General features: G+C 39.7%; 3 protein-coding genes across 6 annotated transcripts; all 3 read right to left on the bottom strand.

Annotated features, from left to right (window-relative positions):
• Positions 1 to 22,499: 22,499 nt before the first annotated feature.
• On the bottom strand, positions 22,500 to 39,330 carry znf296 (zinc finger protein 296). Its single transcript, XM_036585541.1, has 3 exons — positions 39,216 to 39,330; positions 34,199 to 34,528; positions 22,500 to 26,266 (listed from the first exon to the last, which is right to left on the bottom strand). The coding sequence occupies exons 1-3, from the start codon at positions 39,265 to 39,267 to the stop codon at positions 24,729 to 24,731; spliced, it is 1,920 nt and encodes a 639-aa protein (XP_036441434.1). The 5' UTR covers positions 39,268 to 39,330; the 3' UTR covers positions 22,500 to 24,728.
• A 1,868-nt stretch (positions 39,331 to 41,198) lies between these two features.
• Positions 41,199 to 61,792, bottom strand: LOC118817878 (CLK4-associating serine/arginine rich protein). 4 transcript variants are annotated; one of them, XM_036584857.1, is made up of 21 exons: positions 61,618 to 61,792; positions 58,857 to 58,993; positions 57,633 to 57,730; positions 57,399 to 57,500; positions 57,104 to 57,183; positions 56,828 to 56,912; positions 54,543 to 54,682; positions 54,318 to 54,414; positions 53,969 to 54,047; positions 53,767 to 53,840; positions 53,623 to 53,664; positions 51,804 to 51,986; positions 49,725 to 50,024; positions 48,137 to 48,319; positions 47,400 to 47,439; positions 46,315 to 46,375; positions 45,251 to 45,309; positions 45,074 to 45,120; positions 43,709 to 43,797; positions 42,121 to 42,145; positions 41,199 to 42,015 (listed from the first exon to the last, which is right to left on the bottom strand). In XM_036584857.1, exons 2-21 carry the CDS (start codon positions 58,953 to 58,955, stop codon positions 41,973 to 41,975), a joined length of 1,926 nt encoding a protein of 641 aa, XP_036440750.1. In that variant the 5' UTR covers positions 58,956 to 58,993; positions 61,618 to 61,792; the 3' UTR covers positions 41,199 to 41,972. The 4 variants fall into 4 exon arrangements, 3 of the variants coding, with proteins under 3 accessions (XP_036440750.1, XP_036440749.1, XP_036440751.1); XM_036584856.1 differs by having other exon boundaries at positions 58,857 to 58,996; positions 61,618 to 61,791; XM_036584858.1 differs by having other exon boundaries at positions 49,725 to 50,021; positions 58,857 to 58,996; positions 61,618 to 61,791.
• Positions 61,793 to 66,384: 4,592 nt separating this feature from the next.
• On the bottom strand, positions 66,385 to 78,329 carry siae (sialic acid acetylesterase). Its single transcript, XM_036585384.1, has 10 exons — positions 78,195 to 78,329; positions 75,712 to 75,873; positions 74,903 to 75,066; positions 74,354 to 74,492; positions 74,046 to 74,229; positions 72,291 to 72,388; positions 72,071 to 72,204; positions 68,696 to 68,847; positions 67,578 to 67,764; positions 66,385 to 66,984 (listed from the first exon to the last, which is right to left on the bottom strand). Exons 1-10 carry the CDS (start codon positions 78,322 to 78,324, stop codon positions 66,742 to 66,744), a joined length of 1,593 nt encoding a protein of 530 aa, XP_036441277.1. The 5' UTR covers positions 78,325 to 78,329; the 3' UTR covers positions 66,385 to 66,741.
• Between the last annotated feature and the right edge of the window lie 36,550 nt (positions 78,330 to 114,879).

The following is a 114,879-nucleotide window of genomic DNA, read 5'->3' as shown; positions in this document are numbered from 1 at the left end:
ATTTCTAGTTTTTCTCATTTCATTATTATTGTATTTATCATAATCCTATATTTTTATTATTACATTATTCTCTTTAGAATTGTTTAATTTTTTTTTTACTTTTTTCTCAATATATTTAATGGATTTATCTTCTCTATTTTCTGTTTTTCTTTCTCTTACGTGGGTTTTTATTTGCCCTAGCCCTTTTAACAGACTGCATTGTAATGTATAAAAGCTATATGGATTATTTATATGTTTGTTCTTATTATTATTTTTATTAGGTTACTAAGTGATAAATAACAGGATGTAATTGTATATTGTATGTAACTGATTACTACTGTCCGAATGTGAGGTATTCTGCCCATTATTTTTATTATAACTCACTTTAAGTGCTGTACAGTTTTCTCTGTCATTACTGAATTATCTACAGCTCTTTCAATCTGGACACAGATACACTTTCTGTTTTTACAATTTCCTGCGTGAAATTTGCAACCTATGCAGCTGTAGAGTACTAAAATCATACTGCAGTCATTTTATACATGCATCTGCAACTACTGGTTCTATTTTATTGAAAACACTGATTTCAAATGTTTAAACCGTACTGTAGTTGCACTCAGCTTAGCTAACCCTGTGTAAATACCATGTGTTACATGTACATCACAAAGACAGACGCAAACACCTCATGCTAAGAAATGCTAGATTAAAAATGTAAAGAAGCAACTGCACTTAAAAGAGAATTCCCTATTTTTTCAAAATGTCTGCATAATTAAATCGTTGACGTGTAAGCAAAATTATTCAGAGCGGTTTGATGTGAAACGGTTCAGAGAAACACATCAAGTCAGATTTCTTTACAGTGGTGCTGATAGGAACCAGGGGGTCACTATGTCTGCAACTCAAATATAGCATTTTGTATACAATCCAAAATCACCAGTGAACCCACACGTCTTCTGAGTTTTATATGTAATGTTTATAATGGTATAATAGTGGTAGATCTGAAAAAAAAAAGTTTTCTTTGAAGACTATTTTGCCTTAGACCACACTTCCATCATGAATAGATTAAAATAAACTGATTAAAATATGTTTTAGACCAAAAACTATAACAAACCTTCTGTAAAACAATGCCTATCTGTGAGAGGGCTGGCATTAAACTCTTCAGACATCTGGCTCCTATCACCACCACTGTGAACAATTCTGACCTGGTAGGTTTCTCTAGAACGGAGCATTTCACACCAAACCACTCTGAATGAGTTTGTTGACATGGATTTTAAAAATGCATTTCAGGCCAAAAACAAAAAGCAAAACTTTCATAAAACAGTAAAGAAATGGTTCCATGCTGGGAGAGGCAAAAAACCCCCAGAAAGTATCCATCCGCATCCACAAGGCATGTGCAAAATAAATTCCAGAGCGAAGAAATCCCGGGCACACCGTCCATAGAAAAAGTATAAAAAGCCTTTTTTGAAACATGGCAATAAGTACAAAAATGTGCTGGGTTTTTTTGCCTCTCCCAGCATGGAAGCATTTCTTTTTTGAGTTTTCTGCACCCATGCCCCAAGAGCACCTTATTGTTTCATTTTTGTGACCTCTGTAACGCTTCTTCACTTCTGATGTTTCATAAAACGGTGTCTCAGGCATCAGGCAGTGTATTCATAATCATTTATGTGATGGAGCTTTTAGAGGCATTAAGCTCTTCAGACGTCTGGTTCCTATCACCACCACTGTGAAAAATTCAGACTCTGTCAGTTTCTCCACAACAGAGCATTTCACACCAAACCACTCTGAATTACTTTGCTCTTATCTTACACACTTAATTATGCAGAAATTTTGAAAAAATTGGGGGAATTCCCCTTTGACCTACTGTTACTGTTTTCCATTACCATGTCAAGCTTGTGACAACAGAGGAACCCATTTTGGGGCTATGTAGAACCATTTTCAAAAAGGTTCCATATGTCAATCTCACCATGCAAAGAACCATTTAAGCATGAAGCTGTTTCAATATAGAACTAATGGTTCTAAATAGAACCGTTCCCTTTTCCTAAAGAACCACTGAACCATCTTTTTAAGTGTGTACTGTAACGTATTTACAGTTAGCTTAGCTAGCTGACCCTGTGTAAACAAGGCCTGTCATACATACATACTTTTTTTTTTTATTAAGCGAGGATGTTTACTGTTTTTGTCTCTAAAGCAGCGTTTCACAGTCCTGTTCCTGTAGTTTCGTTGCTCTACACATCTGTTTTAACCTCATAAAGGACTTATATTGGTTATAATTTATAATAGTAGTCTGGTGTTTCTCAGGAAGTTTTGCTCCTACATTTAAAAAATGATGGTTCTTCGAGTGTTCTTCAGTAAAAAGTTCTATATAGAACCATTTCATGCTTAAAGCGTTCTTTGCATGGTGAAATGGTTCTTCAAATTGATGGAAAATGTGTTTTACATTGTTCTATATTTGAAAATGGCTATATAGAACCATTTTCAAAAAGGTTCCATATCTCAATATCACCATGCAAAGAACCATTTAAGCATGCGAATGTTTCTATGTAGAACTAACGGTTCTAAATAGAACCATTCCCTTTCCTAAAGAACCACTGAACCATCTTTTTAAGTGTGTACTGTAACGTATGTACAGTTAACTAGTTAGTTAGCTAACCCCCTGTAAATATGACCAGTCACATGAATGATTCATGCTAAGAAATGCTAAATATATATATATCCAAGTGCAGGATTTAGAGACACAGGTCTAAAGTTAATCCACTCCACTTTTTAAAACGGTATAATTTAGCATATTGAACCCGAAGCTGAAATTAGCCAGCTAACGTTAGATTATTATTCCCCAACTTCTTGTTAGAATTTTTCGCTCCACCTTAAAAGGTGCAGCAGTCACACTTCTCTGTTGCTGTAACTGCGGCAACATTTAAGGTGGAGCGGAAAAAAACTGAAAAAGAAGCTGGTGAACTCCGGCCTTGTATTTATGAATCTAACTCCTTCCCTGCGTTGTGGCTGAACTTACAGGAAACGGTCACTAGAGGGCAGTACAGCGCTGCAGCCCTGACCATCCACCGCAGACTGTCGTTTATTTTGAAGGCGAAGCGAGTTTATGTACACATTTCTCACATTTTTATTTCAATAATAACCTCGATTTGAAGCGGCCTGCCGGCTTTTATTGAGGCCACCTCTGTAGGCAGTAACTGAGACCTTTTCGCATTAGGCCATGGACTACTACAGGTGAATTTAAAGGGGAACTCCACCCATTTTTCAAAAATTCTACATATTTAAGTGGTTAACATGTCATCAAACTCATTCAGAGCGAAATGCTCCGTTCTAGAGAAACTTACCGGGTCAGAATTGTTCACAGTGGTGGTGATAGGAACCAGACGTCTGAAGAGTTTAATGTCAGTCCTCTCACAGATAGGCACTGTTTTACAGAAGGTTTGTTATAGTTTTTGGTCTAAAACGTATTTTAATTAGTGTATTTTAATCTATTCATGATGGAAGTGTGGTCTAAGGCAAAATAGTCTTCAAAGAAAACTTTTTTTTTCAGATTGACCACTATTTTACCATCATCATTGCATACAGACACTCAGAAGACACGTGTAGGTTCACTGGTGGTTTTGGACAGTAAGTAAAATGGCTGTATTTGTGTTGTAGCCATGGTGACCCCTGGATCCTGTCAGCACCACTGTAAAGAAATCTGAGTCACTAAGTTTCTCTACAGTGAACCATTTCACACCAAACCACTCTGAACGACTTTGTTAACATCTCAGCCACTGAATTTAAAGGGGAGCACCACCAAATTTTCGAAGTTTCTGCATAATTAGAAAGTAATGTAGTTAAATAATTACAAAGTAATGTGGAATGTTTTGATGTGAAATTACCCATTCTAGGAGATCTTACCAAGTCTTTTTTTTTCTTCTTTTTAATTTCACAGTGGTGGTGATAGGAACCGGATGTCCAAAGCCTTTGAAACCTACCTCACAGGAAGCTGTTACAAGAAATGGTTATGACTGCGCTGGCTGATGCCGGAGATGTGGTTTTACAATAGTTTTGGGGTAAGATTTAGGCCTAAAACATATATTTTTAAAATAATGTGCATTCAGGAAGTTCAAAGGCAAAATAGTTCTTAAAAGATTATTTTATATAAAAATAAATCAGAGGACACATGGAAGTTCACTGGTCACTAAGGATAGTAAATAAAATGTAAAACTGTAAAGAAATCCAAGTCAGTAAGTTTTTTTCTCCAGTTAAGTTTTTCACATTAAACCACCCCAAATGTCTTTGTTTACACTGGTGGAATTCCCTTTTTTTCCCAGTGAGACTTTTTTTTCTTTAGCAGTTATAAGGAACATAAAATTTTTAAGTCTATTAAAGATGAAGCACGTCTATATTAAAGGGGAACTCCACAAATTTTTAAAAAGTTCTACATAATAATGTGCCCTTCTAGAAACACACCGAGCCAGAATTGTTGTGGTGGTGACAAGAACCAGACGTCTGAAGAGTTTAATGCTTCTAAAAGTTCCCCCATTGAAAGTTATTACATATAATGGTTATGAATATGCTGTCTGATGCCTGAAATATTATTTTACAATAGTTTTGAGATAAGATTTTGGCCTGAGCCATATTTTTTAACTACCTACAGGGTTTTGTAAGGCAAAATAGTCCCCAAACAAAATGTATTTTTCAGATTTACTGCTATTTTACCACTGTTTTACCTTCAGCATTACATATAAAACTCAGAAGACACATGTAGGTTCACTGCTGGTTTTGCACAGAAAATAAAATGGCTATTTTAGTGTTACAGACATGGTGACCCCTGGTTCCAATCACCACCACTATAAAGACAGTCAGTTAGTTTCTCTACAACGAGCTAAGTCTCTGAATGACTGTTCACATCTCTATGACTGAGTTATGAAAAATCAGTGGAATTCCCCTTCAAGGACACAGTTCAATGATGTAATTATGCCATAATGTTGAAAAATTAGTGGAATCCTTTTTTAAATAGTTACAAATAGGGTTCCCCATGTCTGTCCTATAGTCCACCTGCTCTGCGCAGTTTTGACTGCTCCCTGCGCCCGAATCTCATCATTAAGTGTTTCCGTGCACCTGAGTCTCATCATTATCTGCATCAGGTGTGTTAGAGCAGGATAAACACCAAACTGTGCAGAGCAGGTGGACTGCAGGAGAGCTGGAGCTGGGAGGCACTAGTTTAAATGATGGCCTGGCCTATGGGACAGATACTTAGGGCTTTAACTAGCATCTTTGACAGCCGTTTCCTTGGCAGCTTGCGGCTTCAAGGCATCTATGACAAGGACAAAAAGCAGCGTAATTGGGGGACTGATCTAAATAATCATTCCCCTTTAACTCCATTATTGCCATCCCTATTATCTCCGTATGGTCTGTGAATTGAGGGATTATGTAGGGACCTGTGATGACAAAGGTCACTACCCCGCCCAGACCATGCTACCACTCCCTCAGTGGCCACGACCCTATTGACCCAATGACCTTCAGGCCTCAATTAGCACCGGCAGCTTCCCAGGCCTTTGCTGGAGCAGGATGAAAAAAGGTCAAGGGAGTGAATGGAGACAGGCCAGTGTGTACGTCTGTCTGTTGGACTGTCATGTCTCAGTACGTGCTTGGTTCATTCCCTGGGCCTCCTAGAGCCTCTGTGTCCTCTATTCTGTCCCACACTGCATCCTCCTGTCTGAGGCAGACCTCAATATTGTGATCCACTCACTGTTGCAATGCAGTATTCTTCACTATTCAGTAGCAATGATTTAGTCTAGTATTCACAGAGCTGCCAGCGGTTCCAGGCTTGCATTCCTCCCTGTTATAGCTTAAAGGGGAATTCCACTAATCTTTCAAAATTTCTGGATAATTCAGTGCTTGAGATGTAAACAAAGCCATTCAGAGTGGTTTGGTGTGAAATGGTGCATTGTCAAGGAACATGCTGATTTGGTTTCTTTACTGTGGTTGGAATAGGATCCAGGGCTTGTGCTGTCTGAAACAGTTTTATAACATTCTTACAACAGTTTACAATCCAAAATGTGAACCTACACATGTCTTGAGTTTTTTTGGTTATGCTAAAACAGTGTAAAAAAATTTTGGGGTATTTTTTTACCCTGCATGTATCTCTCAATCATGAAATGATGTCAAAAAACACATTTTAGGCCTAAATCTTGTCTCACAACTATCATAAAACAATGTCTCAGGCATCAGAGAATATATTTGTAACCATTTTCTGCAAATAACTATGTGAGGGAGCTTTTAGGGGTGCTAAACACTTCGGATATCTGGTTTCCATCACCACCACTGTGACTCTGTAAGTTGCTGTAGAATTTCTTATCAAACCACTGAATGACTTTGGTTTCATCTTAATGATTTAATTATGTAGTAATTTTGAAAAATTGGTGGAATTCCCCTTTAAGAATGTCATTCATCTATGCAACTGAACATTTCAAAGAAAACAGAGAAGACACAATACACAGCAGGGGAGGAGCTATTGGGAGGAGCAGTGGCTCAAATTCTTATTCTCATCTGTGTTATATAGTTGTATGCAAAAGTTTGGGCACCCCTGGTTAAATGATATTTAGTTGGTTTTCTAAGTGAAAATACTCACATCCTCTACAGAGAACACACTTCTACACATTTAATGCACAATTATTGTTTATTTACTGAATCTAACATATAGGAGAAAAATAAAACTGAATAAAATGTGGTCTGTGCAAAAGTTATGGCACCTTATATATATATATACATATATATAAATTGTTAAATTGTGCACCAAAAATATACTTAAAAATATTCCCAGTAGAGGCTGCATCCCCTTTGCATCCCTGCTCAAATCGTGCCCTGTTCATATGTCTATATTATCTTGTACACTTAACGGGCCATTTTATTAAGTACACTTTATTAGGTGCTTTTAATTAGGGGTGCTTGCTGCATAGGAGCATTTCATACATCTTCAATTACAGATGGCTGCATACTCTGTTCACCCCCTTTCACCCTGTTCTTCAATGCTCAGAACCCCCACAGGACCACCTCAGAGCAGGTATTACTTGGGGGGTGGATGATTCTCAGCACTGCAGCGACTCTGACGTTTTAGTGGCGTCAGACGATACAGTCATGTGCACACAGTGTAAAGTCAAGGCTATCAATATTTATTTTCATGCACTTTGTGCACCATTCACCAGTTTATCACTTTTGGAAGGAAGTAACCATTAAACTCTCTTTCTACTTGTGCCTCTCTGCAACAGAACCCACCCTTAAAAACATCATCCCCCATAGTCACATTTTTATCTTCGGGGTTTTCTTTATTTTTTTATTGCCTGCTCAATGTTGGTTGTGTTGTTTGCTGTCTGATGCTCTATCCTCATTTGTGTTGTGTTGGTTTGTTTGGTGGATATTGGGTAGGTACATGGATAAAAATCATATGCATATATTCATATGTACAGTTGTTTCACCCCTGGTCAAATTACGTTTTGTTGGTTTTCTAAAAAATGAAAACATGTTAATGCATCCTCTGCAGAGAACACATTTTAATGCACAATTACAGCGTATTTGCTGAATTTGACAAATTAGGAATAAATAAACCGTTAAATGTGCAAAGGTTATAACACATTTTGTGTTTTATAGTTTTCCCCAATATGTTACACTCATATAAGTAAAATACATGCAAATAAATAGAAATTGTGCAGTAAAATCTGCAGAAAATTAAGTTAATCAATCAACAAAGCATGTAATTTGACCGGAGGTGTTCAAACTTTTGCAAATTTACATATTAAAATATGAAAGTATCCTCCCAGAGCTTGAGGGTGGAGGTGGGGGAAAGACCAGATTGCTCCAGAAATAGTAAATAAATATATTTTGAACATTCAGTTAACATTAAAGGGGATATTGCAGTTACTTTGTAGGGCTACTACATACTAAACTGTGCCTTGTCCTGGGAGCTTCTGATGTTGAGAAATTTAGAATGCCATCCCACCTGAAAGGCCTTTGATGCTAGTTAAACCAGTTCTGTTGTCTCCAGTCCAGCGTTGCTCAGCTCAGGGTCCTGCCTTCCAGGAAGGAGAGCAGAGCAGGTTGACACACAAGTGCTAATGCAAGCAGGCCACAGCTCTGTGTGCATAGCCGGGGCCAGTTTAACCAGTCTGTCCATCCGTGACTGGTAACCTGCAGTGACCTAGATCACACTCACACCATATCAGTGTACGTATCTGAGTGTCTGGTGATAAATGTGGAGGTCACCGGATGCTGTGCGTGAATATTATTTTTTTTTTCTTTTCTTTCACTTCCTCTTATCAGAGATGCACTTCTTCGAGGTTGTGAGGGAGCAGTATGGAATGCAGAGGGGTGTGTGTGGGTGTGGGCGTGTGTGGAAACGTGTTTCTGTGGAAAGGTGTTGGAGAAGGTCGGTCGCACGTTTAATCCGTTTTCTGTGTAAGTGTTCATGCTGGCTTGAGTTGCTTTTGCCCCATTTTTTAGCTGTGACACCCATGAGAGAGATGTGAAGGCTTGTTCTCACCTTTTGACTTACAGATCCGCAGTTGTGAATAGCAGGTTCTATCAAGATTTCAGCTGGTGTGAAAACAGCATCACTGTCAGTGAGAAAATAGACAGCAGGCCTTCGGGCCTTCAAATTTAAGTTTGCCACACAGGAACCACCACCCATCCTAAATTCATACTCACTATCAAAGTGTCAAAATGCTAAAGCAATCATTTGGTGAAAAATCAAATTTACTAATTTTCCCATAGCCACAAAATCAGTAGAGAACACTCAGGGCCTTCTAGGCCTTCAGAGAAAGCCTAATGATTTCTTACTGTGTTCTAAACTGCATCAACAATCTGTACAACCTTAATAAAGGATTTTTAGGCATGTATTTATGGAAAACATTTGGATGCCTTGCTGCTCTAATTCTAAACTAAGAAGCAATATTTGAACACTATACATGTCTTGGCTAATTTACTACATTTGGAGAAGTTGGAAAATACTGTAAATTTGATTTCTTTGCCAAACCACAAGCCTGGATTCATGGGGTCAATTAGTGGGGGCAATGCCCCACCACCCAATCATCATACTACACTAAAATCACTATTTTGTATCATGCTTCTATAATGGCAAGCAGGAAAAAACACAAAGTGAAACTAAACTTTGTGCATGCTGCTATACGTTTTGCCAGGCTTCCCTGGTACAAAAGGCTACACTGATCAACATCATATCACGTTGAAGTAGCTGCATTTTAAGGAATGCACAGTATATTTGTAATTTTCTACATTTTCCTATATAGCTAGGTCTTTGGTGATTTACTGTCGCTTCTTTTGAAAAATCTGCCTCAGACTTCTTGCCTCAAATTTTTTTTTTCGCCTGCTTTTTTCCTTATTTTCAAAGGAAAATAATTGAAAAAACAGGAGTTCAGAAAATAATTAAAAGCTACAGAGAAAATTAGACTCCTAACAGCTGTGCAACCTGGTAGACACCCAACACTGTCCCTATCAGATAAACAGCACTTAAAGCTTTCATCTTTGAGAGAGAGGAGAAAATCAAGCTGCTTCAGATCTGAAAACATCCACAGGTGTTTCTGTCCATCCTTCCACTGTGAGAAGACGACTCAGCGCTATGGGTCTGAAAGGATGTGTAGCTGTCAAGAAGCCTTACTGAGAAAAGGAGACGGACACATCAAACAAAGAAGCTGAACAATGGACTGACCACCCCAGAGTCCAGACCTCAACATCACTGAATGGGTTTGGGATTATTTGGATCATGAGAAGCAGAAAATGCGAGAAATTTTCTTGAAGAACTGAAAACAAGTCCTCTGAAAAGAATGCAAGACCAAATTTGGGGTGAAAGGGTGAAACCATTAAAAATCTCTCTGTTTGAGGCTTCTGCTCTTCTGTCATCTACATACAGCCCTATTATTGCTGACTTCACTGGCTAGTGATCTCTGGCTAGAAGTCCGATGAGAAGATTGCTTTGAAACGAAGCGTTTGACCACATCGTGTGCGGGCCCCTGGAATGCATGTGTCCCACAGCACTACAAGCCACAGCAGGCTGACCCACATCTTCCTGTCACCTGTGGTAAGCGTGCGTCATTATGTAAGCCCGTATCTGCGCCTGCTATCTCCACACATTGTGGCCTGGCTACCTGTATGTCATGGCAGGCCATTGTTAGGCAGCTGGACCGTTGTGTCCTGCTCCCATGTGTGTGTGTGTGGTGCGCTGTTGGTGTAATTTTAGGCTTCAGATTTCTCTTTGTGGTCTACGTGGAGGACTGGGGCGGGAATTCAGGTTATGGGAAGAAAGATAAAAAAAGCATTAGAGAGTCTTTCTGTGGTTTAGCCCTTTAACAAATCCTTCCCTCCTTCTCTCTCTCTTTCCCTCTCTCCCTCCCTCCCTCGCTCCAGCAGAGCTGCCACAAGAGCCCCCGTCCCTGGGGAGAAGGGATGACGAAACCGGCTCCGGATGGCCGTGCTTCTTTAAGAAATGTAATTAAGACTGGTTAATTGCCTTTTTATAAAACGAGAAAGCGCGAGCTTATTCGCGATATAGCCGCACACGGCAAACATAACATAAATCAGACTGTGTGTTTGGGCTCTTGCTGAAGGATGGCCCCCTCACTCCCTCACTCATCCACAGAAAGTGCTGTGCATGCGGGTCTCCTTGTAATGTAATAACACTGTGCTTTTAATTGCACACAAATAGTGATTTGATTGAGCCCAAGTTGCCGCTCTCATTAATTGTCATGGAGAGGGCTCGAGTGAATTAAACAGCTGTGTGGTTGGTGATACTTAATACAGGAAAATATATTTTCAGAAAGTCTACAGAACATGATAGAACAGTAGCTGCGTTCCGAAGCCTAGGCCACAGCTTAGGTAGGCTACATTTCTCAGCCACTGCAGCATAGAAGCCCTTTCCAAAGTGAAGGACCCTTCGTATACAGCCTAGAAATGCAGCCTACGTTCTGAGTGATTTCGAGGACGCATCAGATGTATCTTTCCAGGCCTTTGGTTACCCACAGTTCTTTGTGGACGAATGATGCAAAAGAGGAAAAAAAACAGCACCAAGAAAATGGCGAAAAAACGAAGTCGTTGGAAAAGAGCTGGTTTTAAAATGTAAGTTGTTCACGTCCTTGAATTCATCTACATTACCTTTAAAAGTGTAAAATGATTGATTAATTAAAGGATTTGTCTATATATTGTATATCGTCCATATATCATATTTTATTTAGAAGTATTTGTATATATGTAGTTCATACATAAGAATATCTCCTCCGTTTCTGTGAAGAAATGAAAAAGCAACAAACACAATGCAGTGAGCTCCATTTTCTCTCTCCAGCTCCCTCACAAGTTTCACGCTGCTATTGGAAGAGGTGGGACCTTTCTGGTGACATCACCATACAGCCTCTGTAGGACTGTTCTATTTGTGTGGTAGGGTACTAAGGAGGAGTTTTTATAGGACAGTACTACCGAGGACCTGCCCTCCCTTGGCTGCAGTGTAGGCTTTGGAACGCAGCTAGTAAGTAGGGGAGAGCAGGGCACAAACAAATGTTTTATGCAAGTAATCTCTTTCTGCAGGCCCCCTAGTGGTCATTCTTCTGGCGGAATGGAATTCAACAATTTTAAGTTAATATAATCAAATGAAATGTTTTTTTTTCCCCACAATTTCGTTATCAGATCAACTAGGACACTGTTTTCTCTGTGTGAGTGAAATGGACTCCGTTGAGCTGCTAGTGAGCAATGAGGGGGTGAAAGGGGAGGCATGAGAACCCCCTGCTGTGAAAACAGTTAAGGCCTCTCCACAAAGGTGGCCGTGCTGAGATACAGCTGCAGCTTTCTTGGCATCAAAAAACTGCCCCAATAACAAAATTAGAATCTAAACAAAATAAAAACATGTTTATAACTGTTGACTTGCGTGTTCACCTATGAAAACTAAACTCCAGTTCACTTTGGCAAATTTGGTAAATTATACACATTTTAATTAAAAAATATTCCATTAACATTAATAAAAAATGCTGTGTCTGACCACTCGTACCAGCAGAACAGACACTAACACTCCACCACGTCAGTGTCACTGCAGAACTGAGAATGACCCACCACCCAAAAAGTTTCTGCTCTGTGGTAGTCCTGTGGGCATCCTGACCATTGAAGAACAGGGTGAAAGGGGCCAACAAAGTATGCAGATGGACTACAGTCTCTAATTGTAAAACTACAAAGTGCGCCTATGTAGTAAGTGGAGCTGAGAAAATGGACAATGAGTGTAGAAACAAGGAGGTTTACTTATTGAATTGGCCGGTCAGTGTGTATATAGCAATGTCCTCAGCCGATTTTGACAGCAATTGGACAGGTATTTCTCATGACTCACCCTGAAAATGTTTCCATCATAATTGTTTTTTGATACTGATTTGTGTGTATAAGTCACAGACTTCACACTTATATTACACACCTCTTAGTGGCTGCAAGTACCGTTTAGAGCATATAAATAACTCACAGTGAGAACTAGCCAGGCTAAGGCACAGCCTCCACATGGTGGAGTTAGTTTAACACACTGTTACACTGAAGACTCCCAAAGTAAAATTACAGAAGCACATATCCTCCCTTATAAATTCGGCCTTCATTCACTAGTCACATTTATTTTAATGAATATATGTTTATGTATTTAGGTTTAAGCTGGTCTGGTTCAAACAACATGGATTTCTATTGAATTAATGGTGTTTTGCAAAGATTTATCAGACTTTTTAGTGACTGTTATAACTTGTCTGTTACTAGGGGTCACTTGTAACGTTTGCGTTCCTGCCTCTTTCAGCTGAATGGCTCACAGATGTTAGGTGTTGAAAACAAAGTTTACATTCTTATTTGTAGCAGAGGTGTGTAGGTTGCTTGCATAAACAATAATGTTTGATTATTATGATTATTTATTATGTAAAAAAAACCAAAATGTGTTAGGTAGTGTCCTTCTCTCAACTGCACCATATGTATCCCCACTGGCCACTTCATTAGAAATGCCTACCTTGCTATTCCAACTTGCTGGTGTACAGTTAGGTGGCCATCTGTTTCCATGTGCTATTTAACCTGCAGCCTTTCATCAGTGGTCAGTTCCTGACCACAGAGGCACTCCTGGCTGCATATTTCTGGTTGGGGGATCATTTTCAACCCAGCAGTGACACTGATGTGTGTGAAAACTCTGCCATCAGCACACTTTAAAACACGGTTAGCGTTTCTAGCCCTGCTCCTCTGTAACGGCACTTTTTTATCCTAATTTAACTTTTCATTTAAATTTTTATTATCCTAATTTCATTTCTAATTTGATTTTAATTAAAGGTAAAAGAAGGGGTGAGCAATGATGAATGGAGTAGAAAGGGAACTGAAAAATCATGTGTGACAACAGATGGGTTATAATCTGTAACTGTATACATGTATACTGGACTTATGAGGATCTATATGACCTCAAAAGTGGCCAGTGAGAGAAACTGCAAAGTAGATTTCTTATGCTGAAGTACATTTTAAGCCTTAGACTAGTTCTCTGTGCCGGTTCATGTAATGTGTGCCACCCTTTCCTCTGTAAGATTTTGGCAGGCGAGTATGCAACATAGAAATGTGCTGCATCATAGTATTGCAAAGTGATGAAATGATGTTGCTATGCCAACTTACATCATGTCAATCTGTGGCCTAGTAGGCTACTTTGAAACTGCTACTGACCAGCCATGACATTAAAACTACCTCCCTGTTTCTATACTCACTGCCCATTTTTTCAGCTCCACTTACCATATAAGAGCACTTTGTAGTTCTACAATTACAGACTGTAGTCCATCTGTTTGTTTTTTTTTGCATACTCTGCATGTTACTCTGTTTTTCAGTGGTCAGGACCCTCACAGGACCACCACAGAGCAGTTACTATTTGGGTGGTGGATCATTCTCAGAACTGCAGTGATACTGACATGGTGGTGGTGTGTTAGTGTGTGTTGCGCTGGTCTGAGTGGATCAGACACAGCAGTGCTGCTGGAGTTCTTAAACACCTCAGTGTCACTGCTGGACTGAGAATAGTCCACCAACCAAAAATATCCAGTCAACAGCTTCCTGTGGGCAGCGTCCTGTGACCACTGATGAGGGACTAGAGGATGGCCAAAATAAACTGTGCAGAAACAATGAGCTATTGTCTCTGACTTTACATCTACAAGGTGGACTGACAAGGTAGGAGTGTCTAATAGAGTGGACAGTGAGTGGACACAGTGTTGAAAAACTCCAGCAGCACTGCTGTGTCTGATCCACTCGCACCAGCGCAACACACACTAACACACCACCACCACATCAGTGTCACTGCAGTGCTGAGAATGTTCCACTACCCAAATAATACCTGCTCTGTGGTGGTCCTGTGGGGGTCCGTTGTGCCTAAATGCACAAATAATATATTCCATAGGTGTGTGTGTGTGTATATATATATATATATATATATATATAGATATATAGATAGATATATAGATAGATAGATAGATAGATTGATATCGCTGTTGTCGGAAGAAAACCTCGTATCCCCAAAATGGTAACTTTACAGGAAAACGAAAAACCTACTTTGTTTCTTAATGTAAGTCAATGGAATCAGACATTTTTCCAAGTAATTTTGTGCTGTTTCTTTTAGTCCATTCATCATGAAATTTACATCCAATGTACAGAGTAACCGGCATTTTCAAATTATGTCAAAAACTGAAAAACGAGACAAAAATGGAGATACGAGGTTTTCTTCCAGCAGCAGTGATACACATATAGGTATTGGATTACATTGGGACAGAAGCTCTGGGCAGAAGCAGTGTCCTGACCACAAACATTTTCTTGCTTTTCCCCCAGACGGCAGCAGCGTGTGTGTCCTGCGTGTGACGGCCTCACCCGTCGGATCAAACAAAAGGCCTGTGGTCCGTGCAGTGGCTCACAGGCATGTTGCTCAAAGTCCACCCACACAAACACACCTGCAGGTTTGTGCGGTCAGCTGCTGCTGGCGCCACGCCTTGTTTTGCGGGAAACTCAGGGGTGAGAGGTGCCGCCATGTGATTGGTCAGCAGGGGACGAGCGCTGGCCACTTGTGGCTTTCACTCTCCCTGTGTGTGTGTGTGTGTGTGTGTGTCTGAGAGAAGGTGTATTGATGCAGCCCTGCCCAGACAAAGGGCACATGGGAAGCTTTTCCACTCGCTAGGGGCTATCTCCACTCTCACAGGCTCACGTTACATTATGTAATTAGGTCCGTGCGGTCACCACATGGTGCTGTATGAACCGGGTGGCTTCCAGCAAGGTGTTGGGGAGAGTTTATGTGTCTGTATAGGGCAGCATGAAAATGTGGTAACACCTTATTTGAAGGCTACCTACATAGAGATGTCATAGCACATGCATAAACATTAGAAAATATATTAAAAAGCAGTACTTGACTATTTATGAACAGCGGAAGCTGTTAATTGTGAGATGACATCAGGTGTTCTATGATGTAAATGACATGGTAACATTTTACTTAAACCCTGTGACATAACATTGACGTAACCATGTCATAAATATTCAATGACAGCTATCATATACTGTCATGACAGATTATGTCCAGTATTGTAACAATGTCATATTACTGTTAACGTTACTTGTCAGAACGGATGTTATTTGATGTCATGATGGCTAACTAATGTACACAGCAACAATAAGCATCCTGACATCAGACGTTATGGCATCTGTCATTACATTTACCAGTAGTAACATGACACTGCCATGTTAGTAAACAAATCTGCCATGGCAACTCATAACAGTAAATGACATCTGCCATAACGTTTATGGCATGGTCATGTCAATGCTATGTAGCAGGATTCAAGTAAAGTGCTGCCAATGACATTGTATTGACATAAGGGGTCTTAAACTATAGTGGGAGACTTTTTCACTGTTATAAAGCACTTATAAAGCAGAGACCGAGTTAATAACTCTCCTGCATTTCTCTGTTCTCAGTAAAAAACAACTTACAATAGAGGGCAGGTGAAAACACTGCCCATTGCTTTCTATTATAAGCATATTTAAACCACTAGGTTTTCTGTTCTTTTCCAGAAAAAAACACATCAAAATTATTATCTGCTAATGCTAATTGACTCTATGCTTCCACCATATCAAATAAATTAAACTGAAAAATACTGGAGTACTCCTTTAAAACCAGTAACCGCCTCATGCACATATGCAGTGCGTGTGTGGTCGAGGGGTTGTCAGGGCGTGTGTGGGTGAGTAGGAGTGGAGCGGGTCCCATGGCGCTCACCTGTAATCCACCGTCCCCTGAAGAGAGCCAGTGAAAGGAATTTGGCCAAAGCGGAGGGGTATAAATGACACGTTTTAGCTTCTTGCCCACCGCCCCCTCCCTTCCCTGGCTCTCCCTATCTGTGTAGTTCTCTGACGCAGTGATAATTGGGCATTGGGGTGAGAGCTACATATGGTCCCTGCGACTCAACCTCCCCCAGTCCGGCTTGAAAGCTCATTAAAAAAGCCGGTTGTTAATGAGCTATAGGGATCATAGAGCAGCCCAGTCATTAGATGGAAGTAGGGGGGGATTCAAGATGCTGCCGTGGTGGTTTTGTCCCATTACAAAGAAGACAAGCCATTATCGTAACTCTCACCAGCACTCTCTCCACACACCCTTTCCCACCATTCTGCTATTCTGGTTTAGTCACGTCACAGCGACCCCACCCCCCCAACGCCTTAAACAGCAGACTTTATTTTATTATGTATTATTCATTATACATTTACTGCTATGAAACAGATGTGTAAGTTATTAGAGTGGGGAAATTCAGTGTGCGGGCCGTTCGTGTTCAAGGGGACAAACGATGTATGAATGATAATTCATATCTCAGCATCGCGCTATTATTCCATTTGTCAAACACTTTAAGGTCTTACAGCCACTTTTGCATACAAGGGTAAAGACTAGTCTTGTACTAAACTGTAATACTAATGGTGGTTTAGCATTAAAAATGCTTTTTTAACCTTGGTTTAGGCCTGGAAAATTGGTCCTTAGTTCATAAGAGGTTAATTAAACTGGACCAGGTCAAACAATTGTCATTCTCTCATTTAGATACATTATATATGCTCTTAAAAAGATGGTTCTTCAAGGGTTCTTTAGTAAAGAAAATGGTTCTATATAGAACCATGAGCACTCAAAGTACCCTTTGCATGATTTAAGGTTTCATGAAATTGTTCTTCAGATTGATGGAGAATGTGCTGTAGATGGTACTATATAGATCCCTTTTCAACAAGGTTCTATATAGCACCAAAAAGGGTTCTGCTATGGTTACGATGTCAAATTTGTAACAATACCCCCCTAAAAAGATGGTTCTTCAAGGGTTTCTTAGTAAAGAAAATGGTTCTTTATAGAACCATGAACACTCAAAGAACACTTTGCACGCTTAAATGGTTCTTTGCATGGTGAAATGGTTCTTCAGAATGTGCTAAATGTGCTTTTGAGTTCTTTAAAGCATCAAAAAGGGTTCTTCTATTGTTACAAGCTTGACATCGTAACAACAGAGGAACACTTTTTGGTCCTATAAAGAACGCTTTTCAAAAAGGTTCTATATAGAACCATATTTAACACATTTCTTTGCCAATCTGAAGAACCCGTTTATGATGTAAAGAACCCTTTAATCATGCAAAGAGCTCTTTGAGTGTACATGGTTCTAAATAAAATAATTTTCTTTACTAAAGAACCCTTAAAGAACTAATTTTTAAGTGTGTAGAAGAACACTTTTTAGTGCTATATAGAATCCTTTTCTATACAGAACCATCTCCAGCACATTCTCCATCAATCTGATGAAGACTTTCGCATTGCAAAAAACTATTTAACCATGAAAAGTATTCTTTGAATGTTAATAGTTTTATATAAACCATTTTCTTTACTAAAGAACCTTTGAAGAACCATCATATTTAAGTGTGTAGACATACAGTGCTGTACAAAGGTCACAGATCACACGTCATTTATTCTAGGTCAAAACAGGCATTTAGAAACCTGAAAATGCAACCAACTTCTAAGACTGAACTGTGGAGGTGTGGAATATCCCTGTAGATTTCTCTAAAAAACTGAAAGTGAGTCTCCTGAAAAGAATGGAAGCTGTAAAATAGAGATGAGCCCTCATTTGTTAGTCATGCTTGTCAGTGTCAAGAAAAAAGCATGACTAACAAATGAGGGCTCATCTCTATTTTCACCAGAGTACTGCAAATACTGTATATACACTCATAAATATACAAAAAATGAATATTTTCGAAGACGCAATCTATATGTGCTTACATCCACCGTCTAGATAGATATATAATGCTCATAGGGGAAACTTGTATGCCACCACCAGCTAGACATAAAGATACAAAACAGACAGATGATGCAAAGCAGACAGATTATTAGATCATTACATCTGCTTTATTAGAAAACCCTACTGCCTCATTCACTGTCCACTCTATAAGCCCCACCTGAATTAAAGGTCCATTATATAGATGTACAGTTACAGACTGTAGCCCATCTGTTGTCATATACCCTCTAACCCTTTCATCATCGGTCACCTTTATTCATTATTACCCCGTTCATTATTCTGACCACAGGACCACTGATGACCAGATATCATTTGGGTGGTGGGCCTTTCCCACAGCAGTGACAGGTTGAGAGTAGACCACCCAAAAATATCTAGCCAGGAGCAACACTGTGGTCAGAAACTGAGCGCTGATGAAAGGCCTACATTAGAGGAGGACTAATGTAAATTATGTTGTGCATCAACAGATAAACTGTACACCAGCATGGTGGAGCTACACAAGAGGGAGTTTCTACTAAAGTGGCCAGTACGTGTACAAGCTGCCTCTTTGCTTTCACTGGGGTGATCTTAAGACCTTCCCAAAGCATTTCTTACTTAGTTAAAATTTCACTAACCTAACTTCTGCCAAATTAACTCAAGCCGTTTCTATGACAGTTTATGAGAGGGGTGACTGGAGCTCGTCAAATCCCTATTCATGTGCAATTAAAAGCTCTATGTCATTATGTTACAAGCTCAAACATGCTCAGCACTTACAGGCCCAATATATAGGCATATAATTACAAACTGTAGTCCATCTGTTGAAAAGCTCTGGTGTTGATCTAGAGGCTGGCTACAAGTGGACCTACAAAGTGGATGATGTTTATATAAATGTTTATATAAATGACATTTATTTTCCTTTTGGTTTCACTATTAATGTCACAACTCATCATTTATTAATAATCATAGAGATATAAGGTGGTGTGGTACCAAAACCACCCAACCCCCCTCCACTCACAGTCACTCCTCCTAACACCACACCCCCCCTGCCCACCCATGCCTTCTCTTTAAGTGAAAGGAAAGACAGAGATAGCTGAGAGACAAGGCAGAAGAGGAAGGAAGAGAAACAAAAAATATTTTGACAGTGGACAAACTGACAATACAGGACAGACAAACAAGAACATGTAACAAAACAATAAAGAGGGTAGTAATGCCTCCTTCCCCCCTTTTTTCACGCTGTAGTTATGATGGGGGTAGGTGTCAGATTCTATGTATGGGTTTTAACCTTTTTCTTAAAGAGTCTGGAAAGATAAATTCGTTTTCAATATACTGTAAAAATTCTGACCAGGTTTTGTTGAATGGTTTTGTATCAATTTTAAAATTTGTAAAAATAAGTTTTTCCAAGTTGCAGTGATCTGTAAGATAAAGCCAGTGCTTTATTGAAATTTTGATATCTGTCCTTCCAGTTTAGCAGTATCACTTTTTTGGCGATGGTACATGATATTCATATAAAGGATCTGAGGTGATATAAATATGATGTTCTTCTTCAAATTTCAGTAAATGTGTTCATTTTTTGCTGAATTTTATATGTATGAAAAAAATTAAAATTATTAAAAATATTAAATGTGCCATAACTTCTGCACAGTCTATTTTTAATTAGTTGAATTTTCCCCCAATATATTAAATTCAGCAAATAAACAGTAGTTGTTTGTTAAATTGTGAAGTGTGCTCTCTGTAGAGGACGCATCAACTTATTTGCACATCAACAAAACATGTAATGATTGACCAGGAGCGCCCGACCATTTGCATGCAGCTGTAGATACATTTAGTGGTCACTTTATTGGACACACTTACCTTGTTTGTATGTCTTTTAGTTGTAGACTTACAGTCAGTGTTAGTCATCCACTAGCTCTTCATCAGTGGTCAGTTTCTGACCACAGGACCGGCCTTGGCTGGATATTTTTGGTTGGCAGACTATTCTCAACTCAGCAGTGACACTGACGTGTGTTGAACCCACAGCAACACTGCCAGCCACACACACACTATCCATGCCACTAACAGGCTGGTGTCACTTCTGGGCTGAAAATGGTCCACTAATCAAATGATATCTGGTCAGCGGAGGTCCTATGCTGGTCCCTTTCTGCTGGATGGCAAGGGATGTGCTACAGTCAGTGATTGTAAACATACAAAGTGACCTGATAAACTGGCCAGTGAGTGTAGATACAAGGTAAGTGTAGTCCCACCTGCCTGGCACTATAGCACATCTGTTGCTGTACACGTTGTGCTTACCTCTCTCCTTCATGAATGGTCAGTTTCTGACCACAGAACTGGTCTTGGCTGGATGTTTCTGGGTGGTGGACCACTCTCAACATAGCATTGACGTGTGTAAAAACCCCAGAAAGGAAACAGTGGCCCTGTGGTCAGAAACTGACCAATGATGAATGGGGTAGAGAGAGACCGATGAATTGTGCATGACCACAGATGTTACAGTCTGTAATTGTACACCTATATAGTTGACCTATAAGGTAGGCGGAGCTCATAAAGTGGACAGTGAGTGGAAATACAGGGAAGGTGTTTCTAATAAAGTGAATGGTGGGGTGCATATCTATGGTTACTGACCACTTTATCTACAGACATTGTTCATTTTATCAGCTCCACTTACCATCTAGGAACATTGTAGTTCTACAGTTACAAACTGCAGTTCATCTGTTTCTCTGCAAAATCTGTTTACTCTGTTCATCAATGGACAGGACTCCCAGAGGACCACCACGGAGCAGGTACACAGTGACAGTGATACTGGGATGTTAGAGTGTGTTTTGTTGGTACGAGTGGATCAGACACAACAGTGCTGCAGGACTTTTTAAACACCTCAGCATCCCTGCTGGACTGAGAATAGTCCACCAACCAAAAATATCCAGCCAATAGTGTCCTGTGGGCAGCGTCCTATGACCACTGATGAAGGACTAGAGGAAACTGTGCAGCAACAGATGAGCTATTTTCTGTAATTTTACATCTACAAGGTGGACCGACAAGGTAGGAGTGTCTAATAGAGTGGACAGTGAGTAGAAACAGTGTTTAAAAACTCCAGCAGCACTGCTGTGTCTGATCTACACATACCACATACCACCCCACCACTAAGTCAGTATCACTGCAGTGCTGAGAATGATCCATCACCCAAATAATACCTGCTCTGTGGTGGTCCTGACCACTGAAGAACAGGGTGAAAGGGGGCTAACAAAGTATTCAGAGAAACAGATGGACCACAGTCTGTAATTAAAGATCAACAAAGTGGGCCTATATGGTAAGTGGAGCTGATAAAATACTAATAAGCTATAAAGTAATCCAATTGCCAAAGTTTCCAAACCTAAAGTTCAAAAACCTGGTAAAAGTTGGGACCCCTAACAACCATGCAAGACTTAGTAGACCACCAAAACTATCCACATTGAATAAACAGCACTTAAAGCTAAGGGACAGGAGAAAATCAAGCTCCACTCTTGGCTCAGATCTGAAAAAGTCCACAGGTGTTTCTGTTCATCCATCCACTGTGAGAAGACAACGCAACACTATGGGTCTGAAAGGAGCTGTCAAGAAGCCCTCACTGAGAAAACGAGACAGACACATCAAACAAAGAAGCTGCTGGTGTTCTCAGAACAATGGACTGACCACCCCAGAGTCCAGAGCTCAACATCACTGAATGTACTTGGGATTGTTTGGATCGCGAGAAGCAGAAAATTCAACCAACTTCTGAGACTGAACTTTGAAGTTGTGGAAAAATATCAAAGATTTCCTTGAAAAACTGAAAGCGAGTCTCTTGAAAAGAATGGAAGCTGTAATAAAGATAGAGTGGACACACTTAATACTGACAGAGTTGGTATTATACTTAGTTGTTGAGGCTTCTGTGGAATTTTCTGTTAAATGTTTCTGCTTTTTTTCCCTGAATTAAATAAATGAAGGGTGGTGACTTTTACACAGAACTGACCGTAAAATTTTGTACGTGTTTGCATTACAGCAACTGCAGAAGTTGAATAGAAAGAAAGAAACAATACTCAGTCATCCTGATTGGGACACATGTACATACAGCAGAAATCATATTCAGAATTCCCACTGAATGACCTCTGAGTCAGAGCATGATTCAAAAGCAGTGGAGTGAGAGAGGAGCAGCTCGCCAGTGCAAACACAGATGAATTCTTGATGTGTTCTCAAACAAGTAGTGACAGGTTCCATTCCACTACAGAAACACACACACACACACACACACACACACACACACACACACACACACACACAGAGGCGCACACGGACGCTCCTGACTTTGTTTCAGTATTTTAATTAACATCTGCACAAGCATAGAAATAACAAAATTATGGCAAGTTTACAGAACAGTAGAGGCATAAGCTTCACAGGGAATGCTGGGAAAAAAAAAACATATACATAACAGTTATAAGTGAACTCCAAAGCGATTAGGACGACAACAAAATCCATTGTGGTTAGGGAGAAGTGGGGGCTATATACAGTGTGCTGGTCCCTGAAGAAATGGACACCATGTGCCCGACAGCTTTTCACATTTGTCTATTCATACAGACTCAGAACTATATTCTTATCCAAAAGAAACAGTAGTACAACAGTTCCCTGAAAGATTACAGACATTAATAGTCATAGAAAATAAAATTACAAAGCAAACTTTTTTTGTGTGAACATGTAACCAGACAAACCTCAGCTCGCACACACTCACACAGACGCACACAACTCTCAAGTGCTCACACGGTAGGTCTACCAATCAACAGGTCAGTGCTGTCACTCCCCACCCAGTTTTTCGTCTGAAGGAAGGCTTTTCATTTACACGACCACAAAACATGCAGTACCCTCGAGAACCGACTCAACGCAGGCCAAAAAGAACGGAACGTTTCATGACATGCATATGTGCTCAGGCAACCTGTAAAGAGAATAATCTGTAAACAGCACAGCGAGTCCTGTGGAGTATATACATAACAGAAAGCAAACACCCGTTTCTTTTTAATTACAGAGTTCAGTTTTATGCATAGGAGCTTAGCTGCTAGAAAAACAATCAAACATTACAGCATGTGACAAAATGAACTGGTTACAATGGACAAAAGATGTATAAGTGCAGGCTAAAAATACAAAATGTACAAAAATCTAAGACATGCAGCTCTGTGAGCACAGAAGATTGTGTTAAGATTATTAAAGTGGAATTCCACTTTATTTCATTTTTTCTGCCTAATTAAACTGTTAATATGTAAACAAAATCATTCAGAGTTATTTGACAAGAAATGCTCCATTTTAGAGAAACTTAGGAGTCAAAACTATTCACAGTGGTGGTAATAGGAACCAGATGTCTTTAATGCCTTTAAAAGCTCCCTCACACAAAGTCAGTATATTTATTGTTTATGAATAGGCAGAGCTTTGGCCTAAAACATCTTTTTGTTTTTTTTTTTTTAAATCCATTTGAGGTAGATTTTTTAGTCCCCAAGATTGTTTTTTCAGATATGCCACCATTTTACCCTCAACATTACACATAAAAACTCAGACAGTAGGTGTGCTGGTTATTTTGGATAGTAAATAAAACATTATATATTATACTATATTTGGGTTCTAGACATTGCGACCCCTGGTTCCTATCACCACCACTGTAAACTTTCTTTACAATGAACCATTTCCCATAAATCCACTCTGAATGAGTTTGTTTACATCTCAACAACTGAATTATGCAGAAATTTTGAAAAAAAAAAAAAATTGTGGATTTCCCCTTTAATGTTCACTGCCACATACCCACACTGTGTATTGTTTATAAACAGTATCAAAATGCGCACAAAATTCAGGTCCTCTGTTGAGGACACAAGTTAAGCCTATCTCTAGGTTAAAAAAAAAAGAAAGTCCCGTTCAGAGTATAATCTCAAAAATTCATAGTCGTACAACCCTGTGAGAGATTTTGAAGAAAGGAAGTATTACAGATATCCATGCACTCCTTTACTATCTGTATAATTTCTTCCAACAACTCAAGAATAACTAAAGAACTCTTTACAAATGATGGACCTCTGATGGGTCTCATGTAGAGCGACAGATTAAACAGAAGATCTCCCCCTTTTCAGGTAGAATCTCATCCTGAATACCGCCAAGAATCACATCTGTTGCAGGTGCTCCTGTTCATCCCTAGTAGATGATGTTCCAGGATGGTTGCCTGGCATCCACGCCCGTCTCTATGAACGGTCGTGTGACTCTGTCCCATGTCCTCAGGCTCATAAGCCTTCACAGTCCCACAGCAGAACTGTAACATGAGTCATAAAATCACTGACTTCAGTCTCAGTCCTCAAATCTATACAAGAATGATCACAGTAGTTGATGTGCAGGCACTTGGTTTTTCATTCAAATATAGAATATTTGATCATTTAGCATGGCCCCTATCTTTTTTCAGTCTGGTGGAGCTCAGATATTGATTGCCAGGTATCAGATCCAAGTGGCCTTATGGAGGTTTGTCTTAGCTCAGGCAGTGTTTGGAGCCAGGCTCAAATCTGCCTTTCCACTGGAGTCCTCAGGAGTGGGTGATGCAGCACTGTCAACCCTCATTTCGGAGTCTTCCTCTTTCAGATTCTCATACATGTCCACGTTTGTCTCTGTGACGCCTTGGACTGGAGCTTCTGAGTGATTGCTGGCAGGATCGTCTTCCAGTTTGACGGTGTAGCTAACTGGAGGACTGTGGCTGTAAACCCCAGCAGTGGCCTGGTTAACTCCGTGTGCTTTCTTCAAGTGCTTCTCCAGCGTGGCATACACAGTGAAGGGCACGGAGCATAGCTGGCACTGGAAAGGCGCTCTGGAGCCACGGGCACCATGTGTTTTCATGTGGCGAGTGAGCTTGCTGCTCTGGGCGCAGGCGTAGCTGCAAAGGCCGCACCGGTATGGCCTTTCTCCAGTGTGGCTCCTCCGGTGCACCGTCAGGTTGCTACTGTTGCGAAACCTCTTTCCACAAAACTCGCAAGCTTCTTCTCTTTTCTTTCGGCCTGCTCCACTGCTGACTTGCCTTCTCTCGTTGTCCTGCTGCCACTCCTGGACTATGTCTACAGCTTCTGCCTCTGCTTCTCTCTCATTCTCTCGTTCTGGCCGTTTTGGGGTGCAGTTGCCGCTGGCAATGCCGCTCTCTCCGCTGCCGCCGGTCTCTCCGCTCTCCAGGGAGCCCTCAGACGGACTAGAATAAGGCGAAGGCTGCTGGGGCTCACCCTGCACTTCCTCTTCCTGTCCGGCTTCCACCTGAGGCTGGTAGAACCTCGCCAAGCCACGGCCAGCGGCTCCAGACTGAGAGGACAGCAGCATTAAGCCTGTACCTGCTGCGGGGTGCTTGCTGAGATCGAGCTCAGCCCCGTGATTCCCCAAACTAGCAGTGGAACCATCTCCAGGCGCCTGCTGGGATAACGAGGTCTGCCCGTTTTCGATCTCATCCATGGTGGGGGCCCGCCGGTGGCTCCTCATATGGCGCGCCAGTTCGCCGCTCTGTGAGAAAGTGAGCTGGCACATGCCGCAGTGGTAGGGCCTCTCACAGGCATGCGTCCGGCGGTGAGCGGACAGGCTGCGGATAGACTGGAAGCTTTGGCCACAAACCTCGCAGGAGTAGGTCCCCAGGAGAGAGGGTGTGGAATGAGGGAAAGGTGAAGCTGCCGGGGGAGATGGTGACGGGGAGGGAACGACCCCTCCATTGCTGCAGCTGACCTCCGCCAGCCGCTGTAGACACAAGGAGAAGTTCAGGCCCTGCAGGTCCCGCCCCGCCGGAGAAGGGGCAGAGGGCTGATGGGGGCGGGGAGGCTGATTAGAACGAGGTAAACGTTTTGTGGTGGAGTTGAAGGCAGAGGCCAGAGTGGCACCCAAGTGACGAATATCCATTGTGGCCGCTGGTTTTGAGATCTCCAGGCCATGACTGCTCTCCACTTGATAGAGGTTCAGGGAGTGCGTGTGCTGGGCATGCTGGAGGAGAGCCCATGCGGTGGGCAACACACATTCACATACCAGGCAGGTGAAACTGGATGGCTCATCTGGATTAGAAAGAAACAGAGAGAGAGCGAGAGAGAGCGACAGGATTAGAGATTGAGAGAATTATTTTACCAGTACCTTGCCAACAGAGCACAGGTGATAACGTGACTAACACTTTATTTTGATAGCTCCACAAATGTATCAGCAATGTGTACGGGTTACGACTAGAACCAGAGTTAGTGATAAAGTTAATATATTTTATGTTTTACTATTTTCCAGCATGTTAATAAATAGAAATTGTGCATTAAACTTAAAAAAATACCATGTTAATTTTGTTCCTTGCAGAGGATGTGTTAACTTGCTTTTACTGAGAAAATCAAATTTACAAACATAACAGATATAGATAGATAGATAGATAGATAGATAGATAGATAAATAAATAGGTAGATAGATAGATAAATAGGTAGATAGATACTTTATTGATCCCAAAGGAAATTTGGCGAAAGAAATTTAATCTGACAAAGGGGTGTTTAAATGTTTGCATGCCACTGTATATCGGCCTATTCAGTCTACAGCAGTTAAGCCCCGCCCATTCATACTGATTTTATGAGGAGTGTTTCAGCTCGGACTGCTATTTGAATGCAGAGCAGCCAATCAGAACAGAGATCATTTATATAAACTGGTCTCAAGTCACAGTAACAAAAACAGGCTGTTTAATTGTAAATAATTGACAGTTTGGAAAATGGACATATGAAAAAAGAATAATGCAGGACTAAGGCCCTAAGTTTAATTAGACTGTACTAAACAGACACATAGTTGAATCTGAGTTAAAGACAAGGTGACCATCTACAGTGGACCATCAAAACAAAGTGTCAACACGGCTCACTTTCAACACGCCCCTCTCACATATACACCGTGACAAGAGCATACAGGTACTATGAAAGAGAATGACAAAGCAAAATGCAAAGCAGGGGCCACCCGAACAGGCATGGCTAGTCCAGTAAGGAAATAATATCCCTCAGTGCCTAAGGTCATGTGTGAAAACGCTCAGAGATAACCAGCAAGACAGTTTGCAGGATCGCGGCAGCATGAAAATGAAAGGACACCAGAATGAGGTGGCCCATAATTCATAGAACGTCATGCCAGTTCATTTGTGTAGGGCGAAAACAGGTTCAACGGCAAACGCAAAAGTAGGGCAAACTGCAGTTGGAGGGCTAATAAAGCCTTGTGGACCTGCACGCTGCGAGGTGGCGTATGTTTGACAGGAAATCAGCTCTACATGCAATCTTTATCAATCACATGCTGAAGGAAAGGTGAGAAAGCTGGCTCATAAGGGGCTGGAACTGTGAAGTGAAAGAAAAAGAGAGCGTCCCTAGAAAGAAAACACATCAGTAACCTGGTCTGGGTCGAGGCTGCTAGGTGTGTCCACAAGAGTAAAGAGAAGGACAAAGGCAGAAGCCACAAAACAAACAGCCGAAGAAGGACTGAAGACATTTTTCAAATATGGCGAGTTTTGTCTCTCTTTTTCTGAGAGCCACTCACCAATTAAGCGGCAAATTGCTAATTAGCGGAACGGGGGAAATGAAGGCTTTATGCAAATTAGGCCTGAGTCAGCCTCCTTGATAAATGGGGCCTCTCTGCATAAATCAAAATGAGGAAAGAGGATCCCGAAAAACTGAAGGGAGAACGCGTTTCATTTCATTTCTTTCTGCCAAAGGGCTCAGGGGCTGAATGGTATAAGCCTCTTTCATGTCTCCTCAAGTCAAAATCCTTCTGTATTTTATTGGGGGGAGTTGGGGGGTGGGGTGAAGGAATAGAAGATTAAAAAGTGTCTCTGCCTTTTCCCCCTCCGTCTAAGGCTCGAGGCCTGGAGAGGAACACTTCTTAAAGGAGAAGAAGTGCCTTTGAGCCTCCGGGAAGGAGGTTAAAAGGAGGAGCGAGGGGGGGAAAGAAATGGTGAAAATAAGTTCAACTTAGGAACAAAGAGCAAAGGAAAGGAGGCCTACATGTCGCGAAACAACACGGTAACATCATCACCCCTATGCGTGCACCTTCAGATTCTCTGTACGAACCCCCTTCTGCCTCCAAATCTCTCCCCCGGGTGGAGGAGGCTGGGGTGGGGGGTGCCAAGGTTGGGGGGGGGGCTTTTGTCTCGAGGTCCTGGAGTGAAACACAATACCCAACCCGTCTCTTTCTCTTTCGCTACCCCCTCTTTCTTTCTTCCTCTCCCGCACTCTTTTTTTTTTGTAAGGATTCCCATTTGGCCCAGGGTAGCACTTGCATATTAAGCAGAAGCAATAACTGCTAATTAAAAATGCAGATTGGCTGGGAGCTCTAACGAGCAGCAGGCAGAATCTTCTCTCCCTCGGGAGTGGAGAAAAAGAGAAGGAGGGAGAGAGGGAGGGAGTGGAAGAAAAGATGGAAGAATAATGAAGAGTGCGAGAATGGAGGAGATAAGGTATCATTGCATTGTCTGAGTGATAGAGCAATCCATCACATACTATTGGTGACTTTAACACAGGTGAATGTAAAAAGGAAGAAAAAAAAAAAAAATTTCACACACTTAACCAAGGAACACTTCACTGCTGCGGGGTAACTGAATTTTCTCAGAGTGACTCAGAGTGAAAGAGCAAATGAGACAACTACTGTCCCTCACCCATCCTCTAACTCACGCTACCCCATACTCACTCTCATGTGCGCCATCACTGACACTCTCCAACTTAAACTGACTCAAGTCCTAATCTCTGTGAAAACTGCTCTATATCTATTGCTAATTACTATTGTAATGCTGGCCTGTACAATATTTATATCACAAAAGGCTGCAGGATGCAAATCAGCCGTCTAACTGATCACTAAATGTTTGTGTGCAGTGAGCAGTGAACACCAATGACCAACCCTCAAATGCTCCCTCTGAGTTTCTTTTGCTGCTTTCATAAATCAAGGGCAGGACTGGGTGATATATCATCTATATTCATATCATCGCTGTATCTCCACTTCTTTTCACCTTTTTGTAAATTTTGAAAACTCTAGATGAACTTACAATGTGTTCAATTTTCATAATTTTACTTGGGGAAAAAATCTTGTTACATTAACTTTCATTACAGGTTAAGCAAGTTTTTTTCTTCTCCTATGAGGCTATCATTTTGGAGATATGAGTTTTTTTCCAACAGCAATGATACGCACGTAGTGCTTCACATAACGGCAGTATCAGTACTGATAGATAAAGATACATGCATATGATTATTCTATCTACTCATATTACCACACTGATACACTAATGCACTACAAGGGCTGGATATCTTTAAAATGTTTTCAATTTTGATATCAATTCCTGAATGATACCTTCTTTAGAAGTTCAAACCAAAAAGAGGGCATGGCTTAAAGCAGAAATGAGTGTTAGGTACTGGAAGTGGATGACAGTCTGAGATTGCAGACCAATCAAGGAGCACTGATGTTAATAATATGCTTACAGAATGCAACTGAGACAGCAAATGAGCAGTCAAGATTTTGGAACAAGCATGTTTATTGGCTTATGGATGCTAAAACTGACCACTTTGTTGTTGTTTGCAAAAGTTTGATGACGTTGCGTGTTTTGAAAGTTTTAAAAAAGTGAGAATAACACATCAGGTTAACACATCCTCTATGGAGAAAACAATTACATATGGCATATTTCTGAAAATTTTACTGTACAGTTTGTATTTAGTTGCTGAGTTTAACACATTGGAAATTTGCACGATACGAGGCATCATGGATATTAATAACAGCTTCATGGTTCCCTATTAATTATTTGTAGCCAGTCAAGTTGCACAGGACCAGCATATTACAATCTTTTTATACATTTATCTGCAGCAAAATCGATTTTATATCGTCAAAAACTTTGAACAGTGATTCCGACCCTCTGAATGGTAGTGTACTACGAAAAAGACTGGACTGGAGTCCAAATGAAACAAGATGCAGTCGTGTGCAAAGTTTGGGCGCCCCTGGTCGAATATTTTGTTGATCTTCTGAGTGAAAATAGGTCAACACATCCTCTACAGACAACACACTTCTGCACATTTTAGTGGAAAGTAACTGTTTATTTGCTGAACATAATATATTGGGAAGAAATAAAACATAAAATGTGACCTGTTTTAAAGTCCTGGAACATTTTATACTGTATTTTTTATTTTTTTCTAAAATGTTAGACTTAGCAAATAAATAGAAACTGTGCGCTAAAATTAGCATAAACATATTTAGGTACATTCTCTGTAGAGGATGTATTAACTTATTTTCACTTAAAAAAAATCAGTGCAACATGTAAGCAGGTGTTCACACTTTTGCATACAACTATATGACATTCCATCATATAGTGAAAGTACTCGGGGATCATGGCTTGATTTACTTTATTAATTCAGACTTAAATGTCATTATTTACTATGAAACTGTGATGAATTTGGAAAATTCCATATTTGTGAGAGTTTTATCAATACTGCCTCCCGATAATCAAGTGATCTACCAAATGTGGTCCATCCAACATATGAAAAAAAAATTGGGTCAAACAATGAAGGCCAATCTTTAACCACATCACCTCCAGTATTCACTAACCGTGTTTTTAATATTGCAGATTACACAGTCCATATTAGTGTTTTCAATAATTTGTGCAAAATACATGCATGAAATGATGCTATTATGATGCTTCACAGATTTCAACTTATTTGAAGAAAGCTGTAAAAAAATGAAGAACTGTTAGCTGTGTACAGAATGATGTACAGAGCAGTAGATGGTTCAAATATAATTGAGAAAGCTATGGAGCATCGAGAATGAAGTTATAAGAAAATTAACATCCAGAGTTCAGTGTTAAGATCATCTTAACTGGTAGAAAGTGTGTTCAGTGTGACGCTCGCTCTACCACTGAAGAATCATCTATGTACAAAGATGCTTTTTGGGAAATCCAGCCCTGAATGCTTCGCATTTCAAAAGTGGTGATCAAATCTTGATTCAGTTAAGTTAGAGACATTTATATAAACACTATATTGTATAAAAAACTATGGTATATTATTGATTATTTAATAACTTCTTGGTGTTCCCAAAAAACTGGACAGAACATGACAAGTGATTCCAAACTTTTGAATGGTGCTGTATAACTGCAATATGGAATACTGTCTATAATCGTTCAGCCCCACTACACCCATTTAAAAACATTCAATTTCTTGCGTTATATTCCTCTATCATGCAACTTGCAGACATATACTACTGCTACTATCGCTCTCTCATTCCTGCTTAAGATTTCCTTTCATAAACAATCTCTCTCACACATATGCATACATTTGTGCTTGTAGAACTAAAGAAGAGGGACTGAAGCCCTCAGAGCAGAGAGATGTGGACAGAAGGAAGCAGAGTGCGACTGTCCCTTGAGCTCCACACAAAGGAAGGAAGTGCAAACATGTGCGCGTCAAAATGTACATGTGCGTGTGCTGTAGATAATGATCAGCCATAACCACCCCGGTCCCTCGATGAATACTTTTCACCTTTAATAAACTGTCATATTTGTTTAGCTTAACCCTTAGCCGTGAGAAGGTAACAGCGGCTCTGGATTCTGGTTTAGAAGACGGGCTGCAGGCAGCCGTTTCTGGGGCACTAAGCGTCGAAAGGAAACGCTGAAGTCACACTTCAGTAGTTCAGACAAATAAAGACTAACAGCAGCACCTGCACAGATCTAGTGACCTCGCCAGATTACTGTAACAAAGCAGCGCAACACCCCGCAGTCATATCCATGCACAAGCTAAGGCTGCGCAATATATTGCTTGTTAATTATTATTGCAATACTGGCTTTTGCTGTACTGATACTGGAGAAGACTATAAAATGCAAATGAGACTCTAACCAACTGTTTTTTACTGCATGCTCTGAGCATTTTGACTAATCACAGTCCCAGACAACTTTCTGTGGGCGTTCTGATGAATCAAGGTATTTATGTGATCCAACACAGATACTTTTTTTTGGCCCAAAATAATACAGATCTTGAACCATGTTACATTATTAATTTACCAGTGCATTTTACTATATTGCAATGTATATATCTACTACAATTTTGTCCATGCATGTTCTTTATCTTAGAACCCGAACAGAGCACAGAACCTCAGTTAGTGATGCATGCCCATTGTTTCTATGCCACATTAGCTCGGAAATGACAGGAAATCATTAATGACTGTGGGTGATAAAGTCTTGGTAGTTTCAGCAGTGTAATGCCAGTAGCAATAAACAAAGACACTACTGTGCCAATAAATGTAAAAACTAGGCCTGGGCCAATGTAAATGGATGTTTGTGACAATTAGCTAACCTGATGATGATGATGCACAAAAAACGAACTGACAGAACTAATTTAATTTTAAACAACTTGCTAAATAAAATTTTGTGATATTTACAAATAATATTTTGTTTCCTTTAACTGTTGAAACAATGGATTATTATGGGGCATTGATAAGCAATGAGGCTGCAGTCGAGCAAACTACCTAATGTCTATCCTAAGGGTTTCTCAGAGTGTGACATACTGTCTGAAAAAACATTCTAACCAGTTTAAGCGCACCAACGGGTCAAATGAATTGTAAAATTCTGGAAATATAATATTCCCACAGGTGTCCAGACCTGAATTCCAGGGAAACTGTCACTTTAAATGACAGAAAGCATTTTTATTTATTTATTTATTTATTTACTTTTTTAATGTAACACTGCTGTGGATTCAGTCTGAAGTTTCTCTCCTGGGGAGAATAATCAATAATCAATAATCCCAATTTTTAAACAAGAAAATATTGTGCAAAGGCCTGTCAAAATTATTAGATAATCACCTGATCGCAATTATTTAAGCTGTCCACAGTTGCCATATGTTTACATCACAATAAACACAATGTGAATGGTTTATCAGTTCAATTGAGGCAAATTCATGTAAAAAGAAAGAAGAACTATTTATTGTGACATGTTTTGGGTTTTATAAAGCACAAGTTCTAACACCTGATTGGTGCTGTAACACTGTCAGAGTACTGTTTGTTTATTTGAGCTCAAGCTGTGTCTGTCTTCAGTCGAGAGCTACGAAGCAAGATCACCTAACAGCTCATTTGGTCACTTTAGGCTTTACATTAACAGTTGCATATAATGAACACAAAAAAGACAAACTGTTAATCACAATTATTTTGATGTCTTTATATATTGTATTTATATATTTCATGATTATGACAGGCCTAATTGTGCTAATTATTTTTAGGTACCCAGGCCTTTTTAAACCACTGCTAACATGCATATTTTCAGATTGGTCATGCACAACATTCAATTAGAAAAAGACAGCTCTTGGCAGGACTCATTTTGTGGATCAATAAAACCAGCAGAATTTTTGAATGAAATTATGTGATTGGACCACATGACTCAAGCAGGACAGAAAGTAAGAATCTCTTTCGCTGGAAGGCGCTAAACAAGTTGGCCAACATCTGGTGGTGCGAGTATGCAGAAGCTAAAAATTCAAACAATGTCTCATGCAAATTTATGCATTTATGTTACTGTGGATGATTGTGGTCAGCAAAAGAATAACTTTCATTTAAGGTCTAGGGAGAACGCAAGCAATGCTTAGATTGATGTAAGGTCCAACCGGTTCTCTGACTGCTGACTGGTGGTGGCGTGTTTGTATGTAAAGTGCTTTGGGAGTTGTTGCATGGCCTGACTGTACTGTGTTTACCTGGACATTTCACCTCAGAGACTAAGCCAAGGAGATGCTCAGGTGTGCCTTTCTCTCACCCCCCCAGGGTGTGTGCAAGTGTGTGTGCATTTACGTATGTGTATGTGTGTGTGTGTATGAGCCTGTAACTGAACTGCCTGTCCCTTCCAGACAATTAGCGCCAGCGTCTCTAACTCACAAAAGGCTTCAGCGCCGCAGCAACGGCGGCCTAATGAGACGGACTGGGGGCAAGTTCGTTAAACGAGTGGAGGACAATAAAAGAATGACACTAATTAGCGCCCAGCACTCACTCACCTGCGCGATTAGCCTCCGCCTTCACACCTGGCTCTTCCTCCCACCGCCTGTCCGTCACCCTCCTCAGCTCCACGTAGCCCGCCTCCACCTGCGCACCTGGGCTGCGTCGGAGTGTGTGATTGGCTGGAGACTGAGGGGTGTGGCTTACTGGACCCGCCCTGACACTGCTGCATCCTCCCTGTTTGTGCTGGATGAAGGTGAGAATGTGGGCCAAGGGGAAAGCCTGGCCACACTGGCCACAGGTCAACAGGTCACTACCTCCGGCTGTGGGCAGACCTGCATGGTCAGGAGAGGGGGAGGAGCTGGGGGTCACATTGGCCTCTGGGGCATCTGAGAGGGAAGGAGAGAGAGGGAAAATCATTAAGGTAAATACCTCATGGGGGGAAAAAAGTCACGTAAACACATTAGGACCATTCTCATTTCCTTCTTCTGTGATTAGTTGAATATATGCACATTGCAAATGCAAAATATATGTATAAGCTCACTGGCCACTTCATTAAGCACACCTCCTTGTATCTACACTCGTCCGTTTTATCAGGTCTACTTACCATATAGGTGAACTTCCACCTGTTTCTCTGGATTATTTATTAGCGGCTTTTTACTCCAGACAGGACCACCACAGGACCACCATTTACAGGCATTATTTTGGTGGCGGACCGTTCTCGAATCCTCTTTTAAACAAATCAGGGTCACTACTGGACTAAGATTAGCCCTCCAATCAAAAATATCCAGCTAACTGTGTCCTGCGGCCAAAAACTGACCACTGATGAAGGACTAGAGGATGACTAATACAAACAGTGCAGCAACTAATGAGCTATCGTGGAACACAGGTGGAACAAAAAGGTAGTTGTGTCTAATAGATGGACTGTAAGTGGACACAGTGTTTAAAAACTCCAGGAACACCGCTGTGTCAGATCTAATGGTGTTTTTTCACTGGGTAATACGGTACAGCACAGTATGGTTACAAATCTGAAACCAGAACTATCCATACCCTGGTCAGGCAGCTGCGTCCGTTTCCCATCACAACAGAACTGTGAACGTAGGTGGAGTTCCCTTCCACGATTTCTGACGCAAATCAAGCGTTAACAGTAAACACAAACAACAACGGCAACAAAAGAGCAAATTCAAGCTTTGATTTACCTTTAAATCTGCATTTGGTTTTATGTCACACACAGTGAATCTGGCTGGCTAGTGTTTTTTAAATGATGGTCAGGTGGTTATACTGCGTAACAATTGTGTGACGACTGCGTTTGATCAATCAGTGGTTTGCACCATTTCTAGTGGGACTTTACACCATTACGTTGGCAGCAGAATTGACAACAAAATGTATGATCATGGATCCGTAATCGTACTGTACCGCACCTCACTGGCCAGTGGAAAAACGTCATAACATGCCGCTACAGTTTCAATGACGAGAATGATTTACTCAGTGGTGGTACTGTGGGTGTCTTGACCATTGATGAAAGAGATAAAGGGGGGTAAAATTATTCAGAGAAACAGATGGACTACAATTTGTAATTGAAATACAAAATGTAACTATATGTTAAGTGGACCTGATAAACTAACAAGGAAAGTAGATACATATTATCTGAATTTCAGAAAAAAATCATTTTGTGCTTTGTGAATAAAAGATTGTCACTTCTTTTTTTTCTCATTCTGAGTAACACTACCATCAACTACACACAGTCACATCACACTACATCCCCTGAAGCTCTCTGAGTGACCAACCTAACCGGCTTTCAAACAGCACTCAACTGGCCTGTTTTTTTGTTTCTCTCTCTCTCTCTGTTTGATGAAGCGTTACTTTCGCTTCTCTGCAGGCGCTTTGGGCTCCGGCTCATCTGCCACCCTCAGTCAGCCACTGTCTGGTCAGCAGATACTGACCACTTCCTGTGTCTCTGCCACTCGGCCTGCTTCACACAGGAAACGCTCAGCGTAGCTGCTGCGTGCACCGGCGACACGCTCGCCGACCACTCCAACGCACTGATCTACAGATACACCCTTCACCTCTCAACATTTGCAAAAAGCGCTCCGTACTCAGCAAAGGTGGCTTTTGCACCCCACAAAAACACTTTGAGTTTAAACTGTAGTACGATTATAATCAGGACAGTGAAGCCTAGCTCAATTAAGCATGAATAAGAAACAGACAATAATGAGGATTACTAGAACAGGGGCTGGCAATTAGAAGCAGCAACCCTGGTTAGATGAACTTAATGATTAGCTGTTTAATTTATCACTATTTTTATAGTTTTATCAGCGCCCTGGTGTTTGCCAAGATTACAAAGGTGACTGACCACCTCAGCTCAATGTTGGATGCAATCCTGAATGGAATCAACAACTTCATGCACTAACAGCACAGCCTGGATCACTATTCTTTAGCTCTTTTAACCTTTAATGCTATTTTCCATCACTACAACCGTAACTGACCACCTCAGCCCAACCTTGAATGCAGCCCACAATCCAGTGACAGTACACCCTAGATCACTACTCTTATGCTTTTCTGGCCTTTTGAGGTGTTCACCAAGACTAGAAACTTGAATGACCACCTCAGCACAATGTTGGACGCAGCCCTGAATGTGGTCAACACTTTCATCCACTAACAGTACAACCCAGATCATTATTCTTAAGCTTTATCTGAATTTTGTGGTGCTTATCAAGATCAGAAATATAACTGAACACCTCAGTCTGATCTTTGAAGCAGCCCATGATGTTGTCAGTACCTTCATCTAGTAACAACACAACCCAAACCACTATTCCTCCAGTCTTTTGTACTCTTTTTCAACACTAGAAATGTGACTGATCATATTTTAAAGCTTTTGTGGTGTTTAGCAAGACTAGAAACCTGACTGACCATCTCAGCCCAACCTTGCAAGCAGCCCTGAATGGGATCAATACCCCCTTCCACTGACACCACAACCTAGATCTACGTAGACTATTCCTAAGGTTTTACTGACCCTTTGTTGTGATAGCCAAGACATGAAATATGGCTCACCACCTTAGCCCAATCTGAGAAGCAGCCCTGGATGCTGCCAGTACCTTAATTTCTTGACAGTACAAACCTTTTTCCTGACCATTTGTGGTGTCTTCCAACACTAGAAATGTGACTGACCACCTCAGCCCAACTCTGGAAGCAGCCTTGAATGGAATAAATACTTTCTTCCACTGACAGTACAACCTAGAACACTCTTCTTAATTTTTGGGCCTTTTTTTGTGACGTTCATCAAGGCTACACACGTTGCTAGCCCACTTTAGCCCCGAACGGAGTTCAATACTCTCATCCTGTGATAACTCAGCCCATCACAAAAATCTCCATAACTTGGTGCATGGGCGCTGTTTCTTGCTAAAGCTGTCAGACAGATGAGTAACTTTGCCCTTCAGGCTGCTGTGGTCACGACTCCATATCTCCAGCAGCCTGGACTGGATGCACCTGCCCGGGCCGGGCCGGCCAGGCCGCTGCAGGTCCAGACAGTGCCCAGAGAGGCGAGCGCTCACTCAAAAAAATGCCACCTTTCCTGTTTGTGTTGCACAGACAGGCACAAGGCGCGGCTGTGGCCTCTCAAAACCACCTCAGCACGGCTGCCCTCACTTTGGGGGGGGGGAAGACAGAGAAAAACAGCCAACCTATTTCCTGGCTATGAGAAACATTTATCTCAAACATCTGAAAATCTATAGGTCTAGACTTGAGCTGGGCTGAGTGCCAAATGGACGTACAGTGGGCGTTTTTTGCCTGTAGAAGCCTTTATGTAGTGCCCTATTTAAGTAGCAAGGGGCCATCTGAGATTTTGCAATTCACCCTGTTCAGGTGCTCCACTTTGTTTGGAAAAACTTCTTTAATTTTTGAGCAACTCCCTTCCTGTCTTTTCTCCTGTTAAACTGGAACTCGACTGATTTTTAAAAAATTCTACATAATTAAATGACTCAGATGTCAACAAAGTCATTCAAAGTGGTTTGGTCTGAAATGCTCTGCTGTAGAGAAGCTTAGAATAGACTCAGAACCGTTCACAGTGGTAGTGATAGGAACCAGACATCCGATGAGTTTAATGCCTCTGAAATCTCCCTCACAGAAGATTCTTACCTGAAATGGTTCTAAATATGCTGCCTGATGTCTGAGACACTTTTTATGGTAGTTCGGTGATAAAGTTTTGGCTTAAAATGTATTTCAAACCATTTATATGCAACTCATTCATGGCACAGAGATACACACAGGGCATTGCAAGCCAAAACAGTCCTTAAAGAATGCTTATTTTTTCAGAATTATGCCTATTTTACCAGCATAAATGTTACACATAACTCAAAAGACACGTGTAGGTTCACTGGTGGTTTTGGACAGTAAATAAAATGGCTATATTTGTGTTGCAGACAGTGCGACCCCTGGTTCCTGTCACCACCACTGTAAAGAAATCTGAGTCTGTAAGTTTCTCTGCAGTCAACCACTTCGCATCTAACCACTCTGGGTGACTCTGTTTACACCTTAAGGACTAAATTATTCAGAAATTTTGCACAAAACGGTGGAGTTCCCCTTTAAAGGAAGCACTGGTTCAATATCACTGCACATAAATAAGTAGCATATAAGCACTGCAGACAAAAAGGAATGGACACAAGCCTCTAAAGACAGAGGGGGGAAAAGACGATGGGCTGAGGGGAAGATGCAATAAGCAATAAGGAAGTAGGCTAAGCTACCACGCTGTGTTGGGTCTCCCACTGGAAGAAACTGTCCAGCCAAAATGACAAATAATGGCACAGTGCTAGCCATACTGTTGCTATAAAGTAAATACCCCCCTCAGCACGTGCCACACCAACGGTTTACCTCATGGCAAGCCAGCTTTTCTGTCACGTTTTGCCAAGTGTCAAGTTTCTGACAACTCCTGGACGCTTTAATGTGGTAATAAAGTTAATGGAAACCAATTTGTTTTACTTCTTGCTTACTGTCAGTGAAATATTCCAGCGTGTGAATCACCCTAATGCCCTGTTTTCGTCACTGGAAAGCAGCAGAAGTGTTTTTTTTTTTTCAGCTTACCTTGGATGACGCTCAGGTGTTGTGGTCTGCTGCCGAGTTTGCGCCTGGACATGCTGAGCTTTACGCTTTTTAATTGTATTTATCCGCTGGTTTTTCAGTCACTTTTATGGCTCTGAGTAACCGAGGACGACAAACGGTGTCATAAGACACGCAGAAAATAGACTGAACTGCTGTTTTCCTTTTTTTTCTTTCTTTCCTCCGAGGGTTGCGCTCTCGGTCGTACCCTTCCACCCGTCAGTGCTCAAGTTCACACAAACGGTCCTGTAGTGCTGAGGAGAGCGGGGCGGGGCCGACACTCGCATGGGCGTGGTTTTGAACTCATTTACGTGCTCGGCCCCGCCCACGCCGCTGTCCTCCTCAAACCTCTCGGATCTGGTCGTAGATCCGGAGCCCTATTGATCCACGATGGGACCGATTGCACTTCAAATATCAGCCTAAAACAGCCCAACTCGTCCAGAATGGACTGGGATATAAACATGAGATGAGAAAAACTGGTGTTTGCGGTTGTTTTGACGAAACACAGCTGCAGTGACACCAATAAAAAACGGGCTGGCTGAAGGATGTGGGTGAGGAGGAAGTGGGTTTATCGAGGTCGCCTCAGGCAGGTGTTTGCGCTGTCCGCCTGATTTCGAAACCAAACTTTTCTTGGCCCCTTTTTTTCTGCACCTTTACATCTCGAGTTGTGAAAAATACAGTTAGCGCGCTGAACCTTGTACAACCAGAAAAAAAAAAAGATTTAACCTACGTTCACATTAATGTACGTATGCAGGCTGAATTGCGCCATCTGGTGGGACAATTAAACTTTTTTAAGCAATCATGCAAAATGCCAGATGTACACTATATGTTCAAAAGTATCCAGACACAGGAGACACTGGTGCTCTGGAGCAGCCACACATGAGCCTAAAGTCACCATGCCCAATGCTAAACGTTGGCTGTAAGGGTATAAAGCCCCCCAGCATTTGGCTTTGGAGCAGTGATCCATCCAATACCTTTGGGATGAGTTGGAATGATCTAGAACTGATCATCCAACATAAATACCTGACCTCACTAATGCTCTTGTGGCTGAACGCAATCAAATCCTCACAGCAATGGTCCAACATCTAGAGTAAAGCCTTCCCAGAAGAGCAGAGACTGCAGCAAAGGGGAAAAACCTTGTTCTCGGATAAACCGATGACTTATGGACGTTGGTTTCTCAAACGGGGATTAAAGAAGAATTTCTCTCAAAAACTCTACTTAATTCGGTCATTGTGATGTAAACAAAGTCATGCAGAATGGTTTGGTGTGAAATGCTTAGTTCTAGATGAACAAACTGACCGGTTTCTTTACAGTGGTGGTGACAGGAATCAGGGGTCACAATGTCTACAGCACAAATTTAACCATTTTGTTTGAACCACCAGTGAGCTTCATGTTTTCTGAGTGTTCATATGTAACTTTTTTAATGGTAAAATAGTGGTAAATCTGGAAATAATAGTGAAAAGTTTTCTTTGGGAACCATTCTGCCTTACAGCACCTTGACTGTACCTCCTCACACTCTATTAAAAAATATGTTGTAGGCCAAAACATCGTAAAATAATGTTTTAAGGGAGTTAGGCAGTGTTTTCATAACCATTTGCTATTATTACTTTCTGTGAATCAAGCTTTTAGAAGCATTTAACTCTTTGGACATCTGGTTCCTATCACCATCACTGCAAACAATTCTGGCTTGGTAAATTTCTCTAAAACAGAGCATTTCACATCAAACCACTCTGAATGACTGTTTACCTCTTAACCATTTATGTCGAAAGTATTAAAATGTAAGCAGTTAAGGAGTTAAAGAGTTCTCCTTTAAGCCTACACAGCATTGTAAATGGAGGTTTTCCACCGAAAGGGGAAACAGTGCAGGATTAGGCTTAATCCCAGTCCAGGAAACTGACCCATATGCTGGAATCATTAGTATCCAACTTTATGGAAAAATGTACACAAAATAAATCACCAAACAGTTTATTTATTTATAAGCATTTTATTTGGATGTATTGAGGTCTACTTTGGGTAAAGCACAAGCCAAAAACATCACTGATGGCAGTTAGACAGATATTTACAGTGCGAGTGAGTGAATGTTTTTAAAAGATCAACATCCTCTCATTGTGGGGTTCAAGTTTTGCATTTCAGGAATTTTCCACACATTCTTACATGAACTGATTATGTACAAAGTTGGGGCTGATCTCTTATTCACACTGTAAAATTAGTTTCTCGATTAGCTGCTTGTAAAGTTAAGACCATCCTCAGTTCCATTTGATGGGGAAAGGAAGGGAGATGCCCATGAAGAGAGGACAGAAGAGTGAGAAAACGGAGTGAGTCAACTTAATTTCATCCCATATACAGCTAACCTTTCTGCAAAAGGCAACTCAAAACATCCAAGGGACATTTTCCACATCAGGCCACTATCCCTAAAGCAAGGCCATCTCCCAGTATGTTCTGAAACATAATAGCAGAGATAATAAAGTCTATTTCCACTGAAATAATAGACAAATTTATTAGTACCAACCAAAGGGCAGTCCATCCTTTCAAACAGGGCGCAGGTCAGGAATCGGATTAAGAAAATAACCAAAAAACAAACAAAAAAAAGATCATCTGAAATCACTCCCCCAAACCATTTCCTCAGAAACCTTCACACCACCTTCCATCTCTTCTTCCAATCCCTGTCATATGTGCCTTATCTCATCTCCTTGCTCTGCTCTTTCCAAACGCACTTGACTCTCACAGTGGCAGGTGCTCTGTTTAGTACCGGTAGTGTGGACTTCGCGATCTGGAGCGGGACCTCCTGCAGAAACAGAGAAGAGCTCAGTGTTTGGATCTTAAGCGCAGGAGGAGTTTAGCTCACCAAATCAGTTTTCTGTCGAGTTTATGAACAAGAGTTTTCGCCTACCTTCTGGATGAGCTGTAATCTCGACCTGTGGGTGCAAAAACATTTAGGATAAGATGTAATGTTTAACTCTCTTCTCTTTTTACCACCCTTGATGTCTTAAGATGGTAGTAGCGGTTTTGCAAACTTTATAAGGTGTTATGTAGGGCTGGGTGATCCTGATAATATACAATATCATGATATTTCTCAAATATATCAGTGTGATGATATTTAAGTTAGCATTAATAAACTCCTTCCTCAGTATTAGTAATGTACGGATGAATGTTCACAAATTTCCATAATAAAACTAAATATTCATTTAAATTCTATGGGTTTTAAATTGTTCTTTCAAAAAATTTGAAGCACACAACAAATAACATACCTTGCCGTTAACTGTCAAGGTGTGAATATGATTAGTAAAGGACAAAACAAAAGAAAAAAAAAAAACTTGGTAACAAGGAGACCACTATTTTATCATGGATATAAAGCTCATTATCTATCACTTATATTACTACAACTAAAAAGCAACATCACATAGAGCTGGGCAATATGACAATATTTATCCTTATTGTGATACAGCACAATGTGTCAGAATATGCTTTCTAAAGCATACTGTGGATATCGTCAGTACATAGAAATAACTTCTCAATTGCATGTTTGATTAAAATGAGAGCATAAGTAGTCCTGCTTAATTGGATTTAGTGTAGTAGAGGTGGGTGATATGGCAAAAATATAATATCACAATACTTAAAGAAATTTTCAGGATACAATTTATTTTTTCCAGACGTCTGATCAGTTAAACAGAGAGGGAAAAAAAAAACACAAGTAGTGCTGCATTTTTTAAAAAAATGAAGAACTATGAACACAATATTCAATATTTGGCAAACTGTGTGTAAATCTAGTTAAACGGGACTAATTTTGCTCTCTTCATAATGAAATACACAGTTGGTCAGTGTTCTACAAGTACTAACCATATGCATGATATGTTCAGAATAGCATACTGTATTGTGATATAATTTATCACAATAATGATATACATTATCACACTGCCCAGCCATACAGCATAGAGTGTGAAATGCTGAATACCAGTAAGTGGATTCATGGTTTTAGATAGTATTTAAAAACATGGCACTACTTTGTCTGTTCTAATTTATGAGATGTCAGATAAAAAAAAAAACATTGTGACACATTGTGCATCATAAAAAGCATGCTGAAGTATCATATTACATTTTCCCATATCTCCCACTTCTAAAATCGTCAACATCAAGGTATACTGGTGGTGGTGCTGTATTGCCCAGCCCTAGTGTGGTGTGCGCTGCTTGCTGAAGTGAAGGTCTAATCCCTGTCTGAGGTCCACATGGTATCACATGGTTGCCTGCATCACTTAAAAAGCCTCTGGCAGCGCTGAGACATGCACAAGAGTTCTTTAAGCATAATGCCAGCTTCACTTGGCTAATAAAACAGATTCTCAAACTGATACTGCTCCACCATCAATGGTCATGAAGCTTTCTTAAAAAGCTATACTGTGGTCAGTCCTCACTATAAAAGACAGGGCACCCCTCTGCTACTGTTTTCTACTAACTGGCTCTGCGTAGAAAGATGCATTACTCACTGTATTTGGCATTGGGGGACGGCGAGTGGCTCTGACGTCCGTACTGCCTTTCCCACTCATCCCTCTCTTTCTCCCGCCGCTCTCGCTCCCTGTAATACAGAACAGTCATCAGTGTACCTGTGCCACCTTATCAAACTGATTCAACTCACGATTTATTGGTTTCAGATTCGATTCAAAAGCATTTTTTAAGAACAATTTGATTTGATTCAAAACAGTATACAGAGTTTTGATTCAGTGAGTCAATTCAGCTTCTTTAAGAAATATTAAAATGCATTAAAGGATTAACGTGTATCAGCTAATCAGAATGATCTGGCCACAGTATACTTCGAACTAACGCAACTTCTGCAATTTGTATACACTGCTGAAGGTGTATCCAAGTCACTAGCTCTCAACCTGAAGGCTCACAGGTTATTATGGGTGGATAACATATCTGAGAATGATTTTTCAGAAAAACAGAAAAAACAATCTGTAACAGAAATTATGTGGTGGGTCTCCTCTGCTGTGCCACAGCGCGCTGTGTATTTTCCCCAAATAACAAGCTTCTTTTGGGTTCACTGCATCATATATTTCTTTCTTCACAAACATCTATACAGTATCAGTTTATCTTAAAGAAATAAGAGGGTGACTAGCAGCTGAGTTAAACTTTAATGTTTCAGTTAAGCAGCAGCACTTTCAGATTTCTTCACTACCTTTTCTATGTAACAGCACTATGAGATTATGAACTAACCACTATACAGAAGATCCCACACATGTACTGCTGGCTTATTAAAGTCAGCTGAAATTAAATTAAATTAAACAGCTCCTGTTTGGTTTACTTATGATCAGCAGTGCCTGGACAGTGGTTTGTAAATGTCTCGCGCTGCATTTCTGCAGTCATCTGTGTCCATGGGTAGCTTGAAAACTAAGCGCCTTAGCCACTCGTGTGCTGTAAGGCAGGGAATTTAGAGGAGAATAACATTTGTTTAAATATCACACAGATTTAAAAAAGCTTGCTTGTTTAATCAGCTGTGATTCATTCGATTAGTAGCGAATACATTTTTGAGTGATGCAAATGATCCAGAATGACTTTTCTTTTATGATTGGCGCAGTTGCATCGGGAGGAACTATAAATCATACACCACTATTAATCAGGATTTAAAACCTTACCAGAAAAAGATAAACTAGAAAGTCTTCAAACAGATTTAATGAAAGACAAATAACACTCAGGGTAAGTTCTGTCCATCAGGTTTCTAACTTTAACAAAGACCAGTAGGAGTTTGAAATATGCATTATCATCATGAAAAATGCCGTTTACCTACTGCTGTTTCATCGAGATGGCACATTTTAACAGTTTTTTGACCGAGTAATTGCGATAGCATTACTTACTTCATGCGTATTTTGCGTGCCATAGCTCTTAGTACTCCTTCTCGTTCCTGAGCGGGAGGAAAAAAAAAGAGGGAGAAAAACGAATCATGAGAACACTTTAGAAAATAATCAGTCTGCCTTTTCTCATTAATGTCTGTACTGAACACCTGTGAGAAACAAACATTCACACCAACTCACCTGCCGCTTGTGCTCCTGCTGCTGGATTTTGATCTGCGCTGCTTTCTTATCCGCCTTGGCTGGAAAGGAAGAGCGGTGTTATGAGACAACAGTAAGCTCTCAATGCTGCCCTCATGTGATACACACACACACACACACACACACACACACACACACACACACACACACACACACACACTACATACCAGGTACATTTACATGTAAATAAGAACTATAATCTCTCTGTAACAGAATGTAGAGAACATGAAGATGCACTGCCTTCCAAAAGGCGCTGGCACAGTAAAAGAAAATTTTCTTTTTTGCCACACAGCTCTGGTTGAAGATAAAAAAAAAGTAAGGCAAAAGTACAAAATGTAACTTTGTCAGAGCTTCATTTTTCAGCGATAACACCTTTGTGTTAGATGAGGCTCAGTAACAAAATAAATTTAGTAATTAAATGATGCTACTGGTGGCATGTTATTCACACACAATAAACACTGTTCAGTCATAACCATTATGATCATGTTATACAGTACTTTGTACTTTTAAAGGGAAACTGAGAGAAAACGTAATTTTCTTCATTTGCTTAAGAGTTTCAAAACTTGCCCACATTTGAGAACTAAGGCCCGTTTTGAACTCACTGGTTTGCTGATGTCACAAAAACCAACAAATTTACATATATCTGTTTATTCGGCCTACAGCAGTTTAGCCCTGAACATTCATGCTGGGGTGTTTCACCGGGCAGCCAATCAGAACAGACTACATTTACATATGTCATCCTTAAAAGACATAGAAACAATAAACAAACAAACAAACAAACAAATAAATAAATAAATAAATAAATAAAGCCTGTTTCATTCTAAGGGATAAATAGAGGCTGGAAAGAGCCATGTAAAAATGAACTATGACTATTTTTGGTATATAAACCTACAGAAAATACAGAAAATACACAAATATTTTTAGGTGGGCCCTAAAGGGAAAATGAAAATGTAGGATATGGGCCCTTAAAAGAAATGTGTCTTCACTCTTTCAACACCTTTGGAGGTTACCATAAAGAAATGTAAAGAAATGTGTGTAAAACTCACATTGCTTGTTGAGGGCTTTCTGCATGCGAAGCTTTAGCTTTTCTTGGGGGGTCATCTTGGGCTGTAATGGACATGATGCTATTAGACACAATGCCATAAAATGACTGAACTGGAGAGGGGCAGGGGAGTTGTGATAGTCGAAACACTTTTTTAAAGTAAAAATAATCTAATTTTTACTTAACAAATAATATATAAATATATATGTATATTTTTACATTCTCTGCACTGTACATGTGAGGGGCAGCAGAGGATTTCACATGTAACACTGCTGGCTATTAATACTATTCATACTTTGGTAAATGTGTATTTTTGAGTGAGTGTGTCTGCAGAGGAAGGGCTAGTACGGGCAGGCTTTTCTCACAGCCATAAGCGTTGGGTCACATACTAATTTTTCCTTCCACTTCCCCCTCTCACAGTTAAACGTTTCAGGGGATGGGTAACAAAATGGTTTCCAGTCTTGCTGCCATCGCCCCGCCTCGCTGCGAGACCTTTCAAAGCAAGGACAGTGTGTGTACTCATGCAGGTAAGTGTGAGTGGTGTTGTCCTGCCTGTCCCAGCATGCCCCACTGCTGAGGCCAAAGCACCTGGGTTTGCTCATATTGCTCCTTATGAAATCTCTCTCTCCACTCACTCTTCACAGTCATTAAACTCTCACCACCATGCTTTTCCAGTCTGATGAAATGTGTGAGCATTTTCACAGACTCGGACACAAAATTCCAGGATTGTTCAAAAGGGAACACACATACAGAGAAAATACAGAAAATATGGCCTCTCTTTCACTCTCTCAAACACACACGTGCAAACCATAAATGAGGGTTAGACAGGTTCAGAAACAGATGCCCTTGAAAAGACCACTGTGTTCTGGGAACAGAGGGCACTGTGGTCGCTTGGTGCACTGGCAGAGCTGATCACCATGGAGAGAGCCAATCAAAGGACATTTCAAATGAGATCGGAGGCTCTGTGAGGAGCCGGGACTGAATGAGGTAGGTGGAACCTCAGACTTATTTACAACTGCGTCAGCCTGTCAGGAGTGAGGGAGGCGTAGTCTTTAGCAACAAAACCAGCTATATCAAATTCTTACTGACTTTGGCAGCTCCCGTCTCTTTACCACCCGGAGTTTCAGGCCTAAAAAAAAGAAAGAAAAAAGACAGAGAGAGAAAGAGAGCATTTATGTAAGAAAGAAAGATATGAGCGACTATGCTTATACACAAATATACATGCTAAATGTGTTAAATTTAAGGACATATTTTTTGCTTAAATCACTCCTTGTGGCCTATTCTGTGTTTATGTCTAATTAATTTTATTCATTTTTTTCATCTGGCATATTTCTAGTGAAACTTACATGGCACAAAAGAAAACATTACATACATAACATACACCTACATAAGTCTGTCATGACAACTGACAACCCTATATGAGCACTTGTAAATGCTTAATCCAACAAACGTCAGTTGTCACTTGCTGAGGTGAAATCATATAAAAACTGACAAAACCAGCTTTTATTATAACTGACACTTGTTGGAATAAGTCTTTATAATGTTTATGTAGGTTTATGGCAGTTGTCATTGAAGGCCTATGTATGTGCCTTCAGTAAATTCAGCATTTTTCTTCTCAGCTGTGACATACCTCACATGACAGGCTTCACAATGAGCTAACGATGTGAAAACTGTGGTAGATCAGGAAAACTCAGAATAGTACACTGAAGGGCCTCCATAAGTGGATTTGGGAATCATCCATTCAAAATATCCACTGCTTATACAGCTACAGTGTATTTCAAGTGTTTTTAATGTACTCATATTGCTAGAGTGGTGACAGGACTCACTTTCTCAGCTTGTCAGAAAGAGCAGTGGCGGCGGGCTGTGCTGACCGAGAGGCAGGGGAGGGGCTGCGGCTGGTAGGAAGTGACCGAGAGGGGCTCGGACTGCTGCTGGCTCCGCCTCTCCTGTAGCCAGAACTCCGCCCACCTCTGCGACTGCGGTCAGCTGAGCGAGAACGAGACCGAGACCTAAGGAAAAAGAGCAGACGTGGCATGAAGAACAAGTGTGGAAAAGCATTTCACTTACAAACTTTTCTATATATGTATATAAAACCAAACAAACCCATTAGAGAGACTTTAAGAGTAGCGAAATCAAGTATGTGGTTAAAAAAAAGGGAATGGACTAGTGAGCTCAGCAACACAAAAAGGACCGGAAGACCACGGAAGACAACTAAAGTGGATGATCGCGGAATTCTTTCTGTGGTGAAGAAAAACCCCTTCACAACATCTAGTCAAATCAAGGACATTCCAGTCAAGTAAACCAGGAGACGCCTTCATGAATGTTAATATAGAGGCTTTACCTCAAGATGCAAACCACTGGTAACACTCAAAAATAGAAAGGCCAGATTAGACTTTGGTAGACAGCATCCAAAAACACCTGCCCAGTTCTGGAACAAGATTCTCTGGACAGATGAAACCAAAATGAACTTGCACCAGAAGATTAGGAAGTTAAGAGTATGGAGAAAGAAAGAAAGGGCTCATGATCCAAAGCATACCACAACATCTGTCAAACGTGCTGGAGCCAGTGTTACGGCGTGGGCATGTATGGCTGCCAATGGAACTGGGTCACTGGTGTTTATTGATGAGACTGGTAGCAGAAGTAGAATTCTGAAGTGTACACAGCTGTATTTTCTGCTCAGACTCAAATGCTGCAAAACTGACACGACAGTGCTGCACTTTACAGATGGAGAAAGACCCAAAAGCAACCCAAGAGTTAGTCACCTGACCTCAACCCAATTGAGCATGCTTTTCATTTAAAGAAGACAAAACTGAGGGCAGAAAGACCCACAAACAAGCAGCAACTGAAGGTGACTGCAGTAAGGCCTGGCAAAGAATCTCAAGGAAGGAAACTCAGTGTTTGGTGATGCCCACGGGTTCCAGACTTCAAGCAGTCTTTGACTGCAAAGGATTTACATCCAGTTATAAAAAATAATCCTTGGATTTATAATTATGTTGGTTTGTCCACTTACTGTTGAGCTTGTGATGTGAAAATGGAAGGACGATGTAAAAAATGGCTGTAAATACTATGTGGTTAATGCAATATTTTTGTTAAACCCTTTGAATTAAAGCTGAATCTTGATTGCTTCATTTCAAATCCATTGTGGTGGCGTACGGAGGCAAAGTTACAAAACATTGTATCACTGTCCAAGTACTTATGGACCTGACTGTCCATTACTTGGTAGCTACATTAGAATCGTAGCTCCAGTGCAAAACTACAGGAAACTTTCAACACCAAACATGTCTTGGCTGATCGACTACATTCAGGCTAAGGGCAATTTCCGGCTGAACCATCACTTTAACACTGTCCACATAAAACCAATTTTAACTGCAGTTAGTCAAATGCTGTATTTTTGAGGCACGTGTACTAGTTTACCTTGTTCGTCTGCGTGCTGTGTAATGCCTTCCCCTGTCCCTGTCCCGATCCCGGTCTCGGTCTGTGGAGCGCGAGCGCGTGTGCTCGTAACGTCTTCTGGTGCTACCCCCACTTCCGCGCTGCCTCGATCTGGAGTCAGAGCGACGGCGTGAATGTGACCGAGAACGTGAACGACGACCGTCTCTGTCTCTGAACCCCCATCCACGCCGGCTCCGCCGGGACCGGGAAGACGAACGAGAGGAACGACGTGAGGAAGAGCGTGAAGAATAAGAGGAGCGGCTGGAGGAGGAGCGCCTCCTGCTGGACAGACACAAAAACACCAAAACATTCTGTCATTATGGGCAACTGTGCTGAAAAAGCCCAAACACATTAACTAAATGCCACACTGCTACAGGCCGGCACCCCCTGGACATGGATTAAGCGTGGACAAAACTGTGATAAAACGGGAATTCATCCTTTTGCTTTTTAGTAATTTTAAGTCCAGGCTTAGTACTTCAGCATTTTTAACATAATGTGAACCTGTTACATCTGAAGCATTCAGTCAGTTACCAACACGAATAATGTCCCTGTACTTAAAGTTTTAATATCGGTATTGGAAAAGAAAAATTGATATTGTGCCATCTCTAACTATAAGCCAATAGGCAGGTGCTGAAGCAATACCAGTAAGCGACCATGCAATACAGATGTGGCAGACAGACATTAGGCTGAAAAATGCTGGAGTTTTCCTTCAATCAGACACTGGAAATCCTAAAATCTCATGCCTCTTCTAATCCATAGAGGTCTGTTTATTCTTGCTTTAAACCTTGAAAACACTGTTTTTACTGTTCCTGTGTTTGAGTGATTACTCAACGAAGTCCTCTGCCACACAGGATGGATGTGCAAAGGAGGCCTCAACTAGGGATGCACAATACATCAGTAGCTGATATTGTTATATTATTTGCAAATAAATGGAAAAACAGTTATTATCGACCTGATACTGAAATTATAGGCAATGATTACAGCTGATAGCTTGGCACCGAAGGCTTGCAGTATCACGTGTAGTCACCAGAGACATTATAAAGGAGGATACTAGACCCTAGAGTGGCCTCTGTCGGCTGCTCCAAATTTTCCTGCAACAGCTGCCGAAGGTACATAATGTAACTGATGCGAGTTCTGGCAGAAAACCAACCATTGGTCAGATTTACACACCTCTTTTTATGCCAAATGCTCCAAAAAAGGCGGATGCATTCAAGGCTGATCTGATTTGACAGTTTTAGGTAGTCTTTTCCAGATACGGAGCCATGATTTCTACTGACTTAGACATCAGTGATTATATGGAAGTATGATATGTGAATATTCTCAGCTGTTTTATTAAATGCAAAGTTCATATTGAGTTGTGAGTTCCATCATTTTCCTTTCTGCATTAAAGACTTGGAAAGATATTCTAGTATTTGATAAGTCTATTCGTATAGGTTTATAGAGGCAACATTTCATACTCTATACAAGTCAGCTAAACCTATTAGCCTGTTATCTCTGTGTTCAGTTTTTCTCAGACATGCTTTGACACTATGAGTGACTGATGACTCTCAGATTCAATCTGAACGTCAAAACCTAGGCTATATTTTTTTGTTTAATTCTTTCTTTTTGTACCTTCTTGATATTTTTCACTAAATTATCTTTAGTCTTTCAAATACAGGGTCACTACTTGGGGGGAGTTTTAGTGTATAGCCTTTAGCTGCAAGGGTATGACTTTTTTATTTATTATATTTTTAAGTAATTATCTTTATTTGTTGTGTCTTATCTACATAAAATAATGTAAAACATTAAAATTATCAATTCAATTGAAATAATTTAAATGATCAGTTTATGATATCCGTATCAGTCATTATTATTAAGGTATTAAGTATCGGTTATCATATCAAGCCCAAAAATTCCGTATCAGTGTGTCTCTAGTTTTAGCAGTACATATTCTTAATATCTCATCCAAGAGCCCACGCTTTAATCAAATCTCCCAAAACCTATGTGCAACACATACATGAAAGACAGGAGAAAACATCCAACGAAAAGCCAGGAGGGAAGTAGAAAGTGGAAGTTACCGACCGGGAGCCCCTGCTATGACCTGCAGGGTTGGAAGGGGCGTGGCTTGATTGTGCAGCAGGCGGGGCTTGTGATGCCGCAGTGCCCTCGTCGTCACTGCCCCCAAAGCTGGTGATGAAGGTGATCTTATCGTTGCCTGGGGACCGCGAGCGGGAACGCGACTCTGAACTCGACTCAGACTGGGGCCTGGTACAGGAAGAGTGGGCAAGAAGGTGCAAAGAGGGACAGGGGGAAAAGTTGAGAAAGAAAAAGAGAAAAAAAAAAACAAATAAGAGAAAAAATAATAAGCAGACATGTAAATCTCACAATGATTCAATTCAATTGTAATTTTAAAAAAAATTCAAGATCTTAATTTGATTCATTTGTTTATAGTTCAGGTTCACTTTCAAAAACACACTGTACACACGTGACTGCAAGTCTTAACATATTTTAGATTTATTTTTTAGGTTTATCATTTAAAACAAGACAAAAAAATGACAATCATTAATTGATGACAATGAATTCTAATATTTCAAAACCGAGACAGTTGCGATTTTACCTTGCTTATAACAAAGAAGAAAGCATGTTTGGAATCGGCCAAGAACGGAATTGGCCGATTTTTGCTCAAAACAAGCAATCAACAACTGGCCAATTTGTTATTTTTATTTTGGCCAATCTGTGTTGCAGTTTTATGATGTAAATAATGTGAGACAGGTACGACAAAACGTCAGAGCCTAATTATGAATGACTCGTGTCAAACAGCCAGCTGCCTCTTCCTTTCAAACGTAGCACTTCATTTGACTTCATGTTGTTTAAATGGTCCTTATCATGGAAAAGCAACTGTTCCTCACTTTTTTAATAAATGTTTGATGTAATATGTTAGCACTGTTAAAGATCCAAAATTCCCCAGTCTGTAAAGTCCAAATATGGAAACTAAGCTGTAAAAACAGCCTGTTTAAATTTATATTTCATTATTTTTTGTAACATCACAGAAACCAATGCATTTACATGCATCTGTCTATTCATCCTACAGCAGCTTAGTCCAACCCACCTAAACTGAAGTTATGAGATGCGTTTCAGCTCCTGGATGCTTTTCGAATAAAGCGTAATAGAGCGCAGCCAATCAGAAGAGAGGTCATTTACATTTATGGCTTAAAGGTATAAAATGAAAACTAAGAGAGGTTGGAAAATGGTCATGTAAAATGAAATATGCCTGTTTTTGTCATAGGTGGACCTCTAAAACAAGGAAAAATGTATGACATGGGCTCTTTCAAATGGCAACATGTTTTGAATGTGTGAATTTAAAACGCTTGTGTCGCTCATGAAAAAATAAATATGATATTTACAGTGCAACAGGCTAATAAACAGTACAGCTACTACTATGTTTTGTTTGTTCATTTTCCACACAGTGTGAGCTTCAAGTATTAAAAAAAGCTACTAAAGATGGGGCAAATATTTTAGGCATCTGCCAATTTGGCTGTAAAGAAATTGGAATTGGCTGTAAAAATGAATGATTTCCTCTAATAAAAGGCTGTACTACAACTGCTAAGTCAATTCTAGCAACCAGTTAGAAGTGCTAGACCAACGAACAACTACACGCTCTAAAATCAGAATCGATTCATTTTGCCATGTATGTTACACACACAAGGAATTTATCTTGTAACATACTGAACTGATCAGACAAGCACACCAACTATTAACTAAGGAACAAATAAAATAAAGACTAAAGATTTTTTTTTTCTTGGGAAAAAAACTGGGGGAAAAAACACTGGGACAACCATCACTGATCACACATACCAGCACGTGTTAACATGAAAACAGGCAGATGGCCACAACTACTCACCGTTTGTAGGGGTCATATGTTGGACTGTCTCTTCTGGCATAACTGAAATGAATTAAGCAACAAATGTGAGCAAAGCATATCAAAGTGTGTGAAAGTGTTTTAGCTTTCTTTGATGTCTGTGATTCAGCGATGGAGGTGCCGTACCTCGGTGGGCTGATCTGTCTGCCTTTCATATATTTCTCCCGGAACTCTCTCCTCTGCCTGCGGGAGCGTCGGCCCTGACACAAACACATATGCAGATATGATCTTACCAACACCCTATGGCCACATGCCAACCACACATGTACATAAAATACCAAGAAGCCCTCAACAGTCACACTAGCAGAGTAACTGGTGTAGTTCTCACCGAGTACATAGCCTTCTCGGCCTCTAACGCTTTGGCATGCTTTATGGCCTCCACTTCCTCCTTGTCCTTTCTCAACATCCTGCCACAAAGATGTGTCAGTTATTCACCTAGCCACACAGGGTCCGTTGCTTTTTCCCCCATTTTATGTCCATCATCAATTACATAGCTTGCAAGTACAAGGCATTTCACTATCCTGGTGCACTGCACATTTCAGTATTATCCATTTTCCAATACATCTTGTTTCATTCAGAGAAGGCTTTATTAAATGAGTTGGAGCAACAAAATATCACAATTTGTGATGTATGCCTCAAGAGGATTGCTAGTTTATATGAAAGCTGTTTAAGCTCACCAGACAAAATCTCCCTCTGCCATGCCGTAGGGTGTGGCCATCTTGTTCAGCTCCATCACCTGTTCTGGGTTCAGTTCATCCACGTCTACCTCAACATCTACAAAACAATCACAAACACAAAAGTGAGCTTTTCTAAGGTTTAGCTATGGGAATTAACCATGAAGAGGATTTAAGAAAGGTAGAGATAGGAGAGAAAGACGAAACTAAGAGAAAAACGAGGCTCACCAATGTCAGGGATGACCTCATCCTCTTCAGACTCGCTGTTCTCCGAGTTGTCCTCGTCTCCTTTCTCTGACGGCGCATCTGATTCCGTCACTGTACTGTCCTCGTACGTGTAGCCGATCTGAGCCTTCTTTTCAGCCAGCCTTAGAGGAACAAGGCCACGTTTAGTATTTACATTTGCAGCATTTGGTGGAAAAAGTGCTTTGCTGTGTACTTGGAAAACTCGCATGCAAGCACAAACAGGCCACAGTCTAAAGATGCCCTAAAGCTAATGCAACATCAACATTACAGGGCAAAGAAACAGTTTTTGTTTCACCTCCTTTTGATTCTGATTTCTATGGAGAGTGGCAACAGTTGTGAGCAGAGGATTATGAGGGTGATACAAAGAAAAGTTGTTATTGTCTCAATTTTATGCAAATGAAAAGCGAGTTTCCTCAAGCGGCATCCTGCCAGACTGTAGACCACCAACAGCTTTACTAGGAGCTGTGAAGTTGCTCCAACATAAGATACGGCAAGGAACATAGTACTAGAGTACTTTAAAGTGCACCAACATACACACATCGATCAGGCATAACATTATGACCACATTGTTTCTACGCTCATTGTCCAGTTTATCAGCTCCACTTACTCTATAGGTGCACTTTGTAGTTCTACAATTACAGACTGTAGTCCATCTGTTTCTCTGCATACTTTGTTAGCCCCCTTTTACCCTGTTCTTCAGTGGTCAGGACCCCCATGGACCCTCACAGAGCAGGTACTATTTGGGTTGCGCTGGTCTGAGTGGATCAGACACAGCAGTGCTGCTGGAGTTCTTAAACACCTCAGTGTCACTGCTGGACTGAGAATAGTCCACCAACCGAAAACATCCAGCCAACAGCGTCCTGTGGGCAGCGTCCTGTGACCACTGATGAAGGACTAGAGGATCAACACAAACTGTGCAGCAGCAGATGAGCTATCGTCTCTGACTTTACATCTACAAGGTGGACTGACAAGGTAGGAGTGTCTGATAGAGTGGACAGTGAGTGGACACAGTGTTTAAAAACTCCAGCAGCACTGCTGTGTCTGATCCACTCATACCAGCACAACACACACTAACACACCACCACATCAGTGCCATTGCAGTGCTGAGAATGATCCACCACCCAAATAGTACCTGCTCTGTCAGGGTCCATGGGGGTCCTGACCACTGAAGAACAGGGTAAAAGGGGGCTAACAAAGTATGCAGAGAAACAGATGGACTACAGTCTGTAACTGTAGAACTACAAAGTGCACCTATATAGTAAGTGGAGCTGATAAAATGGACAATGAGCGTAGAAACAAGGAGGGGGTCATAATGTTATGCCTGATCGGTGTATGTACGATGTAATAAACATGTCCATGCCACGCCAGTCATTATATACAGTGCTTAATGTAGAAACTTTTATCAGTAGCCTGATAAAACGATGATGCTGACAATTTCTGCTAGAATGTGACATTTTCCATTATATGTTAGCATCCCACACACACACACCAGGTTTAATACTACACAGCTCGGGTCTGCACACGGACTACAGACAAGGTTTGTGAACTTTGAACAGTGAATCATTTAGTTAATATTTCAACTTAAAACCTAATCTGAATCACTGGATTTGTGTTTTAGCGCATTAGCAGTCCGCCGAGCAGCTTGTTAAACAAACCGGATTCTTAAGTCAAAGTCAAAGTAAACTTCTAATGCTATACAGCTGAATGACATTGTGTTTCTCCAACTCTGATGTGCAAAATATAAATATAACAAAGGCAAATACACATTAACATACTAGACAGCATAGACTGACATAAATCATATGTATAGAGATAAAATATATACATATTTAAAAGAAAAATAATGCACACAGTACAGCAAAATATTGCACATTGCTCTCAGTGTTAGTATTATTGCACAGTGTAACAGGAAATGTACACACTGGTGAATAGTGATAAAGTGCTCAAGTGTTGATAACATTAAAAATATTGCACAAAAATAGCTGCATTTTTTAAAATAGAAGACATGAGTTCCAGTATGTAAGGTTAAGTTCTGTATGCCTTTCATTTCACACACAACGTTTGTAACTACAAACGTGTTTTCCTCCATCTGACAGTATTTCAAAGTGTCCACGATAAAGTTACTCTGCGTGCACGAGCACAGAAATAACAGAGCTCTGTTTTCACTTTCACTCGCTGTAATTTAAATGCAGCATAAGGCATTAAGAATCAGAGGTCAGTGCAGGAGAATAAATATAAAGATACACAACTCGCCAACATGAACTTACTTTTTCTTCTCGTCCTCATTTGGTTTTTGCAGGCCGCCGTACAGCTCATCCACATATATCTGGTACAAGCACTGCTCCTCAGAGACTGAAACAAGATGACAGCAAATTACTTACATAATTCTCATGGAATAATGTTCTCACATAACTCAATTAGGCTTGTGATACTTAGTTAAGATCCTTCCTTCTTATATCTTTGATATCCTTGAACTTCTACGTTACTATATGTTTGCGTGGTTATTTTGGGGAATATAGTTGAAAATCCAAGGTGTCACTCACTGTTGGCAAAGTCATTCTGCACTAGACCTCGGTAACGTTCATAATTGCACTTCCTCTCCTCTGACTCCTGCTCAGGGGTGCTGCAGAACAGAAACACACATAAAAATATAGCAATAAGCTTACATTTCATCAAAAACACATACATATTGAAACACATTCAGCATTAACTGCATAGATATGGTAGGAAAAAAAGATAAAACTTATTATAATTCATAAAAATAAAAATTCATGAACACTTATCAAAAAAGAACTTAGCAGTATGTGCCCAAGACTGAAGCTGGTTCATCAGACCTACCTGGTGTTCACAAGTGAAGGTGTGTACATGGGGATGTAGTCCAAGTGTGCCCTCACATCAAACCTGTCGATCATATTGTTGGTGTCCCCCTGCCAAGGCATCCTGCAATAAAACGCAGCACATTTTTCTAGTTAACCCACTAATATTTGTCTCTATAATCACCTGCTCCACAGTAAAATGTAAAATAAATAAATAAATAAATACATAAATAAATATATCACAAGATTAACTCACATATTGACTGGACTCTCAGCAGCCAGCGCTACAGCTGAGTCAAGGTGGATTTTATAGGCCCGCCCATGTACCTGAAGGAACTGGGCTGGATCCTTTTTCTACACAGAGCAATAGATGGAGAGAGGGGGAGAGAGAGAGAGAGAGAGAGAGAGAGAGAGAGAGAGAGAGAAAAAGACAGGGGGAGTGTAAAAGGGCAGAAAACACACCACCTTATCTTTATATTTGTTTTCCCAAAGCACACTCAGTACTTAGATTATAAACTATTAATATAAGTCATATAAGAATGCATGGACACAGCAGCTTTAGTGAGAAAAGATGTAAATGCTGGCTCTGCATAAAGTTTTTACAAAACACATGTCAAGGCCTGATGTCAATGATGACTTGTATAAAGATCAGCTACTAAATGGCGCAATGTTTTAACAATTGGGGGTAGGAGTTGTAGCTTATGATGCTGTCTGATGATATAGATTTTGCCATATCATCAATACCATGACAAGCCTAAAATAGTGCAACACAAACAGCCTACCCCAAGACAAATTTAACATAAACCTCAGAAGATTTAAATAAATAAATAACTAAATAAAATCAACAAAAGCACATCTTACATAGGAAGCGGCAACTATAGTAGTGAGTTCCAATGTCCAACTTCACTAAGGTAGCCTTTTATTTATTGCTGAACAAGGTAATTAATGTGGCAGCATGATATTGAGCGCACACACAAAAGACACCTGAACACTCGTAATTTGCAGCCTAAAGCATAAAAATTCTGAGCCCTTTGGGGTGGTAAAACATTTAACTTTGCTGGCGAAGAATATTATTTTGGTTTCTTTTTCAGCCTTTTGTTGCGCCGTGTTAGATCATGATTGCTCTATGCATTACTCACCATTTATAAACATTTTGTTGATAAAAGAATTTCCTTGTTATGTTTTTATTATTATTTACGATTTCATGAATTTTAGCTTTATTTATTTTAGATTGTGACATCGTTATCATCAGAACAGCAGAAAATACCATGATATAAATTTGAGCTTGTACCACTCACTGTTATTTACAATGTCTTGTTGATAAATGCAGACTATACTATTCGTGGGCATGTTTAATCTGACGTTCGGAAAGCACTGCTATGAAAAATCAACACGGACTTGCTTCTAATTCGTCTGTCTGGGAAATGTACCTTGGTACCAGCCACACAGAACACTGGCAATGGTGATGATATCTACTTACGATTTTCTCATAGTATTCCCGCCGTCGTTCTCCACGGCGCTTGTAGTCCACCATCATACCACGCAACTTGCGCTCATGTTTGCGGGCCTCCTGCCACATGACAGCTCCGCTGGGGGTGGGGGCGCGTCGGGGCACGGCTGCTAGTTTGGTACAGATAGAGATTCAATTAAACACATGCACATTCAAACACATACATACATTTGTATACATATTTGTATAAACACACACATATGTAACATACACAAAAAACATACTGGGCTGCCAAAAGGAGTGGAAATGGTTAAACACACACTGACATATACAAAATTACTACTTAATGTATTTATACTATTCTTATTTATTCTAACATCAGTATTTTTCTGAGCAAATAATTTCTTATTGCCCAAATAAACAGCTTTTTAATTCTTATTTCCTCAGGTGCCTAAAGCTTTTTACAGAGTACTGTAAATGTTGAGTTTGGAAAAAAAGTCCTTCATCATCTGAGTGAGCTGCTTCTAAGGCTGTAGCAGGTAAAGCGGCTGATATTCACATTTCAAGATAATAAGCTCATAAATGTTTATAATAAATCACAATACAGCCCAAGTTACTAAAAAACACTGGTGGTGATGTGTAACAGGGGCCGCAATGTCAACAACACAAATATAGCCATTTTATTTACTATCCAAAACCTCCAGTGAATCTACATCCTGTTTTCTATGTAATGTTGATGATGGTAAAACAACAGGCATAAAAAAACACTTTTTAGGGGGACAATTTAACTCAATCACCCTGCATCTACCTTTCTGCCATGAATTTATTTTTAAAAATGTTTTAGGCCAAGACTTCAGGCAGCATATTTGCAATTATTCTGTGTAACAATGTTCTGCCGGGAAGCTTTTAGAGGCATTAAACTCCTCACACTTCTGTTTCCTATCAACACCACTGTAAAAAAAATTCTGTCCCTGTAAGTTTCTCTAGAACAAAGCATTTCACACCAAACCACTCTGTTTATATCTCAACCACTGAATAATGCAAAAGACTTTCAAGAGATTTCATGAGTTAACAAGCACTGCAGTTTATGTGGTTGGCACAGTACATTAGGCAAACTTTGTTTTCCTTAAGAGCAGTATTTCCACCAGTCCTGCTCCAGTTATCTTCCCTGTACTGCGCATTTCAGTGTTTTCCTAATTGAGTACACATGTTTTGACCTAAAAGTAAGCATGGTATTTAAAATCAGTCATAATAGTAAACATTTTTGTCTGTTCTGACTGTGTTTGCCCTGGTCTAGACACCTCCACCCTGTGCAGAGCTTCAACTAAATATAATAGCCCGTTAGGCCAGTCCTCCTCCTGTCGTTTCCAGGCACCACACTTAGTTTGTTTTCCTGCTTCAATACCCCCATTTTAATCTCATGAAATGTTTAATAATGAACTGAAACACAGAAAAATGCAAGAGCACACAAGCCCGGGGCAGTAATAACCTAATTTTATAAATAATTTTAAACTATAAGGCTGAAATAGTTGTGTTAGAGCAGGGAAAACATTACAATGTGCAAGGCAGGAGCATTAATTGGGAAACAGTGGACTAAATATTTACAATGAATATTGGCAGATATTAGTAAATATTGGTAAATACTTATACTTTACTAGCCTTCAATAAATTGCAAAAATGATATGTTTAGCTAGGTTAGCTAACTCTTGTAAGATTGCGTGCATTATAACTAGCTAATGAAATTAAACCAAAGCGATAGTGTTTACAGCCAATAATCTAAGTTAGCTGGGTATTATCATATATGCATAATCCAATTTATTTAACTCAAACTAAAGCTTTAACACTGGTTTATCACAGTGGATGTAGCTGTTAGTACACTCCCAAAAGATGGTTCATGCTTAAAGGGTTCTCCAGACTGATGGAGAATGTGCTGGACATGGCATCTTTTTTTGAAAATGGTTCTACACAGCATCAGAAATCCATTAATGTGAAGAACCATTTTACCATGGTTTTATATAAAACTCGTGGTTCTAAACAGAACCATCCCCTTTACTAAAACACCATCTTTATAAGAGTGTAACGCTGTCATTCCACCCCAGTGTAAGTTACATGATAACTTAACCTTAGTCTTTCATGAAGCACTAGTCTACTATTAAAGTATTGACAAATAGGCCTGTTATTAAGCTCGTAATGAGCGCATTAGAGCTGAGTGTGCAGAACAGCACTGAGGAAACTGCATGACGACTGGCGAAGTTAATGTGGAAGGCAATTCTGGGAGATTTAGCTCGCTAGCTGTATAGCTTAGCATAGTTAATTCAAAGTAGGAAGATTACGAACAACATGTCCAGCACGTTACCGCCCATCAAAGAGCTGTTACCGTGCTAACAGGAACAATGGGATAAAAAACAAAACGAAAAACAGAACAGAAATACGACGGCTGGAAAAAAGACTGCAGCGACGCTGCTAATCGCTAACTAGCACTGGGTTAGCCGTGAGCTACGGCCCCACACTCAAAGCCAATTCACCTGTTAGCAGTTCGCTAATGCTAACTAACCAGCTGGGCCGACATTCATGAAGCTGAAGTCGGCTTCTTGTTCAAACTCTCCCGGTCCAACTCAAATGGAAGTTGGACCGGGAGAATCTGAAGGAGAAGCGTGTGAAAAGGAAGCCGAGTTAAGCCTCGTCTGAAATCCACAACGCTGGCTGGGTTAGCTAACAAGCAGCCTACGACATACCGCCTTACGCCATCAGCACATTTTGTCGTGGTGATATTTAGAGCAGTAAGATTTACCTGTTTTTGTTTACAACAAACGCACTCGAGACTTATTTCTATATTCTCGCTTGTTTATGCTCGAGAGGACGACAAGCGAGGGACCACAACGCCGCTTCCAGACTTGCTACCTCTGCTAACTAGCTTATTCCAAATACGCCCCCTGTGCAACGCGCGGGTGGATCGTCCCAAACAGCAGCCGCTTCTCCAAACCTCACTTCTGCTCTGGGAGTGTTCAAATAGCAGTTTGGAACATTTCTCAGTTTGTCACAGATTTTATCACAAAAATTGTGTCACCGTCATCTGTTCTTGTTCTAAGTAATGCGAATCTTCGTTTATTATCCGACTACTCTGTAGAAATAGAGATGTTTTGTTGCTGGAGCAAGCGGGGAACACCCATAGGAAATGGATTCTTCCAAGTGAAAGTGGATAAGGGAGCTTCGGAAGGGAGGTTCTTTGAAATTGGAGCGTGACCGCTTCTCAAAAATCTCGTTTACGCCAAGTTTATGTGCAGGCGCTGCACTACAGGTGGGCGAGCTGGCAAAAATATAATATCGCGATACTTCAAGAAATTTGCATGATACACTATATGTCACAATATTTATGTTTTCAGACATCTGATCAGTTGGAACAGAGACTACAATTATTTTTCTTCAATATTTGGCATACTGTGTTGCACAAAATCCAGTTAAATGGGACCAATTTTGCTCTCTGCATAATGAAACATGCAGTTGTGTTCAACGAGTACTGATGATATCCATGATACGTTCAGAAAAACATACTGTATTGTGTTGTATTGTAACAAAATTTATCACAGTAATGATATATACAGTCATATTGCCCAGATGTACCTTCTAAAAAGTAAGCTGGGTTAAATCCAAGTTATTTCCACAAATACTTGACAAGCCTAGGACATGTGTTTAAATGACTGACACCTTTCAATATCTTGTGTGAATTTTTTTAAAAGCAGGAAGTATTTTAAAGCAAAGCTAACGGTAGCTATACATTTAAGCTTTGCTAATACAGGTTTGTTCCCACTGACACTGAGGTCTTGCTACCACCGTTGGACATAAGGTCTGCCCTGCGATGGACTGGCAACCTGTCCAGGGTGTTTCCGCCCGATGACCGCTGGGATAGGCTTCAGTTCCCCCCGCAACCTAGAAGGATAAGCATCTTAGAAAATGTGTGTGTGTGTTGGACAGAGGGACAAATGAGAAAACTACTAGGCAGAAGATTGTCTCCATTTGGTTACTTTCACTTCTATTTAAAGATCCATACACTACATTTTTCTTATGTTTTATTTTTTCACAGAGGTTCTGTTACTGTGCTTTTAAGAGTGCTATATGTAAATTACCTCTGTTCTGACTGAGTGTCCTCTACTGTGTCCCATTAAAAAGCAGTCCAAGATGAAACACTTCTTATATTCACGCTAATGGGCGAGGCTAAATTGCAACAGGCTGAGTAGGCAAATTTTTTGTGACATCACAAAACCGACTGTTTTTGCAGCTTAGTTTCCATGTATGAACTGTATGAGATAAACATGAATTGCACATTTGAAACTTCATTAATGCTTACATATACAGCAAATGTCAGAGAACATCCATCATTTATTTCATTTCCAGTCAAACAGCCGTTAAGTACAAGTTATTCATTTTTCAGATGTTCCTAATGAGGTTAAATGTACAATAATCCACTTGCATAAGGCTTGAAGAAGGAGAATTAGGAAGGCTGCAAGGCCATTACTGAAGGCTTCAGACTGACATAAGCTCCTGTATAAGGCAGGAGGAAGGAGAATTAGTGAAAAAACAGTGTTTCCAAAACTGTAGTTCAAAAAAATGACTGGAAGATACAAAAATAATCCTAACAACCACCTGGAAGACCTGGTAGACACCAACACTGTCCCCGTCAGATAAACAGTACTTAAAGAGTGGAGAAAATCAAGCTGAAAACATCCACAGGTGTTTCTGTCCATCCTCCCACTGTGAGAAGGCGACTCAGCGCTATGGGTCTGAAAGGATGTGTAGCTGTCAAGAAGAACCTCACTGAGAAAAGGAGACGGACACATCAAACAAAGAAGCTGAACAATGGACTGACCACCCCAGAGACCAGCCCTCAACATCACTGAATGGGTTTGGATTACTTAAGTAGTGAGAAGCAGAAAATGCAAAACCAACTTCTAAGGCTGAACTTTGGAGTAAAGTGGAGGAAACTGAGTCTCCTGAAAAGAATAGAAGCTGTAATGAAGGCAAAGAGTGGACACACAAAATCCTGAAAATATATTTAGTTGCTGATATAAATTTTATTTATTAAGTTTTATTTACATCAAATGTAAATATGATTTTCAGTGATAAGGGCTATGCCAAGTTCTGCATTCAGATGAAAGATCTATGTGACTGTTTTTATGCTTAATATTTTTGTTATATACAAAAGTCAGTTACCTATAACTAGTAGTAATTTTTGTTTTTTAAAGGAATTTTGCCACCACATTCGTAACTGCATTTTACTTACATACACACACCGATCAGGCATAACATTATGACCACCTTCTTGTTTCTATGCTCATTGTCCATTTTATCAGCTCCACTTACTATATAGGTGCACTTTGTAGTTCTACAATTACAGACTGTAGTCCATCTGTTTCTCTGCATACTTTGTTAGCCCCCTTTTACCCTGTTCTTCAGTGGTCAGGACCCCCATGGACCCTCACAGAGCAGCTACTATTTGGGTGGTGGATCATTCTCAGCACTGCAGTAACACTGACGTGGTGGTGGTGTGTTAGTGTCTGTTGTGCTGGTCTGAGTGGATCAGACACAGCAGTGCTGCTGGAGTTTTAAACACCTCAGTGTCACTGCTGGACTGAGAATAGTCCACCAACCAAAAACATCCAGCCAACAGCGTCCTGTGGGCAGCGCCCTGCGAGCACTGATGAAGGACTGGAGGATGACCAACACAAACTGTGCAGCAGCAGATGAGCTATCGTCTCTGACTTTACATCTACAAGGTGGACTGACAAGGTAGGAGTGTCTAATAGAGTGGACAGTGAGTGGACACAGTATTTAAAAACTCCAGCAGCACTGCTGTGTCTGATCCACTCATACCAGCACAACACACACACGCCACCACCACGTCAGTGTTACTGCAGTGCTGAGAATGATCCACCACCCAAATAGCTGGTAAAGTGGACAGTGAGCGTAGAAACAAGGAGGTGGTCATAATGTTATGCCTGATCGGTGTATATTCATCATGCTTTGCACTGTTCAATCACATTACTTGGGGAAAGGTGTGACATGTGTCAGTCATTAATGTGTCCTGTGTGTGAATGTTGCCTTTTCTTTTGGTTCAGAACATTTGAATAACAAAACTGTCTCTTGAACACCAGTAATGATGATGCTTCGTGGCAGAAGCTCAGGAGGGCTGCAAGGCCGTTATTGAAGCCTTCAGACTGACATAAGTTCCTGTAGGAGACCCTTCTGAAGGTTTAAAGAACCTTAACATAATGTAAAGTTCTAGACCAAGTTTAAGGGCTCTTCCTAGAACCTTTGCACTTATTGTAATTTAAACTTTACAAAGTTCTTCACACTTACAAAAATGGTTCCTTACAGAACTGTCCAGTAAAAGGTTTTTTAGGGAACCAAAAGTGGTTCTTCTATGGCACCGCACACAGAACTCTTTTTAACAGCTTTTAAGGTGTTCTGGAACCGTGCCAGAGAAGAACCACCTCTGGTTCCTTGAATAAACATTCAATGGATGCTCCTTTAAAAAGAAATGTAAATGAGATGTGCAAGTCAAGAACCCTTTTAAAATGTAAAGAACATCAACTGGTTCTATACAGATCAAACTGTTTTTCCTAGGACTGTTTGTCCAAGTCAAGGACCTCTCATGTTTTTAAGAGTGTAGAGACCAGCACCCAGGAGTGTATGTGTTGCATCAAAGCAGAAAAATATAAAAGGTTTATTCTACAGGGAGGCCGGCTGGACCCTGAGGAGCGGACATGAGGGAGAAGGCCCTTCTTGGTTTCCTAGGCAGAATGTCAGGAATCTGCTTCTAGAAATAAAAGGTGCAGAACGTAGCACATTAAATACACCACCAAATCCCCTCCAGCCACATATCACATACCTGCCCATCGAGAACATAATCAGAACCTACATGATTAAAATGGACAAGTCATTTCAGAGGGGCAAATTCTTTTTTTATGAACTTGTCATTCTAATTGGACTTGTTTTCTTTATGTTCACGATGACTATCTGAAGGCTTGTTTTCGTTGGCGCCCGTTCACATCTTAAGCAGGACTAAACAGGACCATAAAATGAGCCGGAGTTCCTGCTCAAGGCGGTATCTGAGTTTAATCTTACGGGTGGGGAACCAGTCATGTGAGGTCCTGCTGTACAGTCCCTCTGCGTCATTGTGGTCACTCTGGGAGACTTTCTAGGCCACAGCTCCCTCACCTCAACCCCTTTCTTCACCGCCCTGGGAGTAGGAAGGCCTCACTGGGCCTGCCGGACTGTGGCCAGGACTAAAACTCCAGAGAAAGGCGGGGTTTAAACGCAAGCCACAAGCCTCAAAGGGGGACTGAATATACAACAACAAAAGAACACTTCATCTGTTTGTCAAATGTTATTGCCCTTCGTGATGACTCAAAAGCCACCCAGGAAAATGCTACTATCATCCAAATAAACAGCCTGCTATATAATTATAATATTCTGGGTGGTCTATAATTTTTAAAGCATAATAAGAGTGTAAAATGAAATTTATGCTGGCATTTGCAAAGAATTTTTCTTCTTACACATGTTAACATACAAAAATATTTATTGACACATTTATTACATTTAATTCTGTCTATTTTGCTACCGAGAGACCAGTCTCAAAGTGCTGAAACAAATTAAGTGGAAATATGAAAAGAAAAAAAAAAAAATTGAACATGAAATTGAATCAAATGGATACAGCAGCCAGTGCAGATTAGGCATCTGAATCATTTAGTAGCCATCTGTGTGCTGTGACAATACTGCCACCTGCTGGTCAATCACCACAAAGCAGCCTACAAATGTGTGGTAAACGCTCTGAATTGGAAATTCACACATCAGGCGCTCTGCTGTAATTTATTCTATTCATAAATACAGCTGTGCATTGGGCTGAAGGCAAGTACACTCAAGTTAGCTGCTTGATGAGGTTAATGGTAAACGGTGGGGCAGGTAGGACTCCATCTGCGCTGTAGATGGGACATGCTTTAAAAGCACAGGGCCAGTCGCTCCAGGCATAGCGCAGAGCCGTTACATTGTTGGGACACGTAGCTACCGATACCAAAACATAATTACTGCCCTGTTCCTGCATCGGTGCAGCAAACCATGCTGAACCTTCATCACATGGTTTCCTCTCTTTAGAGCAGCAGATCTGTAGTGGAGATAAATATCAATCAATCAACAAACCAGCTCATAGAATAACGCAGGAATGATTGCTTCATTTCAGCTTGAGACTTCATCTTAAATCTGATAGACAGTCGATGAGCCACCGTTGCTTCTTTAGTTCTGCACTGGAGCATCGAGGCTAATGTAGCTAAAAAGTAATAGAAGCGTATTCTTCATCAACGATACCAATAAGCCTCACATGTGCAAACCATGTCAAGTTGTTAAATAACCTTAAACAGTTCTGATTATGTGGTTTGTGACACTTTATGTTACATCATTATCTATAAAAACAGACATTGGCTCAGCTAAATTAACCTCGTAGCTCTAGTGCAAAGCTATAGAAGCAAAATTCAGAGACCAAACACAGCTGATCTACTACATTTACAATAAGGAAGCTTTTGTGCAAATTCAATTTTTCAGCAAATTATTGCTTTAACGGACCCAATTAACTTGGGTTTAAAGACCACAGAAGTGATCCCTCTATTATCTAACAATATCTAATATAAACATTTTAAAGCAAAACAATAAAATCAACTTTTGCTTAGTGCTTATACAAATTCATCCAATAAAAACCCTCACCTCAAAGGTGTTATTAGAAAGGGTGGCTTTGACCCTTTGATTGAAGGTGACGTTTAGGAAAGTCTGGTTCATCAGGACCGTGCTGAGTAAAGGCCCCTGGAAGAACACCCCCTTTTCCTCATAGGCAACAGCTCGGGCTCCCTGCACCAGCCTAAATGCCATATCCTGCTTGTCCTGAGGGTGAATACTGCACTCACACAGACACACACATACAACATTAACTATTACCCTGTTATACATTTTAAAATAACTTATTAAAAAGAAAAAATGCATATTGTACTGTGCAAAATCAGAAAGCATCCTTTATGCATTTCATCTCTAGATAAAACGGCCGTTACATACATGTTGTTCGTTTTTCAGCATCAGGAAAAAAGGCGGAAAACAGAATATTACATAGAAACCTTAACAACTAAATAGTGTCATATTTTTCAGGATTGAGTGTCCATACTTTCCTTTATTACTTTTTCTAGTCTTTTTAGGAGACTTTTATTTTCTTTCTTTTCAAAGAAACTCTAAAGTTCAGTCCTAGAAGTTTGTTGCATTTTCTGCTTCTCACAATCCAATTAATCCCAAACACATCTTCTCACAGTGGAACGATGGACATTGGATGTTTTCAGACCTGAAGCAGCTTGATTTTCTCCTCTCTCTAAAGATGAAAGCTTTAAATGCTGTTAATCTGATGGGGACAGTTTTGGTGTCTACTAGGTGTTGCAGGAGTGTTGTTAGGAGTCAAATTTTCTCTAGAACTTCGAATCATTGAACTACAGTTTTGCAAACTTAGATATATCTAATCTCTATATATCTCCTGAAAAATGAATAACTTGAACTTTATTGCAATTCTGAAAAAGTGTGGTCTCTGACTTTTGCACAGTACTGCGTCACTAAAGCTCACTTCCTAATCCTGACAAAAGCCACAAATAATACTTCTAATACACCTTTGAAAAGGCATTCTTCAAGGGTTCTTTAGTGTGAAGGCAATTCTAAGAACTTCAATGCTTAAACAATTAATTCATGGTTAAATGGCTCTTCTAATATTGTGTATGGTACAGAACTTTTGTTAAGAGCGTGTATAAGACATTCCACCTGTGTTCCGACCCTCCTGCCACACTTGTCCGTACCTGCCCCAAGGTGACGTCTCATCTGGTAAGTCAATAGTAACAGCCATGAATGTTTTCTTCATGCGTGCATTAGGAACAAAGCCGTAGTCTGCGGTCTGGTGCCAGCGAATCTCTGGGAATCCGTCTTTCACGTTTTTCCTATAGGCACAGAGCTAGGGAGGTTCGAGAAAAATTTAAGAGTGAGAAGTGTGAGCAAAAGAAAGGCATGTATAGCTCTGTAATGTGTGTTATATTCAGTATTGTGTGTGTCTGTACTGGGATTGTATTTAGAACATTCTGTTCCTTAAATTTTTGTTTTTCCCTACATGGTCATATCTGTCACACCTGTCACTTGTCATATATAGGCTGGGCCTAATCTTAGCATCAGTCCAACCTATAAAACTGTGTCAGCCCATTGTTTTACGGGCTGGCTAGGTGTCTGTTACCTGCGCATAAGAAATAGACTTCGATTCTCCAGACATACGGCAGCTCCCTGGATTTGAGATGGGTTTGGACTCTTCAATGCCGATGAACACTCAAGAGATATTATATCTTTTTTTTTATGATTCAGCTACTAAAATCATACCCAGTCTAAATAACTAAAATATCAAACTCCAATTAGACATTTCCATGGATTTTAGATGAGAGGCTACACTGATCAGGTATAACATTATGACCATTAAAAACTCCAGCGGCACTGCTGTGTCTGATCCACTCAGACCAGCACAACACACACTAAGGCCCAATCCCATTTCACCCCTTGCCCCTGCCACTTAGCCCTTAGCCATCTGTTTTGCGCGTACACATAGGGTTTGGGTGTCCCAGTTTTTGTTGAGATAGAGGGGTAGGGTGAAGTGTTAGGGCTACATGGCCCTTGGAGGTTTTTCAGAGAACAGAGTGTTAGGAGAAAAAAAAGAAAAACTGGCAAGATGGCTGCGCGAGCAACTAAAGAAACCCACAAACGTGAGAATTTTCTCCTTTAAAAAATTACGATAACCATTTTATTTTCTTAGTTTTATGTCGTTTCAATGTATTGTGGTCGTTTTCGTCATAACAAGCATAAAAAAATCACTAATAGCATGCTAATGTTTTGGTAGCTAGCTAGCTAACTTTCCCGTTCCACCTTAAATAGTCCAGCAGTATTGACGCCTGAACCGCCAGAATTGCTGCACTATTTAAAGTGGAACATTCGAACAAGAAGCTGGTGAATATCTGACTTCAGCTTCCTATCACCAAAGAATTAGCAGTGGGCGATAATAAATAATTGTCTTACTGCCCCTCTTTGAATTCATATGATGCCCTAAATGTAACTAAAGCCCAGCAGTGGGGTTGCTGAACTTTACCCTCCTCTGCTATCACTGAAGACGGGCCGGGTCGCCTTTTTTTGACAGTCGTCCCATTTCGTAGGGCAAGATTTCAACCACTATCCCATTGTAACTCAGTTCCAAGGGGTTAGGGTGACACTCGAAAATAAGGGGTAGGGGTAAAAAGAAGAAACGGGATTGGGCCTAACACACAACCAGCACGTCAGTGTTACTGCAGTCCTGAGAATGATCCACCACCCAAATAGTACCTGCTCTGTGAGGATCCATGGGGGTCCTGACCACTGAAGAACAGGGTAAAAGCGGGGCTAACAAAGTATGCAGAGAAACAGATGGACTACAGTCTGTAACTGTAGAACTACAAAGTGCACCTATATAGTAAGTGGAGCTGATAAAATGGACAATGAGTGTAGAAACAAGGAGGTGGTCAGAATGTTATGCTGGTCAGTGTAGTGACGTTCATCAAACAGTAATTGGTGGTATTCTGGGTTATAAGGACCCTTCTATTTTTGTTATTTAACATATGTCTGGTGTACATAACCCAGGGCATATTGTTTGTTATTCTGGTTGCATGTTTGGGGTGGCTGTCTTGTTGAAATGTCCATCTTATCCCCTATTTTTGGCTGAAGGCTTCTCTAATATTTCCCAGTACATCACTCCATTCATGTTTCACTGAATGATGTCTAATGCCCTGGTACTGTTTGCAGAGAAGTAGCTCCATATCATGATGCTCCCACCTTCATACTTCACTGTAGTGTTCTTGGCATCATAACCCTTCTTTCTCCAAAAGAGCTGAATTATTGCCAGACAGTTCTATTTTGGTTTCGTCTGACCAGAGAACATTGTTACAAAAGACTTCTGTTCTGTCTAAATGATTGTGTGCGAATTTAATTTAAGACATGCATCTCTGTGCTTCTTTTTTATCAGAGGAGTTTTAAGTGCAGCATAGCAACAGAGATGATTGAAGTAAAGTTTACTGCTTATTGTTCTCTGTTGCTCCAGCTGCTTTCAGGTTGTCCTGCAACTCTTTTTGAGTGGCTGCTGGCTTCACTCTTATCTTCCTTATCATTAGTCTGGGAGCATCTGGGAAATCTGCTGCACCTCTCCAGGCACAGTTAGTCAAAAGACATTATAGCCTTCTTCAGACAGGCAACTCATCATATCCAACGATGTTTGTCCAAAGTGTTTTTTTTTAATGATTTAGGGTCCAATTCGACATTCAGTGTGTGTAAAGCCTATATTTGAATGTTACTGTTACAGCCTGCAGGTTGTTAGCAGTCTGGTGACTAACTTAATTAATAAAACTGAAACGCTGTTGTAAAATATAGAGTGATGCTTCTGTTAGCTAGATATAAGTTAGAATTGCTAAGTTTTAACCTTACTTGGTCAGCGTATACACACATGCGCCATTACCATGGCACATTCAGCAAGTTTCAGGTGTGCTCAAAACTTATGATTTTGATTTGCAAGCCTTTATTGAGTTAGTGTTGACATTTGCATTCATAACCTGATTTGGTAACTTGAGTATCAGGAACAAGGAACTCCTTAATAGCATTGTAAAGACCAGCTGGCAGCTTCTATGATGCCAGGAAGGATCATTATAGACAAACATTGGCAGTAGAATGCATCGTTCCCAGGGAGCTCGGTGACGATCACAGAACGTCATCTTTGCCACAAGTCAGGTTGTGAAATTTCTGCTAGATCTGCCCTGGTCAACCGTAAGTGCTATTTCTCTGCAAAGAAAGCATCTAGGAACAACTACAGCTCATTCACAAAGACTATTAAATAAGAATATAACAAATTCAGATGATAATAAAGCCTTATTTAAGTAATTTTGGAATCTGATTCAGAAATGCATATACCAAGGAAACTAGAACATTACTGACTTAAGACTGCTGGGTCTTTTTAGAGACAACCAGCAAGACAATTATACCTTAATTCACAAGCTGTGTACTATTTCACATGGCTAATTACTGTTTGCATGTAAACGCAGGCTAGTTTAATGTTTTCTTAAATACACATTTCTGGAAACATAAATAAACACTTTAAAAACAGATATTAGTGTGTGTGGCACCTGTACAAATCCAAAAGGGAAATCCTGTGCAGTCTGTCCCTCTGAGCCTCTGTGGAATGCCATCCTCCAGTCATCAATCAACGTAGGGAAAGTGCACGAGTACTTTGCCCGGTCATACGCTGTGTTGCTTTCGCCTGAGAAGCAGCAGTGCGAACTGAGTCAAGCAACACTTTATTACACCTTCATTCAGTTCTTTTACATGGGCTTTATTATCTCTTACCTTGGTACCATATGGCTCCTTTGATGGTCATGTTAAGCAAAGGGTGGATCATGGCATTCCATAACACTGAATTAGCCCACATCTGTTTCCAAAGATGACTTCATACAGGCAGTGAAATTCACAATAAACAGAATTTGGACAGAAACAGCAAAAGAAAAGCAAAAATAAAAAAATACAGTCAGCATTATATATTAAAACTGTTAAATAAAAACTGAATATCAATGAAATGAACAATGAAAATGCCAGCTGCTTTCTGGATTATGAAAATATTTCATGGTCAACAAAAGTGGGCCGAAAGTAAACCTCATTACATTAACAGACATTAAGGTTAAGAATGTTTCTTTCCTCCTCCTGTAAGGTTACCATTTTAGAGGATTTGTTATGACTAAGCACATCACAATTATTACAATTGCATTATCGCTTTATTTGAGTTTATTGCAATTATTTTCCAGGCAACTATTTTCACAGTCATTTGTTTATGTCACAACAAATGAGGCAAATGAATGTAAATAATAGAAACCAAAAAAATAAAACTTTTTTGAGAAGCATTGTAGGAAAACAACACTAGTCTGCTGTTAAAACCTTTAGAGGGCAGTGGTGAGTAACGTTTGTTTATTTATTTTAATTCCTCCGAGTTTTCAAAACGTCTGCATGATTAAATGGCAAAGATATGAACCAAGTCATTCAGAGTGGTTTGGTGTGAAATGTTCCATCCTAGAGAAACCTATCAAGTCCGAACTGTTCATAGTGATGGTGATGGGAATCAGATGTCTGCTCAGTTTTTGTTTTACAATAGTTTGTGACAGGATTTTTCCCTAAAGGTATTTTTTTGCAAAGCCTTTGTTAACTTTTTTACATTACTGTGGTATTATTTTACCATTATGAACATTACACAGCTTCACTGGTCATATTAGTTAGTCAATAAAATGGAAATATTTGCATTACAAATATTGTGACCCCGGCTCCTTCCTGTGTTTCTCTCAAATGAAACATTTCACATCAATCTATTCTGACTTTGTTTACATTTTAACAACGGAATCATAGAGAATTTTTGAAAAATCAGTAGAATTCTCCTTTCCCATAATTAGAGGGCAATAGTGATTTTGTTTGTTTATTTTAATGTTTGCTTGCACCTTTAAAGGGCACCAGTGAGTAATGTCTGTTTATTTTGCTGCTGTCGGAACAAAACCTCATAACTCCATTTTTGTCGTCTCTCAGTGTTTGACATAGTTTGAAAATGCCTGTTGGCCTTTTACATTGGTGTAAGTTTCACAATGAATGGAACAAAAGAGATGGCCCAAAATGACTTGGAAAAAAATCTGGTTCCTTTGACTTACATTAAAAGTAAAGTATGTTTTTTGCTTCTCCTGTAAATTTATCATTTTGGAGAAATGAGGTTTTGTTCCATCAGCAGCGATTTGATGTTTAAGTGAGTAATGTTTGTTTAGTTGAGCTTGTGCTTTGTCTGTATTTAGGAGCTACAGAGTACTGACAGCTAGGACACAAGAAAGCAAATCAGCCAACCTGGCCACTTTAGGCTTGTACTTTGATACAGTGGGCAAAAAGACAAATTAACTATTAATTTGAATTATTTATATTGCAATTAATGGTCAGCTAAAATTTCATTACTGTAATAGACCTAGTCATGACAACAATAACATTCACAAAAGCGCTTCAATTCAATCAGATGGCATCTCTGCCCGTAAACAGTTTGTATGTCACTTGAACATATGGTGCTCAGTGTGGGGACTTTACCTGCTTTCAGAAGTCTTGATCCCACACATGTGCAGCGCCCTTGGAGAAGACCAGGTCTCTACAGGTGTCCCTCCCCAGCATGACTCCACTAAACCAATTGGATAATTCAAGGTCTCGTACAGGTAGCGGCCAAACAACCAGCACAGAGCGGAGAAGTGGGTGAAGTCTTTTCCCCCAAGGATCTCTACAATCACAGATTTAATACAAACTCACAAACATAAGGATTACACTGCACATCATGTTGCATTTTTTTAGAGACAGCAAGCAAAATTCATGATATGTCCATGATATGGGCCCCTGTTTCACACCTGGTGTGGGCCGGGACCATGGAACCTGTACCCGTGGAAGATCCAGCAGCTCCACACTGCTCTGCTCCAGGGCAGCCTGGAAGATTCTCACGTTAGGAAACTTGAAGGCAAGGGCCAGTTCCTCTGTAGCATTATTCACCTGCAAGAAATGCGGAAACACAGGTTCGAGCTACTGTCAGTATATCATAGAAAGAAATTCTGCAAAGAGGATCATCAGTTAAGCCTTTAAATGTACACACACACACACACACACACACACACACACATACATACATACATACATACATACACATATACATATACTCACTTTTATTTTGTTATATATTTCTATCATGTTAGGTAAGCACAGACAATTAACATTTATGTTGTTACACTTTGCCAGGAGTCCTGTCCAGAAGTCACTCAAAGCATCATGTGGCAAAGGAATAACATGGATAGCAAAATGACGGTAATAACTCTAGACGACGAAGAGTTAAAATTTTTTCTATTATTATTTCTATTCAGCAGAAGTGAAAAAATAAAGAATGAAAGAGGAAGAGTGCTAGTGACCTGAGCGAGGGTGAAAGCCATGTTGCTCTGTCCACCACATAACCAAACGTCTCCAAACAGAATATCTGTGAGCATGATCTTGGCTGCAGCACCTCCTCGCTTCACAGCAGTCAGGTTATAGGGACCACCAGCCTGCACTGCGTCAAGGGTCATCTTCCAAATGCCTGTAGAAAAGATCTACGTTATGTATTTGAATAAACTTGGTTCAAAGGTGTCCATCAGTCACACATAAATGTATAACAGCAGCACAAAAATTGTAAAAGACTGGGCAAAAATGGTACCCTTGAGAGAGTTGCAAGGTAAAAACAAACACAAAAAGACGAACACAAAAGCTCGTCTCACATTCGCCAAAAAAACCCTGAGGATCTTTTAGAACAATATTCTGTGGACTGAAGAGTCAAAAGTGGAACGTTTTGGAAGACAAAGGTTCCATTACAATGTGGTGTAAAGGTAACATAGCACTCCACAGTAAGAACACCATACCAACAGTGAAACATGGTGGTGGTAGTGTGATATTGTGGAGATGCTCAGGTTCTGGATGACTTGCCATAATTGACTAAATATATATCATGGTCTCCTTGTCTTATATTAGATTTTGGAAGAGGATCTGTAATCATTTAGTGTGACAAATACGCCAAGATAGAAAGATTGTGGAGTAAATCAGGAACAGGCAAATATGTTTTCAGGGCACTGTAGTAAGTGTGTGTTTCTGAGCCAATTTTGCACAAATGCTGAGCAAAACATTATCATCTTTGTAAAACATAATACGCCATCTGTAAGTACACTTAATGCCTATCATTGTTACTCACCATGAATTATAGGAGTATAGTTTACTTGTTTACTATGTGGTCCTATTAGAAAAATCTCCACCTCAGTTCCATTTGTGGCATATCCCCACACAACAGCTCTCTCTGGAGCTCTCTGCAGGACCATGTGGTCTCCATAATAGGATGCAAAGCGAAATTCATCACCTGGAAAGTATAAAGACATGCAAGAAGCTCAATACAAAGTAAGCTATGTGACTGGATTCATTTAAAGAAGGTTGAAATCTTGCTGTGCCAACATATTTACTGAGGGTTCGAATTTTCTTGGGTCCGAGTGCAACTTCAAGCTGAAAACTGAATTTCCCCATGCTTCCCTTTTTGCTCATCTTTTCCAAGACTGCCAAAAAATGCCAACTGTTCTACAACAATTCTACAGAAATGTTCATGCGAAACACTGAGAGGCTACAAACAAATGCAGTTATGAAACAATTATTGAAGAGTTTGGAATGAAACCACTAATAGCCTGACAAATAAAAGCAGTAGAACAAACAACACAACATAACAAAACATAAATACAGCAATTAAAAAAGAAACTGAAACAGCATTCAGCCCTGACAAAACATAGCAAAATGTTTATTTCAATGGACACAGTGGCACATTGAACACTCTTTTGTGTTCCGCAAGTATTGCAACTATGGCAGCTAAGAAGGCCATTCTTGGTGTCCCTTTTGAAGAATTTTTGGAGAAAATGAAATGTGTTTAAATATGTGTTCAATTCTTCAAAATATGTCTTGTTGCGTACACCAAGCTACAGCAGCCAAATCTGTAGAGAACACTGGTTGCGGTCGATTTAATGTGGCCTTGCACAGCGCTGACTTAATGTGATGCATGCTGGTTAGAAACTACTATCACTAATTTTGCCAGCGCTGCAAAACGTCACCATGTCACTGACATTAAAATCTCATAGGAGCAAGGCGCTGAGGTGCTTTCCATTTGCTGCATGAGCAACAACACACCTTTGTGGCATCAGAACATCACTCTCATTGGCTGGAATCTCCAATGCCAAACATAATGTGTGTGTAATGTATGTTCTGTTTTTATTCTAAGAACTTCAGATCTGTCTCCTATGCAGACGTCACTAATAGGCGGACCGAGTCCAGACCCAGATGCTGTCCTATGTGGACCTGAGCCTATAACAGATAAACTATGGAGAATTCTTTCATTTTGATCGGGTGGTCCTATTTTAATCGATGTAACTTTTCCAGCATTTACGGAAACTCAGACTAATCACATACGTTGTAAATATCACACATAACACTACTCAGCCAATCAGATCTGTGCATTAAGTCAAGCACCGAGACTCTAGTGAGTGGCGCGCACACAGGGGAGGGACAAGGCGAAAAACAGCAGTCGGATAAGAAAGTGAGCCAGATTATTTTACATGGCGTGATCTAAAAGAGAAAACCGACAATAAATGTTGTTGAAATATGACTGAATTGTACTTTATTTGATTCGACATTTAGTTGTTGACTACATAAGATGTTGATATAACTACTACTTCAGTTTACAGTAAATGGCACTGAATTATAATGCAAGTTAGACATTATGACGTTCTGGACTTTTGTTTGAGGAACTTTTCTTTGACTGGACCTTACTGAATTTTAAATAAAGACCTCTGTCCTACGGTTATCTCTCCCAAAGGGGGTGCCATGTATTCGTATTTCTACTTCTGGCAGCTCTTTTTTTTTTTAAACACATATGGCCAACTATATTTTTAATTCCCAGCATAAAATCTGTAAAACATTTAGTAATAATGCCCTTGTAGGTCATAATTTATTTAGATTTCTTGTCAATGTCCTGGAAATATGGTTACCCTAGTAATTTGGACTTTATTCTCAGATATACGGTTCTCAATAAAACACAAAGAAATATAAAGCACCTCTCTAAAAGTTTGGCTCTAGCAGACATTCCCTGTGTGACTTTTTCCCCATAAACCTGAACCCAACTCCCTAGATGTTTTCATAACACATCACTTGGAGTCAATCTGATGTGAGTCAGAAGTCTAATGTACACTCTGCATCAAAAAGGCAAAAGCCGTGAGATCAGACATTGCTGTGAGCTCAGCAGATAAAGCAGATTGTGTCTTTGAAGGCAATGGTCTCGTAACCCTGGGGTCATCAGCAGTTCAGGCTGACCATCAAGTCAAAACAGAAGGCGGCCTTTATTATAATCCACTGGGGGCGCTGCCTGTTTATACAGCGGGGTTTGTATACAGGTCGCCGCTGAGTGAGACCTCCGACCTCTGACACCCATCAGACGACAGAAAACGTACCTCAAAGCCCGCTGAGCACCGTTTGGCACCGTTTCGACGAAACACGTGGTTCAACTCGGAAACCGTAGCAAAACGGTGCACAGCGTTTTGAGACTGAAGCGCCCTCAGTCAGACTGAAAACAAGGATAAAAGCAACCTGACACCAGTTTAAGCTGCTTGTTCTGAGTGCAGCATGATCAATACTAGCATTACTTACTGCGGTTTAACGTCCCAGACGATCCCGCTGTGACAGCACAAAATATCAGCCAGATACAAACGCTGGACCGCATTTCTCCCTCAGTGAGGACACATCCCAGCAGCTGCCTCAAACAGAGGCAGGCGGGCATCACATGATGCATCATCACATGATATCAGCTGGACAGTCGTTTGACTTTTCCGTCAAAATAAAAGCCAGCTTTTATTTTGTAAATTCCCAAAAAATTTTTGTAAGCTAGCTTTTATTTTGTAAATTCCAAAATAAATAAATAAATAAATAAATGAAATAACATAAAAATAAAAAATATCGAAAATTATTATAGGAAAACTAAGGTGTAAAGTTTATTGATCAGCTTGCTAACTTTCCTAATCTTGCTATTTTAGGTTTGAGCATAATAATGTTTAAAAACAATAATAATATATCATAATTTGATGATGATATATTGTGGCATTGCCGTGGGAGATGCAGAAGAGGCCTTTTTCGTCATGTTGTTTGATTATTTATTTATTTGTTTGTTTGTTTATTTTTTTTGCAGGAAGTATACGACAACGTAACATACAACAACCACCAGCCAGGGGTGGATTTACACATTAAATAAATCATAATCAATAATTCCAAAGTCCTTTTTACTTTCGTGTTTTACTGCTTAACCTCAGGAGGAGGCTATTATTACTGCCAAAAGAAGTACTCTTATTTACAGGTCACCTCTCGCTACAAACTTCCTCTTAGCAATGACGAACCAACCCACACTAACTAAACCCAAGCCCAACACAACACAATAACACACACCTTTAAACTTTTAAGCCTTTAAACTTTCAACTCAACAACTCAAAAGTCCATTTTTCAGAGAGGGCTGACCCCACTGTCTCATCGGCGTGGAACAAGATGTGGGAGAGGCCACTATTTCTGCCATGAGAAGTACTGTTTTATTTACACAAGCAGAAAAGGCACATACAACAGCTGGGGAGCAGGCAGGTCACTTCTAGCCATACGTTTTCCCCTTATTGTAGATGCACTGACCCCCGCTGTCTCACCCACGCCCCACACAAAATAACACAATCAACATATCACAAACTTTAAACTTACCAAATAACAACATAAAAACAATAACAGCTCAAGGCCCACAATGACTTTTGACCACCACTGTATTTTTTTTTATCAGAATAGACAAAATTAATGGATTTCTGACATTTTTATCCAAAATGTCTACACTTAAAGTAGTGCTGATAGAAAATAACAGTTTATTAACATAATCTAACTCATGACATAACCAACCGATTCTGTCTAACCGTCCTTTTCAATAAAGCGAACATCAGATTCATCCACATTATAAACATACGCTAGCCTATATGTTGGGGCTGAAACGTTTATTGTTTTTATATTGAAATCGCAATTTTAAAGAGTGCAATTTTCAGCAATGTTATCTTAAAAAGTTTTGAATGGAAAAGAAACTAAATTAATAACACAGAGCTTGTGAGCTGCCTGTAGAGTTGGACCAATTAGAAGCAACAAACACCCATGTTCTGTATGTGTGACATCACATCCAATCCAATCCAACTAACTGGTAGTCTGATACACTCAGCGTCCAGGCTTAATGCAAGAAAAAGTGGACATTCTGGTCTTCATATTCAAACAGGACTGGATATTAATTTACAGGAAAAAATGGCATTTATTTTGCCATCGCAATATTGGTCATGAAAAAGTGCAATTAGATATTTTCCCCAAAGCATTGAGCCCTACTATATGTCCAAAAACTTTTAGACACCCCATTTATTTAGAATTCAGCTTCTTTAAAGGGCCATTTCATGGAAAACTTGATTTCCAATAGTTTCATGAACAGGGTGATTCAAAAAGATTCATCCGATTTCAAAGCACCATATTTTTACAACCGTGAGGCGCCTAGGAACCAATCACATACCAATTGAAAGAAGGGGTCATAGAGTTTCTGACTGTCACCAGAAGATGGCTCCCTTCAGTCTGTGAGGAGATGGAGATGCCTGAGCAGAAAGCGTTCGGCGTTCTCCGCTTCAATAAGAGTGAATCCGTCATAACTGTGCAACATGATTTTCGTCAGCAGTGAACCTCCAACAGCTCAGAGCGTTCGGCGTTGGTTCCACAACACTGGATGATCTCCAAAATTGCACTGAAAGAGTCGTGAGTGCAGCGACACCGACATGCTCAATCGAGTATGGGATGAATTTGACTCTCGCGTTGATGTTGTCTGTACAGCTGGAGGAGGTTCATACTGAGCACTTGTAAAATTACATAATAAACGCTATAGTAAATGCTGTAATAGCTGCAAAAGGGGGAACAACTTCGTATTATTGCCTATGGATTTAGAAAGGGATGTCATAAAAGCTCCTGTGGGTGTAATGAGTAGTTGTCCCAGTACTTGTGTCCATATAGTGTATTATTTGACGTTCAATTAACTCAAAATTTTAAGTTAACCAGGTTACTTTTTTAAGTTAAAAAGTATTTTAAGTTAAAATTTTTTTACAGAGCTGTAGACTTAGAAAGTGTCTCCAGAGTGCTATGCAAGGTAAAAAAAAATGTATTTTCTAGAAAAACATCACAGTGGCCAAAATGTTTAGCCTGTATTAGTAAATTGTAGGTCTATGGAATTATTCTTATCTACAAAGCAAGAAAACCAACCACCAACGTTCTGCATTTATCAAGACAGAAACGTCTTTACTCAAACCATGTCAGAAACACATCGTGGCAGATGTTATAAGCTGTTATGAGTTGTCATGACACGTTTTGTTCAGTAATATAACAGTGTCATGACATCAAATATTATGGCATCTTCACTGACAGTTCCATTAATGGTAAGATGACACTGTTATATTACTGAACAGATCCTGTCATGACATCTGCAATGACATGTTTGCAGCATGGTTATGTCAGTGTTATTCAGTAGGGTTCAAGGAAAGTGTCTCAATAAGCCTTAAGGTTTGGGCCTGTATATTTAGGTGGGAAAAAAATGGGTCATATTAAACATAAATAAGCAGGAATACAATATGATATGCAAAGTATAGTCATTTATTTATTTATTTATTTATTTATTTCCAGGTTAAATGTTTATGCTTCACTTACTAAAATAATCACACAAATCTGAGAGTAGCAGTTTGTCTTCAGCGTTTACGCAAACACAATAAAGCCGCTGGAGAAACATGTCAAATTACAATTGAGCGCACTTATGAATATGAATTATGAGGTTTAGTTCTGTTCAGCAGACTGTGTGAGTAACTGGATTTTCATCAGACAAGGCCTTGAAAATCTGTCTTTTGTGGAAGGCAGGATTAAGCAGGCTGTTTGTGGATATTCATGTTCCTTCTTGCTCGTATTTATAGCCGCTGTGCTTGGCAGAGTTAGTCTGTGGGAGGTGAATGTGAGATTAGGACAACAGTGATATGATTAACAAGAAACGATGAGGAGTAGCCAGCGTCATCATCCCATCGCCGTTTTCCGGGTCTTGGCGTCAGCTGAGATCAGTTGATGTGAAGTAGGAGGCTTGAAGGCAGTTCTTTTTGAACTGTGAACAGAAACCTGTCAGAAAATGTGCCTTTCTGGAAGGTTTTGTCAGTAGGAGCAACTAGGCCTGCATGACAGGAACAAAATACTTGTTTTGCAGTGATATTGCCATATATTGCTATTGTGATAATTGGTTGGTCACAATGGTTAAAGGGACCCTTAACCAAAATTAAAAATGTAACCATCACTATATTTGTTGTAAACATGCCTATTTGTTTCTCACCGTTGTGCAACAACAGTCTATAGAGTAAATTTTTCCAGTTTAAAAATGAGTAGAACATCTTCTGATGATGGATTGTAAAGGTGGGAGGAACCCAGATAGTTAACATTACTGTTAGTAAGCCAAATATCATGTCTTCGTTTGTTATCCTCTTCATCAGCGCCTACGCCAGAGAATGTGTATTGGGGAGCATTGCTTCTTGATAACGTCTTCTGGGTTTGTCAAATGCTAGAGGGCGCTCTTGAGTGAGTCCAAAATGGATGGATTCCTACGGAGCTTTTGTGCAAAATCATAGTTGATAAATGTTTAATCAAATTTATACATAAAAATAACTAGTTTTCTCAACACAGGGCAGCATAAAATATTTTAATTATTTTTTGTGCACATTTGAACAGTTGTAGGACTTTTCTAACAGTGCCTCATGTATGTTCATAATGGCAGCAAACACAAACCGCTTTAGTCAGCCAGTTCGACCACACAATCAGCACTCAACAGCAGTAATGCTAACAAATTAGCACTCAGCAGCAGTAATGGCAACCAATCAGCACTCAGTAGCAGTAATGCTAACAAATTAGCACTCAGCAGCAGGAATGGCAACCAAACAGCACTCAGCAGCAGTAATACCAATCAGTCAGCAGTCAGTAGCAGTAATGCTAACAAATCAGCACTCAGCAGGAGTAATGCCAATCAGTCAGCAGTCAGTAGCAGTAATGCTAACTAATCAGCAGTCAGTAGCAGTAATGGCAACTAATCAGCAGTCAGTAGCAGTAGTGCTAACCAATTAGCAGTCAGTAGCAGTAATGCTAGCATCTTACTGCCCTAAACATATTCTCTGCAGAACCATGGAAATACACAGGTATATTTTCTTTCATTTTTTAGTGGAAAATATCCTTTTACTTTCCAAAATTAAAGGAAGGTTTCACACAAATTTCCAAACCAGTCAAGTCAGTAATGCTAACCAATCAGCACTCAGCAGCAGTAATGCTAGCCAGTCAGCACTCAGCAGCAGTAATACTAACCAATCAGCACTTAACAGCAGTAATGCTAAGCAATCAGCACTTAACAGCAGTAATGCTAACCAATCAGCACTCCGCAGCAGTAATGCTAACCAATCAGCACTTAACAGCAGTAATGCTAACCAATCAGCACTCCGCAGCAGTAATGCTAACCAATCAGCACTTAACAGCAGTAATGCTAACCAATCAGCACTCAGTAGCAGTAATGCTAACCAATCAGCACTCAGTAGCAGTAATGCCAACCAGTCAGCACTCAGCAGGAGTAATGCCAACCAGTCAGCACTCAGTAGCAGTAATACCAACCAATCAGCACTCAGCAGCAGTATTGCTAACCAATCAGCGCTCATAATCAGTGATGCTAACCAATCAACAATCAGTAGCAGTAATGCCAACCAATCAGCACTCAGAATCAGTGATGCTAACCAATCAGCACTCAGTATCAGTAATGCCAACCAGTCAGCACTCAGTCGCAGTAATGCCAACAAATCAGCACTTATTAGCAGTAATGCTAATCAATCAGCAGTCATTAGCAGTAATGCTAACCAATTAGCAGTCAGTAGCTGCGCAGGAACTCCGGGTCTAAGCTGGTTTTCTCAAGGAGGAAAATGAATGCTTTAACGTTCTGTGTTAAACAAAAGCTCACAGTTTTGGAACAAGGTGTTCAACAAGCATATATGGAAGCACAAAAGACCCATGTACAAAAAAAGAAAAAATAATTTCATATATCCAATAGCTTTACTGACTGGATTTCTTGGAATTATTGTATTAACAAGGAAAAGTGAAGTCATTGGCTCTTATTGATCAAAGTCGCATAGAAACCAGCACAGATTTGATGGTTCTGAATGACGTACAGACTGCTCTGCGTCTGATTCAGGACGACAATAAGACAGGTGGTGATTTGGGCACAACTGATGAATCAACTCTGGTGTGTCAAAACAAGCGCCAGCGCACGAGGATCTTATTTACATATCATTTGCAACAGACAGCCCCAATTTGCCCTCATAAACATATAATTTACATAAAACGTGCCCTAATTTGTGCAGATGTTTCGATATCAAGCCGATAAAAGCATTCAATAGGATCAGGATCATGAAGTCTGGGGTCGAGCAGGACATGCACTGCCCCATCTGCTCGCCAGTGGTGAAACAGTTTTGTACTGTCAAAATTACAAAAATGAAAAGATGAAGAGATGAAATTAACTAATTGCTATAGCCTTTTTATTTAGATGGTTGAGTGATGTGAATATTGGCTGCTTGAGCAATAATGTAGTAATGTAATGTGTATATGAGCTTCTACTGCACTAACTAAGCTATGTTTTGTGTATTAGGGAGGAAGTTATTTACTACGTCAGTCCATTTAAAAGTCTTTCAACGGAACATTTAGTCACAGCACTTGTTTATATCAGTATGCATGTAAAAACAAATACATCCACTTTGAAAGGATTGCTGTGTAAACAGTTATTAGTGTTTTCATTGTTATTTTCTATTTATACTGTTATTGCTGATACTATTGATGTTATTGACAATGATTTTGGTTATTTAACCTGCAAATCAGGCATTTTTCAGGCTTTCTAAATACACTTCTATCAGAAGTGAGTTTGATAGTACAGGTACAGCACAGATGAAACCGATGAATAACAGAACTGTCAGTGAAATTTGTGTGCATTCATTTTATGATCAGATCTGATCAAGGGCCTTTATAAGCCGGATAGTTCTGGTCCTAAAATCTGATTGGCTGAGCCCCGTTGGAAGCCCTTGTTAAATCCACCACGGCTATAACCGCCTCACAGCAACTGAACTATGTATTACTGCGCCACAGCACGAAAAACCCTTGAAGTAAGAACCCGCTTTTGTTTAAACTGAGGGGCTGAAAACTTAATTTGTTATCTAGAACTAGGCTGGTCAGCTAGCCAACAGGCTAAAAGATAGCAAACATGCTAAACAACTCCAACGTTAATTTTACAGGCTCGAATTAAAGTACTCACAATATGATTCACTGAAAAACGGCAATATAAAAGTCTAAAGAATGTCACCTGAATGTCTTACACGCTTTAAATGTTCATGTTTCAGTCAGGAGTCGCATCAAACCCAGGCTGAGTCCTAAACGGCTCCATACTCCCTAGCTAAATAGTGTGCTGTGTAACATTCAGTTTAGAAATTCTAGCGTCTGCTGTCAAACAGTGCATGAATGTGGATGAATCCCAAATGACCATTTTTAGCGATATTTTGCATTGTTGGGCTTCAGGAGTCAGTATTTAAATTCCTACGTAGTGCACTATGTAGGGAGCAGAGAGCCTTTAGAGATTCAGCCCCAGCGTGAGAAAAGTGGCGTCGTCAGACTGGCAGAAGATGATTCATGGCGCTAATTTGGTGACCAAAAAGTACTTATAAACTGATTTTTTTTACATTAAACAGTGCTGTGTTACATATGTTCACTGTTACAGGAAAAAAAATCATGATATGTCTGCAGTTTACAGTGATTGGCGACCAAACATTCTTCTCCTCATTCAGCGGTCAATGGTTGCTTAGCAATGATACTGTACTACATTTCTTGGTGGAATTCTTGCTTATGACGATTATTATTAATAATAACTTATATAACTATCTAAAAGATTATGTATTTTAATATATTTTATGTTTTATAAAAGCAATTTTATCAAGGGAGCTTTAAAGAACACCCTTCCCTGTGATAAAATCGCAGTAACCCACAGCCTCTCGTGGCTTATTCCTTTATTATACTACACGTAACGTACCACACATCACACGCTCATAGGTCTAAACAGGATCGTCTGGGCTGACAAAATTAGACACTTCTCTCCTCCTCACTTCCTCCATTCATTCTGAAGAACTGCTCTAATTGTGTCTCGACAGGAGCTGCAGGGGACAATCGGCGGTTTAAGTTTGCAGCAGCATTTATAGAGCTGATAGAGTTGATTGGGGGGAATAAATAGTTACAAAAGACTAATCAAAGATGGAGTGTAGAGAATTTGCAGTGATCGATATGATATTTAAAAGCCCAGCGGGAAGAGACGGAGAGAGTGAGATATGAGGGAAATCAGGGGTTTTAAATGGTCAATGAAGTCATTATAGAATAATTAGACTATTAAAGAAGGTACAGAGTACATTTCTAAGGCAGTTGCTTTCCTATTAAATGAAAACGCTGTGCCTGGGACTTCTGCTGATGAAGATAATTGCACACCGCATCCTAACTGATGTTTAAAGATCGCTCACTCAGAGCCTGCTGAACTGCACCTCTTGCAAAGCGTGAAATGTTCCACTGTTCATTAGGTTAGGCGTATGCAAGAGCTCAGCCAGCCCTCCTGAACACATTCTGTATATTTATGTAATAGAGATGATAGAGATAAATTAAAGCAGTCAATAGTGCAAATTATCATAAGCAAGCAATTATATCTTAAAACAATTTTGCCCTTGAAATCAGGGAAAGATTAGAATTCACAGGCGGTTAAGAGTGTAACTAACGCAGTGAAATTCACAGCCATACAGTGTTACATGGTGGAAACTGCTGTTTAAAACTAAGCTAACTGAAGTATTATATCATACATTTTTGCTCATTTTAGAGCGCAATTTCTATTTATTTTCTGAGTTTAAGATATTGTGAAAACATAAAATACAAAATGCGCCATTACTTTTGCATACTTTGCATTTTTTTTGTTTTATTTAATGTTCAATTCTGCAAATAAACAGTAACTGCATTAAAATATGCAGCGGTGTGTTCTCTGTGTTCTCTAGAGGACTAATTTTCACTTCAAAACAACAAAACATAGAATTTGACCAGGGTGCCCAAACTTTTGCATATGATTATATATTGATAGATCTGCATATAGGGGGGTTTTGTCTTAGGGGGCAAAAAGTGTAATGTTTGTGGTGGGCTGAGGGCCAAAAATGTATGTAAATGTATAACATTGTATAATATTTTGCTACTAAAGTTCTTCAAAAACACAACCGTTCAAGGAAAATAACTATACCAAACAACCAACCATAACATTCCAACAGTGTTATGAAGTTATGTGTTTTGCTATTTATTTAAATGCAGTTATGTCATTACATATTAAATTACATACTTATTCAATGAATTATATTTCCATTTATTTTATATTCTTTATCAACATGTTCGAGTTTCTCCGTCTTTCTCTGTTTATTTCAATGTCAAGAAATGAAGAAATGCTACAAAAACAACACAATGCTGCAAAGCTGTAAAGACTGTAACCACTTCAGTCCACTGATTACACTGGTTTTTCAACATTTCTGTGCAATTCAATGAGATGTAAACAAAGTACTTTCTTTAGGTGCATTCTTAGATATATTTCTTTGTGCCAAACAACACCCTGCATGTACTTCTCCACCATGAATGGACAAAAAAAAACATTTTAGACCAAAATCTTATCTCAAAACTATCATAAAACAGTGATTCTGGCATCAGAAAATATTTCCATAACCACTTCATGTAAAAACATTTTGTAATGTAGCTTTCAGATACATTAAAGGGGAGCTCCACCCATTACATTATTTTTTTTTACATGATTAAATGGTTGAGATGTAAACAAAGTCATTCAGAGTGGTTTGATGTGAAATGCTCTGTTCTGGAGAAACCTGTCAAGTCAGAATTGTTCACAGTGGTGTTGATAGGAACCAGACATCTGAAGAGTTTAATGACTTTGAAAGCTCCCTCACAGAAAGTTATTACATAAAATCGTTACTTATATGTTGCCTGACATGTGACACATTGTTTTATGATAGTTTTTTGATAAAGTTTTGGCTTACAATGTATTTTAATCAATTTATTTTAATCAATGCATGGCGGAAGGGTACATGCAGGATGTTGTAAGGCAAAATAGTCCCCAAAAGAAACATAATTTTGTCAGATTTACCACTACTTAACTATCATCAACATTACATATAAAACTCAGATGTCGCGTGTAGGTTCACGGTGGTTTTGGATAGTAAATAAAATGCCTATATTTGTGTTGCAGACATTGTGACCCCTGGTTCCCATCACCACCACTGTAAAGAAATCTATACAGTCTCTACAGTGATTTCACACCAGACTACTCTGAATGACTTTGTTTACATCTCAATCACTGAATTACGCAGAAACTCAAGAAAAATCGGTGGAATTCCCCTTTAAAGTCTAGACGTCTGGTTCCTATCACTAACACTGTGAACTTTTCTGATGGCAAGTTTCTCTAAAATGGAGCATTTCACATCAAACCCCTCTGAATAACTTTCTTCACATCTTAACAAAGATGCAAAATTTTGTAAAAAGTAGCGGAATTCCCCTTTAACATAGAACATAAACCTCTTTTTTGCTGAAAAGAATTCAAGTGCAGCCTTTTTATAGCAACACATCATGCCACATTTCCAGCTGTACAGTAGTTCTGCTATGCCAGTGTCTTGGTGGAAAGCAGAAGTAACAGTAATACCATCTCCCAAAATAAAGTGGAAACGTCCTCTACGCTCGCAGTTATGTCTAATCTGCGCAAACGTGGGTGTGAAATCAGGCAGGAGAAGATTTATGGAGGACAGCTGAGCCTGGACACATGGTCTAATAACACAAAGGCTCTAATCCATCACACACGGCATTCTGCAAATGAGATGCTCCTTATAGTCGGAGGAAGGCACGCGGCATCAGCGTCCGTGTTCATTCAGCCTGAGAGGGTGCCGACATCACTTAGACATACCTGCCTCATGACAAATGGCTCCGGCTAATGAGTCTCTCAGAAACATAAGGAATCTAATGTAGCGGAAATACAGTACAGACTTGAAGTCTTGTGTATGTGTGTGTCTTTACACCTCTCAGAGTTTAGAATGAAAGCATTGCCCATCAAAAGTTTAGGGACATCTTACCTTCTGCTGAAATTTGAATTGTCAGTTAAAGGGACACTGGCCAAAATTTAAAAGTTAATCATTGCTATAACTGCTGTAAACATGTGTACAGTGGTGCCACAGCCAGGGGTGTAGTGGTAAAAAAGATGAGGAAAACCTAAATTTCAATGGGCGCCCAATCACATAACTTTAGGGTTCGGATCCTCAGATAGGAATTAAAGGGGAATTCCACAAATTTTTCAAAATATCTGCATAATTAAATGGTTGAGATGTAAATGAATGCAAACAAAGTTATTCAGAAATACACAGTTTAGAGAAACTTACCAAGTCAGAATTGTTCACAGTGGTGGTGATAGGAACCGGATGTCTGAAGAGTTATGAATAGACTGTCTGATGCCTGAGACATTTTTAAAAGAGTTTTGTCCTAAAAGAGTGTTTGGCCTAAAATGTATTCCATTTCACATCCTAAAATGTATACCATTCGAGGCAGAGATGTACAGAAGACATGTAGGTTAACTGGTGGTTTTGGATAGTAAATAAATAGACTATATATGCGTTGTAGACATTGCGACCCCTGCTTTCTATCACCACTGTAAAGAAATCTGAGATGGTAATTTTGTACAATGAATCACTTTATCAAACCCTTCTGAATGATGTTGTTTACATCTAACCGTTTATGCAGACACTGAAAAATTGCTGGAATTCTCCTTTAAGCCTAACCAAGGGCTATATTTTTCCTTTCAGTGGAAAATCCCCATTCATATTTCTGGACTAAGCTTATTCACTAAGAACTGAAAAACACAAAAATGCTTTAGTCAATTCAAGTCAAAGTTTATTCATATAGCGCTTTTTACAACAGGTGTTGTCACAAAGCAGCTTTACAGAAAAATCCGGGTCTGAGCCCCCCATGAGCATCGCCAATGGCGACAGTGGTGAGGAAAAACCCCCTCTGAGCACGAGGAAGAAACCTTAAGAGGAACCAAGACTCAGAAGGGGAACCCATCCTCCTCTGGGTCGACACCGGGTAGCAAACAGCATTAGAATAAAATATTAGAATACAAAAACAGGGTAAAAACAGGTGGAGCAGTGGGATAATTAAATAGTTTGAGTTTGTGCAGCAGCAGCAGTAGGAGGGTCAGTTCATGCAGGTGAGGTGCAGATCAGCCAACAGAGATGGACCTCTGGTGACTCTAGCTGCTCTTGTGGCTCACATGTGGCGACTCAGGCAGACGTTGCTCAGGGGCTCAAATAAAGAGGGAGAGAGAGAGAGAGATTAATTAACAGGACATGTCAGTTTATGAAGAGATATTAGTGAGTTAATAGTGCAGTAACTGACATTAGCAAACATAAGTTTAGTGTAACATCTCATTAAACCTGTATGGTGTTTGTTTTTCATATATCTATTATTAGTTTGCATTTGCATCTTAATTGTTTTTTTTTCTCATTTAGGCTCTTCTGTCCATTGTACACTGAATTTTCACAACTTTGTACCATCACTTCAAGTCTTGACTGCAGTATTAATTTTGGTACAGCTACTTTATTTTTTGTAATTTTGTGTATGTACAGATGAACATCTTTTTAAAAAATTGTGTGCAATTAACATTTTCATAGTTATCACATACCATGCCCTTCTTAACATTCGTTTCTCTCATTTTTGGTGGCGTGGTACTGCCACTAACCTCTCTCCCTGCCTGTCTGATCCACTCTCAGTGTAACTGCTGCTGAAGTTTCCACGGTGTTTTTTAAAAGCAAGTTTTTGTAGTTTAAAGACGTGGAAATCCCCCTTCTGATGATGTATCTTGAAAGTGTGAGGAAGGAGTGTGAGTGTAGAGCTTTTAAGGGCAGGTTGATTTTTTCCTGATAGATAGCAAATGCAGAAGGAAGTTAGATAGCTAACGTTACTGCTAGGAAGCCAAATAGCCCATCTCTTATTAGCCTGTACATCAGTGACTGTGCTAGCAGTCAGGATTTCTGGGAAGATTCTCACTGAATGTATGATAAATTTGCATAACGCAGGTGAGACAACACTGAAGGAAGTAAGATGGAAGTGAGTAAAGTGAGTGTAAAGGTTTAATTGGCATAAGTTAGATTGGTTTGTTAACATTAAATCAGCTATTTGATCATTTTTTGGGTATATTTGGCTTCAACGGCTTCATGTTCATCAAAATGCCTTCCTTGATATGAACAGCAGGTTATGTAAGTTATGTTTTGACAGTTTTTTTTTCTTTTTTTGTGGCTTATTCTTAAAAGCTCATATTGAGACTCTTTTAACCCAAAAGTTTGAGTGCACCTGAAAGATTTGAGTGCTGATGAGTACTGACATCACAACAAGGAGATCAAATAGGTGGGCACCGGCATTATTCCACTAGCAACAGGGGTGGTCTTTTCACTAGACAAATGTATGCAGGCGCCTATTGCCCCATTACGCCAAAGTGGCCCTAAAAATACAAATTAGACATACTGTGATGTATCATGGAAAACACATTTTCTTTGCTTTTATTGAAATAAATGCTGTTAATGTAGTATGTAATCATTGTTTATTATTATTTATTGTTCATGATTGTTTATTATTATGTAATCATTGTTTAGTTTATTATTTATTTATTATTTAGTTTATTTCGGTTGATCAAGGTGTTTACACCCATAACAATTAAAGAAAAAAAATAGGTAATACAAAAATAAAAGGAAAAATTATAGGTATATAATTAATGGACATAATAATCGATACAAAAACAAGTACTGACCCGAAAAGGTGTAGTCTAAAGCTATAGCTTTTTTTTGACTACCCTTTATAAATCATATAAATTCCTGTATTTAAACAATATAGAGGAATATCAAAACAGAAAGAAAATCAACATTTCAGAACACTTCATACATAATAATGATCATTCCTCAGTTTTATAAGTGCTTACCACCTTATTTTTAAACATTTTTTTAAGTTTCAAAACATACTGTTCACTCCTCAGTCCATTCAGCCCATACATGGAAATTAAGCTGCAAAAAAACAACCTATTTTGAATTCATTGTTTCTGTGACATTGTGAAAAACCAAAACATTTACATGTATCTTGCCCATTCAGTTTGCAGCAGTGTAGCCCCGCCCATTCACTCTGAAGTTATAAGGAGTGTTTCAGTTTGGACTACTTTTTGAAAAAAAGCACAGCACAATGCAGTAAATCAGATATGTACATTTATTTGTCAAGACATCATTTGTTTTGCAGTGTAGATGGTTGCGCCACTCTGGAGCCCAGAGCCTCAAGAGGCCTCATTCCTGTCTTTGGCCCTAGAATCACTGAATCCATCACTGACCAGCAAACTGACAAAGAAACATGCAAATTTGGATTTTAAACTGTTTGTTGGGGCAGATTTGACTCCCATGTGATGATGTTGCTTCCCTTCTGCCTGCGTTCTCTTCTGAGGTAACACTGCTTTGTCTTAGATGGGAGGAAATTTCTCCTCTGCTTAATAAAAACTAGGAAATTCAGGGCAGGCCATGAATATTTAAACAGATGCATTAAAAGAAACTTATATAGTGCTTCATTACTGAAAACTACAGTAGGAACAGCATAGGACAAACCATAGTTAATTTTTTATGACTGTAAGATCTTTAAAGAATGTTGTTTGCGCAAAAGAAAAATGAGAGATGAGAAAATGAACATTTGGGTTGAAATCAGCTAACGAACGGAGAGTTCTGAACGTTTCCAGATGGCCAAGTCCTCCTGATTATCGCAGTGTGAAATAGCATGCTGCCTTTTAAGTGAAAGAATATGTGACTAGTGTGAAGAAGCAGGATGGTGGGGAGTTCAAGCATGTCATTATTATTACCGCAAGATCTGACAGGAATATTGACTATGGACTTAGATGGCACAAAAATGCATGAAAAAGTTTGAAAAAGCACTTTTTTTTTACATTTAACTGGAATATTATTGATGGTTATTTTGGATTAATACTATTTTGCAACAGACAGAGGCTTTAAAGAAGTTCTTTAGGTTTCTTCATGAAATGGTTAACAAAATTATATTTGTTTCAGAGAAAAACACTTTTAGCACTACACCAAACTCATGGTAGACTTTGTGTGGAGAAATCCCAGAGAAGAAGAGAAAAGAAGATAGAGAAGATAATCCTTTATTAGTCCCACAATGGGGAAAGTCACAGTGCTACAGCAGCAAAGAAGAAGAATTAACCGGAATTAAACAAGAAGAGAATTAACCAGCAAGTAATTAACGTTACTTAGTACTGTAAGTACTGTATAGACTTATTGACTATATATTTATATATGTGTGTGTGTGTGTGTGTATGTGTGTGTATTTATGTGTAGGATGGAGTTTATTTTAAATTTTTTTTATCTTTAGTATTTTATACACACACACACACACACACACACACACACACACACACACATATATATATATATATATCGCTGCTGTTGGAACAAAACCTCGTATCTCAAAAATAGTAACTTTACAGGAGACAGAAAAAACCTACTTTACTTTTAATGTAAGTCAATGGAACCAGACATTTTACCAAGTATTTTAGGGCCATGTCTTTTGGTCCATTCTTCATGAAAAGTGCATATAATGTAAAGGGCAACAGGTATTTTCAAATTATGTCAAAAACTGAAAAAGGTCAAAAACGGAGATACAAGGTTTTCTGCCGACAGCAGCACATTACTTTTGTATTTTGGTCTTTTTAAAGTCATATAATTAAATAAAGACAAAGTATACTCTTAAAAAAGATGGTTCTTCAAGGGTTCTTTAGTAAAGAGAATGGTTCTATTTAGAGCCATGCAATCTATATAGAACCACATCTTGCTTATTTGGCTCTTTGCATGACGAAATTGTTCTTCAGACTGATAGAGAACATGTTGTATATGGTTCTATATAGAACATTTTGGAAAACAGTTCTATATACTCCCAAAAAGGGTGTTACAACCTTGACATCATAACCATAGCAGAACCCTTTTTGGTGCTAAATAGTGCCATTCCCTTTACTAAATAACCCTTGAAGAACCATCAGAGTGTAAGACAAAGATATTCTCCATTTAAAAAGCCAAAAGGGTCATTGGGAGGGCAAAGTGAAAGCAGAGTGGAAAGTCTGAAGTCTTCAATCAGGATCTAATAAATTTCTTCATATCCCGCTTAGAGTTCTGTAGTCCAGTTTAAGCTGCTTTCGAGATGGACATCATACGTGACGAGTCAGAGGACAAACCTTTTGACATTTGTGACAAGTTGCTGAGACACAACCGTCCATTCAGCTGGGCTGTTGCTATGCCAACCACACAGACAACAGAGATAGAGGAGTGAGTTCATGCCTGCGTAAAATCAGAGGGTGAATAAAATAATGTCACACTCGTCATCAGAAAAATCGTGCTTGGTGTGAAAGAGTGGTTTGAAGGCAGTCCTGCTAGTAATCCCTTTATTTTTCTGTATCTGTAATCTGCGCACGTCGCAGCTACATTGTAGAGAGAGTTGGAGCCTAAATGTTATGATAGATCTTCATCACACGCTAAAAGTTCACTTATTCACTTGATTCAAATGTGAACATCATTTTCATATACCTTTTTAACATGACACAGTTTTTTTGGTTTACTTTTGACATATAATCACTGCCTTATTTCTGTAATTGGACCAGAATACAGTTACCTTTTTTAAACATAACACTGTTACTATGTTCTGTTACTCCCCAAATCTTCTGCTGGCTACCATACAAAAAACTTCTTAACTATTCTTAACTAGTATAGCCAATGTGTTCTGGGGAACCTGCATGCTAAAGTACAAATGAAAGACGGAAAAGGAACTTTCTGACATATTTTGAAAATGCCTTATACATACATACATACATCATCTAAACCGCTTATCCTTCTGGGTCGCGGTGGGGTGCTGGAGCCTATCCCAGCTGTCATTGGGCGGAAGGCAGGATACACCCTGGACAGGTCGCCAGTCCATCGCAGGGAAATGCCTTATACAATGTGTGTAAATTTCATGATGAATGGACCAACAAAAACGACCCAAAATAACTTGGAAAAATGTCTGGTTCCATTGACTTACATTAAAAGTAAAGTAGGTTTTTTTCCTTCTCCTGTAAAGTTACCATTTTGGAGATACGACGTTTTCTTCTGACAACAGCGAATGGAATGTAATCAGTTCATGATGTCACTCTTTCCATACTGTAAAAATGGCTGTAAATTTACCACTTTTTTATTTTACAGTAAAATGCTGATTTATTATTAGTACTGTATTTTTACCGTAATAACTTGGGCAAGGTTAAAATGAACTACTGAACTCTGCTGCCAGTATATTACTGTAAATCTTATGGTACATTTCTTACAGTATAGATCACAGATCATATTTGTTAGGAGTTAATCAGTAATCTGTATCAGAATAGTTTTAATGTGACCCTCCTTACCCTGATAGCCAGCGTATTAAGAGTCGAACGTGTGGTTGTGGAGGAATTACGTGCCTGCGTGTCTCTCGGTGATGAATGGTAATGATAGGTTGAAGGTCAGAAGGAGAATGACTTAAAAGGGAAATTCAAATTCACAGCAGGGTAATAATGACCATTAACGTTTTTAATGGAGTTCTATTACATAATAAATCAAGGGTGGACTTAGAGTGGGTGAGATGTGAATTCTAATGTGAATGCACCAGTACTGGAGGGTTTCTTATGAACAAAGTTCACTTATTGGTTGTAAAGCATCATAGATAGATAAAGACAATGAATAAATAAACAAATAAATAAAAAAATAAAGAGCCTGTGACTTGCAAACTGACAAATCACTAATCGCAAGTGAATTTTATTTTGAGATAACAAAATTAATATATGCTGAGTCTGTTCTGTTTGATTAATATAGAAATTATTTAATAAATTAAGTTTATACTACTTTTTTTGTGATTGTGGAACATGATAATAAGAGATGGTCCTCTGTTCATTCCTACTAATATGCCTATAGACACCGATCAGCCATAACATTGAAAACCTTGTTTCTATACTCATTGTCCATTTTATCAGCTCCACTGACCATACAGGAGCACTTTGTAGTTATGCAATTACAGACTGTAGTCCGTCTATTTCTTTTGCATACTTTATTACCCTGTTCTTCAGTGGTCAGGACCCTCAAAGGACCCCCACGGAGCAGGTACTATTTGGGTGGTGGGTCATTCTCAGCACTGCAGTGCACTGATGTGGTGGTGGTGTGTTAGTGTGTGTTGCGCTGGTCTGAGTGGATCAGACACAGCAGTGCTGCTGGAGTTTTTAAACACTGTGTCCACTCACTGTCCACTCTATTAGACACTCCTGCCTTGTCAGTCCACCTTGTAGATGTAAAGTCAGAGACGATAGCTCATCTGCTGCTGCACAGTTTGTGTTGGTCATCCTCTAGTTCTTCATCTGTGGTCATTGACCACAGGATGCTGTTGCTGGACATTTTTAACTAATATAGATATAGGTGTAAGCAAGTTTTAGTACCACCTGGTCACCTGGTTTAGCGCACAATTTCTATTTTGTGAGTTCAGACCATGGTAGTAGTATGAAGGAAGACTGATTGAGGGAGCAAGGAGAACTCTGAGAACTTGGACTAGAGTTCTGGACAGCTTCGGCCTGTAGCTAGAAGGCCAGATCTCCCCTCATAGCTGTAGTAGAAACTGATGTAGGACCGAGAAACAGGGAGAAGATGGGGTCGTGGTGGGGATTGTGAACACTTCCTCACAGGAACGGAAGGCTGAAGATGTGAATTTATGGGGCTATAGATTGGAAGAAGGAGTTTCAGCCATGCTCCTCCCCCCAAACTTCAGTTATAACATGACCACATTTGTTTGCGAATTTAATATTGGTTAAAAAAAAAAAACATATTAAATGTGCCATAACCTTTGTACATGCCACATTTCATGTTTAATTTATATTATTTATTTTTATGCCATTGAACAGAGAGTCAGCAGAGCAAGGTTCGCAGGAATGAAGGTTTTATTCAAAGAGCACCTTGTCCATCCTGACCACAAACCCAGTCTGACCAACAGGTTTCCCAAGCTGGACTTTATGCTGAGTATTTGCTGTTCAGCTATTGGTTCATCTGTTAAGGATTACGTCAGGACAACATACATTCTGCTGTGAGATATACAAGTGGCTGTTTGTGCATATAAAGAGGACAATAGACATTCTGTTGTAAACCCATACAAGTAGCTGCTTGTGCTACTACTAGGAACAAGAACAAACTCTATTGTAAGTCTGGAAACACTGAAGTAGACATCTGCTAGCCATGTGATCAGTTATTGGGAACTCAGCAGTTTAACATAAGAGAAAAATAACAACAATAGACAGACAACAATAGCTAAGACTAAAGAAAGTATATATAAAAAAAAATCTATGTGTACAATATAGGGCCTACTTTCAATGCCCTGCTTAACTGAAAAACCCTTGAACGCTTTTCGCTGAATAATAATGTCCTTCCTGTGTGTAAGAAACAAACAGTTTCTGAGTGTAAGTGCTAATGGCTCTGTATTCTGCTAACCAATCTGACTACCCAAAAAAACAACACTTTAACAATAACGCAGTCTCTTAGCAATGAACTGCACATGTTGCAGCCAGGGCCGTAACTAGGATCAGAATTTTAGTGAGGTCTATTTTGCAAAAATATGATCTTTATTATCATTGTGAATAAAATAACTGCCAAATATGAGTGTTACACCAACTGTTTCTCTTTTATTTTACAGAATCATTGCTCATCCATAACTGTTATGCACCCTTTCTTTTCATTTGTTCCTTCCCCATCTGAACTGCTACTACTGTCCCATAAACTGATTTGAATAACTCTTTATGTATATGTTTATTTTCAGCTGAAAATACATATTGAAACCTATGCTAAATCAAACGATAGCTTCAAATTACTTTTTATTTCATTTATTTCTCTCTCCCTCTCTCTCTCTTTATCTCTCTCTCTCTCTCCTTCTCTCTTTTGCATCTCTGTCCTCACTGATTACTGAAAAACACACATTAAACATGCACTATAAAAGGCTGTCTGTACTCATACAGTTAATGAGACAAAATACAGTCCAGTGTACCTGCTGATTTCTTAATAATGTTAGCTACATATACCATCAATATGCCAGTTAACAGTGAACTTCCTCATGCTGGTTGTAGTATGTTATGTGTAGGTAACAAAACACAGCTTTAATTTCTAATCTAATCACTAATACAGCCTACTATGGAGCCTGTAGTCTAAACTGGGCAGCTATTGGAACTAGACTAAAGCATGCTGATTTAGCCAGCAACGTTGTGAGTGCTTCAAATAAAAAAAAATAATAATGGAGTTTGCATGTTACAGGCAAAATATGTAAATTATACTCATAAACTCTTACATTTTTACTCTAGCGATGTTATATGCCTATAGCATATGTGCTGCACACCTGAACATATAAAAAATTTGAGCAATATGAATACTTGTTATTGACCATTGGTACATTGTTTGACATGTTATGCTGTGTTTATTTTACGTGGTTAGTATCAGACAACGTTCTAGCTGGACATACGTCACGACTATTAAATACATGTGACTTGCTTAAGTTTACCGTCTGCATTCATGACTTTGTCAGTAGTTTGAGTGAAACATCCTTGTAGTTAGATCAAAAAATGAGTTTCCAGGTTAACGAGGCTCATCCAAACACACCATCATACCAACCAGTTTCATATTCATATTCAGTGTAGGCAATGATTCCTATTCTCTTATGTCAATAACAGAATCGCCTTTGTCTCTACAGTAGAATGTGTCGTTGGTATCTGAGCAGAAGTGAAGGAGAGAGTAGTGTTGATTAATGAAGGGAAGGTTAAGCGAGGCCTTCGCTACAGCCACACTCTGAAGTGGATTGACACAATGGCACAGCATTCCTGCAGAGCAAAAAATCTCATTAAGTCAACTGAATTGAATTATGCGAAGGCTGCAGTGCTTAGTCACCGTTATCTCTTTCACAGGCATTAACCTGAGATTCATGTGATGTCTCTCTCTCTCTCTCTCTCTCTCTCGCTCTCCCTTTCTCTAAAGGTGCTGCTCAGCATTTCAGAGCTTCTCTAATTAAGGCATTGCAAAGTGCAAACTTAGTAGCTCCCTTCAGTCACAATTTACTTTCTAATTCTCAACTAAGTAAGACAAGCACTGGTCACACAGTCAGACCTCTGGCTATCATTCTAATGTTAACATGCTGGTTTGTGTAACCTCAACCTTCGTATATATTTTAAAGATGCTATGTTTTATACTACATGCTCAATTTCACATAAACTGAATTCAGTTCAGTTTGTTTTGTTTCTAAAGTGCTTTATACAACAGACAATGTCCCAAAGCAGCTCGTCCAGAAAGGTGGGTGCAGCATGAAGAGGAACCACTGAGAGGAACCAAGACTAAAGAGGAAAAAATCTATAAGAGCATGAGGAAGAAACGCTGAAAGGAGCCAAGACTCAAAAGCAAAGGCTCTCTAAAAGCTCTCACAGTCACGTGACCTGAATTCAATTCAGTTCAGTTTTGTTTCTTTAGCGCTTTCTACAACCAACATTGGCCTGTATTCATGAAGCTTCTCAGAGTAGAAGTGATGGTCTAGGATCAGATTCCTCTTCCTTTACTATGACCTTACTAACAGCAACAGATCCTAGATAAGCACTACTCTAAAAGGCTTCATGAATATGGCTCATTTTCACCCAAGCAACTTGTCTAGAAATGTGGGTGCAGCCCCCACATTTGGGTGCAGCATGAGGAACAAATACTGAGAGGAACCAGGACTCAAAAGGAATAATGCCTAAGAGCATGAGGAAGAACCCCTGAGAGCAACCAAGACTCAAAAGAGAAAACTTCATAAAAAAACTTAAGGAAGGAACATTGATAGGAATGACAGCTCAAAAGGAAAAGTCCTTTAAGCGAATGAAGGAGAAACACTGAAAGGAACCAGGACCCAGCAGAAAAAACTCCCGATGAGCACAGAGGGAAAAAACTGAAAGGAGCCAAGACTAAAAAGGGGAAGTCAGTTCCCCAAATTTCTTCCCTCCTAGGTGTTCCACGATCAACAGTGAGTGGTAATACTGAAAGGTGGAAGCGTTTAGGAACCACAGCAACTCAGCCACAAAGAGTCAGACCACATAAATTACAGAGCAGGTCGCCGAGTGCTGAGGAGCATAGTGCATAAAAGTCACCAACGCTCTGCTGATCAATAACTGCAGAGTTCAAACCTCCTCTGGCATCAACATCAGCACAAAAACTGTGCACCGGGAGCTTCATGGCATGGGTTTTCACCGCTGGACTCTGGAGCAGTGGAAACGTATTCTGTGGAGTGACGAATCACACTTCTCTATCTGGCAGTCTGATGGATGAGTCTGGCGAATGCCAGGGGAACATTCTCTGCCTGACTGCATTGTGCCAATTGAAAAGTTTGGTGGAGGAGGGATGATGCTATGGGGTTGTTTTTCAAGGGTTGGCCCAGAACCCTTAGTTCCAGTGAAGCTAAATTGTAATGCTTTAGCATAACAAGATATTTTGAACAGTTGTATGCTTCTAACTTTGTGGGAACAGTTTGAGGAAGGCCCTTTTCTGTTCCAGCATTACTGCCCCACAAAGCAAACTGGTTGGAAGAGTTTGGTGTGGAAGAACTTGACTTGACACAAAAGCTCTTCTGGATGAATGGGCTAAAATACCCACAGACACTCTTCAAAATCTTGTAGATAGCTTCCCAGAAGTTGTTATAGCTGCAGAAGGGGGGCCCAGCTCCATGTCAGCACCTATGGATTTAAAATGAGGTGCCATAAAAGCTCCTGTAGCTGTAATGTGTAGGTGTCCCAATACTTTTGTCCATATAGTGTAGCACAGAAGAGCTTAAGGAGTTTTTCCAACGTCCCTATTCTCTTATGAGCCATTGCTGGTTTGACATGTGCAGTACCAGACTGTGAGTCTCTACCAAACATCTCCCCCTCTCTTTCTCTGTTATTCATACAGAGTCATGGACAATTTGGGCAGACCGACTTCTTTCTTTTAGACGCCAATGTTCCTTTTCTGTTTGATGAATGATTTAGTGCTTTCAAACATAAAACAAGGCTCAGGCCATTAATAAAATAAATCTTTGTGCAAACAGCTGAAGCAGCTTCTTTCCTGTATTGGCCTCATTAAAAATGCAGGAGCGCACACTCGTCACAGCAATGAGTTATAAGCTGGGGGAGTGGGACACAAACAGGATTTGGTGTATTTTTTATTTTTTTTAGTTGCTGGGATCAGGGGTCCTGTTGCTCTTTGCAGACTGCAGTGAAAACCGTGAACAGCAGGGAGCGCTGTGGTGACAGCCATGACTGGTGCATGCAGCCACTGAGCTCACGGTGAACAGTTAAAGAAAGCAGGGTGCTGTGTTTAATGGCTTAAAAGGGGGTAAGCAAGATCTGAGTCATTCCCTCATGTGTAATTGCTTAATTTGTGCATTACAGCCCTAACTGTTTATATTGTCAACCTCTATGGTACTTTGGGAACTGAAGCAGAGGGGAAACATTTCTACACATTGAAATGAACTAATAGCCTCATAAAGCAGGTCCTCATAAGCTATTTTTACAGGTGAAGGGCTGAAGGGCTTAGAAGAACATCGCATTAAGCCCCCTACAAAGTGTATGGTAACAGACAGATAGCCTGTTTATTACATGTCTCACTCAATGTGATGATACCATTCAAGTGCTGTCTTAGTTATATAGCAGACTGTGCAATATCATTTATATTCATACCTTGTGCATGATAATACGCCATTCATCAGTATATGTGGGAAAATGACCGGTCTCATTGGTGCCTCACGCTTGTAGAGATGCATCATCACATGCAGTTCTCCTTGTTGGCTTTGGACATGGAGATACAAAATGAGCCTTTTTCTAAACAACGTTTCAGTCTCTGTTTCTTTCCAATTGTATTTTGCATTTTTTTAGAGACTCTTAAAACCATCAAAAAACATTTTTTCTTAGACTATTGGCTTTTTTTACGATATTGCTCCTGCATGGGCACAGAGCAACACCAACCTGGACTCATCAGCCAATTATTGCACTTTTCCACTGGCATTACAGATACAAACCCAGAACTACGCGTACCCTGGTAAAGTGTCTGTGTCCGTTTATGACTGCATAACAGAACAAGGTTCTCTGCCCCCCAATAATATCTGCAGAGCCGCAGAGCCACAGTTATATGCCAGCAGTTTCACTCCAGCAGATTCAAGCCCTTGGCATTCAGCACATGCACCAACACTTGTTTTGGTTTTTCTTAGCCAGTTTTAGGCAACATTTCAGTAATTTTATGTGGCTTTCAAATAAATTTGTAATAAATTTGTGTTGAGCTAACGTTATATTTTAAGCTTTAGGCTAAAACAAACTTTGGGTTGAAAGCATATTCAATATTATGCAAAAACTACAGTGTATGTGGCCTGGGAAAACGAATGGGTTATGTAGACATATAACTAAATTAACTTACAGAGTTTCAGAGTTAAACAAAGCATGTAATGGATATGAGATTCTTATAAGTGTAATATTTAACATTCTTTTGCATAAAACAAGAAGGTAAAGAGCTGAAATTGCAACAAAAGCCCATTAATGGTCAATATTAAACATCCAAAGATCAGACCTCAGAAAATCCTTAGGCTGAATCTTAAATGGCTCACTGCTCCCTATATAGTGCACTATATGAGTTATGAAATTTTGGCTTTAACACCCAAATATTGCGCTTTATGTCCAGTGTGAATTGTGCTCACATGGCTGAATGTAAAGTGGTTCTCTGTTAGACACACTGAGCTCTGTTTAGATGCAGTAGCTGTAATTGTAAGACCTACGTGCTGCACTTCGTAGGGAGAAGGGAGCCATTTGAGATTCTGCCTAAAACGGTTTGTGGCAATGTCGCGTCACCTGACCTGAATGCTCAATGCTCTGATTGGCTGAACTGATTTATCGGGTTCTGCTGGATAACAGTGCTGGCGCTTGACAGTTTCTACTGTAAAATGTCAACTTGCAGTGCCCCGACGATGGACAATAACGACTTTTGTGACAAAACGTATTTAGGGTTCAGAATGCACTGTGTGTTAAGAATAACTCACCACAGTCAGCTCATTTAAAAGTATTGCATTTATTGTTTTTTGCAAATGAACTCTTCAAATGATGATAAGATGTGTGATTAAGGTTTCATAACCATATTGTACCACACTGGAGAAACACAATTAGAAGTAACACATCAATTCTCATTATTTCAAGACATACAAATTGCAAATGTTTATGTTACTGGCTCAAATTTTGAAGGCAGAAAACTGAATATGCAGTGAAGATGTTGGGGTCCATATACTGTGTATAAGTGGCAACAGTAATGATTCTCTCCAGGCTCTCGGTCTGTCTGTTGTCACAAAGCCACTAAATCAGCACGATCATGACAAAAATCATAGCGTATATACCTGCCTGAGTCTCCCGCTTTGACAGCTGTCTCCGTTCTTTCTCTGACTGTCATCGCCCCCCTCGTGGCGCATAAAATCTTAATCATAGCCATCAGAGGCGCTGACAGCCTGGGGAGGGATTTCACTGAGGCAATTAAATCAGGCACAAAGAGGGATCCATCAGCAGCAGTCTGACAGATCTGACCATCGTTTGGTCCCACAGCAGTGTTTACCACAAATAACATACCTGCAGAGAAGCTGTGTTCAAGTACGAGACCTGCTTGGTGATCCATTATGGTTTTACAGAGAGCCAAAGCCTGTTATTAATTACTGTGCTCTCTCACCCACTAGAGAAAGGTGGTGGAGGTAGTGAGCAGGGATGGAAGGTCATGCTCTGTGGAATTACCTCGTTATTCCAATCCCCAGCACCTGCAGTTTAGAGCCCGGCGGGTCAGGCCTCCTCCGGCTCCTTCCTGCTCTGTGTGCAAAGGACGCTCAGGGGGGGGTCTGAGAACAATTCCCTTCAAATTAAATCATGCCTAGATGGAGTGTTTCATGCTGCACAGATGTGAACACACCCCTGGTCATCCTGGTTGGAAACCACTTGTTTTTAATGATGCTCTGCCACACATTACATTTGAAACAGTAGTAAGGAAATAAACAGCCATCTAGTGTTGCAAAGCCAACATGCTGAGGCACCTGAATAGCAACAGAGCTAAAGAATAACCCACCCTAAGACCTTCTTTTCCATTAACAGCTGAAATGCAGTGCTCTGTAATAATAAAATATACCAGCCTTGCTTAAAATGTGAACACATCTCTCCAAACTGCGCCCCTCTGGTTCAACTCTGCTATATGCACGGATGATGTGGAAACACCACATACACACTAGTGAGCACACAAACACTAGAGGGGCAGTGAGCACACTTGCCTGCAGTGGTGGGCAGCTCTATCCGCAGCACCCGGGGAGCAGTTGGGGGTTAGGTGCCTTACTCAAGGGCACAACAGTCATGTACTATCAGCTCAGGGGATCAAACCGGAAACCTTCCGGTCACAAGGCTGGTTCCATAACCTCCAGCCCACGACAGCCCCCCAAAACACACTCTACATGCCCTTGAATGCCAGGGCTCGTCTGGAATATGAAAGCATAGGAGCCCAGATTGAGGAAATAAATCCCCCCGGCGCCACCTCACAAGGCTGTGATATGCCAGCTGTCTGTACCAACTTGTAATAAAGCTTGATAATGCTCAACATATGACTAGGTAACCCGAAGGACCGATTAAGTGAGGATTCAATTTCACAAATCAAACTCAAAGGCGCCGCACTCACTGAACAGAAATCAACGGCAAGCAACACTGGAACTACAGAAAGCGACAAGGTTCAGGAAATGTTCAATCTAAATGGCCATTGTTACTCACTGTGTCAGTCTTTCGTCCATACAACCTTTCTCGAAATTTTTTCCCGTTTTCTGTAGTTCCAGTGTTGCTTGTCATTGATTTCTGTTCAGTGATTGTGGCGGGCCGAGGGTTCGGTATGGGGAATGTGAATTTGAGTGGGAACTGAATCGGATGTAACACCGGCAAGTGTCACGAACAGCTTGCAGAACGCATAGATTTAGGGCCACTGCAGCAAACCCTGGCTGAACAGTGAAGCAGTCTGTGACCTTGAAATCAAACTGAATGAAACTTAGACAGAGTTCAAAGAAATCCACTTTCAGAATTCAGTGCATCTAAGAAATCAGGACTCGGGTTATTTCGAATATGGACCTGCTGAACAGATAATTAGAAGTAAGCTGTCACGGTTTCAGGGAATGTTCTACCGTTTGGCGCCTTTCCTGATTGCTGCTAATCATTTTCTGGCACTACGTTAACTCTTCGGCGGCTTGAGTCAGTGGCTCATACTGTTAAGGCTCAAGATGCACTGCCTGATCAGAAACACCTTCCCTCGTTGAAGATGGGGATGGTAGTAGAGAAAAATCGTCAGCCTCGTAAGACTCTCAGTTGCAAAAGTGCCATTTGATTTGGTCACTCTCCAGATTTTCTGGTGGCTAATGTACGCTAGCTCTAAACACAGCAGCCCAGCCCACCCGATTTCCCTCGAAGCCCCACCTCCAAACCTGAGCATCACTGCAGTGCCCCTCCCAGTGTGCCCCTCCCATTTTTGATCATTTTACAAATATTGCCAGGGGTGGAGTTACTCTTTAAAATATTAACCCTTCAATGGCCAGGAGCTTCCGCTGAGTCCAGTCTTCCATTCCTCACTGATATAACTTAAGTATAACTCAGTCAGTTTGTATTGTTGATCATTTAAGTACTGAATAATAAGCTTTAGGGCAGTGGTCAACCACCCTGAAGATCCTGCAGAGTGTGGTTCCATCCAGCCTGGGATCTTAAATGCTTTCCCCACTTACCCAACATCTGATTCAGCCACTCAAGGCTTTCTGATGAAGCTATTTACCTGGAGGAAGACTAAAGGGACACTCTGGCCAAAATGAAAAATGTAACCATCGCCACATCAATTTCAACGTGCCTTACAGAGGCACCATAGTAGTCTCTAAAGAGAGATTTCCTGGTTTAAGACTAGGAAAACCCCCTTCTGATGATGTATCATGAAGGTGGAAGTACATTTTCAAAGACTACAAGTGCTTTGAGGTGGATTTTTAACTGAATTATAATTATTTTAACAAATAAAAACGTTTCAGGTTGATGTGATATCACTAATAACACCACAGATGTATTTTTTAGCCTCCAGATCAGTGGATAGCATCAAGGATTTGTTAAGCACCACTGGGCCTGTGTGATGTACTTGCATAGTGCATGCTGGGTATTGTAGTAAGAGTACACTGATGGACAAAAACATGAAAATTGTGAATTCTGACAAAAAAAGCTGATGCTGCACTACAGAATACACATTAAGTATCTTTTAAACTCAAGATAACAAAATTATTATCTTGAGATAACAAGTTAAATATCTTGTGACCTCAAGTTAACAACTTTGTTATCTTGAGATCAAAAGACACTTAACTCATTATCTCAACATAATAACTTTGTTATCTTGAGTTTAAAAGATACTTAACGTGTTATCTCAAGATGACGACTTATGTTATCTTGAGATAACAAGATAGTCAACTCGTTATCTCAAGATAACAATTGAGAAAATTATAACTACCCCATGGCCTCTGCGGACTTCCGTACATAACACAACAAGTAGCATATTAAACTTGTACAGTTTTATGCCAGAGCACCCCTCACTGATACCTACTGCTAAATCCACACTGGCATTGTCTCTTAGTCCAAAAAGCTGGTTAGAAGCTGTGGTTCCTCTTCTCCTCAGTGTAGCTGTAGTCATTCCATTGATTGTTTAATTACGCCACCAGCACAAGTATAACTTAATGAAGTATTGATTAGCTGAAGCAGGTATTGGATAGTCACTACAATTACTGGGCTGCCTCCAGGATGGGTTTGGAAATGGTTAAGCTAACACACTGACAGACATAAAATCACTATTTATTTATATTTATTCTAAAGAAATGCTCACTGCCCAGAGAAATGGCTATAAACTCTTAAATTTCCAGGCTTATTGCACCCTGAGGCTTATCATTTAGTAATTACATGGACACCAGTGCAAGTGGTTGAGTTCTTAATTCTTAAGTTATAGGAGTGAGGAACTGAAGCTTGGACCCACCGATTCCACCAATTTGAAAAGATTTCTGCATATTTCAAACAACTGGGTCATTCAGAGTAGTTTGATGTAAAATGCTTCATTCTGGAGATGGTGATAGGAACCAAGGGTCACAATATATACAAAGCAAATATAGCCATTTTACTGGGGCAGGCCCCCTCTTGTCACTGGGGTGGTACCCTCAAGGGTACATCTCAGTACCTTTAGTCAGGGAACATAACTGTACCATAATCCATTGAAATTATATTGACTCCATACACCCCGTCTCGTCTCCAGGCTTTTTATTTTATTGTTCTGTTTTAAAACATTCGTTATGAAAAGGTACAAATATGTACTTTTCACCTGGAAAAGCTTATTTAAGGTTCACAATGGACCTTAAAACCACTGTTGTACCTTTGAGGGAATATTTACATTGTTTGTACCTTGAAGAACAAAAATGTACCTGTACAGAACCTTTATTTCTAACAGTGTATCCGTGAAACTGCACATCTTCGGGTCACGTAACCCGATAACTACATGTCTTACAGGTCTTTATATGAAATGTTGTTCAGGCAACATGTTAATAATTATTTCTTGAACTAGTTTTCTGCAATGCAGCTTTCAGAGCTTTAGACGTCTGGTTCCTATCAGCACCACTGTGAACATTTCTGATATAGTATGTTTTTCTGGAACTGAGCATTTCATATAAAACACTCTGAATGACTTTTTGATGTCTTAACCACTTAATTATGCAGAAATAAAAAAAAATCAATGCTATTCCCTTTTAACTTTAATGTGTGCATTTCTATTGGTCTGTTCATCATGAAATGTTTACACAATGTAATGGGCAGTTTTTTAATGGTTTAAAAAGAAACCCAAGAAAAATAACACGTTGTATATACAAACACACACATATATGTATGTGTGTATATATATATATATTTGTGTGTGTGTGTGTGTGTGTGTTTGTATTATATTGTGTGTGTTATTTTTATATTGAGGCTATGCAAAAAATCAATACTTTTTTGTCAGAATTCAGTTAATCACATATTCTTATTCTGTGACCACGTCTCCAAAGTCAAACTCTCACTTAGTTCTAAGTTAGTAAGGTTCTATATGCGAGCCAATCAGCACTTCGAATGCACACAAGAGGACCAATCAGGTTCTGGTTCTTTGTCATGTCGCCGCACTGCTCAGTGACTGCAGGAAAAAACAAAAAACTTTGTGAAACCTGAAAACATGTTGCTGAAAATCTGCCTGTCATCTTGCAGTTATTTAAAAAGTCTTATTGTCTCAAATTTTATAAATATTAAGCCTTAAAGTTAATTAAATACTGAACATTTAAATTGATGAGGTCGTAATTATGACATAAACATCAATTTTATTCATTCTTCCATCTTTTCTTTTTCTTCTTTCTCCCAAAATAAGACATTTTGGTGCATTAGAGTCACATTTCTGATATAAAACAAAACCTTATACTACCTTTGTACTGACTTGCTACACTTACTTGCTGGGACAGTTTATTACAGTAGCTGGTTGCTGTTTAACCAAAAGGAAACCTAAACTAATGGTTCCTACCTAAAACTGACCTCTGCACTGGACAAAATATTTATGACAGACCTTTGTACTTAATCTCTCAATCAATGCTTTTTTTGAGAAAAAACGAAAGAGATGATTTGTTCTAAAACAAGAAATAAATGTCATAAAAATGAACAAATGATAAAATAAACATAATAAAAATGTATAGAAAGCATTAAATTTAACTTTCTAATAATGTAGACAGTCTGCTTTTTATGTTTTAAAACTAATCATGAGTATAAACTGTTTGTGTTCTTTAAAAATCACAGCTTCTTTTCATGTTTTGCCAGATAGAACCTTATAAATCCAAAGCAGAAAGTGGGTTCTTAGGATTAGAAGGTTCTATCTGTGTTTGACATGCTTCAAAAAAAAAAAAATTTGAAAGGATTTTGATATTGTACATTTAGAATAAATTTAGGGTGTCTGTCATTGTCATGTATGAAAGAGACGTGTTCCGCATATCAGTTTTGCTATTTAGAATGCAAAATCTTTAAAGCTCAATATCTCAAAACAGGTCAGAACACAGACAGAACCTCATAACTCCAAGGGGACGAAATGTCATACTTTGTAAAATCATCATTTCTTGTGGTTTTTCCTGAGGGTTTTCATTCCAGCCAAACAGGAGCACACCTGAGTCACCTGACAAGATTGGTGGCCCCTGATTTAGAGGCTGTAGTATAGGACGGGTGCGGCTCAGATCAAATCGCACGGCTAGGTGATGAAACAGGAAGCCGAGGCGAGTGTTCGGAGAGTGAGCGACGGGCTGCGTGAAGATGACAGAGGAAAATCCCAGCAGATGTGCCCAGCATACCACGGGCACTTTATCACGCTTATATTTGACAGCGCTATCATGTAGGCAAATAAAATAACACAAACAGCAATAAGGCGTTCATAAATCATGCCAGTGGAAACAGGCCTGCAGATCCTGATCTGATAGCCCATACTCAGCTGCTGTGGCAGCCACTTTCAGCCCATAGTAAACAGCACATGCAAGTCTAATGATGCTTAGAATGAATGAGAAAGTGCAAAGAAAAGAAACCGAGATACTTTTTACAGAAATAAAGGTGCGTAAAAGGCTTCTTTGGAGGGAGGCCACGCTTATAAAGTGCCTAACTTAATTTTACACACTTTTCTGAAGTAAAATAGTTGTGTAGTATGTAACAATGTGTTGTCCACATATGGAAACTAAGCCGCAAAAAAAAATCACTATTTTTATGACGTCATAAAAAAACCCAACAAATTTGCATATATCTGCTTATTCAGCCTACAGCAGTTTAGCTCTGCCCATTCACTCTGAAGTTATAAGGAGTGTTTTAGGTCTGCTTTTTGAAAGAGGTACAGTAAACAGCAGCCAATCAGAACAGAGCTCATTTACATATACTGTATACTGTATAAATGCACAGTAACAAAAACAGCCTGTTGCTTGATGCTAAAGAATAAAGAGAGGTTGGAAAAAGGTTATGTAAAAATGAATTATGACTGATTTTGGAACATAAAACAGCACTAGTTTCATAAGTGGACCCCAGGGAAAAAAACCACGAGAAAAATTTAGGATATGGGCTCTTCGTTAAAAGTAAACGTTCCTAAATGGATATATGGTTCTAGGATGTTTAGGCATTTTACATATGCAACTTTAAAAATGATCTTCACACTCTACATCTCAATTACAAATAATGGTTCTTGTTTAAAAGTACCATTCCTAAAGAATTTAGGAAATGAGCAAAGAAAACGAGCAAAGGCCAGTGAATTTGAGGTTGAAATAATAATAAATCACATCATTTTTATTTGGGTAAACATTGAAAGTGGGTCCAACAGACCCCAACCTTTAAAAATAAAGGCCTTTGTTCATTTTCAGTGAAGAACATATAAAATAACCTGTTTTCAGTGCCTTCACACTGTTCACCCCCTACACCTTTATATTACACATGTGGTGTTGGGTGAAACCGCGGGGAATAAAAGTGTAGAGGTGCTGTGTCCTTCACTCTGTTCTCCTCCTACGTGGCCTGCTGTCAGTGTGTGTGTCTGTGTGTGTATGTGTTTGTATATATGTGTGTGTGTGTGTATGTGTGTGTGAGGGTGGACAACATGGACAGGCTGCTGACTGGCTACGGCTGCTAAAGGAGAACCCTATGCTGGACACTTGTGATATTTTAAACATCTGGTATTTTTACATAAATTGTTTTGGCTGTGTTGATTTAAAAAACAATAATGTGGTGGTCCTCCAGACCACTGAGTAACAACAACAGGAACACCACACAAGGGTTAAGACTGGATGGAAGACCCCCTAAAGACCCTTTCGACGCATGATTTTTGTAAACAAGATGTACGAATGCAAAGACCCTGTTTAAAACCTCCATATAATATAAAGTTTCTGTACCAATTAAAAGGTTTTTAACAGAACTGTATGCCCAAGCTGAGAACCAGTTAGGGACCTTCAATGTAAGAGTGTTCGTGTGATGGTTCAGTATGTCTACTGTTGCTCTCTGTTGGTTCAAAGAGTGATTCTGGCACCAACTCAAGTCCTAGTTGAATTGTCTATGTGAACAGACTGCAGAAAGCCTTTTGCTCTGGGTGTTGGCTTTCCTCGAACAACCTCACACAACCTCCAAACCAACCTTGCAGCTAAATCCCTTCTGAAGTCGGATATCTCGGATGTATCCAAGAGCAAGAAGTGGAACAGGGCTCATCTCTGGCCTCGGCCCTGCGCTCGTCATGCTCCAGCCATCTGCACTTCTCTTCTCATCCTGCCTCCGTCTCTCTTTCTCGCTTTCTCTCTTTCTTCCCTCGCCATGCTGTTGGCACTAGCCCTTAGATTTCATTTTAAACAAGGCTGACAACAAATATGTTATGAAAACTAACTGTAAAGCCTCACAGTTAACATAAGTATTACAAAGTGTTACAAATGGAAGAATATATTTCAGCTCACTATGAATAGTTAAGAATCAGAATTGCCTTTAAAGGAGTAATCCAGCAAACAAATCTCGGTAATACCTTATTTGGATAGTCCACTTTAGATGCTTTGTAGATGCTTAATTTTCTTTGAAGTTACATTCAACTAAATATCTATTAAATTGACCATAATTGTCTTTAACTCTAAACCTGGCTCTAATCCTCACCCTAACCTTAACCTCAACCCAAAACCCAAACCCAGCGCTCACCCTCATCCTAGCCCTAACCCTGGTCCAAATCCTAACTCTAACCCCACCACTGTTTAGAATCAACTGAGGTTCAACAGAGAGTTTGTTAACAATTTGAACATCTGTAGATGATCTATAAGGGACTATAGTGGACTATCCAAATCTCCTGTATCTGTAGCATGTGTTTGATTATGGTAGACAACAATTTTGTATGTATTTTCTGTACTTCTGAACAGAAGAGCTGTTGGCTCTAAACACACTTATAATAGAAGTCAGTGGACAGCTGCTGAATTTATGCAAAATGTAAACATTAAAACTGTAAACACATATTTTTGAATATGAAACACTTCCATGAATTCTTCAGTCAAAGTGTGAAAGTAAATGGAACTGTGTTTTTTAGGTGTGAAGCACCTCATGGACCTGATTGTAATTCATTCATATTCAGAGTTGGGTAGTAACGGAACCCGTGTAATGCTGTTATGTAATCAGGATAAAAAAAACAGTAAAACAGTAAAAAACTGTAAAAAAGAGACATTGATATGTTAAAAATAGGGTGATTACAGGGTTGCATTCAAGTTTTTGCGGCTTTTGTAAAATTGGCTGCTTTGAATGCTACATATGTCACATCAATCATGTAGATTTAAAAACCTTTTCATTTTGGGAAGGGGTGGGGGCTGCCGCCAGCAGAGAGTTCTGAAGAAGAATCCTCCGTCCCAGGACCATCCAAACAAAGTGTGACCAGAATTTCAGTATGTACTTTATTTTTATTGGCAGAATTATGATCTGCAGTGTTTTCCCAAAGATATTTGAATCAGCAAAGTGATCTGAGAATAAGCTACATGAAATTCTAGCATCTATAAATCAAACATTTGCCAGCTTTTGTCAGACTGCAATGCTGAAATGGCTTAACAGTAACATTAGCTACAGTAACGTTAACATTAGCTAATAATTTTAACAGTCCACACGGTTAAATAAAACCTTTGTGGAAAGAGAACAACCAAATATGAAAAGAGAGCAAGGTCTTATGAGCTGTAAAGTGGGTTTCATTTTCACATATTTCTTTCTTCAGTAATAATTTATTTAATTATATTATGTAATTATATTTATTATATTATAATTATAATTAAAAAAGGCAAGTAATCTAAAAATAACAGGACAGAATCAGATTCCCTTTAACAAGTTTTCACTAATCTGTACCGGAATACATCAACCATACTCACCTTTAGCAGGCTGAAGACTCTCCACAAGGGGGTGCTGTTAGCACTCAAATAGCTTTTGGTGCCTCGTAAGAGTGGTGCTTTGCTTCAATGACGCTGTGTGTCCTTGTCACTGTGTTGCTCCAGTGTTGTAATAGGAACAGCTTTGGTAAAGTGTTACCACATTCTGTCTTGTCTGTCTTGTTATTAGAGTGCAGTGATGTTTCAAATGTTTATTGATGCAATTCAGGACCCACCCAAGGCCTTCTATTATAAGTGGTAAGTGGGTTTGAGTCCTTTAAAGGTAATTCAACAGGTTTTCAGCTCTTCTGAGGACAAGGAAATGCGTCGAATGCCATGTTGTCCTTGATAATCTATGGTACAATAGAGATCAGGTTGAAAAACACTGGAATATTTTTAAACATTTTAATAGAATTACTTTCAAACCTAATACACAGTTTATGATTTCACTTTCACATATCATCCTTCAGGCTGCAGAGTAAGAACGACATTATTAATTATTATTTTTTGGCTTGCTATGGGATTCGTGCTTCTGAGTCTCTGATAGCCTGGAGCCGTACCAAAGTCTTCCCACTCTGATGCCATGTTGGTAACGCCTTTGGCCGGCTATTTTCAGGCAAAGCAAAAGCCATAGGGAATTATCCGTATTACAGGATTTGTTCGACTCCTGACAGTTGTCAAAAAGGTCAAGGAGATGAAAAGGCTGAGACATTCTCTTCAGTTTATACTTAAGAACACTAGACGTTTACTTTTATCTCAGGCCAAATGCTCTTATCTCTCCAGTCTGCTCGTGTAAAGTGTGCACTGCACACTGGAGCAGCTCCAAATGATACAGAGTCCACTTCTTAATCAGGAAATAGAAATGGGGTATAAATTCTGGCAGGGTGTTATATAATGAGGAGAGATGTGCTAAGTCCAGCTCAGCAGTACGCACCATGAATTCTCTCAGGCTGGTAATAGTGCTACTAATTAGACGGAGTGGAATGAGTCTACTGCAGTTCAGAGAGGGAACAAAGGCAACTTCTTCACAGCTTTCATAACCTTCACAGGCCTCTTAGTGAGAGGAATATAAGCATCTATATTGGTTTAATAGGTGGTCAAAAAACTGATATGCTGGGAGATAAGACTGAGAGATTAATATTATTATTATTAATACTACTGATACTGCTATTAATAATAATACCAATGACAATAATGAAGATGAAAATAATATTAATTAATATAAATAGGTAGGATGTTTAGTAAATATTTCAAATAAACATGATTCAAGTACATCAGGTTATTTAAATATATAAGTATAGGGGACTCTTATTGTGGCAGCAGTGGCGTTCCAGTATGAACAGTGACATTTTGACTGAATTATTTTTTCGAATGCTGTGAAATTGGCACTGGAGAGGGGTTAAATCTATGTTCTTCATGGATTTGACTGATAATTTGATTATGACGTTGTTGTTTCTATGAAGACTGATTTAGTTAGAGCGCGAGCTAGGTCTAAATTAGCAGACTCTAGGATTGTTATTGGCATAACAAAAGACTAAGACGATTTCTACCCTCACATAAATGTCTACGGTTAAATAAAATCACGTGTAAAATCAAGAAAATGTACTATTTTTTCTTGACAGTGTAGATATCTGCACTATAAACACTCTATATATGTATATGCACTATATATGCTAGCATTACAGCTTCCGAACAAGCTGACTCATCACTGCTGATAGGTGAGTCCAACTGACAGACACAGTCCAAGCTCAAACATGCTCAAAAAAAAAAAACCAGCTTAAATGGTGGTCTGGTGCTGGTTTAGCTGGTTGACCATCATAGCAGCATCTCCAAAACACAATATGCTGGAGACCAGCTATACTGGTTTTTGCTGTTTTTTTTCTAGCAGGGATTGAGGTCTCACTGGGACTTTCGTTGGTTTTGTAAATACGTTTTCTGCTTTCTTTCATTGTTTATATATTATCTCTATCTGAATAGAGGATGAGTAATTTGTTTATTAGATATATTAAATTACCTGTCTGAGGCATCAGGGACAATTCAGTCAGTCAGTCAGTGACTCAGTCAGTCAGTAACTCAGTAAGAG

This window comes from Colossoma macropomum, unplaced genomic scaffold, assembly GCF_904425465.1.
Source record: "Colossoma macropomum unplaced genomic scaffold, Colossoma_macropomum, whole genome shotgun sequence".
Lineage (NCBI taxonomy): Eukaryota > Metazoa > Chordata > Actinopteri > Characiformes > Serrasalmidae > Colossoma > Colossoma macropomum.
The sequence above is the reverse complement of the archived record's forward strand: the minus strand, read 5'-3'. Positions and strand labels throughout refer to the sequence as shown.

What these genes read in the sequence shown, in the direction of transcription:
- znf296 (XM_036585541.1), bottom strand. Translation starts at nt 39,267, where the DNA reads ATGTCCAGGCGCAAACTCGGCAGCAGACCACAACACCTGAGCGTCATC. An exon ending in ACACCTGAGCGTCATCCAAG is followed by an intron (nt 34,529 to 39,215) that starts GTAAGCTGAAAA and finishes CTTCCCTCTCAG; the next exon opens with ATGCCCCAGAGGCCAATGTG. An exon ending in GGCGGAGGCTAATCGCGCAG is followed by an intron (nt 26,267 to 34,198) that starts GTGAGTGAGTGC and finishes TTTCTAATCCAG; the next exon opens with ATGAGCCATCCAGTTTCACC.
- LOC118817878 (XM_036584857.1), bottom strand. Translation starts at nt 58,955, where the DNA reads ATGTGGCAGGAGGCCCGCAAACATGAGCGCAAGTTGCGTGGTATGATG. An exon ending in GCAGAATGACTTTGCCAACA is followed by an intron (nt 56,913 to 57,103) that starts GTGAGTGACACC and finishes ATCTTGTTTCAG; the next exon opens with TCTCTGAGGAGCAGTGCTTG. An exon ending in TGAGGTCATCCCTGACATTG is followed by an intron (nt 54,415 to 54,542) that starts GTGAGCCTCGTT and finishes ATTGTTTTGTAG; the next exon opens with ATGTTGAGGTAGACGTGGAT.
- siae (XM_036585384.1), bottom strand. Translation starts at nt 78,324, where the DNA reads ATGCCCGCCTGCCTCTGTTTGAGGCAGCTGCTGGGATGTGTCCTCACT. An exon ending in CTATACTCCTATAATTCATG is followed by an intron (nt 75,067 to 75,711) that starts GTGAGTAACAAT and finishes TCTTTTCTACAG; the next exon opens with GCATTTGGAAGATGACCCTT. An exon ending in GAGACGTCACCTTGGGGCAG is followed by an intron (nt 67,765 to 68,695) that starts GTACGGACAAGT and finishes GTGTGAGTGCAG; the next exon opens with TATTCACCCTCAGGACAAGC.